This window comes from Oryzias latipes, chromosome 7, assembly GCF_002234675.1.
Source record: "Oryzias latipes chromosome 7, ASM223467v1".
In the NCBI taxonomy this organism is placed as follows: domain Eukaryota; kingdom Metazoa; phylum Chordata; class Actinopteri; order Beloniformes; family Adrianichthyidae; genus Oryzias; species Oryzias latipes.
The window spans coordinates 15912440-16054482 of record NC_019865.2 but is presented as its reverse complement, the minus strand read 5'-3'; the positions used below and the strand labels follow the sequence as shown (position 1 = coordinate 16054482).

The following is a 142043-nucleotide window of genomic DNA, read 5'->3' as shown; positions in this document are numbered from 1 at the left end:
TGATTGCTGAATTCTGACAGGGTTTTGAAGATTGTAATGCAAACCAACATTGCAGAAGGATCAAACTACTTGTTTTTTAAGACAAACGAATCATCAGCAGCTCAAAGGTTCTGGAAACCAGCACAGTTCTAAACAATAATTAAAAAGGAACAGGAAAACATGTTTCAGGATGTCAGAGTCGGTGTTAAGTGTCTGCCACTAACAGTGAACAAAACCTACTAATCCTTCTTTGACATACAGGTGAGACATGTTTTTCTTGTCTTTTTTGGTCAGAGTAATTACTTGGAGCTGTGTCATCAGTGTAAGGTTGCCAGGCAACTATGAAGTTAAGGAGAAAATCTTTACATTAGATAATGACCAACCTCTCATATTTCTGCAGTTTTCTTCATTGAAGGGGGGGTTTGAAGACACACTAAAATGACCTACTAAAATCCTCATTTTTTTTCACTTGATTTAGGTATAACCTACTATAGAAAAAAACAAAAATGCATTTTTGATTTACTTAGCTTTGTGTATTAATGCATTATTATGTGTTAATTCAATCTCTGAAAAGCATCATAGGTTTCTGGGGTTAAAGGTAAATCACTGAAGGCTCTTGCTGTATGGAATAAATATACTACAAGAGAAAGGGATCAAAAATGGGTTTGACAAAAATCTTTAATTTAAATTCCAATGTGAAGCTTTAATATGTGTTATTGATCTTTACATCAGCTTTTCAGCATGAAAGCCAATAAGTGCAAGATGGTGAGCAGTTCATTATTGAAATTGTATGTAAGTAGCCTACGAAGTGACAGAAAACTAATGACCATGAAACATGTAATAAGTCATTGGTTAGCATTCTGTTGTTCGTTGAACCATGTAGAGGCTAAATTATTTTCATTTGAGTCTTAATAGTTTTGCCCAGAAAATGGTTCTAATAAGACGCAACTCAGCTAATCAAAGACTGTAGCCACTCAATCACATGACGCAAAGTTTTAATGCAAAGTGCTTTTATTTTTCAATCTTTCAAAATTAATTCTTTTTTTTTTTTAAATCAAACTTTTTTTAATGAGTGCATACATTTAAGTAAATGATCTTTCTTATTCTAAAACTAATTCACACTTAATCTTTAAGGAGTTTTAAGGGTCACAGGTGATCCAAATAATTCAATTCAGCCTGCAGCAGACCATTCCAGTGGATGGAGAACTGCAAAGTTTGTTTTTCTTCTTTTTTTTCTATAACTTTGATATGATTTAATAATAATGGATTGGATTTATCTGCGCTTTTCAATACACTCAAAGCGCTTACATTGTGTCCATTATTCATTCACTCTTGGTGATGGTAAGCTATGGTTGTAGCCACAGCTGCCCTGGGGCAGACTGACAGAGGCGTGGCTGCCAGTTCGTGGGATCATTCATGCACATTCACACACCAGTGGAGCCAAACTGGAGGCAAGGAGGGTGAAGTGTCTTGCCCAAGGACACAATGACATTTTGGCTGGTGGGAGTGGGGATTGAACCGCCAACCTTTTGATCATTGGACGACCCGCTCAACCACCTGAGCCACTGTTGTTGTCTAAGTGAAATCTTTAGTGTACATTTTGTAGTTTCATACTTGTTAGGTTAAGATTAAAGTATCCATGAGTTCAACTATGTCAGTTTTAGATTATTTATATTCACAGACTGGTTATCTTGAACGTACAAAGTATTTTTCCAGTCTAGAATCCTTAAATTATACAACCGTGTAAAATTCCAAACAGCACAAATTATAAGACCAGCAATAATAAATCAACTTTCAATATTCAAAAACTGTTTATTGCTCAAGACGGAATTTATCAGGGATCAGAGAGTCAATCCGTACACATACACACACACATATACAGTATATATATATATATATATATATATATATATATATATATATATATATAAATATATATAAAAAAAATATATATATATATAAATACCCACAAATGTTATTACATACAGTGTGTTCTCATGTATATGTTTAACCTTCCCATGGTGTCAGGGTCCCTACGGACCCGTTTTGAATTTTAGCATGCATAAAAGTACTTCATACATTTGTTTTTGCGTTGAAACTTTTTGACTTTGTCAAGGACTTCCATTTAAACAAAATAAAAGTTTTTTTTTTTTTTTTTTACTAAATGATAAAGTGCGCTGGTGAAAAAAATGACTTTTGTGGTGTTCGGGTCATTTTTGACCCGGTTAAAATTTTCGATTATAAAACAATAAAAAATGACAAAAATGAAATCATAAACACACAATCAACCAACAGCCTCTTCCTCCAACCACTTGAGCTTCATTTAGGGGCTTTTCTCCTTGGCTTTTTGCGAGAACAAACAATGGGAGACATGTCCAGGGTTGTCAAGCCATTTGAGTGTAGAGGTGGTGACTTGCAGAGTACACATCTCCAATTCACGGGATGCAACAATGAGGAGAAGATTCAATATAAATAAAGTTTTGGATGACATCTTTGCTGCAAATGAGGCAGAGGACACATAGGATTTTAGCGATGGAGATGAGCAGGCCTCTGAGAAGAAAGATGATGTGGAGTACCAATTGGAAGAAACAGACACAACTGATCAGTCTGAAGAGGAGGTCACTGGTGCTGAAGCTGCTCCTGCTGAATCATTCCAATCCAAACGTGGCAACATCCATTGGAGCACAGTTCATACTGTCCAAAAAAAGGACAGAGTGTGATACTCATGTCCACTCTTCACAAACATGCTGCTGTGTCATCAGGAAGTGACAAAAAGCCCATAATCATCCTGGACTACAACAAAAACAAAGGAGGAGTGGATAATCTGGACAAGCTGACTGCCACCTACACTTGCCAGCGAATGACCAGGAGATGGCCAATGGTTGAGTTTTACAACATCTTCAATGTGTCTGCATACAATGCATTTGTGTTGTGGACCAATATTCACCAAGGGTGGAATTCAACCCAAAACACCAAGCGGAGAATGTTTCTTGAGGAGCAGCATCAGCATCACCTTCCCCCTCAGAAGCCAGCCCTGCCTCAAGCACTCCATCCACAGCCACAATGCCAGTGAGACCACCTCACTCAAAAAGAAAGAGGTGTCAGGTCTGCCCTAGCAATATGGACAGAAAAACCTACATAGTGTGCTTCACCTGCAACAAATATATCTGTAAAGAACACACTAAAAGTGTAACTTTTGTCAACACATGCATCTAAACACACACACACAGGCATGTTCTTTGCACAGAGTATTTATAGAACAAGTACTTGATTTCATTTGGTGTGATTTTCTCGATTGGTTGTTGTTTATTTGACTTGGCAAATCTTTTTTTTATTGTAATTTTTTATTATTTATGACTGTTCTGTTTTTCATATTGTTAAATATTGTATTGAAGTTCTATTGTGTGGAAGAAAAAGACTTGTTTTTGCCCTTTTCTTGAAGTAAATATACACGGGTCAAAAATGACCCGAAACACCATAGATGTTACTATATTTGATAATATTAAAATTATAATCTTTTTTTTGTTGAACATTTAAGAAATGTGTTTTAATATCGCTCAGTTACACTCAGGTAACACAACAACTGATTATTTTGTTGCCTTCTTCTCTTAAAGTTAATTTGACCACTTTTTAGACATTGAAAACGAGGGGTATGCTGTTAAAAACAAAGGCCCAGGGGGCCACAAAAAAATTATTAAAACCAATCTTTTCATGGATAAGGGAGCCCAACCAGCTAAACAAGAGTTAAGAAAAACATTGGATGATAAAAGATTGTTTTTAGGGTAATTTATGGCTGACTTAATACACGGGTCCAAAATGACCCGCTAACACCACAGATGGCAGCAGAAAGCTAACACCAGAGGAAGGATAAATACTGTACATATTCTATTCAAATGCAATAAGCTGTAGGTACTGTAGCTGCTTTACAGGGATATGACTATAACTGGGTTTCTTCTGCCCACCTCTTTTCAAGCTACAACAAAAATAAATTATTTATTCAAATGGCAAATCTAAGTTCACTTTCTATTGTATAATGTCCTCGCTCACCACTGGAATTGTTCCCTCTACTCTCAAAAAGGCTGCTGTCACTCCTATTCTTAAAAAAAACAGGATTAGACCCTTCCAACCTCAACAATTTCCACCCCATTTCTAATCTTCCTTTCATCTTCAAAATCCTTGAAAAAACTGTTGCAGAACAACTTCGAATGCATCTCTCTCAGAATAACCTCTATGAACAATTCCAGTCTGGCTTCCGTCCCCTTCACATCACAGAAACGGCTCTCCTCAAAATCTCCAATGACCTCCTCCTTGCTGCTGACTCCGGCCTACTCTCCATCCTCCTCCTACTTGATTTGAGCTCAGCCTTCGATACCATCTCTCACACCATCCTCCTAGACAGACTGTCTGCCATTGGTGTCACAAACATACCCTTCAACTGGTTCCACTCTTAACTCTCTGGTTGCACCCAATTTATTCAATTAAAAACATTTACTTCCCACCCAGTTCCTGTCAATACAGGTGTGCCCCTGGGCTCTGTCCTGGGACCCCTGTCATTTATCATTTGCCTTCTCCCTCTTGGTCAAATTCTCCGTGAATACAAGATTCACTTCCATTGTTATGCAGACGACACTCAGCTCTACATCTCCACCAAGCCAAATTCCTCAATTCCTCCCACTTCCCTCACTGACTGCCTTCTTGCAATAAAATCCAGGTTTACTGCTAATTTCCTAAAACTAAACAATGATAAAACTGAACTTCTCCTGATCTGCACTAAATCCATATTAAACAGCATCCAGAACTTCTCCATTCCCTTTGAAAACTCCTCCATTTCCCCCTCCCCTAAGGTTAAGAGTCTGGGTGTCATCTTCGACAGCACCCTCTCGTTTACTTCACACATCAATAGCATCAACCGGTCTGCCTATTTCCACCTTCCCAGCATCCGTCGTCTTTGCCCTTCCCTCAGTCCTCATTCCACAGCCGTTCTGGTGCACAGTCTTGTCACCTCCCGCCTGGATTACTGCAACTCCCTTCTTTTTGGTTTACCACAAAAAACTCTACGAAAACTACAATATGTTCAGAACTCAGCTGCCAGAATTAATTGTCAAACACCTTCCGTCCAACACATTCTGACATCCTGAGTCTTTGTGGCTAAATTTGTGTTACCTTCCTGATTAAGTATTTTTATAATTAACCTTTTGGAAAATTTCCCCCATCTCAAATATTGTAAAAGACCACATTTTCAGCTCTGTTCACACCTCCCTCTACAACTCCGTGTTCAAGCAACCACCTAAAATGAAAATTTTATGTAAACGCACGTACTGCATGCACGTTTCATGCTTCCGCGTTCAAAACTTAAGTGTTAACATGTCGCTACACAAGTTTCTACAACTGTTTTCTGGTTCTTTGTACAAAGGGAATGGCCACTCAACGCTCGTTGCAAGTTAAACCAGGCTAAATTGATCATGGAGGAGACATTAGCCGCGGTTACATGGGCAGAATATCTTGATCGGATCAATGGTCGGGTTAAAATTCACCCGTGCACATGGGATCAGAAAACCTTTTTCCGATTAGAACAAACGTTCCCATGGCTCACACGCTCATTCGGAATGAATCATCTGGGCATGCGCAGTAGTGTAAAATCACCCGGATTAGGAAATAGGTCCCGTTGTAAACAAACCACTGCCACAGACATTTATGCAGCAGCTCGGTAACATACGAGACGATCTTCCAAATGTGCTTTTATTAATGTTATGAATATTATGAAGTGCCTGTTCGCTCATCGTTATATTTAATCTGTGTGGTCAGTGCTTTTTTTGTGGAAGAATTAAGATGGATGAAAGCTTAGGACAGGCTAACACGGGCTAACATCATTAGCCTGATGGATGGACACAAAATACAGGACCGTGCGAGAAACGCGGCAATCTGCAGCTTTCTAAGGACTGAGCGACATTTATTTCTGCTCTGAAAAGTTCATACACAGCGCTCCAAAGCCACTCTGTGAGCTAGCGGCCCGAGCTCTCTTCGAACACAGCTCCTCCTGAGTCCTGCAGCCGCTAACCCAGAGCGGCGGGACGGCTCGCAGTCTGAATTCTCCCACACATAACAAAACAACAAAACGCACACGTAAAAAAGAACCCCCCCCATCCGACACAAAATTATTAATCCAGCTGCTCTGTTCACTCGGGTGCCAGTGGACCGAGTGAGCGTCGGGGGGCATGAAGCGCCCCTCCCCCGAATCTCCCCCGTGAGGGGTGTAAGAGAGGGGAGAGCCAGCGGGGCGAGAGCGGAGCGGCGCTTTTCACGGGGCGTCCGCAGAGCCAAACACCGTCTATGCATGACGTAACCCAGAGCAGCAGTGACACACGATCGGAATGACCGTTTACATGCTCCACGATCGGATAAACGATCGGTATAACCCACCTATCTCGATCGGAAAGAAATTCTGATCCGAATGAGTCTGATCGGGGCAGAGTATTCCGAACGGCGCGTTTACATGACGCCTTTTCTTTCCGATCAGGCGTTCTTTCCGATTACTTTTGCCCATGTAAACGCGGCTACTGATAATTAATCATTTCTATGACACCAAGGTTTCTATATATCGGAATATGTGAAAGAAGAAGCCTGCTGCAAGATTCACGGGATTTGCACCGCTACAACATTTCCAACTGTTTGTGGCATACAGTCACTGGTAAACTGTAGAAAGAAAAAAAAAAGAAAAAAAACCCTCTCTGTTTGGTGAACAGGACGGGCTAAATGGGCATTCAAGAATGAATGTTAACATGAAACTACACCTTTTGTGCCTGGTTATTTGGACCCCTCTGACATGTCAGAACTGGAATCTTTTACAAGGACATTGAACTGTTTCCCCACAACCCTGAAGTCATCTGGGAAGCAAAGGGAGGCAAAGTACCTAAAGCAGCAACATCAGACAAAGATAGAGAAACAGCATTGTGGATGAAGTACGGAGCCAACTGTATCAGACTGACAAATTCTTCAATCCCACAAAGGGCATCAGAGAGCACAAAAGACTTTGTGGGATAAAGAGATTGCAGGGTAAAGACATGATACTTTTCAACATCCGTTTTTGGTTCAGTGCAACAGCCACATCAACACATAGACATTAATAAATAGGTCATTATAAAAAAATAAATAAAATAAAATATGAGTATTTTCTTTGCATGGGCAGCTCAGTTTTGTGATCTGCACTTTTTATCCCACTGCTTGTTCCTGCTTCCTGCCTTTTTCAAGTCCAAGTAAACTAAACAGAGATACATTTCTAAGGTCAGGAATCTTTTTTAAATTCCAAACAAATGTGTTAAAGGTCAGAGTAAAACAATCCTCTAACTAATTAGGACTCTCACACTGAGATACAGCGGTGAGACATCTTGACCTCTTCTATTTTTTTTTTTTACTTTTTCCAGCTGGTCTAATATTTTTTTTTTTTTACATTTTAATTAACTTTAAGAAACAGGTCACCTAGCAACACAAATCCCAGTATGTCTTAAATGCAAATTTTTTGCACATTGTTCCATATCTCATACAGGCTTTACAATGAAAAAGTGCTGAATTAAAGAATGGGAGTGGATTATGCATGTGTTTCTGGAAGTTTCCAAAGTGCTGTTTATGTAATGGGGTGGGGGGACACACTTTTGTTTTTTTTAAACTTACACAACTTATTTCCATAACAAGATGCAGCGGAGGGCAGGTCTACTTATTTCTGGAAGTGTCCCCATAGAGTTCAGTTCAGTTCATACAAAAAAGGTGCATGGATATCCTTGTGTGGATGTTTTGTCCTTGTGTAAATAGCATGAATTGTTCTCCTCCACTCATTCGGAGGAAATTAAAGGTTGCAAATTGCTGTACATGTAGGTCAGGTGAGGTCAAACAATGAACCAGCATCATGGGAAAGCCATAAAGATTGATTTATAACTTGTCACTGAATTGACCCCCCCCCCGATAACACTATGCTTGGATTCTAAAGTTGTTGATCAGCTAACAGAAGCACAGAGCACAAAAAGTATTGGTCACATAGACTATTGTCCTCAGCTAGCCAGCTATAGCTAAGCTCTCTGCACAAATTCCCTGTGGGCCTGATGTCCCCCAGGAAAACTGTAGCTGCTTTTGCAGTTTAACAAAGCTATCTTCTCCCCTGGGTGGCTCATCTGTCAGGCCACTGGGTGCTTTGAGTGGCCATGTCAGCTGATCTTTCTCATATACAGAGCGTGGTGATTAAATGAATAAATTCACACAAAGACACCCACTGCAGTACATTCGTCATGGCTCATTTTAGATGCACCAAGAGGGTGACAAGAGCCACAACTGAGTCAAAGAACTGGAGTAAGATTAATTGGTGAAGAATCCTGTTTCTACCTGAAATTAGGCAATTGGCATTATAAAGTGCAAACAGATTTTGGACAAAAGGGTGATTGTAAATTTAAGCATTTAATGAGTCCCCATCGACTGAAATGAAGGCCTGTCAACAAAGGGCGCAATGCAGCACAGACAAATCGGAGCAGTGCTTCTTATAGCTGCTAGGGGATTGAATAAAGCCCAGTTCATTTGTTCCATATCACATTTTGTAACACGGTTTGCACCTTGTCCTCATATTTCATTCGCCGAGAAAGTAGTGGGTCGCTCTATATCATTTGTATTTCCCCACCTCTCAGATTGCGTTAAGCTCTTCTGTCTCATGATGACGTTTTTTTTTCCTCCTTTTAGAATTCTCCCTTTTTTGCTTTCAAGCTGAAAATCAAATCTGTAAATCAAAGGCATGGCACAAAGACATGGAGACTGAAGGCCATTTAAATCCTTTCAGAGTTCCCAAAGCCTCAGAAGGCAAAATGAACAGGAATTTAAAACGAAGCTGGCAATGTCAGCAATCCGTCTTTTGTATGACTGAAAGTAGGTGCACTTAAATATGCCTCTTGCTCCACAGTTTGATATGTTGGGGATAATTCTTTTTTTTCTTTATTGATTAATGTGATAAAGGAATATGCAATAACTGACCGAGCGAACCTCTGATTGATCTTAAAGACTTGTAAAGCTCTTTTTCTTGTCTCTCAGAAATGTGTTTTACCCCTCAAGTGTAGAAGGCAGAATTTCTCTGAAATGTTTTTGTCTCTTTCTTATGCCATCTCTTTTTCTTTGTAATCTCAAACATTTGCCTCATTTATCAGCTCTTTTATGTTATGCTTTTATTTTTCTATCAAGCTACATTCACACTTGGGTCAGAAAAGTGCGTTCAAGCGACCACTTCCAATGAGAAGCCTAGGTAAATGTGACTAAATGCACATTTTGGGATTTGGTGTTCAAAAGTCTTGCGTTTTCGGGTTCTACCTGCAAAACACACGGCCATTGAACGTGCGTTAAAAGTTAAATCACTTGAACTTTGACCAATTAGGGAACTCGGATTTGGCAGTGAAGTTTGGATGGCGCCATTTTGAAAACATGCCAACTGTTTGAAAAGTGATCATGAAGGAAAAATGAATAATTGCAGATTGTGCCTGGCTGGAATTATATCACACTAAGTTTTTCATATATTGAAATAGAGCTGTGAAAGAAAAACCCTGAAGCAAGATTCACGAGATTGACACCGCTTTGACATTTCACACCAAGCTCCTTCCAGCTGTGAGTACATGCGCTAGTATCAGGAAGCAACTGTCCAGTATGAAAGCCATATACTAATCGTGTGTTTAAGAACACACGTTTAGCACATTCTTGAACACGCATCAGTTGCCTGTAGTGTACGTACCTTCACACTTGTAAACTTATTTTCAACCTTGTCCTTGATCTTCCTAACTTGTCACACATTTTCCCACCTCCGTGTCCGCAGCTGTTTGTATTATAAAAATCCTCAAATGCCCTTTGTCTGGCTTTTCCCACCTTCATCTTGAGTTGCATATTTCTGTGCTCCTGTCTCCTGCCGTTTGTCCTCTCAGTGTCCCACTTTTTCTAAAATAACCTTTTGCTTGTTCCCCTCTCCTGAACTTCATTCCACCTCAAAGTTTCGTCATTTCAGATACCAAGAGCCTTCCCCCTGTTTCCATGATCATTTTAGCTGGATAATCTCATCCATCTCCAGAATTTCTCTTTCTCCTCTAGCTGACATCCTACCTAGGGGGCATAACCACTGGCAACATTCAACATCATATCTTGCAGCTTCAAACTCATCATTTGACATTTTCTTCACCTCCAGAACATTTTTAGAATACTCCTCCTTTAGTGTCTCTCCCTTCCATCCACATCATGATAGATCAGCTTGAACCGTGCTCCCAATTTATAAGCCTTTCTCCCTTTCTATCTGTTCTCTTGAACACAGAGGATCTCCACCTTTCTAACTTTCCATCATGTCAGCCAACTCTCCAGGTTTCTCTGTCAAAGTCCCCACATTCAAAGGTCCTGTTCTAAGTCCTACACTCCTGCCTTTTCTTTTCTCTCTCTGCTTAAGAACACAACTTCTTCGTTTCCGTCTTTGACCGACAATAGTCCAATTTCCAGTGGCACCATGTAGGTCAACAGCACCAATGACGGTCGTTGTTAACCCGGGCCACGACCAATCCAGGTTTAAAGTTCCAATTGTGATTTACATCATTCCTTTAATTTTGGTTTTACGTCAGATGTTAATCCTGACACAACCATCTGCATTTACTCCACTGTATTGTGCATACTTGCGGTTGCATCAATTCCTCTATTCTCTTTAAATGTTATTGTCTTTTGGCTTTTTAGCGTAAAAGGTGTCATGTAACCCTGTTTTCTCATCCTGGGTATATTAAAAACGATTAAATCATTAAAGTAGAGAAGAAAGAAACTAATCCTTCAGCTTTGTGACGCTGCATGTCACACAGCAATGCACAACCTAATATGTTGCAAAAAAACATATTAGACTGTACAGAAAAACTAAGAAATCACAGGAACCACAATCAGTCTTTGTAACAGGTGGCATGTCACATTTATTTTATTTTTGTTGCAAAAGTGATTATTTAACATGAGATCAATTAAAATGTACTTACTGCTGGAGTAAGTCCCAAAGGATCATTCAAGAATCTGAAAGGTTTGACACTTTATGCTGGATTTTCTTTTAAGCCCCATTTTACACATGGGGTCAACTGACGAAATTCAGAGTTTCACTGGTGTGTAGGGTTCCATCAGGATAAGTGTGGAACTGGAGATCCTCCTGCACAGACTAAAGTTTTTATTTTTTGTATAGAAAACATTTTCACCTAAATTATATCAATAATGATATTCAGAAATGCTAAATTAACCTTTTTATTTGATCATTTTTTATACAATGTCAAAATAGATTTCAATACAACATAAAGTTTTATAGAGTGACACAAAAAATGGTCATATACATTTCACAGCCACAACTGGACATAATCTAACTGCTCGTGGCTTGGTCCTTCCAGTCATTGTTATGCTTAGTGATTAGCTTTTTAAAACATGAATATTATTTTGAGCTATGAACTGTCCCAAAAGCTGCTTATTATGATGAAACCTCTTCAATTTTTTACTTCAGTCGTCTTTTCTTTATTTATGCTTCATTTTGCTGCCTGAAGCCAAACTGTTATCCTAAATAACTCATATTTGATTAGCTTCATTAAAAAAATAGCATAAAACTAATTCGAAGAATGTTTTAACCACATTTTAATTCCTCCTCAGCAACAGTTTTTTTGTTTTTAAAACTAGTTTTGTTTTCTTTGTTGAGGAAAACGTATCTCATACCCCTTTTTTTATTATAATTACTCTTGCAACCCATTAATAAAATAAAGATAAGACAATGTAGGCACAATGGAACAAGCCAGACTAAACTTTGTTAATAGAATTTTAAATATTTAAACTATTTTTCTTCATTTGATGTTTTTCCTCCATTTTTGAGGAACCTCCTAGGACACTCTCGATGTGAATTAGTGTTTTTTTTTTAATTAAAGAGAATTCTAACAGTCATGATCCCCATTGTCTGCCTCTACACTTTTAAAATTGCTTAGCTTACTTTGAGCGCTGAACAAATTATTTTATTCATTTTGTTTTGGGAAATAATTTAAGATAATCAAAAGCATAAAAAAACAATGGAATTGTATTCACAAAATGCCAGTGATTCTGACCTTTATTGCATCACCAAGGTTATCAGGATCTATCCTGTGGGGTATAGGACTACCAATTATTGTCTCTTGATCCATCAAATACTTGTTGCAGATCTGTTCTCCAGCACTGTATCCTCTGCTCTCCATTGTCTGAGACATTCACTGAGAACATTGTCAGTTGGGGCCTTGAGCTTGATGTACTCATGCATCTTGGATGTTTCATCCTGGATAGTGGCTTCTGCACTCACTAGTCCTCGGCCTCCTTCCTTGCGGCTAGCATACAGTCTCAGGGTGCTGGATTTGGCATGGAACCCTCCATGCATGGTGAGGAGCTTTCGTGTCTTAACATCCGTGGTCTGTATCTCTTCCTTTGGCTATAGATAACCAGTGCCATATATAGATAACAGGTGCTAATAATACATGTAACAAGTGGAGGACAGAGGATCCTCTTACAGAAGAAGTTACAGATCTGTGATAGCCAGAAATTGTGCTTGTTTTATAGGTGACCAAATACTTAATTTTATTTTCTGGATTTTTTTTCTGATTTTTTCTCTCATAGTTGAGGTATATCTATGATGAAAATGACAGACCTCTCTCATCTTTTTAAGTGAAAGAACTTGCACAATTGGTGGCTGACTAAATACTTTTTTGCCCCACTGTATGACTTATTCCCTGTTTTGTGTGCAAAAAAGGCCATCACAAGAAAAAGGCCATGCATCGTGAAACTTCTGACAGCCTTGTTGTGGAATTTTAATTAAAGTTATGCCACATAGCCTGTGCATTCAATCCTTGATCATGCAAGCTATATCATTCATTACCAACTATGGATCTTTTCATGTAATTTTTGCAGTATTGTATTTATTGTTCTGTGCAATGTCATTTCAGAAAAAAAAATTTTCATCGAGTAAAGACCAGGAGCCTAATAAACACAGATTTACTGCTCATGCTGTGCAGATCAATAGTTCTCATTCAATGTCTCAAATCAATGTGCGAACATGAAATTCAAAACTCAAAACATAATTACGTCAAAATGATTGTTGTGTGAAAAATGCCTCCAGTTCTTCCCTTCAGGACAATCATGTAGGATAAAATGCGCTCCATCGAACCAACGTTATAAATCATGGCACTCTGAGGCAAAGGTTGGGGTGAGAGGCATGCTTTCCTTTTAAGTGGATGCTCGCAATTGAACCTCAGGCACTTGAGTCCATAAATTGCGGCATCAATTATTTACCCAGATCTGTTTTAATGTGCCAAAAGAAACCCCAATGGGGCGAGCTAATGTAACGCGCAGGAAATGAGGAGAACAGATAAAACGGTGAGGGTGGTCTCTTCTCACGTCAGAGCTGAAGTGGAGTGCAGAGCTGCATCAAACATAACTGTGCTGTTAGTTTTAGTGATCACCCAGACCAATATCCATTTCTAATCAAAAGAGAATCGCTCTCAACTATGAAAATGTATGAATAGAAGATTAGACCAAGGGGACATAATTGATGAAGGTCTGAAAGGCACCGCAGCCCTCCAGTATGCAACCGTATCTCCAGTCAACACCGGATGCCTTGAATGAGAGTCTTGAAAGAGAACTGAAAGCTAGAAGCTAACCATTGGGAGATGACCTCAGCAATCACTGTGTAACTGCAGGGATGTGGCCATTATTGTACTCACACAATGAGAATGAAAGCAAGAAAGTTGTTGTCTTCTGAGTCCAGACATTTTCTCTGGGGTTTATTCTTTAGCAGGTGTTTTATTAAAGTGTTGAGACATTTTTTGACATAGTGGGGTAAAAGTTAGGAAGCTGAAAGGAATTTGGATAAGCCGTCAACAGGTAGTAATTGCAAAATCTCATTGCAAAGGCAAATAAAAACAGGTTTCATGGGGATGTTTACACTTTCAAACGGCAAATCAAAATACTACAAGTTTTTTTTTTCATGTTTTTCACTTGAAGAAATTTCTTTGAATCAAGTTCAAGCACTAAAGATACACTTTATACTTGTTTTTTTTCAATCATTATTATTTAATTATTCAACATGTTTTCACTGATATGGCAGCAACTCCTAATTTCAAAAGGCTGTATTTGATGCTAAACCTGCAAGTTCTTTTTTTTTAATTCTCAAATATTAAAACATTGCTTGTGGCAAACTGCATCACTATTGCACTCCAAACAGTCAAGTGGATGTGGTTTTATTTATTTAAACAATCAGCTTAATTTCTCGTCACCAAACACCTGCAAGCCTATTTAGAATGCATTCACATCCTACATGTCTTCTAAAAGAAAAAAAAATATTTTGAGTAAGATGAATACTGAGGCTGTCTTATTAGCGCTTAACTCTTCGTCTTAAATCCCCAGATTGACAGAAGAGGAAAGAAAAAGTGTTCAAGCAAGCTGCACCATAAACATTGGCAGTGATAAATATCTGCTGTCACTTCCAACATGACTCACTTGTCTGAGTCTTGTGTGCTTAACTGCACAAAGGAGGCCGGGTTGGAGCAACCATAAAGTGCTGTGAAATCTTTATCAGATTACACATAATAGATGCACTCCATGAAACAGCTTATATTACCAGAGACTGAGTTAAGGCGGAACAAGGCTCAGCAGAAAACAGTGAATAATGAGCATAATTTCATAAAAGCATACACACATTACACTCACACAGGTAAAATACAATACAAACTTGTATTATGTTCATTTTGGGAGGTTCATCATGTATCTTTATCGTAATAATGTTCCGTTTGTATTATTTTGATGTGGAAAAACAACAGTGGGCTGAACTTTATGAAACAAAAATATGACTGGATTTGACATTCATTCATGTTTACTTGTTTCTTGTTCACATATTTAATTTACACTTGATTATCTTGCAATAAATCCAAGGAACCTGGAAAACTTCACCTGCCCTATTCAGTACCAGGTCTGAGTCACACTGGTGGAAGTTTTGATCAAAGATTTCCTGGATCCATTTTAGGTCAGTCAATCGGATTGTCAACCATAAATAATGATTTGAATTGAATCATTGTTAAAATTAATCCTAACAATTTTCTCTAAAGTTAATTAGTTGAACAAACGTCCTGCAAATGCCCCCCACCTATTTCTTTTAGCACTGTTAAGGTGCTTTTTATAAATCATCCACATCATTAACAGGTGATGGGAAAAACAATACTTATGCTATTGTGATGGAATGTTCTGCTGACAAAGCTGGAAAAAGATCATCAATCTGAATAGATGTTTCTGATGGAGAACACCCCCTTGTGGCGATGGCATTCCCAGAAAGGAGCTGTCAGCTCCTGCACAGCAATAACCACAGCACCACAAGAATGGTTTTAAAGACCTATAAAAAAGAAGCCAGAGTAGCATCACACTTCCACTTTTAAAGCTAAATGAAATCAAATACTTTTTGTGATTACATTTTATTACATTGTCACACAAATTATCATTGGCTAGTGCAGAATTTTTAGATAGACTATGTTTATTTGTTGTTGCAAGTTTATTTTTACAACACAGACAGATGGAGACATTTTAAACCAACAGATGCAAAGTAAAGCATGAAATGTTGCAGACGAGTAACAGAATAAATCAGTTATTTTTGCTCAAATGGAAAATATTTAAACCTAAATGAAAATCAAATCCGAACCTGATGTGATCACTTCCACTGCAATCACGCTGCACAGCCCAGATTCATGCAGCTTTTACTCCCACAGCCAAAACCCATGCAAATCAGGCAGATTAATGACTCCTAATTACCCACCAGACTTTGAACCGTTTGAATCATTGATCACTGTTTGATAAAAAATTTTCTATGTTGTTTTTCTGTGTGAGCTGTGAAAAACAAGGAAAATTTTAAGGAGACGTATAAATTTGGGTGTATTTATTTACATACATTTGTGAATTAAAACCGTTATGGAGCACCATCTTGATTTAATGATACATTAATAAAGGATAAAAAAAAGGTTATGTGCATCATCTAATTTCAATAGTTATTTTAAAGCAAAAGTAGAAGCCTGTAAAAGCAAAACAAAAACCATACCGTGATGGAATGGGAAACATATATGTATTAATACATGTGTTAATACATTAATACATATATTCTTTCCCAAGTTCTTAAAGGTTGAAACTGAAATTAGTTGAAGTGAAAAATAATACAAAAACTCTAAAACAAATGTAGGATTATCCAAAAATAAAGTAGCAAGACCACCTTACCATGGAAAAAAAGAAATCCAGCTTAGTCCAAAATTAATTTATGGCCATTTGAAGCTTTAGCCCTCTTTATGGCTTGCACTAAAGAACGTTTAGCCTAAGATACCTCATGAATTATAAAGTTAGTAGCTTATGACAACGTTCACTTTCAATGACCTATTCCTTTTTCCAAAAGCCATTAAGGTTGCAAAGCCATGGCTACTTAAGAATAAAGATGTGGTTACACACACATAGAAGTGCTTAAATGTGTTCCTCTTGGAAGCTTGTCTATGTGAAGAATAAGCTGATTTGCTTCTTTGCCAAACGAGAAACGTTTCTTTTTTTTCAGTTTATTTATTTTATTACTAAATATAATCCTTTTTTCTTAGAATTAAGCACTTAATTATTAAACATCTCGTGTCAAAGAATGTGGTGTTTTTTTTAAATGTAAGAACTAATTTAGATTGCCTGTTTCTCCAAAATGCCAGACACAGTTGGGCTTAATCAAGGTTGGCAGCCTTTAGGATTCCTCCAGTTTTATTGCACAGTACATGGACAACCTGCAGAGCACATATGCCACCAAACAGCTTTTCCAACAGCCAAAAAAATTGAACAAATACTTCAACCTTGAAGCAGCAATGGAAACAGTATTTGTTTTGGTCTTAAAACTGTTGAGTTTTTTCTGATGCACTAATGATCACACTCTCCTGTAAAGCACTTTGTTTGTCGAAAACTCACCAAGTGGTGGAAAAAGCAGTTGCTATCTCTGCAGTCTCAAGGGGCTAGTTAATTTTAGAAAGATAATCTCCTGCAATATGCAAAGGGATTAAGATGCAAAATGCAGAGGCATGGGAAGATGATAAGGATGTGTAGTCATGGACTACAAGATGCTTCCAGTGCATTCTGGGGAATGGAAAAGTGTGTTATTCGGCTTGATTAACATGCAGATCAGTAAAAACAAACACCAGTTGTTCAAATACACATTTTTGCGATTTGACATTGTAAACTAAACTAAATGTCTGCGAGCTAGAATTGACAATGATGAAAAAACATCTTTAGCTATTAGCATTGTCTTCCAGGGCTTTACTGCAGTAATTTCTCAAGAGATTACCTATAGGAATGTTCCACTAAAGCAGAGGATGTGTTGTCCATGGCTTATTCTATTTCATTTGCATATGCCGGATGAAACTAATCCTCGTAAAGAGAAGGTTCTCCACCTAAGGCAAATATTCTTTTATTTAAACAATCTCCTTTTAAGCGATCCCTTTATAACATTCACCTTCCCCGAAAATGAAAGATTTCTTACATTGTGTTCAAAGGGAGGAAACATCATAAAGATGTTTGGGATGCATAAAAAATTGTGGTGGAATGTAAAGAGTGGAGGCTGAGCTAAGTATTGTTTTGGAATTCAAGCCAACAGCTCCAGGTGAATAACCAAATGTGGATTTGTTCGAATCTGGTTAACAATCAAGGGAACCCATACAAGCTTGGCCACCTGCTTGTCACAGTCACCGTGGCCAAGGTTTTCCTAAATCCAGCCAGGTGTGAAAGCCAGGGAGTCCCTGCTGACTCCCAGTTGGGCTTGGATGCATGGAGCAAAATCAAAGGTAAGCAGAAGCAAAAAAAAAGAACTAAGAGAAAGAGGAGGCATTCCTCTGTTATAAGGATTTGTGTCACATTAGAGGAATGCTGAGCACATGAGCTGGATTTCTAAAAGATCCCAGAAGGCCCACAATAGAAGAACGCCCTCCCTCTTACAGGCTGCATTCTGCGTAAGATAAACAAATTTACACTGGCAGACGTACACAACGTTCTCCTGGTGCAGAAAGAAGCAGCTTAAGAGCAGGCTTCATTGGTGTGCAAGATGACAGCTGGGAAAGCCAGTGTGAATAGGAGATGACAGAAATCAAAAAGAGAGGGCTTTTTCCTGTCTTTTCATTTACACACATCTTCACGTAAAATATTCAAAAACTAAAATGTTTCAGTATGGTGATCTGCTTCCGCCAGCCTTGTGCTCTTTCTGCTTCTGCTTATTTTTTTATTTTTTTGCAAAGTCTTCTCCAGAGTCCTGTTTGGCTGCTTTTCATGACTGAGGTTTAGAAGAGCGACAACATGTTTATAGGCTATCAAATGGATTACAAAGTCATTATAATCAGTGCTGTGTGGCCACTGAGGCCAATCATTTCCACCACATAAACAGTGTCAGCCACAGTACTAAAATGTATGGCAGGAAAGAATCAAGGTGTGGGTTTGGATTTGTGTGAGCCAGGCTGCATGTGTTTGCGTGTGTGAAACAGAGCACAGACAAATAGGGCCACACAAAAGCCTAGGCTGATTCATTTTGATGCCACGTTGCACTTAAGAGGCTGGCCACTGAATTCAGCAACACTCTGAAATTTCTCAGTTATGGCAGGAAATTACCATCCAAGTCATGGTCACAATACTTTTGCCACTATATATGAATTTATAACAGTTTTTCCTGCTCTGTTTTCCTTTAGTTGGTGTGGTAAGGCATGCCGAAGTGATGTCATGCGAAGAGAGGAACTCTGGGGGTTACCAGTGCCATTCATGAAATGCCTTAACGTCACAAGCCATTATCATTTTACCTGAAAAAAAAGGTGATGGTAGAAGAAACCAGTGTTATTCAGTTTGAAAATGACAGCACTAGCCAAAGTATCTCTAAATCAGATTGATGATCCATTTTCTCTGCCCTAGGGCCACAGTAATGTAAGGGCCAGGGATCCACTGAGGCTGCAAAAAGACAGATGGGACCTCGTCTGCCCATGACCTTGCTGAGTTAATATTTCTCCCAGGCCTTGTCTGCTGCTTCATCATTAAAGATGTCATGGCTATTAACATTGGAAGAATGCTTCAAAGACACTAGTTACGTGGACCAAACAGAAAAAAAAGGGGGTGGGGTGGAGCAGCAGAGGAACAACAAGAGGGCTGGTGGGGCAAATGATCAATGTTCTATGTGCAAAACAAAGTGCAGGAGTACCTTTGAAAGTCTGCAGTGCTGTGCAAATGCAAAAAAACTTGTTGAGTTTACTTTTAACCTGGTAATACACAACACAGCATGCAATTACAAAAACTGTTATCAAATAAAACTGATAAGAAAATGAAAAAAAAGCTTGTTTTTCCTCTACCACACACGTTGTTTTGTTCAATTTCATTTCACCTTGGTAAATGCCCTTTGTATAATGTTAATTTTTACCCATGCCAATGACAAAATTGTCTGTGTGGTGTTTTTATTTTTTGTTATGATGGATCACATATTTAAAGAAAAATTAGATTAAATTGTGTTTCTGAGCATGAAAAAATGCTGTTTGAAAAAGGTTGTAGCTGTGACATAGAAGGTCCAAATGGCAGGCCACAAGCTCCTGCTCCTCTCCCTTCTTAATCCACTTGCAGACAAATAGATCATTTTCCACGTCTGAGCTGGAATCTGGCTCAAAACTGTATGGCTAAAATAGCTGTGATTTTACTCGCCATTTTTGTTGCACCTGTAAGGTTAGGCAGAGGTTGTGAGGGGCTGTAAGATAGCAGTAGAGCACTTACACAGATGGTTGATGGGAAGAAGGCGGGCTTGCTCCACACCAAGTGTCCCATCCACAACTCAGAAGTGAATTTCTGAAGAACTTCTGCTGCTCTGCAGAAACTATGTCCTATAAAACGACACAGATTTTTGGATTTTTGGACTTTAGATTGAGACTGTCCTCTCACTTTTATCAATTCATTTTACTGATGTAGCTTTTTAAATACAGTATCTGCAAATGTTTTTCTTTGTTCGTAGCTGATTTCCCAGTGATGTGTACAACGTTGCTGTGCTGAGGGTTCCGATTGTCATGTTGTGATCATTCTAGCGGCCCTTGTTGATGAAAGTTTGCAGAACAAGTTGAGGAACACCTGGAAAGATGGAGGTTTGCTCTGGAAAGGAGTGGAATAAAGGTCAGCCATGACAAGACAGAGGATGTGTGTGTAAATGAGAGGAGCTAAAGTGGAACAGTGAGTTACAGAGGGCAGAGGTGGAGGACTTTAGTACTTTGGGTCAACAGTCAAGGGCAGAGGACAGCATGGAGAAAAAGAGCAGGCATGTTGGAACAGGTGGAGGAAGTTTCAGGTGTGAAATAATGTCAGCATGAATAAAAGGAGAAGAGAATATGAGGGTGCTGGTATGAGTGAAAAGGATCCAGAGGATAGGATTAGATGGCATTCCCTGTGGTGACACGTAAAAGGAGCAGCCGAAAGTCAAAGAAGATGACACAGATGAAATTCAAAATGGCAAAGTTTACTGTAAGCTTTAAATGGAAGACATAATGAGTTTTTTTTTTGTTTGTTTTTCTGATAAAACCTGAGTTTTTGAGGGGATTTGTTACAGAAAGTGTCAAACCAGTTTTTAGGGTAAAGATACATCTTTAGACCATTGTTCCCAATACTGATCTGTCAACACATCCTCTAAATTTATTGGCTAATGTGGGTTTTAAATATTTTTTGTTAAAAGGTTCTATATTTAAACAATACAATTGTTTTTTGTTTTTGTTTTTTGGGGGGGAGTGCAAATGTGAAGCAGAATTAATTAATATCTCAAATCAAGATTTGTTATTTGCTTTGTTTTTTTGTGGCAATAGAATAATAAAAAAAGAGTGAATGAAAATGATTGGTTTTATTTTTTTTAAATGAAAAGCAATATTAAATCCTTAACTGAGGACACACTTCAAAGCATCTTACCAACTCAGAAAAGACAGTTTCGCACACTGACAGAATGGTTTCAGCTCATTCATTTCTTTATGAAGACTGAAAGACTGAAGCACACACTGAAGAAACTTCACCTGTTTGGAGATAATAGACTGCTCAATTTGTCAAATGAACAACAGCCAACTGTTGGATCAAACCTTTCTGCAAACTCCTGCAGAAAAAGTCTCCAGTTCAACCAACCTCCATAGACATTCCTTATTTTCTACCCAACTCAATCAGTGTTGCTTCTTTTTCTGTAGTTCAGGTTTGCTTTGTCTCCACTCCACCTCTCTTGTCCTAAAATTGTTGTGTTGATATTTCTGCAATTTTCTGCTGTCCATTCTTTCTTTTCCACTGGCTGCTAGCATCACCTCCTTGTGTCTTGGTCAGTGGGCAGCTCATACTGCACAACTGCCAACAGATTAATCTTAAACTAAATTCAAGCACCTGTGATTGGCTATGACTCGGGTCAGGTGACGTCTGTTCTCCTGGCACACTTAAGGAGATTTAGTGCCCATGGCCCTGCTGACTGCCCCCATGTAGAGGGCTGACTGAAAAACTTGGATGCAATCTGGCCAAATAAATAAATAATGTCTGCAATTCTAAGTGTTGGACTGCAAAATTGCTACAAATATCCATTTAAAGACCCCCCCCCCCCCCCCCCCATCATCTTTTAATCCATTTTACAAGTGTTTCCAGTGTTCTTTTAATTATGGTTGAGCCGTTTTTAGGCTAAATTAAAAGAAAAAACCTGTACTGTTTTCTAAGACAGTTTCTGCAGAGGGGCATCAGTTCAGTAGAAATTGACCTCTAAATTATGGGCAGGGCCAATGATGCAGATTATTTTCAAACGACATTTATTTCGTCTGCTCCTAATTTACAACAAATTTAATAAAGAGTTATTCAGAAATGCAATTTTAAACCTAATTTTCTTATTATATGTTTTCCATCATCAGAAAAATGCCATAAGAACATTTTAAAAACACCAAAAACACTATTTTGGAATTGGAATGGGTCTTGAAGTTTTACGTGGGTTTTTAGTAAACGACTGTTTTACCACCAATGGTATTTCACCTTTACTCTTCAAACTGCTGCCTGAAACCACATGAGCAAAATGCCAGTCTGTCACACTAACATTTATTTACCCATTTTATCTTTTTTTTCCTTCCTCCCGAAAGCTTCAGAATAAACTTCCACACATTAAACATAAACTGAAAATCGTCAGTCAGGTCGGGAAATATACTCTAGGAAGCAATCTGCCACCAGTCAGTAAGAGAGAGATAAGAAAAAAATACAAAGAGGGGTGTGGGCCATCTTCACCCAGACTGATGGATAGGCAGCATCCTTTGGTATTTTCACAATCTCTTATCCAGATAGAAAGTATCATTTGAAGTTATTGAAGGTATTTTTACCAGCAATTAAAAACGGGTTTGTTTTTACATATATTATGTGGTATGTAAATGTGGGTTTAATTCACTCAATATTATCACATTATTTTGTAAATTATAGACATGCAAGTTATTGAGATGCAAAACAACTGTAATAGCTCTGAAAATAGCTACTAAAATTAAATTCGGAAATATTGTTCATGTAACAGGCAGGTGCTGGTAATCAATTCTTCCTAATGAAATGATCATTAGCAGGTGTGCCGTGAAGTGGAAGCAAAAGCTTCGACGGTTTGCTGATCTGGAACATTTGGATGTGTGTTAACAAAATGTGCAGGAAAGACATCAGCAAAGATCTTAGAAAAGCAATTGCTGCTGCCCTTCAGTCTGAAAAGGGGTTATAAAGTCATTTCCAAACAATTTGCAGTCGATCATTCGACACTGTGTAAGAGTATTCATGAGTGGAAAATATTCGGAGCAGCCAATCTTTTTAGGATTAAATGTCTTGGCTTGTTCACTTCAAGGTCAGAATCTGTTATTCTTGGAGAAATGTGAAAATGAATAAAAAATAAATAAAACCGCAGGAGCCATACCTCTGAGCCTGCAAGCTTTTCCTGGTGGGTTAAATGTTTGAGTTCACGTCAATTTAACTACAAAAAAACTCGACTTGTTTGGGAGAGATGTCAAGAGGAAACCTGCTTATCCTAAAAACAAGGCGCCTGCACAGAAATGTTTGAAAGGTTACATAGAAAAAAAGGCTTCTCTTCATTATTTTATTGAGATAGAAACGAAACAGGATTTTATTTTTGGTGAAACACATGAAATCAACAAAAAAAGGTCACAGAAGTCATGGGGTGCAGCGGCGATTGCGTGAACTTGTTTATTTTGGAACCATCAAACATGCCAACCTTGGAGTTACTCTTAAGCTGACCATAACCTCCTTGTTTTCCAGACTCTTGTTAAATGAAACATGATTCCAACGTTAGACTTCTCTCTTCCTAACACCGTCATACTTACTGAAGAAAATCAAGGAATTCGGATGGTATCAATGAACCTGGGTGACATCGCTGAGATGCCTTTTCCATCTCAAAGCTTCTACTACTAAGCCCGTGACCTGACATGGGTAAAATAATAAACATCTCGTTCCCACAAATTAATATCTTGTTCCCATGCAATAATATCTCGTTCCCACGCATTACTTAATTTGTGCAAACAAAATAATTATTCACGTCATAAGTCATTCATAGACGGAAGACGGATGTGAGCAATATTTGCAGATACCTTCACATTTCTGTCTGTGTGCTGTCATTACATTCCACGGAAGACACGGATGATGTATAGAGATCAAATTTATTTATTTTAAAAAGCACAAAAGCAACGTGAATCGGGTCTCCATGTCTGGATTCATTCACATACACACTCCATCATGCTGCAAAAGCCGCTTTCTGCCGCTACCTCCGTGTCTCTGTGACCCACATTCGTTCAAGAGAGGAAAAATAAAAACAATAATGATCGGTTTCTTATTGTCTCGATGACAATACGAAAAATGTCATAAGATTTAGGATGCCCAAGCTTGCTGCTTCGCAACAGCTCCTAGAGGTCCGGCCCGCCAGGGAGCTCATTTGCTTGTCATGCCGGCATTCGGGCAGCAGGCTGGCCCGCAGACGGACAGCAGTAGTTATTGTAGTTTAGGGTCGAATAGGAATAACTGTATTCAGGACTTGTCTCTTACCGACATACTCGTTAGTAGTCAATTTTCATCTGAAGGTCAGTAGGCTACATGCTACATAGCCTATCATTTATAATGTTGTATTGGAATGCACCACAGTTACAAGGCCACAATGATTGGTCGAGATGCATTATGGGATATGTGCGATGCATAATGGGATACGTGGGAAGGAGATATTAATTTTTGGGAACTAGGTATTAATTTGTGGAAACTTTAGTTTGTGGAAAGAAAATTTAGCTTGAAATTGGATTTCTAAGTAAAGAGACATATTCTTTCTAATTTAGTTTCTGTACATTACCTCAGTGAATTTTAAATAAAACAACTCAGATGCCATTGAAGTGCAGACTTTCAGCTTTTGATTCCATGGGCTGAACAAAAAGATTGCATAAAAATGTGAAAAACTAAAGCATTTTTTAAACACAATCCCTTCATTTCATCGGCTCTTAAGTTATTGGACAAATGAAATCACTGAAAACAAAATGGTCATTACTAATATTTGGTTGAAAACGCTTTGTTGGCAATGACAGCCTGAAGTCTTGAACTCATGGACATCACCAGATGCTGGGTTTTCTCCTTCTGAATGATCTGCTAGGCCTTTACTGCAGTGGTTTGCAGTTGCTGTTTGTTTGTGGGCCTTTCTGTCTGAAGTTTAGTCTTCAACAAGTGAAATGCATGCTCAATTGTTTTAAGATCAGGTGACTGACTTGGCAATTCAAGAATATTTCACTTCTTTGCCTTAATAAACTCCGGAGTTGCTTTGGCTGGATGTTTTGGGTCGTTGTCCATCTGTATTATCATGAAAACCACACATAGCGCATGTTCTCTCTAAATTGTCCAAATCATTAGCCATTCTACATAAAGTCAAGTATTTTTTAAACACAGATACATTGTATATTCTATATTGTTCCCTCATAATGCCTTACTTGACTTATTGTTTAGAAATCTAGGGGCATACTTACAAGTCAAATACAAAACCTATTTTTATTCTACAAAAAAAAGCAATTAGAATTGTAAACCAATCTTCATACAATCAATCCACAAAACAAACATTTCCAAAATTAAGGGCACTTAAAGTTTTGGATTTAGTTGATCTTAGTAATGGAGGTTTTATGTTTAAAGTTAAAAAAAACAATGTGTACCTGCCAAAATACTAAGTTTGTTTGAAATAAAAGTTATTAATAATGATTTTCGGGGTAAAGATGTCTTTAAAAACAAAGTGGTCGGAACTAATGCACTAAGGAATAGTACTTTGGTTCAAGGGGTCAACGTGGAATTTATTTTCCAAAGATCTGAAGAATGCAAACTTCATATTTCAGTTTAAGAAAATGTATAAATCTAAAATATATCAAAACTACCTTCTGGACTGAGAGACTCCTGTGGTTGTGAGGTAATTTTGAGAAGTGTTTGTGTTTGTTTTTTTCCTCTTCTTTTTTCTATTCTTATTTAAGGTTCTAACAATTTGTAGGTAGATTGGATGTTTGTATTCAGGGTTGGGGAAATAAGCCTTGGCTTCACCCAACACATTTTTCAGTTAATTTTGTTTATGTTATCTTCAATGTTCATGTTGACATTGTTCAGTGTTAATGCTTATGTTGATGTTTTTAAGTTTGTGTCTTTAACATAACAGAAACAAATGTCTCTATTAAAAAAAAAAAAAAAAAAAAAATGATGGCTCCTTTCACCTGCATGGAGAGCTCCTTTGCCCGCACGTTGCCTGTTCACAGCAAAATCTTCAGAAAAAAAGCACAAGTCCTCTAATCAACTCCAGGCCTTTTATCTGCTTCACTCATAATGACATTACAAGGGAATTACCCACACCTGCCCATGCAATCGCATGGAAGTCCAATGTCCAATTACTAACGAGCCCATGAAATGAAGGGATTGTGTTTAGAAAATGCTTAGTTTTTCACATTTTTATGCAATCTTTTTGTTCAACCCATGGAATAAAAGCTGAAAATCTGCACTTCAATGGCATCTGAGTTGGGTTTTTTTTAAATTGACTGTGGTAATGCACAGAAACTAAATTAGAAAGAATGTGTCTCTGTCCAAATATTTATGGTCCTGACTGTATTTCTTTATTCAAGTCGTTGTGAGTCAGGACAGGTGCAGCCGGAAAAAAATGCAGTTTGAAAAAGAGCTATTTGTGACGCAAAAAATACACACAAGCTCGCTGCTCCGCTCCATTCTGATGCATCCACTTGCAGATAAATAGATCCATGTATGTCTTTATTTTCCCACATCCAAGCTGGCATCTGGCTCAAAACTGTATGATGGCTGGATTATTCCAATACTGCTTACTTTTGTAGCACTAGGGTAGGGTTGTGAAGGGCTGTAAGCTAGTGTAAACAAAAGAATGAAGGGAAATAAGGACTTATTCCGCCTACAATTTAGAGGCTTAGTCCTTGCTGCTCTGCAGAAACTTTGTCCTTGAAAACGACACAAATGTTTTGATTTTGACTAAAAACCGCATAATTCAAAAAGACCAATTGGAACACCAATAAAATAACTCAAAGGATGATGAGAAGGGTACTTTAAGTAGTTGCCTGTTGGTGTCTATATGTTCATTTCAGAACAAAAAAATCCTGACTAAAGACATGATGGAAAATATTCCATTTTGGTTCACAAAACTTTTGAAAATGAGTCTACATTATTTTGCACAAGCCTGGTGTTGCTCTTGCGCTGGTATGTTGGGTGTTCAAGTTCTGTAGATCATTTATTCCCACCTTTGTTTTAGCTTCTTTGTTGAAAAGCTTTCAGTACAATAAAGCAGAAGACCATTGTGCATGCCCAAATGCCTTTATCTACAATTACGTATCACTCATTAGCCTTGGCTTGTGATAAATATTGGGGCATGGCAAAAGGGATTATCTATTGAAATGTGGTTTCATTTTGCAAAGACTTTATCAGCAATGCTATTTAAATTCTGATAATGAAGAACACTGTAAATCCCTGAAGTGTACTTGCACTACCCTGTGCACACAGCACAACTGTGCACAGCGGGCTGCAGTCATTGTGTAATCACTCAAACATTAACACACATGCAAGCCCCGTGCAAAGCCCTTCAGACACTCCCTAGGCAGGCCAGCTCCTGATATTTGCTGGGCCTATGATTTGTTCTGGGATCCAAGTAATAAGTAAAGTCTCCTTGTGGCCTTGTAGGAAGATTGAATTGTAAAAAAAAAAACAGGTTGCACTAGGTGCAGCAAGAATGGGGAAGGAGAGGCAACAAAACTGTCTGTGTGCAGTATCTGATGGCTGCACCCTTATTGAAAGTCTTATAATGATATTTAGGGAGCTTAATGGTTTCCCTCTGCAGGCGACAAACAGTCGCGCTCAATACCGTTTTTATACCCACTAAACCCCGAGCCCCCCTGTCCAGTTTTTCATCATCTGTTTCTTTTCTGCAGCATGTGGCCGACAGACATCATATACATTACAGCTGCTTTGCCCCCTTTTTTTTATACCCAAGACGCCGCGTCATTTTCCTTAACATTTTGTTTTCATATTGACACACCATGTCTGCATTTTTACTAATGAATGAGAATCACTGCAGGTGACGAACACACGCCTGCCCTCGCATTATGTTTATTTTATTGCCGTGTTACATTCAGAGTCAGCAGATGGAAAATTGGGTGACACTGGTAGGGTTTCCAGCAGGATATGTTTTACCGTGACACACACTTGAACTTCAACTCTGCTATTAGGGGAGGGTCTTTATCCTTATTAAACCCTTTGTTACTTTGTATTAAATGACAGATACCAACACATCCTCAAAGCCCCTTCTTTCACACAACGGTGTAATGACCCATTTTCCCCACAGGCAGCATTAAAATTTCATATAATAAGTTCTAATGATGTTAACCAGACTTAAGGATGGAAGGTGCTTTATCTGTCTCCTGCTGTTACTGACTTTTCACAGCAAAAGAATTACCAACAACCAGTGTTGGGTAATTTACTTCTAGAAAATAATTGATTACTTTCCTTAGTTACTGGTTAAAAATAGTAATTACATTCCTTTACTCATTACCCATTTGAAAAATGCGTACATGCGTGCATGTATACGGCAGTAACTCCGTTTTTTTTTAGTAACCTTGGTTTCGTTTCATTTAACCGAGAGAAAATGTCAGAGCCAACAAAACTTAAGTAACAAATTAACGAGGGTTTCTATAGTCCAGTAGTAGTAATTAATAACCGAAATTTGAACTGTAATTCATTACGTTCCTCTGACAAAAGTAATTAAATTACAGAAATTTGTTACTTTACAACCCGTCATCCCCAATACTGCCAACAACAGATCCTCCCACTAAAGTACCTGTAGACTTTAAAGCCACATCGACATTTTCATTGTAACACATTTACAATAATTAACAGAGCTAACTTTTTTATAGTGATTAATAATAGAACAGATGATAGCATTATTGGCCTACATGTTAAATGGCACTCATTAAATTGACTTTCCTCAGCGCACCAACTCAGACTGCTAAGTAGGACTGCTGAAAGGTCAATGTGATCGTTATATAATTTAGCTGAAGTACAATTATGAAATGGCCTAACAGGAGTGATTTCTGATGAGCAGTGGGAGAATGACACCTCCCTCTCTGTAGGGTTAATCAATCTAATTGATCAAAGACGTAGATCCTCTTCAGATCTGAAGTACGGAGCACACGCAGAACTTTTCCCCTCTTCTAAAACTTAATGGCCTAAGTAAATTGATGATCATGTCTACTTGAACTTTTTTTCCCTGCTCATGTTGTTTTAACTTCTAATGTCAAATTTTTAATCTCAATCGTTGTCATCTAACTCTTTTCATAGAAATGCAAAATCTTTTTCAACATATAGAACATCAAGTAATTTCATCATCTTGACTTTTCTTTAGAGGCTGTGAGGTGAACACACTAATCACTGCACAAGCAGGTTGCCAGTCTGTCGCAGGGCCACACAGTTGCAACCTGTCCAGGGTTTACTCTGCCTTTGCCCAACAATAGCCAGGCTAGTATTTAGCAGCCCCATTACCCCAAAAAGGATACAGCAACTTAAGAAAATGGATGCATTTCTATACAAATAAACTATAAGTATGTAGAAACATGTTTTAATATTGTAAAGGGGTCATCATACAGTTTATGCATTTTCTGGTGTCTGCGAATTACACTTTGGAGCCACTTGTTGTCCAAAAAATATGTTTCATAATTATGGTATTTTAAAATTGGAAAACTTGTGACTTGTATCTGCTGTATATGCACAGTCCAATGTAAGAATTAACCTCAGTGGCAAAACAAAGTTATGTATATTTATGTCAGTAAAAGTTATTAAGGATTTTCACATCTTGCTTTTTTCGCTTGGACTCCAGGTGTGTGAAATTACACAGGGGCTCATGTTAAATGTGTTTACAGAGACAGAAATCTGATGAACTAATGGTACACATTCATATTCAGATCCCAAGGTGAATATCCTAATTTTTGAATATTATGGGCCATTTAAGTGTGATGGGCTTTACCATGTATTTGAGCGGAACACAGAAGGTCAAAGAAAAGTTCTTTCATTAGAGAAAATGGGGAAGAGGAAGAACAACGAGCAGATGAGAGCAAATGGTGGCAAAAAAGGATTTTCACAGCAGGTCTCTTCACTTCTGGGCAGCATTTTTCCTCCACAAAGGTACTGTGATGTAAGCTTTTGTGGTACTCTCTGTTAAAAAACACAAAACCCCAAATATTGCATTTAGTCAACAATAAAGCGTAATGTTTTAGCTCAGTCCAGTTTAATCAGAAAGTAAACCGTCACAAAAATCCCGTTGGGACATTACATTGATAATTGAAAATATTAAAATTCACTCTTTAATTTTTTTTTTCTAATTGGAAGACAGGAACATTTAAATAGATAATCATCTTAGGTCAAAATTTTAGGCTTGTATTCATGTACAACCAAGATCCCTCAAGCTAAAGAAACTTTGGCTGAATGCAGTGGCGGTTTTTGATATGGGCGATGTGGGCGGTCGCCCAGGGCGGCACTTCATAGGGGGCGGCATTTGCCGTGCCCGATGCTGTGCAACTATATTCAAAGAGGCTACTTTATTCTAGGAGGAAGCTTTGCGCTTTTAATTTGAAATTGCTTCAGCTGCCGACACTTAACACTTTTAAATTGAAACATCAGACTCTTAAGAATGTATTCATCCTGTTTCCTCTTCACACTTATGGTGCAAAAAAAAAAAAAAAAAAAAATGAAATAACTCAGAGTGAAACAACATAAAACAGGCACATGAAAAGGAATTAGGCAGAACAAACACCCGTGCTCAACCCAATTTCAACAAAAGCAGGCAATTGGGATTATTTCCCATAATTCTTTGCTCCGACACAGCAGAACCGACGCACGCGTGACCACCGCCCTCTGCTGCAAGATGCTTGCGGCCACACCTCTTTGCGGTAGTCTTTGGAGCATAAGTCCAAAAACTCGAGAGGGGGGCGCAACTCGCCGGTGGCTGGCTGAATCACGCTAAGAGGTGATTGGGAGAATTTTCTATCTGACAATCAACTCTGGGCCGCAGCTGTGCCTTCCGTCATAGAGACGGAGCCGCGTGTGTCAGAGGGAAGGGGAGGGGGAGGGATTGTTACGGGGGGAGAAGGGAGGAAGCACCCAGGCGCAGAGAGCGAGAGGAGGCGGGGGCTTTTATAAACAAAACTAAGGACGCAAAACCAAAACCACTGCAGACGGGAGGCTAGAAACACTAAACACTCGAAACGGGGAGAGCAGACTAACATACTATGGACCAGCCCAGGAGAAAGGGAATGACAAGACTTAAATACATACAGACAACCGAGACACAGGTGAACACAATCAGGAAGGATGGGGAACCAAAGTAAAACTCACAACAAAAACGAAACAGGAAACCCTACAAAATAAAACAGGAAGTTAAACTCAAATCATGCCAGAACAAAAAGGAAACAAACCACAGGGGCAAAGAAACAGAAACCGTAACAGGGGTGCTGGGTGCAGACCATTTTTTATGGATTGAGTTTTTTTGGAGGATTTCTACTGTTGGTGTTGCACAAATTTAGGGAAATGCCAAATATTTTTGGAGTAATCCCACTGATGAATTCTATGATTTAGTCTTTTATGTTCTATAAGACATAAACATATTAAAAACAATACGTTTTTTTTTTAGATCTAATCCCTCTGATATGTTTCACAAAGACTCACTCAGGACGTCACACATTAAGAAATTATTGCTAAAAATGAAGCAGGAGTCCAGCTTAAAAAAATGCTCTAAAAAATGATAAAAGAGCAAAAAAAAACGGAAATATTTGAATTGTAATTTCTTATTAATATTTCCAGGCTTTCTTTGTTTTATTCTGCAGCATGTTCATATTTGTATAATTTTGACAGAATATATTTCTATGGAGAGCTAAGTATTACAAGTTATTTAGGGTTTAAGTTAACTTGTGTTCCTGTTTCTATTCATATTTATGTTCAAAAAGTTCAGTTTAAAAGGTTTAAAAGTTTAGCTTTAGTGTGTTCAGTAAATGTTTATCTTCTTCGGCCAAAAACCTTAAGCGTGTTTGACTGAGTTTGACCCCCCTGTAATACGAGTCTAGAAAATGCATGCATTTTTTTATGTAAAATTGCTAAAAAGAAGATAGGGAACACAACAGGATGTTGTCAAATTTTGTATGGGTGCGGTGCGGGGGGGGGGGGGGGGGGGCGCCTGTGGGGTTACTCGCCCAGGGAGTAAGTTAGTGTAGAACCGCCACTGGCTGAATGACTCAAACCCCTACTTTGATACAATTCTCTATTCTGAGCTCACAAGAGGTGAAAAGCACTTCTTTCTAACAAGAAGAAAGTTTCAGGACTAACGGGAAGGGTGATCATTTAGAGAGAACAGGAAAGAGTCATCATCACAGACACAGAGTTCCTGAAAATCCTGCCAAAAAGGAAAAATAAGTTTAATGACAACACAGTATGCTCATACAAGAAGAATAACAGGAACAGAGGGAGAAACAGTAAATAGTGATTCACGGAAGTTCAATTTCCCAGATTATTTTCTTGTATAAAGCAGCCATTATATTATTGTGGGTTTTTTTCAGTTTGTGGGATACTATTCCCTCTTCTAATAAACAAAACTTATTTTTAAATAGTAGACTTGGTTTAAAGCTAAAGGGGTTATTAAAATGTACTGGCATAAATTGTATAAATGGTCTAGACATGGAATCATAATAATTCAAGACTCTGCACAATAATCTCTTAAAAGTGGCATTGTGATAAAATAAATAAAGCTGAGAAGAGACATTGTATTGAACTGTATTGAATTTTATTGTACTCTTTCTTAAAGAAAAAAACTGCAAAATAAAAGGAAATTAAACATACTAGGTGTTTTTATTTTACTAAAAGTCCATTTTCAACTACCTCAAAAAAGCATTTAAAGCAAGTCTGTTTTTTGTCAGATCCAGGACACCAGAGGCAAACTTAGAAGAACAATACAAAATAAAAAATACAAATCAATGGAAACTAAAAATGATGGATATGGGAAAAAAGAACAAAAACACACTGAAGGGGAATTAACAAGACAGTAATAGTTGTGACAATCAGAAACTCCAAGCTTGAGGGGTCATGACTGGTGCAGAAAATACTACCAAGTAACTCAACATGACTACTTTAACACAAAGTTTGACATTTTAACCCTTGTGCTATCTTATGGGGTCCAGATGACCCCACCCTTACACTGACGTGTTATCCCTACCATGACAAAGGTGGATAAAGGTGAATAGGATTACATGTAATCCATGGACACCAGTGAAAATCACAAATCATTGAAGAAAAAAGGTTCAGCCCACTGTCTTCTGGGGTCCAGATGACCCCACTACCAATGGTAAAGTCCCTTGGATAGCACAAGGGTTAAATTGAACCAATCAGCACAAACAGAACCAAATATGTCAAATTCCGATGAAGTGATCACTTGTAATACATAGTTTGCGTGAGAGCTTTTGACACACATTTCATATCATCACGCTGGACAAAACAGATAAAAACTGAAAGAAAACACACTCAATTCTTTCTGTTTTCTTGTTTTATGAAATGTAGTTCTTTTGTACAGTTTTGCACAAGTTCATCCAGACAGTTTTTGGTTCATCAGATATAACATATCTAACTACAATCAGACTGACTGAAGTTGAGGTCCATGTTAAAACGTTCCTGCATAGATTGCCACTTTTATTTTATGTTTTTTTTTTAAATTTGCGAAAAAGTGTGAGTGCCCAGGCAATTATCATCACATGTTGATTAAATGTCAATGCTTTTAAGGGAAATTAAAAAAAGCAGCAGTTTTTCTATCTAAAACACAAAAGAAATCAATGCAACTGAAGTAGTAACAGTAGTTTCTTCCACAGGAAGAGCTGTGCTCGCTCAGATCAAGGTCAATAGCAGCACATCTAAAGACTAGATGGAGAATAGTGAATTATATGTATACATATGCAAAGATGGCTGTCATCCTGTAAAAGGTTTTCATTCAGAAACAGTAATTACCCTTTAGTAATGTTGAATGCTGTATTCAGCAGCCCGAGTCCATATATTACAGTTTTGTGGTTGAAGTGTGTTCTTAACAGACATAATACAAGTGTTTCAGCATTAGAACAATGCATTTAACAAAAAATAAGTCGTTATTGACATTTTTCTTTTTGTTTTTTTTAAATAGATTTTTGAATTAGTGGCCAGTGGTGATACATCTGTATAGGAACTTGAAAAGTACAGCATGAGTTAGCAGGCAAATACCTTTAAAGCAGGTGCCAGTTTGAAATAGTTCTCAGAAGACCAACTTTGCCGGTTCAGCACTCAATAACTCCATCTTTACTGACAGTTTTTTCATTGACTGAAAAGGCTAAAGGAAGAAAAGGAGAAAAAAAACTCAGAACCTCTATTCTTTCCAGTATTCCATCTGTGAAAGTGGTTGAAAGCCTTGATCGTGTCCAAACAATTTGGGTGAAGAGGGTTTTTCCTGTTGTGCTCAATGACTCAGACCATGTCCTGTTGCCTCGTCTCATCAGCTAAAGAAAGTATTTGTGCTTGTACCTCCAGAGGAAGCAGTCACCAGTTAAATTGAGTTACCTGTTCAGAGATGGTTTCATTTTCTTCAGATGACCCAGGAGATCCTTGATGGAACTGCTAACTGCTCATCACCCAACATGTCCCACATTGTCAGTCTGAGCAGAGAGCAGTGACACGGCACCAGGGCTGTGGCTCAGGTGGCACAAACAACTTGCTGCTGTATCTATCACACTTTCTGGAAAGTGGAGAGTGGAGGCCAAATCCGCTCTGAATTTACAGGGATCTTTAATTTTTCTTTACTTTGGTAAAAGGAAAAAACATGTGTTTCTCTAAATACCTCCCTCTAACTGGCTTAGGTTACCTTTAGCTTCATTAGTGCCAGCAGAGAATAGACATCTACATTCACCGGCCACTTTAGGCACACTTTGCTATTACTGGGTTGGACCCCCATTTGCCTTAAGAACTGCCTTAATCATTGGTGGCATAGATTTAACAAAGTACTGGAAACATTCCTTCGAGAGTTTGGTCCAAATTGACATGATAGCATCACGCAGTTGCTGCAGATTTGTTGGCTTCACATCCGTGATGCCAATCTCCCGTTCCACCACATCCCAGAGGTGATCTATTGGGTTGAAATCTGCTGGAAGTAGCCTTTATAAGATAGCACACTGTGGTCATAAAGGGTTGGACATGGTCAGCAGCAAAACCCAGGTAGGCTGTGGCATTGGAACCATGCTCAATTGGTACAAAAGGAAATATCCCCCAGACCATTACACCACCACCACCAGCCTGAACCATTGATACTAGGCGAGAGGGATCTATGCCATCACGTTGTTAATGCCAAATTATGAACCTACCATCCAAAAGTCGCAGCAGAAATGGAGACTCATCGCACCAGGCAACATTTTTCCAATCTTCTATTGTCCAGTTTTGGTGAGCCTGTGTGAATGTAGCCTCCGTTTCCTGACATTAGCTGAGTGGCACCCAGTGTGGTTTTCTGCTGCTGTAGTCCATCTGTCTCAAGGTTTGTTAAATAAAAATGAAAACAACTGGGATTCACAAAAATGTCATTGTTAGCTATCTCAATCCCATCAGATTTTCTACATAAAAGAATGATCATAGGTGATACATAGAAGAAATATGGAGTTTGACAGATTTTTTGTCCGCCTGTGGTAATAACCACAGGGCAGGAGCTGGAAACCAAGAAAGAGAAGTGCAAAAAGACTGATATCCGGAGTTAAAAGTTAAGAAAATCAATGAGAGCAGGAGAGTAAGTGATTAAATAAGAAGAGACAGGAGCATGAGATTTTCTGGGTGAGCAGAGAGAAGGATGACAAATCTGGAAATAGGGACTGAGGGTGGGTGGGGGTAGAAAAATTGAGGGAAAGAAAATAAAAAGGATGAGAGAATAACAGATAAAAGAGCATTGAAAGAGTTGACAGCCTACCACCCTAGAGTCACATCACACAATTTACTACGTTCTGGCCCATAATGTTTTATAGCATGAGCACTGATAGCACAGTAGTCAGTAGCGATCTCATTTCACAACCCATATCCTTCAGTAATGTGAACACAAAGGGAGAGGCAGAGCCATTAGCAGTGTCCAGAGCTCATCTACTTCCACAAATGCATAATTGGCTTCCACGGAAGGAAGAAGGAAAGGATAAACAGCAAGAAATCATATTAACTCCTGTGAATCTTAATTGAAATCCGTTACCAATCAACAGATATTATAAAGGGCTAAGGAGAGATGGGGCATTACTCCATTCTACTTTTCTGCATGAAGCTCCTATAAATGAATGCAAATACATTTTTGGAGTAGAATTGAATGAAAAACAAATTATTTGTGCAACCAAATGGAATTCTCTTTTCATTTTATTTATTAATTTTAAAATTTCAACAAAAATAGTCATTTCTTTTTTTTCTTCTAAAAAAATTAAGATGTTTTATTTTCTCCAAAGTGGTATCTTTTAAAACCCTGTAAGAAGGAATTTTGTTTTAGATTGCACTGCTGCAAGAAATATTGCAACTGTGAATCACTGTTGTGCTGTCTATGTTTGTGTTTGATTAAAATATGTTGAAACAACAATTTAAAAAGGGGCGAATAATTAAGATGCATTTAAAGATGAAAATATTGAGGCAAACTGTCTTTAATGGAATTTAGACAAGGAATACTGGCAACTTGTCCAGGGTGTGACCCCCCCCCCCCCCCTCAATTAAGATAGGCTCCAGCAACCCTGTAACCCTAAAAGGGATTGTTTGAAAAATGAATGGACGAATACCTCTGTCATTTTATTAACAATGTTTCTGGTAAAATTGAAGCTGCAGCCTGAGAAATCATCAACAGAGAAAGCCTGCCAGCTTAGATTTTTATCAACTTAAGTATTACAGATTAAAAAAAAAACATGATTTGAGTTAGTCTTCATGTAATTACAAATAGGTTCTGCAAAGTGCAAGAACAATTTTCATCACTTTATTTCTATAAATGAATCAAGAAGTTTGTGGTAGAGTCTCATTTATCTAAAGTGCATAAAGCTGAGTAATTTTTTTTTTAAATGTACTGAAAAAGGAAAATCAATCTAACATAAACCTATAAGGCCATACAAATTTTACAGCTTCTTCCACTTCTTTTTTGTGAAAAAACAAACACAAGGTATGAAGTATGAGTTACTCAATGGTCTTTAACCACTAGGTGGTGTGCTTGTCTCTTCACTCTCAGTGCAGATAAGGTTGAGTGGGGACAGCATGACAGTGTGTTTAAGTATAGCCTGCTGTGTGTGCAACTCAGATTATGCAATTAAATAAAAAAAAAAACACACAATCTCACCCCGGATTTGTGGGTTTCAAGTGGGATATTGTCAGATAATACACTGCAGTGCCCATGAATGGAGAGCATAGAGAGCAGCTGAGCAGCGCTTTGTGACAAGCAAACAATGTTGTGCAGCTTGAAACTCCGTCTTCACAAAGAAGCTCATCCAGCCTGCAAATTCACAGGGAGAGAAGAAAATAAAGCTCAGCCCTCGAAATCATTATCCCACATTCATTCATATTTCAAAGTCTCGCTGCCAGCCATGCTGACAAAAGACAGTTGAAAAAAAAAAGAAAGTAAATAGTGAACAAATGTGTGCATCTGTGAATTCTAAGCTTTACAAACAGCAGAAAAAGGCGTGATTGCAAGGCTGCTGTTGGATGTCAGGGTACAAGCATACCTCAGAACAATATTTTTTCAATGATTAGCATAAATGCTATTATTCACAAGCCAGTTTGTCTTGCTGAGAATCTGCAATAATGCAGCATTTTTAAGTGTGAAGATTTTTTTCCTTTGGAATTAACAAATCTCTTCAACTTTCAGACTTCATAGAGACTCGTTTGTGTCAAATATAAAGGATTTTGCCTGTGGTGCTCAACACTGGGCTAGTAACTTGTGCAGTGTGAATATACACATACAGTATGTTTATACATATTCTGGTGCAAAAAAACCCAATTTTTATTTAAAAGTCTTTATTTATCATGTTAATTCTTGAAATAGAATAGATTTCTCTGCACCAAAATTGGCCCTTGTTTATCAAAGTGTAAATAAAGCACGTATTATTAAATGTGTGGATTTTAATGCTTCACAGTTGTAAGACGAAAAACAAATATTTCCCCTCTGCCACCGTTTTTTTTTCCTTTCTTTTTTCCTTCTCTAAAACAGATGGTAAAGAGAAAATCCCTTTTCTATTGGGAGTGGGATGCATCCAGGTCAGGATTTGAGATCTGACATCCCCTTTCTGAGCCCGGATGAATCAACTGCACAACTTTGCATATGCTGCTTTTATGATTAAAGAATAAAAAAGCAGGATTTGCAAAGCAACTTCATACAAAGGTACTGATTAGAATAGGGATTTGCAGAACCGTAGCCTGGAGGCGCACAGAACAAGCAGAGCAACGTACACAAACAGAGACACACAAAAGATCTGCAATGCAATATTCGAGCAAAACAAATAGAACAAGATGAGGAATCTGTTAATATCGACACTCCAGAGGACTTTATTCAATAGAGAATGTCTTCCTCCTTAATAGAAAAAAACAACAGAAAGGACAATCGCAGCTTCACTGAATAGAAAAGGTGTGCTTTTAATTTTGTTTGAAACTCCGTCTTTTGAAGAAATTGATCTCACTCCAGGCAAAAACCATAGATTATTGATGGAATGCTATCAATATTAAAACTTTGTCAACACAAGAATAAAAAAATTTAAAAAGTAAGCTGGTTATGAAAAATGCTTTAGCTCTGAGATGAATTATCTGATTTATATATTGACCCATATACATTTGGGATAATGTATACAGTTGGAGATTGTTTTATGGTTTTATAATGCCATAAATAACCAAAACATTCATATTAAGCGGAATTTCTAGATAATGGTTGATTTTAAAGTGGGCTACAGCTCAGCTCTGGAGGAAAATAAACAACTTTGAGACCATTTGAGCAATAATATATACACCCACATGACTAACATCCAAAGGAAGATCTGCTAAGAATGCTTTTCTAACATATTTCAAATGCATATGTGTGGGTGATGTCTTACATGTTACAGCCAAGCTGATGACTAGCCTTGGGACAAGATTGTGTGCAGTGCCATAATGCCAAACATGCTGATTTAAACCATTAATCCTTTCTTTAATGGGAAGGAGCGATTTTCAACAGCAGCTTCCGACTGAGGGCTTACATCCAAGCATTCCTGTGGACTCTTCTTTACTTCTGCTTCCATCAGCCCACCTCCTGAGAAGTGGACCCCATCCAGGGACTCTGAATCCATTGGGAGTCAGCTCCGTGCCTCAGAGTGAATAAGTGAGTGGGAGTCAGCCAAAGCCGCAAGCACTTAAGGGAGGGAGGTGGGAAGTTTGGGGCCAGCGGTGAGGAGGTGGCAGCTCAGAGGCAAAGCTAATTCACTGTGACAGAAATCAGAGCTGTCAGGACCACCATGACCAAGCAGCATGGACAGCACATATCCACTCAAAGTCACAGCCAAGGAAACGGAACCATGTCGGCAGCTCAGAGAAAAGGAAGACGGATGTGCTGTGTTAGACACTTAAAAGAACGTATTGCGTGTGTGTGTGTGTGTGTGGGTGTGTGTGTGTGGGTGTGTGTGTGTGTGTGTGTGTGTAAGAAAGACAGCAGGAAAAGCTACAAATTCCCATGAAAAACCACAAAAACAGGGACAACTTGCTGAACATGTAAACCTCAAGTGCAATGATCACCACTTACACTGCCATTATTAATTATTAGACAACACGGAACATTTGTGATGATAGTTTTTGTGGTTCTGCTCCTCTAGCTTTAGATGATAAGTGCTGAAAAACGTAAAAAAAAAGAAAATAAAAGTGAGTTCATTATTTTGGAATGTAGGGAAAAACGATGCAGTAAGCAAAAAAAGAAAAGCCACCGGGCTCATTATTTAATTATGAGAGAGGGAGACATAAACCTGGGTTTCTGACTGACACATGGAAGGAGGAGGGATTGTGGGAGATTAAGTCTGCTCTGTGCTGCATTTGTTGTATGCTGCAAAGCACCACAGGATGTTTGTCGAGCAGCACTCTTTTTGGGGGAAATGAGGAGAAAGCAGCAGAAGGACCTTTGCTGAGGACAAAGGGAAGAAAATCTATTACTGCCTGAGACCGACGGATGGAGGATCTAGGAGGAAGATCAGGATTATACTGAAGTGTGGCGGGTCATCACTGTCGGGATGAAACTTTAAAAGAGAAGGGAAAAAAGGCGCTGAAACGTTGGTGGTTCATGTTACGGCTAAGCTTTTTATTTGGAATATCTATTTTCTTTCTTCTTGTTTTTTTGGAGGAGAGTATGGAATTTAAAAAGTGAGTCAGAATACTGATGTATTTGGAAGAGATATGAACTTTTACCCTCATTCATATCCAAAGAGCAGGAAATCAGTTCAACGAAACATCAGGAAAGACAAATATGTTCCAGGTGAAGCATTTCCACCTGACACTTCAATTAAAGACTTCTGAAACCTCTATTTACTAATAAATAACATTTAAAAATCCAAGACATGAAATATCAAATAATTTCGATTGGTAATCCACGTTCACAGCACTTTTTTTAAACAAGAAAATTGCCAAATCTCAGAGATAATTTTTTTAATTTGTCAGTTTTTTACTAAACAATGCAATCAAACTAAAAGAAAGAAATAGCTATAAACTATAAAAATGTATACCTTGAAATAATTTCTCAAGAGAGTATTAATATTATAGCAATTGAAAAAAACTTTTGTTTAGACTTTAAACATAAGAACTGTATACAACAAAATTTAAAACAATTCTTAAAAGAATTCATTTAAGAACCCTGCTATTTACGGAATCATTATCTTCTGTATGTCCTGAGCAGCTCAAAGCTCAACTAATATTTTCTGCTCTTTCTCATTTTTCCATGATCCAACCAGAAAAAAATACAGAAATCCAACTTAAAGAGGACCTGACTTCCACCATGACCTGCAGACAACATCAAGGCCTTTTCCTGCTGCTGCTCTGTCTCGTTCCCATTTCAGAGCAGATCTGCCCGCCCATGTGTCTCTGTCTATCAGACACAGTAAGCTGCAGCTCAAGCGGTCTGGCTAAGCTGCCACGCTCCCTGCCTTCTTTCTCCGTCACCCTCAACCTCAGCCACAACCACCTGCCCTGGCTGGGTCCAAACAGCTTCAACACAATGACTCGCTTGGAAAACCTCTGGCTGGCTCATAATCAGATTAGCACACTGCCTCATGGTGTGTTCCACAATGTCTCTGGGATCAGGTGTCTCGACCTGTCATCCAACAAGCTCCGTGCCGTGGAGCAGCACTACTTCCAGGGGCTGTGGAGGCTGGAGGAGCTCCGTCTTTTCAACAACAAGATCACGCGGATCGAGTCCAGCACGCTGAGTGGTCTCAGCAGCTTAAAAAAGGTCTACTTGAGCCTCAACCAGATCACGCACTTCCCCTTCTTCTCTATCCAAGACCACAGTCATCCATTCCTCACCATGCTGGACCTCTCCTCCAACCGACTGACTCAGCTGCCATGGGAGGATGTGAAGGCTCTGCCCAGCTTAGTGCAGCGGGATCTCTATCTGCACAACAACTCTCTGATCTGTGACTGCTCCATGTACAGTATGTTTTGGCACTGGAATCTCCGAGGTTATGACTCGATTAAGGACTTCATAGATGAACACACCTGCAACATTAACGGGGACCCCCGAACGTCTATCCAGTTCCTGCGCAATAATCGCTTCTTCCTGAACTGCACTGTGGAGAAAGCAATCATGCAGCCGGCTGCAGTTTTCCTCTCTGGCGTGAAGGTTTCAGAGGGAGACAGCGTGCGACTCGACTGCCAAACATCCCTGAGTGGAACAGACGTCTCTTTCACATGGCTTTCCCCAAACAGGGGCCTGATCACCCAGACCAGCTTAAATGACACACTAATTAACATGTTTTCAAACGGATCCTTGGAGATCCAAGCAGCCACGCTCAACGACTCAGGCCTGTATCTGTGCACGGCCGTAGATACTAAAGAGGCAATAAATGCAACTCGGGAGGTGAAGGTCACAGTGCTGCTGCCTGCAGAGGAGTCCTTCAACACTGGCTACACAACACTGCTAGGCTGCTTCGTGACCTTGCTCCTCATCCTCTTATACCTTTTTCTGACTCCCTGTCAGTGCAGCTACTGCAAACAGCCTGCAGCCACATCCAACAGCAGCAACCTCCCGTTTGTTTTCTCCTCTTCCACCAGAGACCCTCCCAATGTTGAAACTTTTAAGCATGTAACATTCATGGATCCCACTAGATGTGGAGAAGCAACTGAGTGGGAAGATGAAAGTTGATACTGAACATTATGTTGATTCTTCCCTTCTGCAGAACAAAACGCTTTTTGACTCAGAAAAAGTACTGAAACACAGTTGCAATTATACAAAATGAACATTATTTTTATTCTATTCATGGACAATAGCAATAGCGGTGCAGCAAAACATGGTCAATATTGGAGCTATCCAGTCGTTCCACAGTTTTGAGCCAGATTCCTGAACAGACGAGGAAAACAAAGACGTCTACAAGCACATGCATCAAAATGGAGCAGAGCAGGGAGCTTGTGGCTTCCCGTAGTAACTTATACCTCACACTTGTAAGCTTTTTCCAACAGTAATTTTTTATCTGCTCCTGATTCACAACAATTTGAATGTAGAAATAGTCAGAAATTCAATTGTAAGCGCAATTTTCTTTAAATGTGTGATTCATAATCAGAAAAATGCCACAAGAGCATGATAAAAACACAAAAACAGGATTTTCATCGGAGTGGGTCTTCAATCATTTGTTGTAGAAAGGTTGTTTAGTGATTCAAATTCAAATGGATGCCAAAGAATTTAGGGTGATGCATGATTGCTACTTCCAACCCCTTTGGCAGCACTTTTTCCTGAACACTTCTTTATTTTATTAATAAAGGACTTTGCTTTTATGCCCTCCATGCTGATGTTGTCCTGACTTCCTTCATTTCACTATGCTAAAGAAATAGCTCTCAGCAAGCAATCATCGAATCCTCCCTATCAGACAACAGAGGTGCCCCCCCTGCCGCAAAACATCAGACATTTACAAATCACGTGGAGACCTGTTGCAGTAACCTGGCAAAGAAAACAGCCTGCGCTCTGCTTATGCGGCCAACAGTGAAGTACAGAACTCAGGAGTGTCAACAAACAAAACACTAACAGCAATTGGGCTTCTCTTCAAAGACAGCATCTCTTTGATCGAGCACAGCAGAGCACTTGGAGCGCAGCAGAAGAAACACAAGCATTACATAAAAACCAGAATGACAAATTCTTCAAGCAGCTTTGGTAATGCCAGAGGGGGGCATTACTTTGTATAGATCTTTTCTTCTCCTTCCTCTTAGTGGGCTTAAAATGGCAGAATTACACGCTGCGACAACGGAGACTAAAGATGCTGACGAAGAATTTGTGTGCAACACTGGAACAAGTTCTAAGAGTTTATGCACCAAACACAGCCCACAGATCAGGGGAAAGAATAAAATAATCAAAATGTGATGAGACAACAAGCTAAATCCATGTTTCCAGCTTCAATCATGCAGGAGATTGCAGTAGCTTGATGCTACGAGTGCTATTATCATGGATGCAGTGTCTATTGTGAGGTGGATCTACATTAATCTAACATCAAACTGGTTGCCATGCATGAAATGCAGCCCACTGTCAGTCATTGAGTCTCTTTGCTAAGCATTTTAAAGGATTAAATGCAAATCTTTGAGATTTAGTGAGCACCGTATTATAATACACCTCACCATCCACTCACCAGCTTCACGTATTTCCAAGCAACAAAAGCAACATTTAAATCCTCCGACCCATGTTACATAACATTCTGCCATATGCCTGCGTGATGTAACCGCGTGTAGCATCCGAGTCTGCCCCGACCCACTATTTTTCCAAGGCAGACTATTACAAATATTAACTGCTTTGATGAGTTGGGGTTTTTAACAGATTACCACCAGGATGAAAACCAGGTGCTTTGTCAGCTTCGGTGCTTTTAAATCCCTCTAATCTGATTCTGCTCTTTGACACAGCAACAGCTGGCCTCAGATTTTTTTGTTTCTGATAGCATCTGTACTAAAACACAGAGGACACAATGTGAACATCTCACAAGTATCCACGGGTGACCGTGGTTGGGTAAGGTTCCCTCTGGGTTGGGAATCAGAAACGGTAAAAAGCAGCATGTCAGAGGTGGAAATGGTGGAGTTAGTGTTCCAGTGTGGCGTAAAACTTCTTTTCATCTGAATCTTGAGGTTTAGTCAAAGAAAAAGCACTGAGTGGTTGATGAGATTAGAAAAATACTGCAGAAATACAGTCTATCTAATATGCAAGCACTTGCATGTTGGTGTATCACCCTCATAATAACACTATTAATTAAAATTCATATTTTTAAGTCTGCTCAGGAAGGTGCATGCTTGTACGGCTCAGACTGTATCTATCTGTAAAATATCCCAAGTGGCTGTAACAAATTACCCACATGTAAATGAAGCGCCCCTTGATGCTAGAAAAGAGGCCGATCTCCCAAGGAAAACACTCAATCAGGCTTCAATTAGGGCATGCATCCCCCTTCCCAGATTAATTGTTTTCCCTGGTTCGTCTGGGCTCGCAGGGATTCAAACTCGTCTTAGTCAAGAATCTAATTACCGTGTGAGAGAGTTTTCCTCTGAATAGCAGAAGTTGATGTGCTTTCTTTCTGTGGCAGAGGGCTGCTTTGACTATCAGCGGATGCTGTTACTGAACTGTCAAAACAGTCATCAGGCAGGAATTTAGGCATCCAGATGTGTCACATTCATTCCTCTAATAGTATGACGGCCTGATAATCATGCCAAAGGGAGCTGCATTTCATTCTAGCTGGACATCTCAGTTGAAAAATGAGCATTGGAGAGACGAGGCACATTCGTTTAAGAGCAGGCCAAACTCCTAAGCAGCAATACAGTGGAGTTAGTTGTTTTAAACAACTGCCAACTGCATCAGCAGAATTCAAGCTCTTATTATACCTCCAGGGACAAGAAGTGAATCCTGTTTTATTTTATTTTATTTCATTTCATTTTTTTATTTAATTTTGTTTTATTTTACTCATTCTTTCATCTTCTAAACTGTTTTGTCCCTTTCAGGGTCACAGGGCAGCCAGAGCCCATCACGGCCGCTCTTGGGCAAAGACAGGGGTCATCTCGGAAAGGTCGCCAGTTTGTTGCAGTTATTTTATTTTGTTTTTCAATTTAAAAAAAGGGTGCCAAAATATTGAGATGAAGGCTCACAAGCAATTTGGAACGGGGCTTCATCCTCTCTAAGATAAAACGTTGACTTTTTTTTAAAGATGCACATGTTGATACTAAAAAAAGAGATATTTGGTAAACTTTAGCCAGTTCTTACAAATTAAATGTACCTAAAATAATTCACAAATGCATTTAAAATCATGAAGATACAACAAAAAATATAAGAAGCAAAAAATAAATAAGCAGTAGACAAATCAATCTGATTTATAACAGCAGGTTATCTTTCTTTGGTTTTCCAATAACTATGAATGTTTTGGCTTAATAAAATACAAGTTGACGTATGTATGTAAAAATTTCATTTCTATTCCAGGTGTGAGTTTGATCTTATTAACTTACTTTTAATTTAGTAAGAGGGATCTTCAAGCCACAAAACAGACACTACTTTAAGCCAGGCATGTCCAAAGTCCAGCCCACCAAATGTGACCCATGTTTAAAATTTTCCTAAGCCCACAAGATCGTTTGATAAAGTTGATAATATTTGTTGCCCAGTATTTTCTAAGTATACAGTTTCTTGATTGTGGTTGACTAAATGACATCTTAAGCCATCGTAAAACTGTAGTAACGCTGTCGTGTGATCCTTCTTTCCAGCTCATTTCTAAAACGTCAACTGGAAATAAAAAAAAGTAAAGTTAACAGCGAAGGCCATTGCTTCCAGCCAGGACAAGTGCAAACTAGCAGACAAATATGAGACAACTGTGTCTGCCTAATGTGCCATGAGACTGTGGTTGTTTTCAAGGAGTTCAATATCAAGAGGCTCCACCAGGCAAAAAAATGCAAAACACAACAAGCTAACTGGGAACAAACAGTGTGAAAAATGGACAAATTTACAGTCATTTAGGTAAAAACATATTTAGATGTATTTGAGTTGTATGTAAATAAGTACGTGAGCAAACTGTGGATTCAATTAGCATTTAATGTTGTAAAAATTGCTCAAAGAATGTCAGAGCAAATGGTTGGCCCTCACACATTTTCACATTCACCAAATCTGTCCCACTGCAAAAAGTTTGGACACCCCTGCTTAAGCTTTCATAACAGGTATTTTAAATTAAAATATATATATATATATATATATATATATATATATATATATATATATATATATATATATATATATATATATATATATATATATATATATATATATATATATATATATCACGCTTTTTTTATTGTACAATTATTTTATCCTTATCTTGTTAAAATCCTGGTAAGTCTGCCATTTTTTGCATTTTCTTTGCAGCTACATTTGTCAGACAACACAGAATACCCAATCGACATATAAACATGGAAAACAGCACAGCATCCACATGTTAGTTCTTGTAAAATCACATTCTCACGAGCGGGAAGTGGGACTGACTGACCTGATACTGACTTTTGAAGAAGTTGGATAATTAGGTCCTTCGAGGCCCTGAAAACAACTGGTCTTCCCATGGTCTGCATTTCACACCTCAGCGGCTGAATGTCAGCAGATAAGTCACAAAGAGCACCACTCCATTTAGCAAACACCATGGCGATGAGGAGGACAAGGGGTCAGCGATCTGCAGAGGATCAGATGGGGACTGAGAAGGACCGCAGGGGAGGTGAGGATCCTAACAACACCTCATCTCCCACCATCGCTGACAGAGACAGACCAACAGGATGATTGATGGATGTTTAGAACTTAGTTTTACCATTTATCTACTTCACAGTTTGAACTATTAATGATCAGAATGACTTTTTTACATTAAATAGATTTTTTTTTTTTTCATAATTGTGCAAAAAAAGATATAGGGCTGCTCCCTATTCCCTTCTCTGCTTCTGCGCCGGTCCCAAGCCCGGATAAATTGAGAGGGTTACGTCAGGAAGGGCATCTGGTGTAAAACATTGCCAAGTTAACCATGCGACTCGTCCTCGAAAGAGAGGTTGTTGCGCGGTGGCGACCCTTGATGGGAAAAGCTGAAAGAGAAAGAAGAAGTGCAAAAAAAGATATAGATATAGGTGAAAATTTTTACATGAAACATTTTTAAAAATAGCTGCTTTTGTTTGTATTTTCTTTGGGCTGAAATTCTGCATAGCCATCTTGATTAAGTGTCAATATAGTACAGTTTAAATCTCTCACTTTATTCAGACTTATTCTGCTAGAACAGGACTCTGCAACCTTTTACTCTAAAAGAGCCATTTGGTCCAGTTTTTTAAAGACCAAAACCCAGCAAGAGACGCCAAGTCCCACTTAACCTTTGAAAAAAAGGCACTTTATTTTGTGTGTGGCCATTAATCTATGCATTTGCAAACACATGGATTAATCCAGACTAACTTTTTAAACATTTACAATAACAGCATTAGAATGATGTTAAATTTTTCTATAATAACAACTTTAATTGCTTTATGTTTAAAAGCAGTACATCCAAGTTCCTTTTAAAATAAAATACATAATATGCTAAATAAGATCCTCATGCTGCAGCAGAATTACTTGATCTAAAAATTGTATCTATGCATATAAACACAATTTAGAAAGACATAGATTAGACTATGTACTTAACTAACTTAATATTTATTCAAACTGTTAGCATTTTTCAAAGAACACAAGTCAAAGAGCCACATAGAGGGATAAAAGAGCCACATGTGGCTCTGGCGCCTCAGATTGCAGAACCCTGTGATAGAGTATTTGTGATAGAGTTTTACATGTACCATCATTGCATGAATTTAAGATTCTCCCGGAGAAGACAGTGATAAAGAATTTCAAGAATGTTTAAGAACACGAAGGCCTTTGAATCAAGTGAATTCTGAAGGAAGTATTCTACCTATAACTTTCTAGCTTATGAAAAGTTCGAAATTGGAAAAAAATGAAATTCTAATGTGCAAAATTTTTACCACGGTTACAGCATTTGGTTAAATTTACAAAAAAATAATTAAGTTATAAGAATAATATATTACAAACACTTTTACACGTCATGAAAGGCAGCAGCTGTTGATTAGGTCCAGAAATAGACTTAAGAATTTTTTTCAAATTTATTTAGCATCAAAAAGAAATGTATGCTTTGATTGTTTACTTTTAAAGTTAGTAACAGGTAGCTGCCCTATTTAAAAGAAAAATCCTTTGGGAGAAAACTGAGGTTTCTCACATAGAGAAATGTCGCCCTCTGGTGGCCACATTCAGTAATGACTGAGCATGGAATTTATTAAAAAATAATCTTAAGGAAACCATTTTCTCTCATCTTTCAGTTGTGATAAGAGTTGAAGACTTGGTAGAGCTTACTGGAAGTCTCAGACCAGCTGAAGTGAATTTGAACAAAACTGTAAAACAACCATTTACACCAATTCCTCCAGCAGCACAGAGATACAAACGTCTGAAAAGGTTAAGGCTTTTAAAGATTTCTCAAAATATTTCTCTGTTTAATCCAAGTTTTTTCTTCATTTATTGACAAGAAAATAAAAACTCCTGATTTGCTTGATAAGGCCATATTGACACAAACAAGATTTGAAATGATTTATTTCAATAGAATTTTGTACAACCAAATACATAAAATAAAAAAAAACAGCAAAGGTGAAATTTCATTCACTAGTTTTTGTTTTTTTTTCTTAAAAAAATATCAGTCGTTCCCCTTGTTCACAAACCATTTCAAAACTGCAACAAAGAAATTACAAGTTTTTATTTCGAGAAGCTGGAAGGCCTTTTTTTAACATTTGTTGGCAAATATAAATATAGTGGTTTGCATGGGGTCTCAAACAGCTGACATGGAAAGAGTGTATACAGTTTACACAACAGTAGCACACTCGCCACTGTCTGTAGTAACCTTTATTAATGTAGAAAACCAGGAACCGTATTTACCAATTTAAATGGATGCGTTTATGACAAGGAAATATGTACATTCAGTTAGCTCTTATAGTCTCTCTGGTTTATGATGTTTGCACTACCATCATGACACTGATTGTCTATTCAGGGGCATAATTGTGAGAATATGTGTAGTCCATGTAGTAATTCTGAGGTCCACCCCTGCCAGCTGGGTGACCCCATGAACAGGGCCCACCTCCAGCCCCTCCCCTAAGTTCATGTCCTCGACCTGGTCGAGGCCAATGTCCGACTGGAGGTACTCCTCGGCCTCTGAAGTTTCCTAAAGAGCCGGGACCGAGAGCGCCCCGCACAGGTCCATGATCCATCGGTCCTGGGATGCCACCATAGCCCACACCACCCATTGGATGTGGAGGCAGCTTAGGTCTGAGTACTGTGCCCCCTCTGGTGGCCAATGTGGGAATGCCCACAGAAGCACAGAGGTTGTTGGCACAGTTCACCTGAGTTCTGGCCGCCTGAAGGCTTTCCCCGGGTTTAGGAAGACCAGCAGGTTCCATTGGTCCAGATGTGACCACGCTCTGGCTCTTTGCAGCCTCACAGGTGGTGGCTCCTCCTATCCCCCATGCACCCTCCCCAGGCCCACTGAGTGTCCTGTCATGCTGTGTGGGATTCCCACTTGGGTTTATAGGCTTGCCGGCCTTGAACCCTGGATGTGCTGTGTCACTAGTGGAAGACAGGCTGGTTGTGAGTGGAGAACCTCCAGCAGCCCCACCGACTTCTGACCCATATGTGGAACCCAGTACCATGAGATGAGGCGGAGGGGGCGGTTTGACCTCCAAAGGGAGGGAAGCCATGCTGGCTAAAGGTCCGACTGGGACCATAACGGGCAGGGTTGGGACTACAGCGGCAGATGTGGTAAGGGGGCGGTACTCCTGTTCCTGGGTGCTGCTGCAGGGCGAGCTGGGGTAGGCGGGAGAAGCCGAGAAGCTTGAGGAGCCGGTGAAGGAGGACCACGGCGCAGAGGGGCAAAGGAAGCTCTGGTGAGGATTTACGGGGAACCCCCCCGGCGACATGCTGCCAATGTCTGTAGACGCCAAGCCCAACTGGTTGGTGGCCTTAAACTGAGAGATGGCGGTTTTAAGAGAACTACTGTCCAGCAGGGTGGGGGTTTTCTCAGGGTTGACCTGTTGGTCTGGTAGTGGAGGACGAAAACCTTCCTTCTCTGGAGTCGGAGGCAAAGGAGGCTTTTCTTCTTTCTTGACCGCCGGAATCTGCTGCGAAGGATCTGACGTGGGCGGAGCTTCACCATCATCAGAGTCTAAGGACATGTCCTCTGCTTCTACACACTCATCGTTTACTGCTAGGAAAAAAAGGGAACAGCAAGCAGAAAGAGATGAAGAAAAACAACAACATCCCAAATCTGAGGTTGTGTTTAACGTTCTGGATGATGATGCCACTCACCGGTGGACGGGGGGGTCGGAAGTTCATTCTGATTAATGGACCCGATCAGGCCGTGGAAACCACTCATTACATCGTCGATGCTCGCTATGACTATTCCATTTCTAGAGAACTGCAGGAACATTTCAAATGGCCTCTCTGTTGAAGAAACAGAAGACAGTCCCGCTAATTCACCGTTTAATCATCAAAGGCACTTACTGATCTAAACAGCATTCAACAAACCCATTCGGCTAGTTGACCGTCAGTTTAACTAAAACCAGGAACGGGATGGAGACGGAAGCAGCTACCTGTCAAAAAGATGAGGTGTCGCTGTTGAGTATGCTGGGCTTGAAGTTTGATGAGGCATTCCAGGTCTGGAGCCTGACGGGACGGAACATCACACTCGTGATACGGGAGGAACTCCACCAGATGTTTCTTCTGATAGGCCGTCAAAAGGTTCAACAGCCCCATAGCGTTAGTGTTTAACCTTGGAGAGAAAACCCAAAATAATGACTTGCACAATTATGGGGGGAGAATTTGTTCTGAACCACTCCTCATTTATCTCCATTTTTCTTTCACAAAGGCGGGCGCTCATGCACAGTAGCCTGTAACCAGTCTGTAAATCTTTTTTCTTTAGACGGGATTTGCTTTTACACTCGTTCTTTACCAGCTTTATGTACGCATTACGAGAACCAATTGGCCCCTAATCTGCAAGTTAAAAAAAATGCAACCAACTAAAGCCCTCTGTATCTTTAAGAAAAAAATACAGAAAAGGAATATTTATTTTTATGTTTTCATCAGCAATCATTAAAAAAATATATATCAATAATTTCGATTTTTCCAGTTCTATCAAATAGTGCTGTAAAGTGTATTGATAACATAAATATCCTACCAAAATAAAAGTGGGTCATTTTGGGTGATAAGTTAAGAATTTACATAGTTTGTATTGATGTTTTAAAATCTAAAATCACTGAAATCATTTCAGGCTTTGGTGTGAGGAAAACTGACCTTCCCAGTTCTTTCAGCTTCTTCTGGGACTTGCAGTGCACCTTCCACTGCCACGGGTGCTCAGGGGTGCTCTGCTCCTCCAGGAACTTCAGCAGACCCTGTAACCGGTCTGGAAAAAAAAAAAAAAAAAAGAGTCCAGTAAAGAGATGACTAAGCTGTAAAGGTATCCAGTCCCAGCAAACCTTATCAAACAACTCTGATTATGCTGCAAAATGTCCCTCTTCAGATCTTCAGATCCACTTCTTGTCCCCATTGGGAACGTTTTAACAGTAGAACCCCTCTGTGCGGCTGGCGTTGTTGCTCAGCCAGGGAAGAAATACACACAAACTGTCTCTCATGGGTGTGGTGTAGTACGACATCCTGCCAGCTCAATCAGTTCTCTTCAGACTGACATGGTTCATTTGAAGACTGCAAACTAAAATAGACTCTGATATCTACTTTTATAGGAGCAGAGCAGGAGGCTAATCTGTGGAATGAATCCCACTAGTGAGTCAACGCTGATGAGCTACGATGGCTGCATGGAACAGCTGGCAGAGCACAGGAGGACTGCAGTGCATGGTAGAGTCTAAGTTACATCTGCAAATACATATTTGGACAGGATACATACGAGTGATGCCACTTGAAATTGAAATCAGATATTTTGAAATCAGAATTTTTTTTAATAAAAAAACTGGCAACAAAACAAACATTTAGAGGTAAGATCTTAAGCCCGAGCCCGAGTCTGGGGTAAATGACAATCATTACGTTCGGGTCGGGTTGGGTCAGGCTTCTCTCTCGCTGCCTTTATAATAAATATATTGTAATGGCGGCAAAGAAGCTCCTTAGGCGGGCAGTTGTCAAACAGCTCTTTATTACTCCTGTATGTCAGAACGGATACCGCACGAACCGAAAGGCACAGCCAGCTTCTTCTCACTCAGAGGGAGAACGTTCGCCAAACGCACACACACACGCACACACACAGGTAGACCCCGCCCCCTCTATCCCACCAGTCACCAGCCCACCGTTGATTGACATACACTGTGGTCCAGCAACTGGCAGAAAGAGGGGGGCGCCGGCCACCCGCAGCTCTGCGCAGGTGTCGTGAATGGAATCTTCCCTCTGCAAGTCCGCATCTATTTTGTTTAGGTATCCCCGATATAGAGCAACAAGAAGTCAAGGATAAACTTAAGACAGGGGAACTGAAAAGGCAAACACGCACCGCCGCGGCTGCATTGAGTGAGTGCGCGTCAAGATCTCTCTTTCACTCTCTTTGTCTGGCCTCTAATTCTGTGTTCCAGCGTTATTTCATTGTGCAAATGCATTTATCATGATCATAAAAATATGTAGATTATTTTAACCTTAAATCTTGCTGGGTTTTTTTCTGCCAAAAATACTATGGGATAAATTGAAATTTCGGGTTTGCTTCGGGCTCGGGCCTGCAAATCAAGTTAATTGGTCGGGTTCTGGCCGGGTTCGGCTTTAATGCCCGCGGGCCTGTGTCGGGTCGGGCTGCATTTTTTAGGCCCGATCTTACCTCTACAAACATTCTTGTTGGGAATTCTACTGCAGACTTTACTATATGAACCCATCTTTAATGATATCAAAAGTGTTCCCTTGCACCTTCATTTTCCAAGAAAATCTAACGAACAATTTTTGGAAATCACAGCATATTGCAGATGTAAAAAGGATAATTATTGGAGTTTCAATCACGATCACAGAGAAAGCTGTTCGCCTTATAACCAGTGAAATGCATGACAAACACAGAAACATGTTTATTATTTGACCTGCTTACCTTCTGACTTTCCCTGTTTAATAGAAACACACCCTTTTATACATGGTAATAATTGAAACTAGGGCTTCGCTTTATTAAATTGTGTTTGGATGAAGATTGACAAACTTAAGATAAAAGCTGCTTCTGGAGCTTGTAGTCAATTAAGAAAAACAACTGAACCAAACTAGGCCTGGTAAAACATGTACAAAAACGATTGGTAACGTAGCAGACCAAGTATTTCCCCTGTTTTTAAAGAGAAAAATCTTTTGTCCAAATATTCTGCATATAGTCTACTACTAAACTCTACTGCAAAACGTCAAATATTTACCAGCTTTTCAGTAATAACTGGTAGTACTGGGGACAACATCTGTTTGGTTATTTTCTATTTGGTTTTCATACATGAAATTGTCCCAGATGAGATGATCTCAAATGAATAGAATAGTCAGCTTTCTGTCACCCACAGAGCTCTCCCTCCCTGAACCCAAACTGTCGTCCTAACTTCCTCTCTGCACGCCACAGCTCGTTAGATGGACAGATAACACGGGAGAACGGTTAATGGAAACAACGGTTCTTTTTGGAACAACACAAGTACTTGGTAGGGTTGGGCGATGTCCCTTAAATTGGCAGTTGACGATGTTTGCAGTAAACCATCGGGATGGACGATGATATGGTCAGGTGGGGCAGCGGCGGATATTTTTAATTTTTCGTTTTTATATGATTATTATTCGTTATTTAACTTTATTACTTCATTTATTTTATTTCCCAACTAATGACTCATCCGCGATGATCCAGTATAAACTGAGGGAAGAGACTTTAACAAAAATAAATCAATAAACAAAATAGAAAAGAAGTAGTCCGCTCTTGCACTTGATTAGTCAGGTGGACCGAGCGACCGTGTCTCTGAGCAGAGCAGTCGGACTTTGTGTTTGAGGGGAAGGGAGGATGCTTTGTTACGTGTGCGCTATGTGTGGGAGACTTCAGACTGTGATATGTCCCGCAGCTCTAGGTGAACGAGCTACTGAACTCAGGAGAACGGGGTCTTCCGGTAAAAGTGTGTGTCCGGGCAGAGCTCGGACCGTCAGCTCACACAGCGGCTTTGTGGGAGAAATGTCGCTCAGTCCTTAGAAACCGTTCAAACAATCACGTGGATTTGTGTTTCCAGTCGTGTCCCGACAAAAATAAAGCCTGATGTTATTCCCACATATTTACGTGCAGCCAGGATGCAGATTGCAGCTTTTCCCGCATGGATTATATGTTCATCAAAGGCTAAATGTTGCTAACCTGTGTTAGCCTCTTAGCATCGTAGTCCTGGCCTCTTCCAGCTCCGTTCTTCAGCACAAAAAGCACTGACCACATGGATTAAAATTAAAATGATGAGCGAACAGGCACTTCATAATAACCGTAACATTAATAAAAGCATGTTTAGAAGATAATCTAGTATTTTACGGAGCTGCCAGATATCTATGTATGTAGCCTCTCAGCGGAACTCATTTCCCCTTCCGGTATTTGAAACACTATTGCGCATGCGCGAATGATTTATTCCAACCAAAAGTGTGCCCCATTTGAACATTTGTTAAATTCTGAAAACGTTTTTCTGGGCCCATGTACACGGTTGGATTCTAATCCGACCATTGATACGATCAAGATATTTTGCACATGTAACCGCGGCTTATGGTGCCGACTCGCAGCGTGGCGGGGGCGTGGCATCACGATGGTGTCTCTCCATCGTGAGGTCAGTCACCCATCACAACCCTAGTACTTGGTATAAAAATGTCCAACTTTCCCATTTTTATTATTAATTATTCTGAAAATATAAAGTTTTGTTTTTCATCAGCAATACTTTATACCTGCTGCTGGCAAAACAACTGATAATCAAGTTAAGAGACAAAGGTTTCCAGTGCTGTTGGGGATCAGTATCAGGAAATCCCACCGACACAGCAACAGGCAAAAGCTCCCGGTCAGAGTACGCTTCAGCAGAGTCAGACCTACCTTGTGTGATGAGATCTGGATTGAGGACAAACTCATCAGACACTATGAACCCTCCAGACACAAACAGCTCATTGTATGTGTGATTCTTCACATCGTCCAGAGAGTCCACCCCGGCGAAGCTCACCGAGGGCAGTTTCTTCAAAGACACCAGGGCAGGAATCTGCAGCGCAACATAGGGACATCAATGTTTTTATTAAATACACTTTAGATTCACTCAAACAATGAAGAAAGAAAGACTGAATGTTGTTCAGAGCAATCTGTAACAATTCAATCACATTTTCAGTGTCCAAGAGAGATCTTCAGAACAACACTTCTGCAGCAAGTTTTGACTATAAGCTACAACTCAGAGAAGTCCTTCATCCAAATAAAAGTGTGCAATAAACTTGTAGCATCTTGCGAAAATAAAATAAGAACCTGTGTTCCCTAAAACATTGGTGGAGTTAGGGGAAAAAAAGTCATTTAACCTGTTTATCCCAAGGGTCAGTCGAAAAAGTGTACCTGAACTTTTTTTTTTTTTCCTTCTTAATTGATGAAGTCAGCAAACAGCATGTTAGCTGTAGTTTGAAAGCACAACAGCATAAAGAGGGAATCCTGTGGGAGTCATGTTCACCAGATAAGACATCCCGATTGATCACTGTCATCTGCGTTGATGGCTGTGAGCCTTCATGCAGATCCTGAAGGCTCAGTGAAATCCTGGCTGTTAGCTCTCACAATAGTTTTGGCGTTTGGTGAGGGAATTTCAGGAGATATTTTCAGATTTTATAGCTGCTAGCAAAAGTTCTAGATGCTAAGAGTTATTTGGGGATTCATTAACTCTTATTATTGAATATTACTCTGGTCTTTGATAGCAATAGTACTTAAAGCCAGTTGGCCAAGGTTTTCCAACCAATTTGGGATGTTTGTTACCATGTCTGGACTGGATGCGTGTTCACAGCTCATGCATATTTAATGATAAAATATGTTATCAGCACAGACAACATTCATACCACAACAAATAAAGGAAGACTTTGTAATACAAAATCAAGAAATCAGAGTACGGTGCGCAGACTGTTACCTTGTGCACGTGTGCAGCAATGTCCTCGTTCCGAATGATGATGAGGAGTTTATCCAAACTGCCACTGTTTTCTAAAAACATCTGTGGACTGCACTCACGGTTGCCGAGGCTTTTCAAGTACTCCTATGAACAGGAAGAGGAAGTGTGCACTGTCAGAGATGTTCTCTCTTTCCTTAAATATATCATATGAAACAGCATTTAAAAATATAAAACATATTTAGCAAAAATAATTCTGAAACAACATTTGAAACCTTTTGAAAATGTTTGTTTTTAACATTTTCTTGAGGCATTTTAGGATGGAGGACATATATATGTATTAGACAATTAAGCTCTAAAATTAAGCTCTAAATTGTATTTGTTGCGAGTCAGGAGCAGACAAAAAAATGCTATTTGAAAAAGATTGTATTTGTTCTGTAAAAAATACGCTGAGCTTTGGTAACAAGCTCTATGCTCTGCAACAGAGAGGGGGAAGGGGGCGGGGTTGCCTTGCCCCAACGGTCCCACCAAAAACTCCAGAGGCAAATTTCTGCAGGAACTGTCCTAGAAAACAATGCAGGTTTTTTTGGAGAGTGGCTAAAAACAGCACCACTGGGAACGCTTTAAAAATACTCAAAAAGAAATCGGAGTGGGTCTTTAAAAATATCGGGAGACTGATGAACACAATAGCTCAGTCATGTTCACAGAAGCTGGATCCTCGATCGTACCTTGATCTCCTTGCACACCGTGCTCTCGTCTCCCTCGTCTCCGGAGTAAATGTAAAACTTAACCGTGTTCTTGGTAACATCTTTAAAGATCTCCACCAAGCTGCTGAAAACCTCTGGTTTCAGCTGTCCGATTAGGCCGCCAGCCAGGAGGTTAGAACCACCGCCGGGATTCTGTTCGGGAGATTCTGATGTAACATTTGAGGGAGAATAGACCTCTCCCCCTGACTCTGATGAATTTTCTATTTTCACTTTGATAGATGTCAGTTCCTTGTTGGGAGTAGTCTTTCCACTCTGGGAGGAGGCAGTGCCCTTTGGAAGTGCTGGTTCTGTTTTAAGTTTGAAAGTCTGGGCTGGAGCTGGGGGTGGGGTTGTCAGACCGCACGCTTCTTCTGGGGGAGTTGTGGAGGTGACCTTGGTGGAAGAGGATGGAGCTGGGATCAGCTGGTCCATCTTCTCCCTCAGTGCTTCAACGTGCCCCTGAACCGAGGCGGGGGAGACGTAGGGTACCACGAAGTCGGAGAAGCCGCTGTTGGGCTGCCAGCAGTGGCGTAGGGGGAAGCGTGAGGGGAGCTTTGAGGTATAGCAGATGTGTTGGGACTGCATGATGTTTTTGATATCCGAGCTGAGGCTGTGAAGTTCCTGGTTTATGATGGTATCCAGGCTTATGGAAGGCCTGAAAGGAACCTCCTCAACAACAGTCATGGTGGGAGTGGTAACCGCCTTCACTTCCGGCACTGTAGGCACCTTCGGCTCTGGGTCGCTTTCCGCCATAGGCTCAGTTTCCAGGGATTTTGGAGCCTTAGGTATTGACTCGGGAAAATACTGCTCTTTGTCTGGAAGAAAGCAGAAAGAGAACATATCACTGTAATGTCATATTCATTTAGATACGTCGTAGAGTTTGTGAGCTATGGCTATAAGGTACCTTCATTAGAGGGGATCTCCCCAGTTGGGATGTCAGAGCAGTGCGTTTGTTTTGGCGGGGAGCCAACGCTGCACGGACTGCCAGGGCTGCAGTCCATGTCCTCCTAAACAAAGACAACAAGCAGATGCACTTAATCAGACTCCACACCCAAGCAAAAGTTGAACAAAATAATGAATGACCTGTTTCTGTCTCACCTCCACGTAGTTGGTTTGTGACAAAGGCTCGTTTTGCTTCTCCTGGTCGGCGAGTGACGGTTCCACTCTTCCTGCGCTTTTGGAAGGCTCGCCGTGGTTGGCCTGCAGGGGAATCGCACCCTGGGTGACGGCTTTGTTGAGTGTGGCCAGCAGGATTTTCAGAAGGCGCTGGGTCTCGTTGACGGCGGAGGCGTTGGGGTTCCCCCGAGCCCTCAGGTCAGTGTCATAGATGCCCATGCTCTCCATCACTGCAGTTAGGTTCTCGTTCTGGCCCCCCTCATCACCCATGTCGTCAGCCTGGGCTGCTTGGAAGATGCACACAAGTAGAGAGATATGCTTAACTTCCTTTATCAGCAGCAGCTGCAAACGTACTTGATAGAAGCACGCTCGTGCAAACCATATTCCCCAAATCTCCATTCAACCAAACTTTTATAGTGGTAGACCATACATAGTGGGAGGGGGCATAGATTCTGACTTACTCTTTACCTCCAGGAATAGTTTTAGTTGCAACTAATAAAGCAACAATCTGTTCCTATCAGTTCTGATCCACTTTTGCAGTTCTCCTTGGTAACTTCCAGGAGGCTGACAACATATTCAGCAGAATTCAGGACTTTACAGGCTCTCCTCAGTGCTTGAAGCTAAGAGGATCAAACAATAAACAACTGTATCCATTCATCTGTGAACTAGACAGATGAATGGATGTGAACTAAGAGTAGTCAGATTTCACTTTATAACTCACAAATCTCTCAACAGTAATTCAAATAAACGGTCTTAACTGAAAGCAAAAAAATTCTATATTCCAAAAAAAAAACTGCATTTGATGTTGCCTTTACCTTTTTGAAGAACTTTTGCAGATAATTTTAAAGAAAAATCTCAGAAAAACTAAATATTGCCAACTGTAGTTAGCAGCACATTTCCTCTGCCCCCATCATTTATTGATTCTGTGTAAGTAAGAAATGGGCTGCAGCCAAGTGCTGAATTCAGCTGTTCAACAGAAAATCTGCTCCGTTGGTCAGTTTAGAGTAAAATATGTCAACAGATTGTAAAACACAAAAGATTTAGTGTCAATTGATCACTCAAATGTAATCAGAGTATTTTTGGAGGAACTGACAGAAATGATTCTGAAGATGTTTCAGTGACATAACAAAGGCTGGTACCTCTGCTGGGTTCTCCGTTGCTTAAATGATCGGTGCATTGGTGTTTGTTAATGCTTCCTCTCTCGTCTTCTTCAAACTTCCTTTTGAGAGTGTTGACGTCCCAGCCGCCGTCCTCGCCCCTGTCCTTTCCGGGATCCTTCACAAGGGTTTTCTTATGTAGTTGGATGAGTCTGAGCAGCTGTTTCATTTTGTCTTTATCATACTCGGTCTGGGACACCCGACCCTTCTGGGGTTGAGGCTGGGGCTCCGCCAGAGTCTTGGGTTGCAACTGGGCACCGTTTGATTGAGTCAAGTCAGGCCTTCGCTTGCTTATGTCTATGGTCGGGTTCTCCTGGGCCGGCCTTGTCTGTGGGAGCCTTTCTGCGGGTCTCTCGGCTCTATCCGAGCCTCTGTCTGAGCCCCCCCAGTCAGAAACAGGGCTGTACTCCACCAAAGCTGGGGCAGACTGCAGCGGGGGGGTGGGGACGGGGTTCCGTATCCGCTCCATTATGTCCTTCGCCTTATTTAAAGGTAAAATGTAGTTAGCCGGGTTGTGGGTGTATGATCGCAGCACGGCGTCCGTGTTAAACTTTGGTCTGGGCGCTGGATGAGGAGTTGTCCTTTCATCCACGTTATATTTGTAGTCAGGCAGCATGAATGGCCGCACTGTGCCCGCATCCATGCGAGTCAGGTAATCCGTGGCCTGGCGCTCCACGCCGGCGCTTATGTCCTTGCCTGGGTTGGGACGCAACTTGAAGAGAGAGTAGTGCAGTGCAGGGACGAAAGGCTCCATGGAGGACAGGATGGCCGGTTGAGGCTCCACCGTTAGCGGCTCCGGCTCGAAAAGTCTTGATGCTAAGATTTAAAAAAAATACACTTCTTTTTATTTTGCAACTTTAAGAACATGACTCAGTAGCAACAGCTTAGTATCAGTCAAAACTGGAGCAATAAAAAAATGCAACACTGAACTCCAGTGAGGAACTTTTTTCATGTCCAAACTCACTCACTACCCCCTGGCCCCTAAAAGACAATACAGACATACAGTGCTGGACTATCCAGAGACCTGGACTTCAATCCGTTCGTACACATGCTCGCTGTTTTTATTGAAATATCAAACTTGATGTCACCAATTTTCCAAAGCTGTGGAAAATTGCTCCGATGAGGAAAACCTGGATTTATAAAAAACTAATTTACAAACATTTTTTCAAATGACAACGTGTAATGCATTGTGGTCTATTTTCCGCGATCTAGTGATCATCAATACACACTGGTTTTTCGCAGAGACTTCTGGGAAATTTCCAAAGTAATGGATTTTGAAACTGTAAATTGGAAAAACTTGACAAGATGGCCAACGCCCTACATTGCGTGTTAACTTGGGAGTGAATTTGGACACAGCCATAGTCTCCACTGTCTAACTAAACAGGTTTGGTGATATCAAATGTAGCTAATAATGACATCTTATCAAAACAGATGCAGAAATCCTACTTACAATACTTCACAACCATCCTGGACTCCTGGAAGATGAACAGCGCTTGCAACTTCTTCTCAATCCGCCCACGCCTCTCTGCAAACCAAACGGCAACCTTTTAGCTCTCACCAGGGACAACAAGTAGGTGGTAGATAATGACAAACAAGCAATTCAGACTTCTTGTACCTTTTGACTCAACCATCTGAGTTGAAGACAACAGAAAGAGAAAGCCTCTGTCAAACAATGGCTTCACCAGCACCTAAAAAAAAGGAGGGCAAGCATTAGACGGTTACTATGTCCTGAAACTTTCAGTGAAATCCATCCAAACGCTGAGTTGTCAGAGGAGCTTCTCCTTAATGCTTCTGGGAAGATTTGAAGATTAAGTTGAAGACGAAGACAAAACACTTCAATGCAAGTGGACTGACTGTGGTTACCTTTTGTGCGACACTGAAAAACATATTAAAAATAAATAAATAAAAACACTCAAGAAGCTTATTTTCAGCTTCATAATTCTAAACTACATACGACTGGCTGTCAAAGTTCAGTCCTCATCTAGAAGGAAAAAAAACAGACGATGAGCTGCTCAAAGAACTAAGCCATATATTTTTCGTCAAACTCTTAAATTTGAATGATATTTTACAATAAACAATGCCGTCACCATACTTAAAATAAAGTTTTGCCAGTTTATCCAGGCAGCTAATGTATTATATCATTACCCTGCATTGTGAGCAAAAGTGAGCTTTTTTATTTCTCTCGCTTTTCAGTCAACTATTGTTACTTCCTACTACGGATGGGTATCGTTATGGTTTTAACGGTACTACTACTCTTATCGATACTGCTTATCGATCCGGTATTTTAACGATACTCTTATCGATACTTTGAGGACGGAAAATAAATATATAAATTAAGAAAATAACGTGTTTTATTTCCTCACCATGCAACAATGTTTTTTAACAAAACATTTTACTTTATGCATTTTCCAACTTGAAAGGTAAAATACACGAAAAAATAAGAAAGAAGAAAAAAAAAGAAAGGAAAATGTAAATTGTCATGATGTAAATATAAAACAAATTGAATAAATGTCTGAGTTAATAAGATCATCCCAGAGAAAGTCTGAAAAGCTGCGTCTAAATCTGATGCCCGTGTTTCAATCTCTGACAGAGCCTCTCCCCCTGCTTTTCCTCTCTACCTGTTCACATCTTCTGCAGCAGTGAGTCGTTTTTTTCCCGCGCCCCTCCACTGTATTCTACACAGAGAGCACTAAATACGGTCATCATAGCAGCAGGTTGACACGATAGTCTGGGCGCTCTCGCGCAGATTTCATTAATTTTACGCGCGCGCCGCGTAATGTCTGAACAACAGCCCCGCCCCCCGTGCACACGAATAGCCTGACAGACCTCTCCTCTTCAGCGAGAATAGCTAAATTATTTAAACGGAAAATTGACTGACTTGGTGAGTTAAATATGGCAGATAAGGTTTGTATTTTGTGGGACACAAAAGAAAGCGACTTCTGCAGTACCGATAGCAGAACCGTTGAGGTCAGATCTTAACGATGCTGCGGTCTTGAAGAATGTTGCCCCGGGGCTCGTTCAATACCAGGGCTCGGTACCCATCCCTACTTACTACTAAGACCTGGCCAAATCTGCAGCATCTTTTTGCTGAGAACACTTTTTATTGTTTTAATCTAAAAGAGAAGATGGCTGATATAAATTTAGCTTTACTGTGCATTTGTTGGACCAAAGTGGAAGAGTAGAGGGAATAAAATCCAGTTTTCATAAATGCTGCAGTGCAAACAGCAGTATGGTGCTATTTGCCCGGGATTTAGTTTATTCTCATCTCCGTGCATGTTTAGATCTTCTCACAGCTACAGGTAAGTGACTCACCATTCGGTCCCTTTCCAGTTTGCTGATCAGTGCCGTTAAGCTGCCGTTAGTAGCTTTGCCTTTCCCGTCGACCACTTCAACGAGGCTGCAGGACATCCCACACTTCATTACTGCAAACAAGGAGAGCCAAGATTCAAAATGCATCTGATACATTTCAATAATCGTGTTTGTGTAACGCACAGGTGATCACAGGCTCAGGGATTTTGCGTTAATAAAAGACAAACGTGTGACTGACCTTCCCGTGACATACTATAGGTGTCCCAGGAAAAGAGCACAGAGGGAATCTTTCTCTTCACCTGCTCCAACTGCATGCCCTGATTCATCTCCAACTTCTCAGGCCTATACCGGAAGACAGGTAATGTATCAGGCAGAGATTTCTGTATAGCACAAGCACAGTCTAACCTCTCCTCACTAGTTAATTTTATACATTGTTAAAGTTTACAATTTCAAAATGAATCAGTCACTAACAAGATCTTTAAAGGAAAAAGAGGTTTGCTGTACATTAAGATGCGAAAAACAAACAAAAGGTATACAACAGAAAAGAATGGGCCTCACAGTCTGAAAGGAAGGTAGGGCCGCGAGAAGGACCGTAAACTGATTGGGAACAGCTCCTGGCCCTTGTTTATTAGTGGACCACTCCAAACCTGGTAGCAGCTCCTCCCTGAAACAGCAACCACAAACTTAAGAGATAAGTCTGCAAATGCAAACGCACAAATCTGCTCTTATTTTGTAACATAAGGATGTCATTTAAAAAGGGAAACCTTTTGATTACAACTGAATAAACGGCGAAAACAAAAGAAGAATTACCTCTACTTCCATCAGAGGGGATAGTGTTGAACCTGATCAATAGAGAAGAGGTATTTTAATGCAGAACCCTGTGCAAACTGAAAAATAAATAAAGTACATGGAGAATGTTCCATCTATACCTGTGAGCTGTTAAAGGAGTTCCTGCCGCCTCCTTCCCTTTGTACTGAAAGGAAACCACAGCGTAGGGGCACACGTGTCGGGGTCGTGCTTTGATCTCATCAAATGCAAACTCGAAAAAGAATTGCTGCAACACAACGATGATTCAGAGAAATGCAAATATTTCAAATCATGGGAGGATTAAAAAATACATTTTTAAGATAGAGATGGTACTTGAGTTTACCTGTGTAAGCTCAAAAGCTCTATATGACAGCAAAGACGTGACTCTATTGGCAATTTTGGACAAATGACAGTCAAACTTGGGGGAAGGTTCAATGGCGTTCTTGGGCATGTTCTCATGTATGTGCTTGATTCTTCCCTGAGGATGGAAAACATGCATGTATTGCCTTGAAGCCTCAAAACACTCAAAAAAGTCTAAAAAAACAGAACAAACAAGACTGTACTCACCCTCATTATTTTAAAAATAATCATATCTCCAAAAGAGCCCACTTCAAATGGATTGATTTGTAACAAGTCTGAGTATTTGGACAGATAAACACCTAAAATGACAAGAAGGATTTCAATAAAGAGAAAAGATGACTTCCTTTAAATGCTTGGCACTGTTTACAAAAAATGTATTTTCCTTTAAATTGAAAGGATGGGTCAAATATTCTTATACTGTTGCATCGATTTTATTTTATTTATTTTTTATTGATCATAAAAGTAGGGCTGAACGATATGAGGACAACTCACGATATGCGATATTAGTGATTAATATTGCGACGACGATATAACTTGCGGTATATGAACACTTAGCAAAACAACCAAAAACATCATTTCCATTTCATTGCAACAGATTAAAACTTATACTCCAAATGACCCTTACATAGGAGACGAACATCTGACATAAAAAGGACTCCATCAGATTGGTCTATGATGTACAGGAGTCCATCTGATTGCTCAAATGCTTAAAGGGATTTATTTGAGTCGTTAAATACTTCAGGCTGCCATAAGATTGTTTTATCACATTTAAGGTAATCAATTTTTGCGACATGCATACTACTACTCAACATACTGCGCGTTCTTTAAAGAAAAGCTTTAAACTAAAGTGACTCGCTTACCCATAGATGGATTTCCTAGTGTGGTAATCCTACAGTGTCCAACTGACAGACCCTTCTCACAGACCCACTGGAGCTGAACAAAAACAACAAATTCAAGCTCACACACAATCCAACCCTGTGTTGTGCACTAGCGAAGCTTTAAATAGACGCTAACCTTTGATTTGTCTGGAAAAAGGAAGCAGTACGACTCTGCCAGGTCCTGTTCGGTCCGCCCCTCCTGCTTCATCTCTCTCCGTTTTTCAATGAACTGATAGAAAAAGTATACGAGCGCGGTGGAGAAGACATAAAGTGAGACAGTCTTAAAATGCAGAATTTGGACCATCAGCAACAAGAAATAACATTTCAGATCATTTGTTGAGGCAGCATTCTTGGACATGTGATCCTGACCTCCTTCTCCAGCAGTTCATTGTGAATGAGCCTGGCTTTGCTGTAGGAGAACGCCGTCCGTGATGATGGGTCCAGGTTAAACGACGAGATGAGTTTGATGAGGTCCTCAAACTCCCGACTGTCAGGGGGTAGAAACTGGTACAAGCCTGCAAACATGAAATGAACATAGTTCAAAAACCTGGCTTATTTTTGAAACATTTAGAAGAAATTTGATGTTGCAAACTGTGCATTAACATCCACCCTCCTGATGAAACCAATCAAATCTGAACTCTAATAGGTAGAAGTGTAACAATTTATCGATTAATCGATTTATTTTCCCACGATCCAACCAGGTCGATCATTCTAGTCCAATGTGTGGAAACACTTAGAATATTACAAAGACATGTGACCATATGGTGCAGTTCTAATTACGTTGCCTTTGTATTGTTTTGATGTGGAAACACAACAGTGGGCTGACCTTTAGGAAACTAAAATGAGAATGGATATGATATTCATTCTTGTTTACTTGCAAATATATTTCGCTAAGATGTCTTAGATCGATTTTAGGTCAGCAAATCGTATTTTGGAAAAAAAACAACTAATATTGAGCATGAACTCAACCTCGTGATATGAATCAAATTATAATGAATCCTTCAAATATCCTGTCACTCATTAACTTATTAAGGATTCTGTTACATTTCGTCTGCAATAATCAAGGATGCTTGGGATAGAATTAGATGTGAGGGGGAAATAAAAATGTTTTAATAACAGACTGACAGTTTCCACAGCCTCCTCCACAGGTAACCAAGCTGCATTCCTGCCTCCATTTCCATAATATGCAGTCACTCTGACCTCATGCAAAGTGAAAGCAACGCTAGCTGCCTTCAGGAAACATGGATCATAGATTCTCAGCCATAGATCACATGGAATACTAGACAATATATGTGTGAGGGTAAAGGGCAGCAAAAGGCTAGAACAAACAACTAGCTAGCTTCTTAGCTAACAAACTATGCAAATGAAACTTCTTAAAACTGAAAGGTCAGCCCAGGTCATGTCAACTTTGCACATCATGTGTATTGATATGTCTATGTAACGCCTTCCTGGTTGAATTTCGACATTTCTCCCAGATGGAAAACAAGTGTCAGAAGCAGGGGAGGCTTAGACAGGTGATGCGGTTAAATCCAGCCATGGTCCTTCAAGCTAGTTCAAGTTTGAAAGTCCAGCGGCGTAAGTAAGTCGATGAAAAGTGTTGTGGGCATCCCCAGTGCCGTGCCCTTCACTGAGGTCACAGAGACACCCACACGCTGTCAGGTGATGCCTGGGAGCCGCTAAACAGCGACCGTCGAGTCCGACTCGGCCCGAACTAAAAAGGTGTAGAAACGAACCCAGCTGGGCAGCCTCTGAAAAGTGCCGCTCCGGGCGCCTTGGGGAACGCCGCCGCCGTTGGTCACTCGGTAACTTGAGCCGGCCCACTAATGCTAACGCTCTGTCTGCAAACACTAGCCCTGCACACGACGGCTGTTTGTGGCTTTAACCGGCGGGATTTCAGCTCAATCTTTAAGACAGATATAGCCCCAGAAACTAATAAAACCTTTGCAATTAACCGACTAGCTAACGAGTTAGCTACACTGAGCTGAATTATGAAAGGTAGGGCAGGCTGGGTTCATAATCATCAGCGACATGCGATGCAACCACCTTTCCGCTCTCTCGTCTTCCGAGGGATTTGGAAATTTCTCCGTGGCAGCTCTTCACTCGATCTGTGGGCTGGCGAAGGAGAACTGTTACAGCTCCGGACGTCTCCCTGCACGCTCCTCCGCCGCTCAGGAGCTTCTCGTTCGGGCATTACACCGTCTCTACATCCAGGTTGATCGCCATTTTGGTTGGCTGTGGCCGAGGTGGTGGCTGAATTCTTCTGGGGTTCGCCTCCCTCGGGGTGCAAAGCGGCCCTCTCGCTGCGTTCTGAGTCCGTTTTTCCAACCGCGCCGGGGTTGAGGGCCATTTTTTGGGCTCCGCGCAGATAGCGAGGGAACTGTAGCTCTGACGATTACGACGCCGCTTCACACACTGTCCTCCTCACCCAGCCTCCGCCATTGTGAAAATGACGTTCACGTTCTTCTCCACCACTGCAAAACGCTGCCGTCACTGTTTACATACAAGAAAATTTGCGCCACCTAGCGGCAACTTGAGGTATTGCAACAACTGACATGTTAAGAAAAAGGGAAACGAAACTGAGATGCTCAGTAAAAATCTCTCTGGCAATAATTTATTAGAAAATAAGCACACATGATGTGATAAATATTAAAACAAAACCATAGGCATATTTGTACATTTTAAATCCATTATCAATATTTTAAAGTATAAACAAAAAATGTATATTATGTATTCAGTCAAGCTTGTTTATGATTTCTTATAAACTAGTACAGTTAGAGAGCAAAATTAAATATGAGAAGTAGGCCAAAAAAAAACGTTTCCAAAACGTTAACAGTTGTATTGCTCTATTTCACCACAAGGTGGCAATCAAAGATCAGTGACTAACAAAAGTTCTAAGCAGAATTAATTTTCAACATACAAAATACCGAAAACCTGAAGTTTCCAAGTACATTTACTTATCCTGAGACCAAATATCTAAAAAAAAATAGATAAAAGAATTGTTGAAAGTAATTAAAAAAATACCAAATAAGTCTGAGTAAGTCCTTAAAATGCTATTTTCCCTTTTCCCACCCTCCTTATGTCCAAACTAATACAATGAAACAGTTAAAATAAAATATTTTTTATCATTTATTTAATAGGTATCTTTTGTAACTGTGGGAACATTTGCTTTAATAATGGTAAATGGCGTATACTTATGCATTTCTACCTACAAGGCCCAAGGCACTTTACAGTCACAGACCCATTCACACAGTCACACACTGGTGGCAGCTCCGCTGCTGAACACTGGTGCCAACCTCCCACCAGAGGCAAGGTGGGGTTAAGTGTCTTGCCCAAGGACACTTCAACACATGGGTGTGCAAGGCAGGAATCGTACCTGCAATCTTACAATCATGGGTCAACCACCCTACCGCTGCACCACGGCCACCCAATAATAAAAGGTATTACCTTGCCTCCAGTTATCATGTATTTACAACATAGTCAGCCTAAAATGAATGTCTCCCTCTACCTTGTGCAACACTGTGCATATAATCAGAATACGAAAATTATTGTTGTTAGTATTAATTATTAATTTATTTACATTACTAATTGTGTCCTCCTGGCCATCAGCAACCGATGAACAACTGATATCTACTCCTTAGAGAAAGCTGATATTACTGCAGATTTGCAACCCTGTTAACTGCAAAAATTGGTAACAGGGTTGTTCTTTCAAAATTTTAAAATTGAGGCTTAATATTAACTCAAGCATTTAAGGGAATAATAATGACAGGGGTTGTTTATTTGAAAAACCTTTCTTTTAAACATTCAATAAAAAGGAATTTTCCGCACACATAGTCTTTTGTTAATGTTTGTGATATTCTAATTGTGTTTGACTATTTAAACCACGCTTCCTCTGCTATAAACATCAAACTCTTTGTAACGGAGGTAATCTTTCAGCCTTGGAGGAAGAGGAAGGAAGTTGATAAAACATGGGGCTTTCAGGCGCAGAAAAGTGAGGTGCTCCCGTATCCGCAACCGGCACAGGTGCTTCAGGCTCCTTGCATTTCCTGTCAGTCAAACAGAAGAAGACTTTAAGATTAGTTAGCTAATCTAAATTAGGAATATTTCAGGATTTTTTTTCCTCACGTTGAATGTGGCAGATGTCTTGCCACTGTTTCTGCTCCTTCAGGGTTTGTTCAAGTTTACAGCAGAATGAAACATGGTCAGTGTAGTCAAGCATGGTGCATACCACCTGAGCACACAAATGCTTCAACCATGATGCTGTTATCACTTCACAAAACTAGAAAAGGCCATAGAAAAGGAGAAAAAGTGTATGAGGGGTAACACAAAAAGATACATTTTTTTCCTCTTAACTAACAATATTTGAAGACAAGCTTGTCTCACCACCATGTCTTTGATGACTGACGTTGTCCAAGGAGCATATTCATGTGAATTGTCACCATATGGACAGTCAAAGCAGCGCTTCACATCGTAACCATGGTTCAGAATCATTCTCAGCATGACCTTGTCCTTTAAGGCATATTGAAGTGCTGAAGGGAAGTGAGTGGTGTTCACACGGGAATAGTAATTGACATTTGCCCCATATTTCAGCAAAAGGTTGATAAGTTCATAGTTGCCCTGTCTAAGAGCCACCTGTAGACAGTTGATAGGATCTTGGTTTACCATCGCTCCAGCCTCCAGCAGCAAGCGGGTGCACTGAAGATCGTTATTTGACACTGCGAAAAACAGGGCAGACCTGCGATCGTCATCGTAGCTGCGGCGTAGTCTTGGGTGGAGCATGAAGTTTGGATCATAACCAGCTTTGAGTAAAGTCTCCACACAATGTGCATGCCCCCCCGCAGCAGCAGAATGAAGAGGACTCATCCCACTCTCTTTCACAGCCTGCAGCTCAGTCACAGGGAGAAGGACCTCCAGCGCTCTGCCAAAGAGGAGACCCAACATGAGAACACGGCACAGTTCAAAAGTCTGTCAAAAACTTGGAAAGTTCATTTGGTTTTGGCTCACAGTCTGTGACCATAGTACGCCACGCGGTGAATTGGCAGATGCCCACTGTGCAGATGGAAGTTGGGATCTGCTCCACTGTCCAGCAATAGAGAGATGATGTCAGGGTTCCCTGATGCAGCTGCATCAAACAAAACACTATATGATTCCGGTTCAGACTGCACACACGCTCCTGCAAAAAATAAAATAAATAAATAAATAAAATACAATACCAACACAAACTAACAGATAATTTTCACAACTTATTGTGCTTGTTTCCCAGATGTGTTGAGGTACAGAAAGTACAACCAAATGAGAAGGAAATAAATTGCTTATTGCTATTTTGGGGATTATCTAAGTTGTTTTTTTTTCAATATTTTAATGTTTTCCTAAAAAAATAATTAAAAAAAAGGTAAAAAAGCTATTTACCTTTATGTATCAGAATCTCTGCTACATTCAAGTGTCCATTTTGTGCTGCCAGAGCCAGTGGCGTTTTCTTTTTGACATCAAGCACATTTGGGTTGGCTCCCGACTCTAACAGCAGATAAACAAAGTTCTCCAAGCCTAAAAAGGCAGATTCATGTAGAGCTGTCCTGTTCAGCGGTCCCGTTTGATCTACTTTTGCATTATAACGCAGCAAAAGTGTGGCCAAGTCATACTGGTCGTTTAGAATAGCTTGGAGACAAAGAACAAATGAGAAGATTTGCAGGTAAATAGAGTATTCGCTAAAGGTAATGCAATTTACACTACAAAGGAAGCTGGGTACCTGCCACCAACGGAGAATCCTGTTCATCATTCTGGATGTCTGGACTGCAGCCATTTTGTAACAGGAATGTTGCGTTCTCCCTGATTCCATGGACCACAGCAAGAAACAGAGGAGTTTCTCCCTTCAAAGTGCGACATTGAGCTGCTCCTGGAAGTGATGCTGCAACCCAAATACAAAGAAGTGGATTAGCATCTAAAAAAAAGAAAAAAAGAGAGACATAGTTAAAAATTTTGTACATGAAAAAATCATTTCCAGTATTTTTTTGTTCTCCTGCACAGCAGCTTCATGTAGTGGGATCCATCCTCTTTCATCAACTCTCGAAAGACTCTCAGGTTGTAAAATCAGTTGGTTGAGTGTACTTTCATCGCCTGAATTTGGAAACAGAAAGTTGCAACATAATTTCTGACAGCTTTGGGGATCTGAAGTGTGAGAGGTTAAACAATCAACCCAATATCTTACCTTGTTTGATTGCTTTGAATATCTCATCAGGGTCTTTACAGGGTTTCAGATCTCTGCCAAGTGTGCAATAATACAACGTAAACATCCCCACAACCAACAGGTAACAGTTGAAGAGGAGGTAATTCAAAAGGTTTTAACCTTGGATTCAGTCCTTTAAGTTTTCTGTACTGGATCAGACTTTGCTCAATTAAATATTGGGTTGCCTCATCTTCATCCAGGTCATCTTCTGACTGATAAAAGTCATCTTCAGCTTTTGAGGTCATCTGATTATCAAATACACAAGAACTTATTATGAGGAAACACGTTTAACTGGCAAACTAGCGCTTTTAAATGCAGCACAGTTTAGCTGAGTAGAAAAATAATTTAGCTAAAGAATTCATTGTATGGTTTGTCAGAGTTTTCCAATCAGACTCATTGTCCAAGAAAAACTTTAAAGAATGCACTGACAGAGGCACCACACAGCTGTTCACTCTATTAGAATGAAGATAGAATGAGGTAACATGGGGAAAAAGCTAGAAAAACAATTGAATGTTCATCATGCAAAAAACTGAAGCTCTCAGCAACATCAGTGGCCCTGAGAATTAATTAGTCAGGCCTGTAGCTTAATTAAATGGTATTTCAGTTATTTGTAAGATGTTTACCTCAAACAAAATGACGCCTGTTGCTTGGTTCTCCACCAGTGTAGCAAGTTGGCTCCCCAAGTGTACAAATACCCACAAACATTCTGCAGGTATTTATAGTTCCTCTGCTATAAATATGAGATCACAAGGTGCTCGCAGCTAGTCACTAGCTTTTACTCACTAAGCACTGCAACAACTGCCACCAGACTGCACTTAAACACACTCACTAACCCTGAAAAGACAGTTAAAATGTTAACATTTAACTGTATTGGATACTATTTTAATGGCTTAAAGTATTATTAATATATTATTATTTATTAATGTGCAAATATTTTCATTTGTAATGTTGATTTTTACATTAATGTTTTTAAAAAAAATCAACATGAGTTAAGATTTCTTTGATGCGGGAATCATACTTTTGCTTTTCTCCTGAACATTATGAAAGATTTAAGTCTGTTGTGGTAGTCTGGTTGCATTCATCTATAAGAGAGGGGATTGTGTAGGACTAACCAACTATTTTACTTTGACAATTAATAATCCAGATGTTTTTAATTTAGGCTCACTTGTAGAACTGGAAAATGTAATTAGAAAAAGATCATTTTATTACCACTGAATATACATGCGTAAGAGCTCAAAGATCTTGCTAGGAGACACCTGGCCTGATGGCTGAACAGCAGTCATACCCTGTGAGCGCATCGGACTAAAAGTGCATTTGAAGAACCAAATGTGAATGGATACAGCATGGCAACAAATCAAGAACCCAGCTCACCATTGTTTTTCTTCAGAATGCTTTTTACATTTATTAATCATTTAAAAAAACGAAAAACGAAAGAACATTTAATCCAGCTATGCATTTTTTTATTGGTACATGCACTATACCTTACTTATCCAATTCCACTGTGTCAAGGTGTGTATCTGAAGACAATCCTATTTATATTTATTTATAAAGACTGATATTCTTAACTGAATTCAGAAATAGCCAAAAAATTAAATAAAATGAACATGGCACTCTCCAGAACCACTCAGTTTGATAACAGCAGCGAGTAATCAGATGTTAGTCGTCTAGCTGGAGGAGCATGGCCACACCGCGCTTGATCCAGTGCTGTGGACGCTTCTTGGTTGACAACATCATTGCAATAACAAAATTGGTTGAGTGGCCTGTCGTTGAGAGAGTGCCTTTCCTCTCACTGGTCTTGTAAAGGGGACAGACGTACAGGCTGTCAGTTTGAATCATGTTCTTTTTTTCCGCTGTTTTACAGACAAAAAATAGAAAAACCTAGTTAATGCACTAGATTAGGGTAAAAAGCAAGACATTTTATTGTGAATGGCTCAACATGTAACAAATGTTTATATGCGAATTGGCAGCTCTTACTTGGCTTTACCCAGATGATCGGCATGGAGTCAAACAGAATTCTGGGGTGCTGTTCAGTCAGAACTCCACTGAGGGCAAAGAGGTAAACATAAAGACGGGATGTTCACTGACATTTGTGAAAAAAGTGTTCATTTGAAAGCATGGAAATCTAATTTTTAAATAATAAATGTCCTATTGCAACATGAATGGATGTGCTTGTGTGCCTCATGGTGTGTAGGATGCATTCATGCTCCTCAGTTCCTTTGTATTTCACGTACCTCTCTTTGTCCCATCGAGCTCCATCAAGAAACAGTCCGTTGACGTAAACTCCATCTTCAGGAGGTGTTTCTGACTTATCAATAGGAAGAACCTGTAAGAGAAACAAAAATGTCCGTCAATATCTTTTCAGGACAATCAAAACATCGATTTTAAATTGAATTTGGGGGCATTTTCCAACCTCAAAATCAAAGGTTAACAGGTCGATAGGGATTTGGTATTTCCTTGCAAAGTTTTGCATAACCCCTGTTAGAAAGGCCTGAGTGAAGAAGAAACCAGACAGCCAAAACACCTTGGGCTGTCCATTTTCATACCAAACCTATGGAGATGTAAAGTAACAGTGAAGGCAGAGATGCCATAAAAACACCCCTCTGGTTTGGATGGTAGAACATAAAGTGTAAAACTGTGTAGTAAACAAAATGATAAAGATATTTATAATGTGGTAAAAGTCATTTCAATCATCCAGAAATTTCTAACCTGTAAAAACTTGAGTCTTGCTAGAAAGTCAGTTATGTAACTGCCAAGGGGTTTGAGGCTTGGGTAAGAGAATTTGGCCCATTTTTCAGGGACCTTGCCCACTATTAGATTTCCTGCTACTGCCTCCAGCTCTGAATCCATCACCACCAAGCCTTTGAGAGCCTTCAATAGGTTTTGAAGGCTCACACAAATTGTACTGCACAACCTAAAAGACCAAGAAAAACAGCTAGGATGACAAGTACAACTTATTCTGCTCCAAGTTGACGGCTGTCTGTTTGTTCCCACCTGTTGTAACGCTCCATTTCCTGAACAAGTACAGTGTTCATGCTTTCTTCATAGAGCACGGGGTACTTCAGGAGAACTGCCTCTCTGTCAAATGTGGGTGGAAGCTGAGGAAGAAGACAAGTGTTTAAGCTAAAAATGCAGCACTAAATGCACACAACAAATGAACATTATGTTAATAGAATTTTAGAAAAAGGACAAAGGTGCATCTATTCAACCCATTTATTTAAAATGGCTTTGCCACAGACTATTAAGTGTATAAAAAGTTTACATCATTTATCTTATTACATAGAATTAAAAAAAAAAAGCAAAATAAATGCACTAAGGTTGAGAGAAATGCCATTGAATTTGCTAACTTTTAGTCATAGATTTTGTTTCTGGTTATAGAATGTGTGTTTTCTAATTTCCAAGAGAATATTAATAATGTTTTCCCTGGCATAATTTTTTATTAGAATGTGCAACACTGGTGTTTCATTAAAGAATTTACAACAGGATTTTAGTGTTGTTGTTTCTGATCTTGTTTTTGGTAAGTCTGCAAAGAGGAATTTTCCAAAGATTAGGAGAGGCATATTGATGAGTGTTTTTAGCGTTGTCTGCATCAACCTGTCAAACATTTCAGATAATGAGTCAAATCTTTGGGCTTCATTTGCAAAAAACTATGTAATTTCCTTAATGAATAGCACGACCTCTCTAGTCTGGTAATTTATTTAGTTGTTCAGTGTTTTTTTTCTCCTTTTTTTTTAACTATTTTTTTTAATTTGAGCTGAAGGCCTCCTGTGTTGGACAGATTTTACTGTTACAATAGGGGGTGTGAATCTTATGAAACATGAGGTGTACATTTGTATAAACCGCTTTTGTATACATTTTTTGTTTGACTGGACGGACAAAAAAAGAAGATAAAGCGAGGGAGTGGGATGATAGAGATGGGGTATAAGGGAACAAAAGAACAGGGAGAAACTGTCGGGTTGTTTAAGTATTTTGTTAAATTATTGAATTTAAAGTAACAGCTATATCTAATTTAGAAAAAAACCTGGAATATGGTAATTGTACAGAGTATTTTTTTCAAGATCTTCAGAAATACTTTAACTTATTCTGGGCCATATAAGTGATCATTTTAATTGTTTGTGAGCATTTAATGTAAACCAACAAAGGTTGTGTCTGTTTTTTAACGGGACAAAATCACCAATACCAGAGCTGCACCACTGCGTTTCTAGAAACTACAGTATGGATATAAGGTTTACTTGTTTCTTACCTGAGTGAGTATATTGTTTGCGATATCATATAGGGTGTTGTCACCCCCAGAGCTGACCCCTCCCATGGCTCCTCCACCCTGGGTAAGCAGCAGTGAATCAAACAGTAGTTTTGTCTGCTGTAAGTCTTTGGAAATGTCCACATTTTCGTGCAGCCCAAACACCTCTGGTTGCTGACTGATTGGTAGATTCTAAAACACAAAAAAGTCATTGCACTGATGGATAGAACGTTTCAAATAATGATCACTTTAAAAGTTTTGGTACCTCAATGAATTGGATGTAATCTTCATAGCTAGATTTGGGCGGGGCAAAATATTTGCCACTTGGTGATAACGGGTAACGAAATGTCTTGATAATGTCTTCGCAGTAGAAATCTGCTAAAGTGGTCATCAGGAGCCGTCTATCCCAGTCATCCGTCACACGGCCACCGTAGTTACACTCTCCAGTAAGATATGTTATCGCCTCAAATGGAACCTTGTCATATTCATTCACAAATTGCTTAAGGAGAGGAGACACAAGCTGTATTTAAATTTTGTGACAACAGAAACAAAACAGTAGCGGTTGTGAATGGATACCTGAAGCTGTCTCATGCTTATGTGGAGGTCAGACTCATTGAACCCATAGGGGATATTCCAGCCCAGAGGCCCAAACTTTTTCCTCTCCTGAACAAGTGCATGGAAGAAGCAAAGCCCAAAGAGGAGTTTCTCCCAAACCTGGTGACAAAATACCAGAACCAGTAAAAGTATCTGTGTTTCAAATGGATTTTATGAAATGAAGAGAACACAAATCTCACTGGTTTCTTATCTGGACAGCCATTAAAGAAGTTTGGGTCAGAAACAGGATCTGTCAAGTAAGACTGCAGAAGGTTGAGGCGAAGTCCTGTTGGTTGCTCATTTGTCATTTTTACTCCATTCTGCAGGATGCCCACTGGAAACTGATAAAACAATATAAATTGAATTCCAAGAAAACTGAATATACATTTTATTATAACTAGGTAAAAGCTTAATCTGATGGTTTAAAGGTAGTTAGTGTCACAGCCGTGATTATTAAAGTGTACTCTATTTTACCTTAGGTGAAGGGTAGCTGGTGAGCCAGAGGCGAAAGTCTTGGTGACACGTTGTAAGGCTGAAGTCTTCACAGATCTTCTCGAGGTTGGACATCCATGAAACAGCCAGGTGGCAATTTTGCAAACACACCCAGGATCCATTTTGCATGGCTGTGAATATCATCTTAGCAGCTATGGGCCCTTGGCCTTGACCCAGAGAAATAGACTGGAACCTCGAACCATCCATTTTTTTGTCACTGGCAAACTTTAACAAACCTGTTGAGAAACAATTTTATTAAAAAAACAAACAAACAAAAAAACAAGATCCAATGGATTCTCAAGTCAATTCAATTAATGTTTGTGTTACTTACTTGCCATGGGGTCAGCTCCTGGAGAAAGAACAAACACCAGAGGAATCGTGGAGTTTGAGTCCAGGAAGCTCTTTGTTAAGTCAAAGGCAGGAGGTTGGACAAACTTTTTGCCCAGATTGCGAGTCACAAATTTAGTCACTGCTGGCACCATCTTATCAGGTCTGAGACACCGAAAAATGATCATCTTTTGCAGGTCTGTGAGTTTCTCACACCAGGGTGCAGGCAAGTCAATGCTGCATGGCTCCCTGCTGTCATAAATTAGCTTAAAGTCTTCTGGATTTTTAATGAAAGCCTCTCTGTGAAAATACAGTCATTTGGTCAAAGTGAAACCACAAACACTAGTAGGGTGATCAGGTAGGTACAATTAATAAAAAAAATGCTTTGGCTGAATGAATATTCTTTTTTACTTTAATCCTTGGAAACCTGGAAGTTCACTAGCTCGGCAGATTTCATCCCAGCTTTTGTCCTGAAGCCAGCTGGGGTCTGGATTGGCCACGGTGTTCTGTAGTCCTATTCCCCCAGTGAGCAAGAACATCAGGTCTGAGTGCTCAATCTCTTTCCTAGCTCTTAGAAGACATTAATAAACAGTCCCTTTTCAATCCTGATTTCATGTTTTGACAATTTTTCAATATAAAAAAAATACAAAACACTTACAACAGCAAATTGCAGCAGAGAAGAAAAGAGAAAAGAAGCTTGTCCTTCTCAAAGAGAGAACGGCAAACATTGCAGTACAGGTTGTAGGTGAAGTGATCTTTGAGGTACTCAAGTCTTTGCTTCAGAACCTTGGATTTGATGCTGAGAGGAAATTTAAAAGCCTTTAGAGAAGCAATTTTATTTACAACAAAAAGTGTATACAGCCTGTTCAAACTTTAATTTAGTTGTTTGAACAACAGCAAAATGATAAAGATAGTCTCAATAATGATTGTTATTAATAGAGATGTAAAAACCCTCTAAAACAGTCTACTTTTTATTTGAATCAAGGGGAACTTTTGGAATTTTCCTCAAAGTTATAGCTAAAATATATTTGCATACGTGTTGCTCACCTGTCTTGTATAGAGTTTATGTAGAGGTTGACAAACCAGATGAGAGAATACTGGTACATGGGGTCAATGTTGGTAAGATCAGCAATACTAAAGAAGAGGATAGATGAATGCTTGGCGACCTCTCTGTAGCCCTCTCTAGACTCAGCTATCTTGAGTTCCGTTTTCTCTGCAATCTGAATTTGAAAGGGAGATGGATTGTTATTAAATTAGATTTGTCATTCCAACGCCCAGATTTTATTTTTATATGTTCCCACCTGTTGTTTTTTGGTGATCTCATTAGACATTATCTTTGCTGAGTCTAGAATTTGAATGGCACTTTCATCCTCCAGGATATTTCCCTTGGAAGACTGAAGAGTTTCTAGTATGCTATCCTCAATTTCCTTTAGTTGTCTCTTGTTATTAGCTGACTGCAGGATTAAAGCAGTTCTCTCCTCTTCCAGTTCGGGCCTGAAGGTCAAACAATGGTGTGATTATAGGAACAAAGAAATTGTTTTTGACATCTTCTAGTTAATCTGGTTCTACCTCTCTTTTGCAACAACAATTCCCAGCAACTGGTCTTCCAGACCCTCTGGCGTGATCATGAAATTGAGCAAGGACACTTTAGTGGCCACCTCTGGTAAATAGTGCGGGTTCTTGAGTCTGGTTGTAACGTAGAAACGGAAGTCAGCAGAGTACTCGATCACTCGCTCCCCAAGTTTTATGCTTTCCACACCACCTTAAAATAGAACAAAAAGTTTGTGAATCGAGGCATTTCAGGGAATGCTATCACAAAATGAGTGAAGCGATGTTGCATGTTTACATTAACAGCACCTTGTTTGAATGTTTGCTTTAGCAGCAGTGGCTCCAGTGATGGATCCAGCTCTTCTCCTACATTTTCCAGCAACAGTGGGGTTCCAAACTGAATGCAGTTTTCAAGGGTTCTCATGTAGTCCCCATCTGTTAGCTTGATCACATTCAGGTTGTTGTCTTTTTCTAAATTCTTCACCCATTTGTTAGCTTGACCTTGTGGGTCAATCATCAAAGGCCTACAAAGGGGACAATTTCAAACAAAGTAGCACGTCTTTAAATTCAAGCGGATGTTTGATGAGCGTTACTGTTTTAATGGAGACTCACCATCGGCGTGAGTTTCTCACTATGACACCATTATCGATAGAGAAAGAGTCATTGGGAAGGCCTGCTATGTTCCAAGCCCTTATCTCAATAGGATTGCCCAGAGTTTTACTGAGAGAGAAGTCGTCTGAAGATGGAATGTTTTTAGACTAGAGATGTTTAGATAAAAAAACAATTAACAGAAATTAAAAATATTTATTTTAAAAGACACAAAAAAGGGAAAATAGTGGCATGTTTACTTGACAAAGTGTAGTCCATAATTTGGTGCAATTTTGTCTGAAGCCAGAAGTAAAAGGTCCCAAGTAGGCGATGACGCCAGCAGAAATAAGAACGTCTCCTGTCAAGTTGTCGTAAGTGTTCTGCAGGTCGTCTGCTGCTTTAGACCATCTATGGGTGTATTTAGATTCAAACATGTTATGGTCTTAACTAATACAGCCACAACAAAAACCGCCAACAACAGATTATTATAGTTTGGTTGTGACCTTATTTTCTCCCCACTCAGACCACCAATGAGCTTTTCTGCTCGCTCCAACTTCCTGGCACATGATTCCACTTGCATCTCTAGCCGGGCCTTCTCCTCTGTCTTCTCCTCAAAAGTTTTTTGAAGAGCAGTCAAACGGTCTTCAACCTCCTTCAACTCTGCTCTCTTCTGGTCCAGCACAGCCTTAGTAGCAGCCAAAGACTCCTGTGCCTCGGCAAGTTTAGCTTTCTTTGGAGCCACAACCTTAAAAAAAAAAAAAAGACTGTTTGAGATTAAGGGATGTGCAGGAGTATGCATACAGCTACTATCGTTAAAGGAAAGGAGAAAAAAAAGGAGAAAAATGCAAAGAATCATTGCACCTTGGCGACTTTGTCATAAACTTCCATTGCTGTGATCCACTTGCAAAGGCCTTCCGCTGCAGAGGAGGCATTTGCCACTTTGCTGGGATCAAAGTCAGGATTGGTCATGAACTCGTTCCGAATTGTTTGCATCACAGGAACCTGCAGTTCATAAATTGATATTTTTGTTAGGACAAAATATATGTTTTTTTTTCCTTGTTTCAATTTAAAACAGCATTTTTATCGAAACTCACAGGAATGTTGTCTTTGTCATACTCTTTAAGATCTCGTAAAAAGTTCATGTCTCCCAGGAGCTTTTTGCTTGGACCCCAGTAGTCTAATATCTAGGTAATAAAGAGACCTCAATTTAAAATGCAAAGTATTTCAAAGACAAAGTATTTTGATGAAATAAGTACCGGTAAACAACCCTTTGAAAGATTCCTGGTCTGACCTTTTTCCCAGTTCCAGCAGGGTCGGGTATCCTATCTGGCTTCACATTCTTCATCACACATACAGCTGCCATAACCAGCTTCACTCCGGAGGGTGGATTTTTCATTGCCTTCACTATACTGATGTCGGAGGGCTGCAGAAAAACAGGCTTTTTTTTTGGTATTGTTTGATCTGGATGGAAAAATGTGTTGGGAGATATAGCTCACCTTTAATGTGTCCAAGGCAGTCAGAGCTGCTTCCAGTGCAGGCAAGGCTTCAGCCAAGTCATTCTCACACTCACTCTTCAGAGCCTGGGCCTCGTTGGCTTTCATGGCTGCTGCCTCCTCGTCAACATGAACAACTCTACTTTTGGCTTCTACTTCAATAGATTCCACTTCAATCACCTGAGAAATAATTTAAAACAAATATATGTTTACATTAAAAAAATGTCTACGAATGGAGTTACAGTTTAAGTGGTAATGTGGTGTGAAACAGTTTCACCTCCATCATTTTGGTGTTGTCTATCTTTGCCTGTTCCAGTTTGGGCTGGAGATCTACCAGTTCTTTCTTCATTTTAGCAACCTTCAGACAAAAACATTTATCAGAACAGTTGTAGTAAATTCAAGACCTTGTAAAAATAATCCCATTGACAGCATGCTGTATATAAAAATGATGTTAAAGGGAAAAATCAGGCAGGTGTGGCACTACGCTTACCTCAGACTCAGCAAAGGCCAGCTGATCTAAACCATTGATATACCTCTGTTTTGCATTCATGATGGTCTCTCTTTTCTGAGAAATAAGCTGCTGGAAAGTTGCAATCAGCTCAAGGTAGGATGTTGGAGTGATATAATTATAGCGACCCAGTTCAGCTTGGAATCTGCAATTAACCACAACAACAAAACCAAACACTCTCACATTTACATGGTGCACCTTTGAATCAGCAGGTTCCTGAAAAACGTGTTTTACTTGTCAGAGAGCTGATTTGCAGAGGTGTGAAAGGTTTTGCAGATGGTTATGACCTCCTGCCTCTCATTTTCACTCATCTCAAGTGATTCCAAGAATGAATTGGCAACTCGCTCAAGAGCTTCCTCTGGCCATGGCTGCGATTGGGGACAGAGAGATGAATGTATAAACAAACAGGAGAATATTACACAACACTGTCTTTAAATAAGTAGATTAACTTGATTTCTTATGGAAATGTGTTTGATGTTAATATTACAGTAATTAGCACTGCCTAATATTTAACAGGGTACCTGGAACCAGTCAATGGTGCAGCAGTTGATGAGAGACGGAAATTGCCTCAGACGCTTCCGAAAAGCTTTTCCAATGGGACTAAAGGCCACAACTACGTGCAAGTTTTCTTTACAGCGAGCCACGAAGAAGGCAAACAGAGTCAAAGGGCTCAGCTCAACACTTTTTTTTCCAGCTTGAGCGATGGGACGAATTGTCTTGAGATAAACAAAGAAAAAATGTATTTTAGGGGACTCTTTTGTTCACTGGAGACACATTGGTGTGTGAATGCATGTAGAATATTTTACCTCAATGATTTCTTGCTTCTCATCTACAGCAAACAGGTTGGGCACTTCTCCCGTGTTCAACACGCTGTCAATGTCTTCAAGAAAGGCTTCATCCTTAATCTGAGTGTCAGTTATCAAAAACACTGTCTTTTGTCCTTTAACTCCAGCATTCCTCAGCAGCATCTGCATTTTTTTAGGAAATTCAGATTAAGCTACAAGTGTTTGGTTTTTTTTCTCAAAGTCTAAATTTATCTTGAAATCTAACCTTAAGATCATCTCTCCACTCTGTCATGCCATAGTTCTTGGAGATCTCCGGTTGGAACAAGGTCATGTGGGCCATTGATGTGGCCAGGCGAGTTATGGACTGGCGTCCGCTGCCTCCAACTCCAACTAGCAAAGCATTGCCCCCAGGTTGCTTTAAAACCCGACTGATACGAGACAAGTGCTCCAGGAGATATCTAAGTTTTAACACATAAAGCACAGTCCAATTAAAACTTGTGTCTTAGTTAAAACGGGATTCTCTAAATTCAGCAATTTTAAAAAATTCACCTAAAGATGACAAGATTCATCCGATTTTTGTGCATCTGGTTGTACTCTTCAAGGCACGATTTGACCACCTCGGCAAAGGTTTCAATTGAGGGCACCTCTGTGTACAAACGTTCATCCCCCTCCAGGTCCGGGTTCATGTAGTCTCCAAACAGAAGATTTTGCATATCTTTCTCTTCCAGCTTAAAAAGAAAGGTTCATAAGAACATTATTGTAATCTTACTATTCATATTGCCTAAATTCTTTAAAATAAAAACATAAAATAAAACTAGTATTTTCTGCATGGCATAATGTAATAGAACCTTTTTTTAATTAGAGCATCTACTACTTAGATAAAATCAGACATGTGACATGTGACTCCATTTCAAGGAAAGTTGCATGGGCTTTACTTTGTCGCCTTGCTTCAGTTGTCCAAAAACTTGGTCAAATGGCACATTGAAGTGATCTTTCACTATGCTGTTCATTAGTTGGTAGAGCCATGTTCTGTCTTCGTCATCCACCAGGCGGTCATGGTACACACGATAGACCTCGTGGACAAACAGTCGAATCAGTGTTTGTTTGCCCTCCAGAGACCCCTTCTTTAGCAGCAGGCAGCCTTGGATGACACGCGAGAAGTCCCGTAGGTTGAAGGTGTAATGAGACTTCGCTGGAGTCGGAAGCAGATTCGCCATGGCTTTCTTATACACCTTCAAGAAAGAAAATGTAGGTAATAACTGTCAAGATACTAAAAAAAAAGAGTTACAGGTTCATAACTTTGTATAAATAACATTTCAGCCTAAAGCACAGTTATTACACGGTGATTGTATATTTTAGAAGAACTCACTTCCATCATGGCTGTGACTATCTGGTTGCCCACAATGACAAACTCAGGTGAGAACAAATTTTTCTTCATAGAAAAGGCCACAATACTCGAGAAAATGTGAACCATGGTGTCATCACTGAAAGGATTTATGCTTATAATGTTGAGGTGCCGAAGGAATCGGGAAGTTACAGCATTCCTTCCACCACCAGGGGGACCCATCGCTGCGATGAACTGAACATCCACAAGGCTGATTTTGGAGGTGTCCTTCAGGTCGTACCTGTGGTGACAAAGCATTCTCACCTCAACAAAAAGCTTTGTTTTTCTTCTCATACTGACATTGTCAGAATACTTTTTATTACATCCTTGCATGCGATATTTTCAGTTGGCCTTAGAAAACGGGTGGCTCACCAGTGTCCATGGTCCAAGAACTGTCGTAAGAGTTCTACAGGAGGCTGTGCTCCAAACTGTTCCCGGGCAGGCATGTTCAGGTCATCCACAAACAGGACATACCTTTTTCCCAAAGGAGGACCAAACACCCCTTTTCTTCGCTTATCCATCTTGGACATAATGATATTCTGGAACACGCGACAGAAAAGTTAATATATAAATGTTTGTTAATATCTTATTTGACAGGGAAATAAAGCTGTTTCTTGTCTTTCATGTGTATGAGTGAGTTTTGTTTTATTGAACAGACAAAAGTAAGGATGAAGATGTATTTAACTTTGAAAGCTTACAGTACATCAGACACAAGAACCAAAGAAAAAGAGACCACCAAATTTAATGTGCGACATAATCAATCACACTATAAACTATAACAAACTATAACAAACAGACTCGTATGAGAAGGCATCCACAGAGTCACCCACTGCAAAAACCACAACCAGAAAGAGGGGGTGTGGGCATTTGGACAGATCTGACAAATTAATTTGACAGGGTTACGCCCATCACAATCAGCATGTGAAGATAAACAACATCTCTTTAACTTTACATTTGTCTGATAAAAACTAAAAAAGATCCTCATTCGTTATGTAAGGTTTTAGAATATATCAATTTAATATATTCCTATGTGGTTCAAGATTTCCATATTCAACCCCGGAAGCACTGACCTGAGTCTGGTTTGCACTTGTGTGGGCAGAAAAGTTGATAAAAAATGGGAGGTAGCAATCTTTGTCCAGGTTGTTCAGCAGTTTGTCCTTAACGTACACCGACTTCCCAGTACCAGTAGGACCAACAAACAGGAGAGGACTGTTCAACACAAACAAATAAACCATGTGAAATAATAAAAAAGAGAATATATTATAAGTACAGAACAACCACAAATCTAAAACATCACTTACAGAGGAATGACACAAACTGTGCACATAAGTTTCAATACAAACCTACTTATGGGAAAACTTACGTTCCTTGGCTGATGCAGAGATCCATTAGGTATGTGTAGCGAACTGTGTCTATGGTGGGCACAATGATCTCTTGCCCTTTAGTGTTTATTTCTCCGAGGTTAATGTTCTCAATAGTGTCATTCCAATGGATCCATCTGCCTTTTTCTTTAAACTGTAGCAAAGATTGAATCATGATGTAAGGATTGAATGCCAGTGAATTTTTTTAAAGTGATGTACTTGAATCATACCTCATAAAAGTAGTCATACACCAGGCCTTTCTCATTTATTGGACACTCCCATCTTTCTATTGTTTCAGGGATTGGATGTTCTTTGTTTTTTCCTGAAACTGTTTGTCTGATGAAGTCATTAAACTTTTCTCTGCTATCTGTATCACAGCAGCCACCCACAGACCACACCAGGGAGGAAGCAAAGGCCGCCTATAACCCAAAACAAAAGAGAAGGAGCTTTCTATGCTTTCAGTGAATAGAAATATCCTAGTATTTAGAGGATTTTTACTCTTTGATACATTCAAATCCAACCTAATATTTGGTATAAATTAGGTTTTAAAAATCAAATACTTTTAAAGAAACTGCCTCTTTTTTACCATGATCCAAGTGCGAATACTTTCGTCATCCGGTCCTGTTTTCACCGGTTCATCAAGAATCATTTTGAACAATCGGCAGAGCGCCACCACTGTGTGGCTGTTGGTTGTAGGGACAACTTCCTGTAAACAAAGTCACATCCATTAAAATCTGAAATCAGTCATGGTGCACAAAAAAAATAAATAAAATTTAGGGATTACTTTGAACAATCTTTGTCAAGCAGTACAACATTGTTACATTTAGAAATAATATGTTTTCTGAAAGGAAGAGGACTCTGACAGCTAAAAAATAATTTTAGTATAAATTGTGTGCTTCCTTTAGGATGCTACATTATTGAGAAAAAGATGATTCATTTTAAACCCTGTTTTGCATAAAACAATGTAGCCACAGATGTTGAACAAACCAAGTATTTGCTTGGCAGAGGAATTCTGTAAAAAGTAAATACCGTATACTGCTTTGCATTTTAGATCTGTTTTCAGTGAGAGTGAAAAAAAAAACATGGATAAAAGTAAAGAAAGAAAATAAAATTCTAAAACGAGCTCTGTTTGGAGCACAATACTTCTTTAAAGGTTTTTACTTATTTTTTTTAACTTGCCAATGTTGTCCATTCTTTCTTTTTAACTTGAGTTGCACATCTAAAAATGCTTTGATTGATCTGAAACTAGGGAGTCTCTTACTCTGCAGTGCCTGCGCAGCATTTGAAGGGAGGGTGGAATAAGCCAGTGAAAGAGATCCAGTATGAGGGAACGATTATCTGGGCTCTGCAGAGGATCGGGAAGCGTGTTTATCCAGGAGATAACTAAAGGCTTCCAGCCAAGCTGAGATGGTTCCATGTAGATCATGCCACATCGGCTGACTGTGGCAGGCTGCAATGACACAAAAAGCCCCTCAAAAGAATGAAAAGTTGTGTCTTTTACTTTAAGGGGCCAATTTAAAAAAATAAGGAAAACAAGAAAATAATGCTTGTAGCCTTTCAATGGATCTGAAATCATTGTGTTGCACACTGAATCATTTAGAATTTCAGGGGAACTGAGTAATATTCAAACAGTACTGATAAAAAAAGGACAAAAATGAGTTTTATGACAGAACCATTGATTGAAAAAAATCCAAATTCAACATTATAACTCACAGAAGCTTGTGACAAATCATTGGCTTCAAATATTAGACTCATCTGATTGGACATCTGAATTATCTCCCCACTCATCAGGCACAACTGCAGATTGAGTGACACAAAACAATATCATATTAACATTTGTATTAGTAAAAGCAAAATATGTTTCTATTTTTTTATGTTATTTACCTTTTTGTTGTCATCCAGGACAGTGTTCATACTTTCAATCCACAGTGTATCAATGGGACCATCAAACACCACCCACTTGCGGTCAGGCGTTTCAGCCAATGCAAACTCACGAAAAGTATTTGCTACAACTCCATCTGTCCACTTATAGAGTAAAGAGAGACACCCAATCATAAGAAAAAAAGAAAAAAAAAAAGACATTAGCTGTCTCAGAGTATTAATTGTCCACAGTATTTAAAGCTAGTTCTAATATGTCTACCTCATGGGAAACAAGGTCAAACTGTCCAAAGAGTTGTCCCATGGTAATGGACTTCGGATTCAGTGTCCTGAAGATGACCTTCTCTTCCTCACCATGTCCTCTCTCATTCATTAAGCTAAGAGTATCAGCCAGAACGTGCAGTACCTTGGTTTTTCCAGCAAAAGATTCTCCCACCAACATAAACCTATAAAAATATATGTTGGTATATATATATATATATATATATGTATTTTTCTTTGCATGCTCTAAATAAATATCATATTTCAGTCATGTGAGCACAATCAGATTTGTAAGTAACAGGACACAATATAAGACAAAAAGAAATCTAAAGGATGACATACCCATGCCTTACAATCATCATCTCATATGTCTGGATCAGCTTATCTGTGAAGACCTTTGTTGGCTGGACATTGTGAATTTTGCAGCACTCTTCAGCAGCCTCTAAGAAAAGCTGACAGGAATATGAAAGTCAAACAGGTTTAAAGAAAAGGTTTTAAAAAGTAAAAAAAAATTCACAGCGTTTCTGAAATTAGTGTAAACAAATATGTCAGGATATCCAACCTTATAGTCAGCCACAGGAAGGGAGACGCCTGGGAATAAGTCACTGGTGATTCCGTTAAACAGGGGGATATCATGGGACAGAAACTTGGGCTCATTAACATCCTTTATGGATCTCAGGAGCTGCATCCAATAACAGGGTAGAAAGGTTTACAATGAAGAAATACATCTAATAACAAATGAATTCCTTTCAGTACAATTACCAGGATGTCTTCATTCTCATTCGGAAACTTGAGTTTGAGGTTCCCTGCAGCCAGAAGTACTGCTTTGACAGCCCTCATGCCGTAATCATAGTGGAACTGTGAAGAGAGCTGTTCTGAGCAAAGCCTGTAGGTCATCACAATTTTGGCTGACAGTGGTTTGGCATTGAGGAAGCCATATGAATACAGAGAAATCTCTGCTATTAGAGCGTAGTTTGGAACCATCATGGCCACGGTGCGGAACAAGACCTGAACAGGAACACACAGGATAAACAAAATGGTGACACAATTTAGTACATCTCAAAGAAATTACACCAAGATTATTCTAAGTGTTTACAAATCAATACAATATTACAATAAATACTAAATAAAAAAATTCAACTGTACAAAGCATTAAAATGTACAAAATATCCCCCCCAAAAAACTGTAAATGCTGTGCTATCTCCTCATACCTTGAGGTTGTCTGGGAGTTCTGAACGTCCAGCATAGCCAGGATTCATTGTGATGGACACAAAGCAGTTGGGATTTAGTTTGAGCATAGTCCCTTCAAAGTCAAAGTACTCCAGTTTGTGCATGATGGCCCTCTGAATGCAGAGAACCTGTTGGGCCACTACAGATAGGACCTCCAGCTCAATGCGATTGAATTCATCAAAGCATGCCCAGGCTCCAGATGAAGCTAGACCTTTAAAAAACTGAGAGTTATGGTACATTAAAATTACTGGTACAAGCAATGACACAACAATCAAAAAGGTTGTTTTATCCATTTAATTATTTTGTTTACTTTTCCCATTGCGAGATAATCCAGTCCATCGGAACAGTTGAAGACCACACACTGAACAGCAAGGGCTTTGGCCAGGTCTTTGGTGGTCTCTGTCTTTCCTGTCCCAGCCGGACCCTCCGGAGCACCACCTAAATTCAGGTGGAATGCTCCAATCTGAAAAGGTGGGACACTTTACACTACTCAGTACCGTCCCAGAGAGAGGATTAAGCATGTGAACAAATGTTTTTACCAGAGTTCTGTAGCATCTGTCTGTCAGAGGAGTGATCACTAGACGAGGTGAATTTCCCAGGTACTCATAGGCATATTTTACATCACAGTTTATTATGTGGACTCGAACATTGTCATTCATCCAGTAATAGCGAAGCTGAGCTAGCCACTCGAAGTCAGTTTCATCTGATACATCTAAAAAACAGGCATTTACATGTAAACAACGTGCACTTTCCGTGAGTGCTGTGCATCATTAGGCTTAAAAAACAGCTTAACACAGTAAGTACCTTTCTCGATGAGGTCCTTGACTACATCCCTGGCATGGACATCAATTGTTACCAGAGCTCCAAGAGTAGTCCTCGTCTGTTTAGGCAGTTCTCCTCTCACCAGTTCTACAATTTCATTTAGTTGATTTTGAAGTTGTTGATAGTACTTTTTTAAACCCTACAGGGATCAAAAACACATTTGATATTTAAATTAGGGCTGAAAATAGCAAGCATTCATCTGCATAAACAGAAATAATCAGAGACTGTTCATTTAAAGAGAGTCAATACTTTGTAACTTATTACTGAATTCAGTAATGCAATGATTAATTTAAATATTCTTAAGTAAGTTTGTAATAATGCTGTAACATTAAAAAGCATCAACCCTTTTTAAGAAAGAAATTACATTGCTTTTTAAGAATTGTGCAGAAAGCATTGACAAAATTCATACTTTGGTTCCTGTCTCAAGGGCCTTGTGAACCTCCAAAGTCCAAAAAATCTGTGAGGTGCAGAGCACCACCTGTCCTGGCCATTCCTTGACCCACTGGTTCCTGGCAGTCTTTTCATAGGCCTGTCCATTGAAAGGTGCAGCACAACATATAACATTACACAAGACAAAATAACTTTCAAAATATTTGAAAAACATGATCACAAAGCAAAATGCACAAAAAATTAGAAATAGACCTATAAAACTATGTATTATTAAGGTATCCAGAAACGTTTTCTTACCACCCTGGAGCGATCTATTATATCCCTTACACTGGAAATCATCCCATCCTCCAGCTGAAGGAGCCACTTCTCCACGGCTCCATTGGCTTCGGATGTGGAGATGTTTTGGATCAGCTCTACACGCTCTCCTTCACTGCTGTACATGGCCTGAGTAGGAAATGTGTGCATGCTAATTTAAGCTGGAAAAATCCAGCACCAAACAATGTCAGTAGCAAAATATGTGACTGCCTTGCCTGGATATCCAGATTGGGTAAGAAGTCAAGTTTGGCAATGCCCTCGAAGCATTTCTTCAGATGAGGCTGAACACGTAGAGGATCTTTGGTCTCCGAAAGAATCTCGAGCATTTCATCGTTGGACAAAAAGAAGAATCTGAATGCAGAGCATGCAGCTACTATTAAGGTCTGTGGTTCTATTGAAGAAACGTAAAAGTTTGACAAGGAACTGCAAAAGAAATGAATTTGTTCACCTTGGAAAAAATAGACGTTTCTTTTCCAAATAGGCGTTCAGACCTTTCATGATTTTTTCAAGAAGGGCATTGGAGTCTTGCAGTCTTTCCAGTAAACCAGGAAGTGAGGTTGCTTGCAAAACCTGTTAATAATAAACAATCATGACATGACACCAAGAGAACAAAAACTGAAGGATTTGTTTCCATCGGTTTAATTTTGTTTTTAACATTAGCAAATGAGTTCTGTGTTTCTTTTACCTTTGAGTCCTTTACACAATGACCCATGATCTCTCTCCAGTTTCTGTCAACAGTTTGGAAAAGTCTTCCCTCCTCAGGAATCTGTTGCATGATGTCCTGAGATGAAAATATCGGCTCCAGGTAAAGCCACTGGGCCTGCAATTTCAACCATTCATCAATGGATTCTTGAATATGAAGCAGACGCTCCTCCCACTGCTATGAACCAAAAATGAGACATTATTAGGATCTCACCCTGGATAGATTCAACATAATATCCTTGACTGAAGCTCAATGCTAACATTAACATCAATTACACATCAATCTATTGTAATTTAACATTCAAAGTGTTATTAAAATGTAATCTTACCTTCATTTCGCTTTGAAAAGGCTTGACAAACGGTGAGCCCATCATGGTTTGAGTTTTCACAATCTGGTCATCCAGCATCATCTGAATATCATCCAAGGCAGTGAAGATGGAAACTCCAGTATCCTTGTGAGGCTGATGATGGAAAGAAACACCATCCCACACCTGTGTCATGGTTTGCATAGCCTTCTCCAGAGAAAACTCCTGCAGAAAAAAAGAAAGTAGTTGTGTAATACTTTAAATACAACCTTCTTGGAACAAATTAAATATTGTCAGAAATCATACTTTGCTAGCAGCAACACTGATTGTCTCAAACTCCTCCAGGAAAGGTTCCAGTTTCAGTTGTAAAAGTTTCCGTAGTGATGTACCAAAATTGGGGGTGAGGTCAAACCCCGCTATCTGAGACATCTTTTCCCAGTGACGCCCTCTAAGACCTGGGTTGCAGAGAATGGACACTACAGGAATATAGTCCTATAAGACAAGCATCATCTATGTGACTGATTTTCCTTGAACAAACCTTCGTTTGCTTCATAAATGCTGAATTATTTTACGAGATAAAATACCTTGAATTTTTGGATCTGTTCTATTACAATGGAGCACAAATTAACTGTGGGACACTCCTGCTTGCTTGAATTCTTCTCATCTGGTTGACCTTCTGCTTTCCCATAAGTCTTTGCCACTTCCTGAGCAGCTTTACTCTGCTTCTGTTGGAAAAACTTCAACATCTTGTAGATCTCCCGATAGAACTCATCTACTTGAGTTTCCATGGTTTCCCCATTTAAGTCCAAGAAGGAACCATCCATCCACCTTTTCAAAAGAGTGTGAAAAGTTAAATTAATACTAAAAAAAGAAAAGAAAAAACTGAATAGAAAAAAAGGAAAATTGAAGCTCAACACAAATGAAATGAAAATTCAAACCTGCTCTCTGTGTGCTGCCACTTCAGGATACATTCAAAAACCTTCTGGTATGGCTCCATTTGCTCTTTCATGGCCTTCACTTCTGGGTAACATGTTATCTCCCATTTATAGAAAGCCTCTTCTTTATTAATGCCGACAATATTTTCTTCAGCCTCCTGAAGACGTTTTCCTGTAGTTCTGACATCTGCAATGTACTATTGATGAAAGCCATTATGTTAAAGTTATTATTTCTACAAACACATTCTTTTAGAAGAAACTTGCCACCTCCAGATACACAAGGAATGTAAATATAATAGCCTTACACAATTGCATTGCACAAGGAAAATGCAGTGATATAAGCATTCTGAAATTAACAAATAAGAAAGTTCTGATGTGTGCTGGGTTGTAGCCTGTTGATTTAGTAAAAGTAAGATTGCAGTTTAATTTTGAGCTATCTTAAAAACGTTATCAGTTTGCAGGATTGTTTGGAAATCTTTTGATGTCTTGGTGCTGAAATAATTTGGAAACAACAGTTGTTTCTCAGCAAAAATCCCACCTTTAGTTTAACACATGGCAGATTGCATAATCCACCTGGTTGTTGCTTTTCACAATCATTTTTGTGAAGCTTATAGTTTGAAGAGTTTTCTCACAATGAGAATTCACCTGAGCCTTCTGGGGCAATTTTAGAGTCCCTTCAGAGCAATTTAAATTAGATGTTGTTTAATTTATTTATTTATTACAACAGATTACAAAAAAAAAAAAACATTTGCATTTTTCAGGTGTACCTAATCTGTCATTTTCCAAACAGTATCATCTAATAAACTTTTATCATGTTATTTAAGGCATACCGGTCTGTCACTGTCAAAAAACGTTGGACTTGTTGCCATTCTAACAAGGCCAGAAAGTACGGTGGCCCTGAAGTGCAAATCATCCAACAAATCCCTCGATAGAAAAACATTTTTAAGATCACGACAATTACAAAAAAAAAAAAAAAGGTTAAAAAGTACAATTACCTTTTGGAAAAGAAAACAAAATTTCAGAAACCAAAACTTGAAAAAACATTTCAGAAAACAAAACTAATTTCCAGAAAACAAAATGAAATATTAAAAAATGAAAACATTTCAGAAAACAAAATGAAATATTAAAAAAAATTCAAATTAATTTCCAAACCGGAAGAGGTCGGTACTATGGAAAAACTCTGATTGGATGATGATTGTCAATCATTTGAACTGAGTATTGTAGCGACCTGGGGGTTAGCCCCGCCTTCAGCCCCTAAGACTCATGGGAAGGGGGGAATCATGGGGGAAAACCATGAGTGAGAGGGCTGGAAGCAGAAGTGACATCCATGCTGTTAGGCTGTTTGTGTATGTTCAAATAATTGGGCATTGATGCTGAAAAGGTATTTTGCTGCATTGCCTACTTCTTCTCCTCTTATACTGCTCGGGATCGTGCGGTGAATTGGACATGGATAGTTCTCTAATGAAGCCACTTCATGAGTAGTTCGGCTATAGTGACGTACCATCTGGGTCGTTACGGTATTTTAAATGAAGCGATGCTGGATTTTATCGTCCAAACAACATGTCTCTGAGAATGTTAATTTTGGTGCTACTTTGATAAGATAATTGTTGCTTTAAAAAAAATAAAAAACTTGCGCGTCCGCATAAGGAACCAGATGTCGACGAACTGTCTTCACATGATTAGCCGTTTTCGATGCTAACATGACAGAAGCTGCTCCTAGCCAGCCTGATTCTGGGATTTATACAGTAATATCATTAAAGTGCATTGTTTATTTTTGAACCATGGCTATACATAAACTGACACTTAAATTATGAACTTTATAAGTTCATAAAATACTTAATTGAAGTGAAGTTACTAGAAGCAAAGTTCCAAAAAAGTTTGTGCTGCAAAAGAAAGATGGCAGTTCTACTTGGGAATAAAAGAAAACTAAACTAAAGTCATTCATTTCACCATGCAGTATACAGGCAAATCACCATGATTTATGTGCAATGTAATCATTAAATATTATTTGACCATAATATCTAACTTTTTTAATTGCAGGTCCTTTGGAAAAAAAATGTCTAAACTGCTGCATAGGCCTGATTGGTTGTAAAGAATGCATTGGGGAGTGAAAGACGAGCCATGATTCCTGCCTTTAGCGTCGGGCTGATGATCTGGAAAACCAAATTTATAAAGAATCGCATCAAACACTTGTACAACTCCAAACAACTTAATGTTCCTTTTGAGCAAAACCGCAGTTGAAGGAGTTGTTCCATGTTTACCATTTTAGGTTTTAAAGCTTTATTAACAAAGTTGATGTTTGATTGTCAAAGCTGTTGTTTAGAAATGTTTGTCTATGAAAAAAACTGAATGCTGACGTGAGGATTGTAATAATGGATATGAAAATAAACAAAATTGTTTCATAGCAATGCAGTGTATTTATTAAAAACTTAACAGGAATACGTTTTTCACTAACAGAAACAAAGAAACAGTTGTGGATTTTACTTTATGGGCTTCTTCATGCATTCAATCAAATGTTATGTTTACAATCAGCATTTACTCAGGGTACCTGTCAGTCACATTTATTAGAGGAAAAAATGCATCTGGGAAAAGTCTGCTTGTGGTTAACAACTGTATCAAAATGTGTGTCCACATTGCTGCTCAACATCACATCTGTTGAGAACAGATCCTCTCCAGAGGAAAACATCCGGGTAAGGGACCCCAGTTCCTGCTCGTATATGCTTACAGCTTCGTCTGCACTGGACTCCAGCTCCACTGAAATCCCTGACAGAAATAAATGAATAAATAAAAACCCTGACAGAAAACCATCAGCTGCTGTTCATCTTACGTTCTGGAAAAAGTCACATTCATCAAAATGAGGAAAAAACAGGTTATACCAGAAATTCATTAGGGAGGGGTCAAAACCCCATACTCAGATTAAAATACATTTCAGTCTTATAAAAATACATTTTAAAACACGTTGGTATTCCTTCTCTGCCTGAAAATCTAAAATGTTTTTTAAAGATTTTTTTTTAGACTACAGACTTTGCCACTGTTAGTTACACACCTGGACATGTCTGATGATGTGCACATGCAGTCATTTACTGTCATGTTTCTGTGCACTGACAGACTCAAGTCACAGATCCTATTAAGTGTGAATAAGAAGCATTCATAAATATTTTTCTGAGATACAAACTGCTTCAGTTTACCTGACAGCTTAGCTGATTATGCGGCGGGTACACCTGTCTGAGAATCCTGCCCACGTGACCCCCCTCTCCAACTCCAACTGATGAGGTAACCTGTCACTAACTCATGACTGAAGGATCTTGAATCTGTCTGTAAACACCCACCTAGAAATCATGTTTAACGCTGCATAACTGCGTAATTAGATCAAACAAACGTGCCTCCATACCTTATCTGTGGATGACGGGACTGCATTTCCTGATGTGTGTCTTTAACACCCGTTTCTTCACAGCTGCTGCTTCAGACAGAATCCTCTCACAGACATTTGGGAACATTTGTAAACCTAGTTGGTGTTGATATTTCTGTGTGTGCTTTTTCAACACATCCGCTACACATTCGAAGATTAACGTTTGAGTTAACGTTTTATCCTTTCGTCTTGTCCCTTTTATTGTTTACCTGTAGAACGGACGTCATCCACACAAAGTACTTCCAGGTGACCGTTCTGCTTCAGACGAAATATTAAAAAAAGAATTTAAACCTTCGTTATCCGTTTGCAGCATTTTTGATTTAATATGTAAATGGCAAGTACGTGGAAAATTATGGTACATTGTTGTGTGGATGATAAATTCCAGTATCGCTTCATTTAAATTAACGTTCAATTCAAATGATTGACAAACATCATCATCCAATCAGCGTTGTCCCATAGTACCTGCTTCTTCCGGTTTGGAAATGTTTTTCATTTTTGAACATTTCATTTTGTTTTCTGGAAATTAATTCTGTTTTCTAAATTGTTATATATATTTCATTTTTTTTCTGAAATGTTTTCATTTTTTAATATTTCATTTTCTTTTCTGGAAATTAATTTTGTTTTCTGAAATGTTTGCATTTTTTAATATTTATTTTTGTTTTCTGGAAATTCATTCATTTTTGTTCTTTAAGTTTTGGTTTTTTTAATTTTTTTTCTCTCCAAAATGTAATTCTACTTTTTAACTGTTTTTTTTTTAATTGTTGTCGTGATCTTAAAAATATTTTTGTATCAAGTGATTTGTTGGAAATTTTGCAATTCAGGCCCACCGTAAGAAAGAGAGACGAGATTTTAACCTACATGCACAATAACACTTTTGAATATAAGATCAGCCTAACATTAATGTTTTTAGAATATGGAAGGAAAAAACGTATAATCTAATTCTGTATTCTGTTCATTCTAATCTTCTTATTTGTACTCATCACTGCTCACAGAGTGATTTAAACAAGTTCTCAGTCCAAACAAAGAAATCCTACTTTAAGAGTTCTTACCTCCTGGATCAAACCTAACTCTGAATAGAGAGGAAATGTTTTTATGTTATGTTCCAACTTCTCTAGCTGCACAGTCAATCTCTCTCTTCTGGCTATCAGCTCTTTCTCTTCTTTCTGTCTGGAACTCTGCAACACCTGTAGAACAATAAAACATTCTAAATCCAATGACTGCCAAAATAATGAAAGCTGTTGAAAGTAGGCACAAAAACCTGACCTCTTCACTCTGTTCAAATGCAAGGAGGATGTTGTGTGGCCAGAGATAAACTGTAGAGTTTAACTTGATGTCTTCTGACTTAGCAACATGGGTTTCCAACAGGTAGATGATGTGGCTGTTGGCTTCCTGTCAGAGTATATTGTGTATTAAGTTATGCTATATTTGCCATATTTCTGTGTGAGATAAAGGAAAAATAACAAGTCAAGTATTTCACCTTCACTTCATTGTTTAACTCTGGAACAATATTTTTCTTGGTAAAATCAATGTATTTTTCCATCTGAGCAATTTCTTCTGTGTTCTTTGGAATGTCCAGAACCTTCTGTTTGATGGCTTCAAATTCAGAACAAATCCTTTGCAAAAACAAAATATTATCTGGTTAAAATCTGAACATGTTTTAAACTCAGAAACACGTGCTACAGTAAGTGACTTACAGTAAGTTTTGCTCACGCTGTCTGATCGCCAGTTTGTCCAGAAGCAGGTCAGCGTAGGCTTTGGCTTTGTTGGTTAGCCCTTGTTTCAGCTCCTCACAGTCCAGCTGGACCATTGTAAAGTAGACTTTTGGTGGAAGGCTGGAGATCTCTTTTGCCAAATTGTGGAATGTCTCCACTTTCTTTGAAAAGCATCAAAATTAAAATTGTCAGGCATGAGGAAACAATTTAAAAATTTTAAACACAACAAAATATAAGTAGGACTTTTTTTCTTTTAACTGAAGTCATCACTCCTCACCTTGGTATACTCCTCAAACGAGTGCTCTTCTTTTAGAAATGTGTCAACTTGAGTCTGGGCAGTTCCATTCACAAGCCAACTGTAACTGTCAACTATAAAATAAGACACAATTGTTAGTAATCTACCAAACAAATGTCAGTTGAGAAACGACAGGATTTTGGTACCATAGCTTTGGAAATGTTTGCCAGGTCCCTCCATGTTTTTCAGGACAGCACTCTTGACAGTGGACTGAGCCCACAAAAAGTAATCGCCAGTCACCTTGGCATTCACAAAAGATGGTGAAGCGTGCCCCAACCATGACTGAACAGTCTGCACTTTCTGCGAATCAGTGATACAGATGATAATGCTGGTCCAAGAAACACTTGAACACACACTGAAAGAGCTCACAAAGTAAAGGACACTTACCTGAAATGTATTTGTTATGACATTTAGGATCTCCAGAACCGATTTTTCCACATCTCGGGGAGTGGGATACATTTCCATTTTTTCATCATCAAACGTCAAAGCCATTTGAAAGATTGGCAAGCAGTGTTGTCGGCTCGGATCGAACACGCTGACAAACTCTTCTATACCTTTATGAAGGACTGATCTCAGCTAAGAACGTGAAAAAAGAAAACATCCGTGAGCCCAAATACAATATGACAGCATATACATTTGAAATAACACTGTACTACTCATACCATGCCTATCTATCCATCTATCCCACATCAAAAAGGCGTCATTAATATCTGCAGAATTGTAACTGTTAAATTTGGATGAGCCAGAAAATAAAATGTTAAGTCTGATTGCATATTAAACCACGCTCCTCTTCACAAACTTGTGAAAGAATTTTGAACATTAAAGCTTTCTCGTAAAGCAGTGTGCTGTGTCCTATTTTTCTTTTAGTCAACAGACTCAGGTGTTTAATTTCCAGTTCAGTATCTCTTACAAATTCAACAATCATCCCTTTTGTTTGTTGACATTTAAAATAAATGACTGGGTTACTGTTCACACACTCTCCAACCACAGTTCAGTACTCAATCTTCAACTGATAAACTCTACATCAGCAGAGTTCTTTGAGTTGTACTAAAAGTCTGAGATCTACTTTCATAATGGGAAATGCGCATTCCCTCGAGATGCTTCTGTACTGAAAACTATGTGGCTGATGTGACAGGTTATATGGAATTTCTTTTGGGGAGGGCAGGCCGCATACTGTTGAATCCACTGAGGAAATGAAGAACATGATCCTCAGAGTACAGCATGTACTTTGTCCAAAACAGAAAGGGTTCTTTGAAGCCTTTTGACCATGCCATCTTCAGTTTCAGTACAGGAGCTATTGGTAAGCTGCAGTGATGGTTGAGAAGTCGTTAAAATCTCAAAACTGGGTGACAAAAGTTCGGTGGGATGCATTGTTGCCAGTAAAATTTCTAACTGGTAAATGGTAGTGCTGTACATTTGTCAGCATTTTAAGCTTGTCAAATTTATTTGACAGAGACATAATGATTAAGTAAAGAAACTATTTAAACATCTGCTTTAAGGACTTCCTTAAAAAACTATCAACTTGGGGCATCTTTGCATTGAATGCAAAAAGTTGAGCACATTAAGAAAAGGTTGAAAAAAGTCTGGTTTCTTCAGTACGTGTCAAAGAGACATGTAACATTAAAAAGATTGATGGAGGGCTAGTAGGTGCTTTCTTTCATCCTGGCCCTCCAAACAATATTCTGTGCCAAATTTCAAATTTTTGGCAAGTTGGTTCATTATCCAAAAAGGAAACCAAAATAAATGAAAATTTGAAATTTTGTGGCATCCACTACCGTCAAACCTCATCCTTCAATTGGTAGAGTTAAGTGGCAAGGCTACTCTTCCATATGTGTGTGACTGGACGTATATAGAGAACTGGACTGTGTGATCCCTCCCCCTTCACGTTCCAAATTGGAAGTACCTGCTGGCTCCAGGAAGCCAAAATCCCATAGACCTCTATTGAGAAATAAACAGCTATGACTCAGTCATGCTATTTCTCTGTATTAAAATTCTTGCTCTGACACCTTAAATATCATGATTTTTTTCTTTTTCTTTTCTTTTTTTGTCTCAGGTTATAAACTGCCCAATCAGATGTCTCAGTGGTACCCGCTCACCCTTACCTCAGTGTTTGACAGATTCTCCAGAGCCCACTTTCAGTGGAAAGAGTGTGGACTTTAAACAAGCTCACTCCTGATTGGCAACAGTTGCCATAGAAACATTGACTCAGGCCTACTCAGACCAATCACTGTCATCTGCCTCCAACATGGCAACGTCCGTATAAAAAAATGGTGACTGAATTGGCTTCATTTCACTGGAGCCAGAAGTAAGACATTTTCTATGGGTGACGTCTCACTCGCTCAGTCCAGTTGTCTTATACAGTCCATGGAGTCAATACGTGAGCAGCAGTCTAAGAACCTTTGAGTAATAGTAGGTAAATAAAAGTGCTGTACAAGTGTAGACCACTTTGTATTTATTCTCAAAATCAGTCTAAAATTCCTAGAGTAAGTGTACAACTTAATTAGATCAATTTATGTTTGTTTTTTTTACTATAATAAACAAAAACTGTTAGAACTCCTCTTTTCAAAAGACATTTTGTATGTATTTACCTGATTGGAAATGAGGGTGGATGCACAGTTATAGAAGGATGCTTGTTTCTGGTCTCCAGTGCTTTCTGGTGTCTTTTCATTGTTGAAAAGCTTGAGGATCTGGGGGAACCAGGTATTCATGACACTGTCTTCCTTCCTTTTACACTCCAAAACGAGTTTGTTCTGTAGACTTTTGCAATCCATGGGTCCTAAAACTCTATGCCAGCAAGAGAAATATCAAATATATAATACCTTGCAAAAAAAAAAACAAATTTATTATGCAGTTTCATTATTTTTTTTTTTAATTGTATTTATTTTTTTACCTGTACTCTGGAAGATTAACAAGGACCAGAGAGGAAAGTGTTGTAATGCCAATTTCCAAAATAGCCTGCATTACAGGTTCAACAATGTACAACTTCTTTTCAATCCAGCTTCGGGTTTTCAAAAAGCTATCAAACCTTGGCTGGGAAAACTCAACGATTCTACAAAAGATGAATCGCAAATGATTAGCACAAAAAGATTATTTGAATGTTTTTAGAGTGCACATAAAAAAGAACACCAACCTTGGCTGTGATAACACCTGGTCTTCTAAGCTCTGTTCTTCCCTCAGGGGATTCTTTAACACAGAGTCAACTGACAAGACAGAATAATAAACTGTTTTTGCTTGCTTTGGTAACTTTTCACCAATGCTATTCAACCAACTGTTTTTGGCTGAAAGAAAATGCCTGACAACCAGTAAATGAAGTCATAAAAGGAATTAGCAAATAATAGGTTAACAAAAAGATTCAACCTTGTTTTATTCAAGGAATAAATTATCCTAAAAAAAAAAACAACTGAACAAGGGGAAATATGCATTCAGCTCCCCAAGACTTCCTAAAGGAAATTATTAATGAAGCTGCTTCCCTTTCGGCTTTCCCATCAGGGGTCGCCACAGCAAACGAGTCGCATGGTAACTTGGCAGTGTTTTACGCCGGATGCCCTTCCTGACGCAACCCTCTCAAAGCAACTGGGCTTGGGACTGGCACAGAAGTAGAGAAGGGAATAGGGAGCAGCCTGGAGTCGAACCCTGGTTTCACGGACGGAAGGTGCTGCAAACCAGCACGAGCTAAACCGGCTCCCGTTAATAATTATTAATGAAGATTGAAGCTAATTTAAAATGCAGTTAGAATTTTTTTTTCTAAGACAAACTTGTACCGCCCAGCATTCACACACAGCAGATAACTAACATTACCTGTAAACTGGACCAATACTTTCTTGAAATCGTCTCTGACCAGGTTGCAGAGCTCCTCTCTGTGTTCCTTTTGCTTTGGTGTCTCTGTGAGTTCAGCTGGGACTCTGGCTAAAATATTGTCCATCCAGTCTTGTGGCATGCTGTAGTCATCAGGTCGGCTCTCCACACAATGCTTTAAAAAATTATATGTTTTCTGCAAATAGCGATTCACAAAATTAGACAGAGAGCAGACCCCCCCCCCCCTCCCTAAAGGAACAAAAGGGTTGCCTCTTTTTTTCTCTCATTATTATTATAACAGCATTCCACTGTGTAATGTCAACATACCAGGTGTTGTCGCTCCTCACTAAGCATCTGTAAAGTCATTCATGAAAAATAATCTGTTATTAAGACACAATGTTTGCAAATAAAAAAAAATTAAGAGCAATACAAGAAATGCCAACAAAGGCAATCAAATAAAATAATATAAAATGAAATAAAATACCGAAGGGGGAAATTGGGGTTCTGGTGAAAGTCGACAAGTTCCTTCTTTTTGGGACTTTTCCATCTCTTTTTTAGCTCTGGAGACCCTGGAATGATTCCCACGTTAAACACATGAATAGATCATTGACAGCTTCACATTATTATCATAATTGAAAGGGAAAAATCCTACAAGACTGTGAGGGATTTATTTTGCTGTTGCGCAATTTTGCTGCTTAGTCGTCTCAGCCTCTCCTCGTCGACTGCTTGCTCCTCCTCCATCTCTCTTTTCTTGGTGATGATCCTTTCGAGTTCATCCGGCTCCCACCTCCCTTTAATTGGTGGCAGGACTGGAAGTTTTTTCCAGCCATCCATCTTTTAGAACATTGAAATGCCCAGGAGGCGAATGCCAATAATCCTTAAAAAAATGGAAACAGATAAAACAAATGACGGTTGTTGACTAACCTTTCGATAACTGAGCTAACCGTAGCGATTAAGGTTTACGGGATAAGAAAAGAAAAGGCAGCAGCAAGAGAAACCAGCACGCGCAAACGTTTACCTTTATCGTTTGTCCATTCAATAAACGTCACTTTGATAAGTAAGTAAGAAGATCCGTAATGTTCATGTGACCCAGCCGCAGAACACAACTCAACTGTAACTACTGAACCGTTTCAATGTTGAAGCGTCATCACTATGGAAACGCTTACAAGGAAGCAACTAATGAAGGAGGGGCTCTGATGGTTAAACGTTTAGGTACATAGCTCCATAACGTTTGGGACAACCTACCAAAATTAAAACAAACAAACAAACAAACAAACAAACAAACAAATAAATAAATAAATAAATAAAAGTATATCAATAGAATTCACATATACCGTTGTTTGTTTTAAACGTGGGGTTTTATTTTGTAGGGAACGAACAGAGTACCGGAAATGGCTAAAAAAAACACCTTGCTGAATTTGAATAATTTATTATTTTAGAATACCATTTAATAAAGTGGAATATAAACATGTAGGTTATGTTGTAATTTAGCCCAACCTCCAGTAGAAATGTAAAAAACTATCTAACATCTTGAAATAGCGTGCACTACATATGTTCTGCATTCGAGTTAAATTCTAAAACACTAAAAATAAACGTTGTTTAACCAACAAAATAAAAAAAACTTATGTGGCTCGGATTTTCTTAGACCCTCTTGATGCAAAGTTTATAAACACCTGTAGGCGGCAGTAGACTAAATGCAGGGTCCACAATAGCGGAAGTTGGATTTAACAAAGTAAAAGAAGAAGAGTGCCGACCATTAGCTTGTCTGCTACTTCTGATAAGTTGCTAGAAAAATCTTCAGGTACTGTTAAAAGTATTTTATATTTCAACGTGTCCGTGTATAAGAACTAAAACAGATGAACTATAAAAGTAGTTTTCGCGTTCGTCATTATCCAAAAAGAATGTAATATAATGGTACGAGATGGCTGTGTTTTTAGCCGTGATGATGGTAATGCCGTTATGTTTTAAATTTCATCGTAACTCGGATATAGAGCGGCACCATACTTCTCCTAGACTTACCCGATTGAGCCACAATTTCCTTTTTTCCCCCTAAGCATTGCGTTTTGACAATATATCTGACAGGTTTTATCTGATAAATCAAAATGACAAGGCTTTTGTGCTCCTGCAGGACATAATATGAGTTATGCGGAGAAGCAAGACGACATAACAAAGGATGAATGGATGGATAAACTTAACAATGTCCACATTCAGAGAGCTGACATGAATAGACTTATCATGAATTACCTGGTTACAGGTAAAGATTCAAGTCTCGTTATGTGATCTTTCTCTGTGCTTGTAATAGATCAAAACACTCAACATTTCATCTAATGATCTTTTCAACAGAGGGCTTCAAGGAGGCAGCAGAGAAGTTCAGGATGGAGTCTGGTATTGAGCCCAGTGTGGACTTGGACTCGTTAGATGAAAGAATTAAGATCAGAGAGATGATATTGAAGGGACAGGTCCAAGATGCTATTGCACTGATCAACAGCCTGCACCCTGAACTCTTGGATACAAACCGTTACCTCTACTTCCACCTTCAGGTAAAGAACACATCTTTGCTCTTGACTTGCTTATTAAATGTGTGTCGGTCCATTTTTAAATTGATCTTTTCTAATTCTGGTTTTAGAATCAGAGAAGTTGTTAGACTCTTATCCTAAAGAATAAGGGTTATGCTTTATAAATTGTAACAACCGTCATATGAGGGTTTGTGAATATGTGAGAAACAAACCCCCCAAAAACAGTGTTCTATTTTATGTTTTGCAGCAGCAGCATCTTATTGAGCTGATTCGTTTGAAGGAAACTGAAGCTGCCCTAGAATTTGCCCAGTCACAATTAGCAGATCAGGGAGAGGAAAGCCGAGAATGTCTGTCGGAGATGGAGCGGACCCTCGCACTGCTGGCATTTGACAATCCGGAAGAGTCACCCTTTGGGGATCTGCTCAATACGATGCAGAGGCAGAAGGTAATCACTGTACAACAACGAAGTTTGTTTATGTATTTTTTATAATCATTCACAATTCACATCTGGAATTGATTATATCTATTACGTAAATTCACACTCCAGTCATCTTTTGATCTATTGTGAAAGCATTCCCGGTCTTTTAATTGTGATTGTGCCGTTTATAGTTAAAATCAAAAACCTGTGTCATTTTCTAGGACAGTTTCTGCAGAACAGCAGTAGTTCATTATAAATTCTCCTCTGAGTTGTGAGCAGGACTGATGGCATGGAGTAAGCCTGTCCTCATTTCCCTCATTTGTTGAGGGTAATGAGGACAGGCATTTGTTGACACTCTGTCACAACTCCAAGCTAACATTAGGGGTGCAACAAAAATGGCGAGCAGTAATGGCGCTATTCAGCCGTACAGTTTTAGCCAGATGGCAGTTCAAACAAGGAAAACAAATCTGTTTGTGGATCTATTTGCCTGCAAGTGGATGTATTGCAATGCAGTAGAGCAGGGAGCTTTTGCCCCTCCAACTGGAGCAGCTGCGTCACTGTTATAAACTTTTTTCAACAGCATATTTTTGTCTGCTCCTGATTCACATCAATTTGACTTAATAAAAAAATATTTATAAATGGAGTTTTAAACCTAGTTGTCCTTATATATGTCTTTCATCATGAGAAAAATGCTATGCTTTCATTGGAGTCTTTAAGGAAACTTTAATACCTGATTTGTTTGGAGGAGAAAAAAAATCACTTTTTAACAAAAAATATTCTATCCTTTGTTGCAGGTGTGGAGTGAAGTGAATCAATGTGTTCTCGACTACGAGAACAGAGAGTCAACACCCAAGCTCTCCAAGCTACTGAAGCTGCTGCTTTGGGCTCAAAATGAACTCGACCAAAAAAAAGTGAAATACCCCAAAATGACCGACCTCAGCAAAGGAACCATTGAAGACCCAAAATAAAGACTGCAGTTCTTCTACAAAAAAAGAGGGCACTTCATTACAGAATGGACACATTTACTTTTAAGCCCAGCAAGCTGATTTGCTTATAACTTTGTTTTTGTAGGAATTGCTTTTTGATACTTAATTCAGGTGGTTTAAAAAATTGTTTTTGTTCTTAATTTACTTATTACACTAAAGTAACGCTTGGACTTTAAACTTTCTTTGGTATTGTAGTTTGCATTTGTCATTGTAAAGTTGGTGTTTTGTCTGCATTGTTTTTTCTGTCTGTTGACAGGGAAAGTGATTGGCATAGGCACATTTGAATACAGCCTAAGTTAGGCTGACAATGTGCAACCATTTTTAGGCAGCAGGGTTTGATCCGGGGAAAGAAAATCATTGTGCTGCTTTCAGATAAATCTTCTTTAAATTAACATACACCGTTCAGTTGGTGCATCTAGTGGATGGAAGTCTGTAGAACATTTTACATAGAATTTTTTAAGCTACTATGAAGATATGAACAAAGACGCAAACATTTTAAATGCATAGTTATGTTAAAGAATGGAAGGTGTTGGTGGGGGATATGAGAGATTAGGAAAGTGTTTAGAGTTTGTAAGCATCAGGCCAGATGACAGAAAGTGACAGAGACTATTCTAGATGGATAATTTAGAGTCCCAGCTTTTTTTGTGAAATTTTATGTGCTTTATTTTTTGCAATAAAAGATTTTTAAACTGTGATTTTAAAGTTTTTATATACAGTCAGGACCATAAATATTTGGACAGAGACACATTCTAATTTAGTTTCTGTACATTACCGCAGTGAATTTTAAATAAAACAACACAGATGCCATTGAAGTCCAGACTTTCAGCTTTTATTCCATGGGCTGAACAAAAAGATTGCATAAAAATGTGAAAAACTAAAGCATTTTTTTAAACACAATCCCTTCATTTCATGGACTCTTAAGTTATTGGACAAATGAAATCACTGGAAACAAAATGGTCTTTACTAATATTTGGTTAAAAACCCTTTGTTGGCAATGACAGCCTGAAGTCTTGAACTCATGGACATCACCAGATGCTGGGTTTTCTCCTTCTGAATGCTCTGCCAGGCCTTTACTGCAGCGGCTTTCAGTTGCTGTTTGTTTGTGGGCCTGTCTAAAGTTTAGTCTTCAACAAGTGAAATGCTCAATTGGGTTCAGATCAGGTAACTGAGTTGTCCATTCAAGAATATTCCACTTCTTTGCTGTAATAAACTCCTGAGTTGCTTTGGCTGTATGTTTTGGTCGTTGTCCATCTGTATTATGAAACGCCGCCTAATCAGTTTGGCTGCATTCACCTGGATCTGTGCAGACAGTATGCCTCTGAACACCTCAGAATTCATTGGGCTGCTTCTGTCCTCTGTCACGTCATCAATAAACACTAGTGTCCCAGTGCCACTAGCAGCCATGCACGCCCAGACCATCACACTGCCTCCACAGTGTTTTACTGAGAATGTAGTGTGCTTTGGATCATGAGCTTCTCCACGCCTTTTACATACTTTTCTCTTGCCATCATTCTGGTAGAGGTTGATTTTGGTTTCATCTGTCCAAAGAATGTTTTTCCAGAACTGTGCTGGCTTTTTTAGATGCTTTTTAGCAAAGTCCAATCTACCTTCCTATTCTTGAGGCTTATGAGTGGCCGCATCTTGCAGTGTACCCTCTGTATCTACTTTCATGCAGTCTTCTTTTGATGGTAGACTTGGATATTGATACGCCTACCTCCTGGAGAGTGTTGTTCACTTGGTTGGCTGTTGTGAACGGGTTCCTCTTCATCATGGAAATGATTCTGCAATCATCCACCACTGTTTTCCGATTACGTCCAGGTCTTTTAGCGTTGCTGAGTTCACCAGTGCTTTCTTTCTTCCTTAGGATGTACCACACTGTTGATTTTGCCACTCCTAATACTGTAGCAATTTCTGGCATGTTTTTTTTCTCTGTTTTCTCAGCTTAATGATGGCTACTTTCACCTGCATGGAGAGCTGCTTTGACTACATGTTGTCTGTTCACAGCAAAATCTTCAAAAAGCAAGCATGAGTCCTCTAATCAACTCCAGGCCTTTTATCTGCTTCACTCATAATGACATAATAAGGGAATTGCCCACACCTGCCCATGCAATAGCATGGAAGTCCATTGTCCAATTACTTACCAGCCCATGAAATGAAGGGATTGTGTTTAAAAAATGCTTTAGTTTTTCACATTTTTATGCATGAAGCTTTTTGTTCAACCCATTGAATAAAAGCTGACAGTCTGCACTTCAATGGCATCTGAGTTGTTTTATTTAAAATTGACTGTGGTAATGTACAGAAACAAAATTAGAAAAAATGTGTCTCTGTCCAAATATTCATGGTCCTGACTGTATATATACTGTATATATATACACACACACACTGAGTGTTGAATACAGCCTCTTAAACATCTCACAGAACATCCCCAGCCAGTCAGACTAGGTCCCTATGTCTCCTCCTAACAGATAATGAGCACAGGGATGTGTGTTGAGTCCACTCCTTTACACCCTCTAATGCAGACTGCACTCCAGCAACACCATCATGAAGTTCTCAGACGACAGCACTGTGGTGGGTTTGATCACTGAAAATGATAAGTTGACTTTGTCGAAACGCTCAAACTGTCTGTGAGTTGTCAAGCTAACAACCTCATGATGCACACCACTATGAAAAAGGGGATCATCTTGGACTTCAGGGGGTAAAGATCAGACCCACTCCCACTCTCTATCAACAGCGACTACATGGAAGGGTTCACCAGTTTCCCCTTCTGGGGCACTACCATCTCTGACCTGCCTTGGCTCCTAAACCCCCAGACCATCTTTCTGTACTTCTTGAGAGGACTCAAGAAGTACCATGTAAGTTAACTTTTACCACTCCACTATTAGGAGCATCCAGTCATACTGCATCACAGTGTGGTTCTACCTGTGCAATGAGCCAGGGCAGAAGAAGTTGCAGAGAGTGGTGAAGATGGAACAGCGGATCACTGGCTGCCTCCTCCCATCCCTGAAGGATGTCACACTATCTGAATAAAGCGAAAGGTATCGGAAAATACTGCACCCCACATGTCTTCTCACCGTTCAACCTGCTGCCCTCCTCACTACAACTCCACATATTTTATGTTCACACTCATTACGTCAGCCATATGTGTTGTTATTCTATTTTAGGATTACTTTTTAGTGTCACTTTATGCTGTCTTTTAATGTGGAGCACCAATCTGATGATGCTATAATGTTGATGTACAATGTGCACTGTTTATAAAAGATTGTGATTCTGAACTGGAGTTATGCTCCACTGCACCATGTCATGGTTATAGCATGGTTGACATGTTTAGGCTCTTATGACATGCCCTACTATAAGAAAAAAATAAATATATTTTAGTCAAATTTCGGAGGATCATAGTAACCCCCATTTCTACCCAAATTCTCTAAATTAATAATGATTATGAATAGCTTCTTATACATAAATTGTATGTGATTGATTTAAAGTCCCAACCTGGTAATCTTTTGACTTATTTTAAAAGCATTCCCAGTGGTCTTTCAATTATGATTATGCCTTTTTGGTCTGAATGAAAAAACCTGTGTCGTTTTCTTGGACATAGTTTCTGCAAAGCGGCAAGGGTTCATTAGAAATTTATCTTTGAGTTGTGGGTGAAATTGCTGGCATGGAGTAAGCCCACCCCTTCTTCCCATCATCGTACAGCCCCTAACAACCCCAGCCGGGGCACCAAAAATGGTGACCACTATTGGAACTAACCCCCAGTACAGTTTTGAGCCAGATGTCAGTTTTCCACTAGGAAAACAAAGAGATACATGGATCCAGTTGGTGGAAAGTAGATGCATCAAGCTTGTGGCCTGCTGTTGTAGCTTCTACATCACAACTACAAGCTTTTTCCAGTGTTATTTTTTCGTCTGCTGCTGATCTACAAAAACATCGATATAAAAATACCCAGAAATGCAATATTAAGCTTAATATTCTTTGTGTCCTCCATCATCAGAAAATGCCACAAGAACATGTTAAAAACACAAAAAACTTAATTTTTGTCAGAACAGATGATGTGTTGCATTATGAAATGACTCTCTATTATGTCAAAGACCCTCTATTAAAAAGAAATTGTAGAAATATAGCCAACATATTATCTTTTAGAAATTCTACTTGTTTAGTTAAATTCCCATATTTCAGTTTTGCTAATTGGCAATGCAACTGATTTAGTCATTCTTTTATTTCCAATGGTTGTATTGATTATTTATTTACTAATAGTGTCTTGTGCCTTTATTAGTTGTGTGTGTGTGTGTGTGAATGTGGCCTTTCTATTATTTAATTATGTACTTTAATGCTGTTTACATTGTTTTCACGCCAACACCCTTTTTTTGGTGGACTGATTGAGTGAAACTTGGCAAAGATAAAATAAAACAAACAGATTGTTAAAGAAAGTCTGAGAACCAATGGCCTAATGAATCTTTTTTTTTGTGTGCGTTTCCACACAGCCTGGCAGCCGTTTTGCTAACAGGCACGCGGACATGCAGCACTAAGCTATGTTGTCTTTGTTGCACCATCATGACCGTGACAGCTCAGATGCTTCTGCACCACGCGCGTGCGAGCGAGCACTCACATGATGACAGACACTTTTTGAGAAAGGGGAAGTAACGGGGAGCTGCGCAGCTGAACTCTAAAAATCACTTCCTGAAAAACCATACCGCCCACAAAAAGAACTGCGTGGCTTTGCGACTGAAGGAGGTGGAGGCAGAGGCAAAAAACTGACACGTGGATTATCCCTCCCAGGGCATCAGGAGAAACCGAAACAGACTCCCTCTGTTCTGTGTTACGCTTAGTTTAGCGACCGCTGCATGTGTCCCGGTGAGTCTAGAAACCATCGACGATGGCGTCAAATGTTGAATTCCCATGAGGTTGCCGCGAAATATCCGTTTTGTTGTTTTTTAGCTCGTGCCTTTTTCTTTTTCCATTCTGACAGACGAACGGTGAACTATCCGGAGAGGTAGAGGAGGCTGCCGTCCGTCACTAGTACCTCGCATTGAATGGCAGTAATTCAAAAACATGGCAAGAGCTGTAGTCCAGATTTGGTCTGTTTTAAGGAGAACCATCCACCGGACAAGACGGGGGTCGCCGGTGGTCACAAGAAGTGCCCTGAACACCACACCAACTGGCCTAGGTAACATTTAGAAATAATTATGATAAAAAACACAAGACAAATTATGGAGTCACTAATAAGTTTTAATGATATGGAAAGAGGCTAAAATAGTTAAAAGTCACGATTTTGAAGCGAATGGCGTGTTGGTTTCTTCCAGTCTTATGCGTTTCTGTTGTTTTCAGGAGTAGTTTTGATTGCTTCCTCTTCTGAAGATCAACCATTACTTTTTTTTAAGTGCTGGACATGTTTGACCAATATTCCCTCCTTCCACAGACCCGTGGCGCGGGTCTGGACCGTGGTGTTGCTGCTCGGGACATGCCTCCTGTACTGTGCCCGTGTGGCGATGCCCATCTGTGCCGTAAGCATGGCGGAGAAGTTCAACTGGACCAAGCGGGAGTCCGGCATGGTCCTGGGCAGCTTCTTCTGGGGATACTGCTTCACTCAGGTGTTCGGAGGCTACGTCAGCGACAGGTGATCCACGCCGTTGCTATGAAACAAAAGACCTTCTGATGGTCCGCGATTTAAATCCCAGGTGATGCAAATACTCAACTGACGGCGGAAAATAAACATTTTGACGGTCAGGGAAACCAGCTTTGGAGGGTGTACCCCGAAGAGATGAAAACGTTTTCTTTAAACATCATTCTAAGCGACATTTAGTTTTTAATCAGTGTAACTTTAAAGAAAAATGCATTGAAATGTGATATTTTGCAGTTTTAGGAACATAAATGTAAAGTTTAAGTGCTGTTGAAGGGAGCAAATAGTTTTTAATACAACTTTGTCTAACAACCTAGTTTTATTTTTTTATGCTGACATTATTTTACTTTGCACATAGAAACTAAACAATTATACAAAAACAAAAAACTACCAGGGTTGAAATTATTAAAACCCCTTATACTAACAGCCAGTTATTTTCCCTGGTTAACAACCTGCAGTCATTTGTTGTAGATTTCAACAAGTCTCTAACACATTTCCTGAGGAATCCTTGCCAATCCATCCATCCCTCCCTCCCTTCCTCCCTCCCAGGAGCAGGTCGTGGGGGCAACAGTCTAAGCAAAGATGCTCAGACTTCCCTCTGCCCGACCACTTCCTCCAGCTCCTCTTGTGGTGTTTCTAGGCCAGTCGAGAGACGTAGTCTCTCTAGCATGTCTTGGATCTTCCTTATGGCCTTCGTCCAGTAGGACGTGCCTAAAACACCTGCCCAGGGAGGCGTCCAGGAGACGTACCACATTCCCGAGGCACGTCAACTGACTCCTCTCAATGTGGAGGAGCAGTGGCTCTACTCCAAACCCATTCTTCTTTGGCAAATCTTTCAAACTCCTTCAGATCTGATGGCCTTCTGGCAAAGATTTTGGTCTTCAGTTCACTCCACTTATTTAAATTTTCAAGTGGGGGCTTTGTGCAGACCAGTCAATCAGGTTCACTTTGGTCTTCTGAAGGGAGTGCTGTATGTTTTGGATTGTTGTTGTGTTGGAAGACTTTGGCCAAATCCAAGTTCTTGCCCTACCCCTACGACTTTTCTCTACCCTTACATTTAGCCCTCCAAACGGAGAGTTATGCTCTTTGAATTTGGATATTACTCCCACTCGATGACGTCATCAATAGTCGTGGGTCATCTACGTTAGCCTGGAGCTGCAAGTGCTTGGAAATACATGAAAGCATCGGTTTTATAATTTTAAAAAGGTCATGCTAAGACAAAAAGTCATTACTTACATCTAAATGTAAACTTCTGTGCATCAGAACACACCCAAGTGAAGAAAAGTGTCTCTTTGAGGAACCCTTAAAATAAACTATTTCGGACAACCCTTCCCCTCCAAATGGCCCCTACAGTTGGCAGGGTAGGGAGAAGCCATAGGGGAAGAATTCAGATTCGGCCAAAGTGGCGAGTTGTTCTGGAGACTTTAGACACACCTCTCATCTTTCTAGAGTGTCTGAACTATTTCACTTCCTACCTCTGTCAGGCTTGTTCAGTAATGTGTGGCTCTCATTGAATTTCTTATTGATACTTCTCACTCCAGTTCTTGACATTTGGAAACACTGTGATAACTTTGTATAGCCTTCTCCTGCTAAGTGAGCATCAACAATCCTTTTTCTGAAGTCTAAACAGATTTCCTTTTGTATTTAGCATGATGCTTTTTCAAGTCAGAGCTTAGAGTTTTACTGAGTTTTTTTTTTACACTAGGTAAAATGGAAGGTGGTAACTCAGTTTTTACTTAATTTTACAAGCTTTTAGCATTACAAAGTTAAAGCAAATTATGGCACTAAGATTTTGTCCTATAGGTCAATAAAAAGGCCAGCTCTCAAGGGGGCTTCCAACACTGACCATGTTCATTTGACTTTGTCCTGAAATATTCTGTTATTGTGTGCAGGTGAAAATAATGTGCGGATTTGAAAGAAAACTAGTATGTTTAGAAATGCTTTTCGACATTTTTTATCTGTAATGGAAACACTTAGAAATTTTCGAGAAAAAATCCATTACATTTTAAAGGGGGGGGCTAATAATTTTGTCCTCTAGTAAGTGTAAATAAACCAATATAAACCAGGCAGTGGTCATGTTCCGACATCCATCTAGACCCTTTATTTTCCAGAGAAACCCCATGAGAAGCAAGATGAAGTTCAGTGCATTGAAGGGATCAAAGTTAAACTATGCAGCCCTTGGTTTCACCATGACAATCAGTCAGTCTGCTTTCATCACTTAGTCAATCAATTCCTTCATCTTTGCAGGGTTGGAGGTGAGAAGGTCCTCCTGCTTGCTGCAGCTGCCTGGGGGTCAATGACCGCGTTCACCCCCATCCTGGCCCATCTTTGCTCCCAGCCGATCCTGTCAATGACACTGGCTCGTTTCCTCATGGGCCTGCTGCAAGGTGAGACTGGTGCTGGAGTACACAAGGCATCATTTTAAAGCATCTGCATATAAAGTAAGGGCATTGTATTCAGTATCTGAACCCTGTTTGCTTGTCTTGTAAAACTAGTTTTAATCAAATATTTCAAAGCTTTGTATTGGAAAAGGCTTCACTGGCCAGAAGAGAAGCATGTGTGCGTCATTTTTTTGGCATCTGTGTCACCTTTGCATATCAGGACAACCTGTCATTTGTACGTCATTGCAGTTTACACACACACACACACACACCCACACCCCCACACACACACACACACACACAGTCATTTCTAAGGCTCTCTCACTGCTAAAATATGCAGTTTCATAACTATCAATTACTCACAGTCCCACATTACATGTTTTTTGTCCTACCTGCCAAGGCTGTGTACTTTTTAGAGAGCAGTCTTTAGCAGTGTAACATACACCTGCAGTTTCTTTTTTCAAACCTAGACAACAGTCAATTCAAGGCTTCACTTTTTTTCAAGTGGAAATGACCTAATTTACAGATAACCCAGGAAAAAGGGCTTTTTTTGTTTAAAGGTAATCACAGCATTACTTTACTGATCTCTTTGATGTGGTATTTAACCCAAAGGTATTTGATGTTTGAGTACATGTGCAGTATTTATGTAATCATGTTTGAAATTGTTTAGCCGCAAGGGTTTGCTGTACAAACAGATGCTTTCTATTTAAACATTTGTACAAATATAAGTGATTTGTTTTTTTGTAAAAAAATGTTTTTTCTTATGCAACATATTTTTTTCTAAAAAAAAAAAAGTATTTCCTTGCTCTGTTTTTGGCTTTAGGGGTCCATTACCCATCTCTAGCAAGCCTCTGCTCACAAAAGGTGGTGGAAAGTGAAAGAGGCTTCCTCATGAGCACTGTGGGTAGTGGCTCCTACTTGGGGTGAGTTAAATGAAACTCTGTAAGATGAGGGAAGTAGTGGTTATCATATAAATATTTGTTTCATAGAAAGTTGTATTTTTTTTAAGACCTATTCCAGTGAAAATTCTTTTTTTTTTTGTATTTTTAACATGTTCTTGTAGGATTTTTCTAATGATGGAGGACATATATAAAAAATTAAGCTCAAAATGTTGTTTCTAATTATGTATTTATTCAAATCGTAATCAGGAGCAGACGAAAAAGTGCTGTTGGAAAAAGCTTGTAGGTGTGACGTAGAAGCTACAATCTTTCAGATGCATCCACTTGCAGACAAAGAGATCCATGTATGTCTTCCTTGTCCTCGTCTGAGCTGGCATCTGGATCAAAACTGTATAACGGGATAGCTCCAATATTGCTTACCATTTTTGTTTCATCTGTAATGTCAGGTTGGGGTTGTGAGGGGCTGTAAGCTAGTGAGAGAGATGATAATGGGAAATGGGGGTGGGCTTACTCCACGCCAATAGTCTTGCCCACACCTCAAAAGCACATTTCTGATGAACTCCTTCTGCTCAGCTGAAAATATGTCTCAATAAAAGCCTATTATTTTTATTTTGGCTAAAAACAGCAGAACCCTAATTAAAAGCCCAATGAGAACACTTTTGCAATAGATCAAAAGATGATTGGAGTGGAACTTTAAAGCATGCGGATAGGGGCCGTTGTACGACTGCCGTATGCTTTGCTCGTGTCTGACTTGCCCTGTTGAAGCATGCTGCGGGGCCACTTGTTTGATCTTTTTATCTCTCCTCAACCTACCTCTTCGTTGTTGTTTTTTCCCCAGCACTCTGCTGATTGGAGGGGCTGGCTCCCTCATGCTGGATCTTTATGGCTGGGAGAGTGTTTTCTACATCTCTGGTTTCATGTCTGTCCTCTGGGCCTACTGTATGTGGAAATATTTGCTCAAAGGCGAAGGTGAGATATGCTTCAGCTCAGTCAACATTATCTGTCCAGTCAAATTACACCTGCTGATTTCTATAGCTGCTCTCCTGTATGCCCAGATGTTTCCTCTCGTCTGTGTTTGCAGGACCTCTTATCAGCCTGGAGTCTCTTGGCAGTGGTGGTTCTCAGTCAAAACTTACCAAAAGACATTGGTTGCGTCTCTTTAAACAGCGTGCAGTCTGGTGAGAGAGCTGCACTTTGGTTTAATAAGAATCAATGAAGCTGTAAAACAGAAAATGAGCTGTGCAGCTTCCCTTATTTAGAAAACATTCTAGAAAATGCATGTAGGTGTGGCAGACAAATAATAAAGGCCATTTTGGGCTTTGTAACTAATTAAAATGTTGGCACAGATGAGCTTTGATATGTAAAAGGAACTGCTTTGCACTGATGGGACTGTTATCTCTGACCAGGGCCGTCATAGTTACGCACCTTTGCACAGCCAGCACTTACTTCACTCTTTTGTCATGGTTACCAACGTTCTTTAAAGAAAGCTTCCCTGATGCCAAGGTAACCTGCTCTTATCAGTTTACTCTCATTGCTACATTTGTAAAAAATAACAATAAAAATACAGCAAATATTGTTTGTAAGAAACCTGTAAATGTGGCATTCTCCAGGGTTGGGTGTTTAATGTCATTCCTTGGTTGGTGGCCATACCTTCATCTCTCTTCAGCGGTTGCTTGTCTGACCACCTAATTAGTCAAGGTAGATCATTTTAGAAAGACTTTCTTAAGTTTGTTCACATTTATGTACTTTTTAAAGCAGTTTTGTTCTCATTTATGTACTTTTCAAAGCAGTTACATGTTTTTTTTGTCAATCCCCTCCAGGTGTTGACACAGTGTCAGTGAGAAAGTTAATGCAGGTACAATATTTGAAATTGCCCCTATTACCGTAATCTTTCTGTTTGCACTGTGTGCACCTCCCTCATTGCGTTACCAGTTGGTGGAAGTGTTCATTTTCATTGTTGTGCTTTGTGTGTACTCATTTTTCTTTTTAGTTTTTCTCCATGGGTGTGTCTAGTGTGTTTACCTTCCTTTTATGTGGCAACACCACGTTCCTCTGGGCTGTGGCATTTGTGTCAGCCACCATGGGCCTCACCACCTTCAGTCACAGGTACAGGCATCCACTTGGACTTTTCTGGCAAAAAATTAAAAAATAAATAAAATAACACCCACTTGTACTGACATGTAGCCATCTGTTTTTATTTTTGTTGTAGTTTCCATCATGAATATACCATTTAAGCATTACCTTTATTTCCAATTATATAGCGGCACCAAAAAGGAAAAAAACGACTTTTTATAGAAAGTTCTAAATGATAAAAGTAGGACTAAAGTTTATAAAGGTTTTTGTAGCTGGTCCCAGCTTTTATGCTTTTTATGAAGTGGTTTTACATGGTATCCCATTCTTCATCAATTTTGAAATGCTAAAGAATAGTGCCTTTGAAATGAGTTTTTTTTTCCAAAAACTTGTTAATGATGCAAAAGACATCACTTAAGCTCAAGTTGTGTTATTATAAGAAGGGTTTTTTTTTGTCTGGCTGCCCCTATGTGGGGAAGTTGCTTTTGCAAAATAATTCACAGCATATAAGCTGAAGGTTCCCTTTCTGGCACCAGTCTTCTGCATATTATTGAAGATAACATTGCTTCCTGTACAAAGAAGAGAACGTGAATGGTAATTTATTTGTGGTATATTAAAGTGATATAACGAAGAAAGTTTAATTTGAAGATGCTTTATCGATCTTAAATTGGGAAATTTGACTGTTGCAACAGCTGTGCACAGGCATCAGCTTGTACAACAAATTGTATCAACAGTATATGATTGGAAAAAGATATTGAGAGGTTTGAGATGCACTTACATCATCAACAAAATATAGTTGATCTGCGGCACATACAGGAGTGCGACAGTCTTTTGCATGTGGCAGGAAGGATTTTCATAGCGGTGACAGCGAAGCTATCTGAACCTTTTGAGAAGGCCGCTCCGCTGTCTGTCCAGTACAGGATGGAGAGGATGATCAGGGTTATCTATGATAGATATCAGTCTGCACAGAGTCCTCCTCTCCAGCATTGCTTCAAACATCTCCTGTTTGCAGCCAATGACAGAGGCAGCTTTCCTGATCTTGTTCCGTCTTTAACAGAACAAGGTAGTCAGGTTTTCTAGTACTGTAAGACTGAATTTATGTTTTTTTCTTTTTTATTCTGTAATATTCGCAGTTTGGTTTATTGGCCTACGGTGTGCAGGTGTATGTATATAAACTGTATTTGGTTCTTAGCAAGGAACTGATTGTTTCTTTTAGTGCTGGCTTATATCAGTACTATGTATATATCAGAAGCACCTTCACTTTCCAGCATCACAATACATTACAGAAACAAACAGGAAACTCTCACATGTGAAATAACATGAGAATTCTACCAGGCAATGGATTTTCGGTATGTGATAACAACAAAGGATGGAACATGCAGAGGGTTAAAAAAAAGACACATTTAGTGTAAAATGTAAAGTTTTTCATCCTGTTTTTGAACCTCAGAAGTTAATCATTTTTTATGTATCTTCAATTAGTTTATCCTCTAACACCTTTACAGGGTAGATGTTTGTTGCCAGGAGATGAGGATAAATATTTCTAATCAATACTTCCACCACTGTATATGTGTTTCTGGATGTGTTATAAAGTCCTATGAACACCTAGATTCTTTTAAATGAAATTTTCTTTTTGTGTTTGTTTCAAGAATTCTCCTATCGCCTTGACGAATGAAGTAACTAAAAAAGCTTTTTCTTTTTTTTTCTTTGCAGTGGTGTTTCTGTTAACGTTCAAGACCTTGCCCCTTCCTGTGCTGGATCTCTGTTTGGTAAGTGGGGCAAAAAAGGGTTTTCTAGGGTTTCTAAAAAAACATTAATTTGGAAGTGCTTATATGTCATTCTTTTACAGGTGTTATGAATACATGTGGTGCCTTCTCAGGTGAGCTTTTTTGAATGAATGTATGCTTAGATTGTTTGCTATTGTTGCTGAAGTAAATACTTTGTTCCAGTTTTATCCATTTAAAGATAAAATGATGTGTAATTGTCAGGTGTGTTTTCTCCTTGAAATTCAAAGCTTCAGGGAACAGTGAACTAGCATTGATGGTGACTGTTTCGGTTTCTGCGCAGGAGTCTTAATGGTGTATTTCTCCGGCTATCTCATCGAAGCCACAGGCTCGTGGGCGTCTGTGTTTGCCCTGATTACTACAGTCAACTTATTGGGCCTGTTTACCTTCCTGGCGTTTGCAGAAGCCCGCAGAGTGGACATTGACTCCAGTAAGAGTCGTCACCACAACATACACATCTAAATCCTCGATGTTCAATGGGACCAGCGTGTTATTCCCAATGTGGCTTCGGGCAATCAGCACCCAGGCGATTACCCATGTCGTGTGGGTAGGAAGCAGCACATACCTGAGACCTGCAGACATCTACTCAAACTCTCATTTCCTAATTGTCTGCTCAAGAAATTCTTGCAGAAGTTACTGAAAAGCACATGATATATCGTACAATGTTACTGAAAAGTCTTGGTGGTTACAGCAGTCTTGGATCATGAAAGAAGAAACTAAGAAAAAGCTTTGCCTATGTGTGGAATGGCTAAACTTGATGTTAACTCGGTAGTGAAACAGCTGCAGATCAGGCAGTACTTTGTATGTCCTGTTAAGCTGAGCTGTGGTTTTAGCTCAAAACAGTCGCCTAGAATGAGCTTTCATTGGTTTGGTAGAGAGCCATGGGAGGGGAATCCATTTGACCCATGTGTGTTTAACACCACTGCAATAAATGGAGTTAATCAACATGTTGCTATCCCCTCCCAGCACTTGTTAACTTCCTGTTCAAACTGTTTGGAAACGAGTAGCTCAGCTTTTATTGGCTTTCTGTTATCTCAAACTTCTCTCTTACATCTTCTCAGTGTGACAGGTGGGAACGGTGAGAGAAATTACACGCAGTAAAAACTTGACTCCCTGCAGGATTTACCTGAGCATGTTATGCCAACTTTCATTGGCTTCATTTCAAGCTTTTTTATCCACTTCTAATGACAGGTGTGTGCTATGAAGGCGCTGTGAGAGCTTCAATTGGTGTGTGGCAGCTCGGACAGACAAAGGTGGTTTGTTCCTCTTAGTCAGTAAGGATGGGGGAGGTGGGACAGGGCAACTCAAGGAGAGTCCAACCTGAAATCTTTCATTAGTACTTCCCTTTCTCCCTTCCCTGCAAAAGAAAAAAAAAGTCTGAATGACACCTCATTATCTTGCCACTAATTAGGTGGCAGACGCTTTAATAGCCTATATGATTCTTTTTTTGTAGACCTTTTGTACTTTGCTACGTTTCCTTGGTTACAAGCTCATTTCATTATTTATGGGAAGATCATAATGAACAACATGGTAGCACAACCTCATCTGAATGGATTCTCTTTCTGCGATTTCCTAAATAATTATTTTGTGATTTACGAGACCAAAGGTTTGTCTTTATTTTTATTTTTTATTGTTTTTGTTTTCTGTCATCCATTAAAAAGAGGTATTTTATATTTATATGGCTTAATTAATTTTCAATAACCTTTTTGGGGGAATAGATGTTTATTTGTATGATAAACATAAAGTATATATAATATATTTCAATGTAAATATATTATCAAATGAATTAAAAACAAATCTATATTTATAGAATTATATCGATAACAATATTTTATTTAAATGAAGGATCATTATCAAAACAGACTTCATATTTGCGTCACGTTCTAATCTTTTGCTTAAAAAACTATAGAAACATTCTTTAAGCTGCACATGAAATTTGTCATAACCTTGAAATGTTGCATTATAGTAAAATCTGCTAACAAATTGGCAATATGGTGACCTAGACATCATTGAATTAGTCAGTTTGTACATGATTGTGATGAAAATAGTCCAATGTGCTTACATTGTGTCATTTTCTGATCATATCACATTAGGATTGTTTTTACGTTTTCTTTGCTTTTGTTTATCTAAAATGAGAACCACATTTTCATGAATGATTTTATTTTTGTAGATTTTGTTATTTTTTATTATATTTTAAATTCCTGTTACTGAAACAAATTCCGTTTTCTGGGAGTAATAAATGACAGAACATTTTCTCTTTCAGATTTTTGTATCTTTAGGTGATTATATTTATTTAGTATTTTATCTCTTTTCTGTTTGAACGGTTACTCAAACACTCAATGCAAGAGTCATGCTCACTTTACATGCTAGGAAACTAAAGGTGACATCAGATCTTTTGTTAATATGTGAACTGTTGTAGCACATTCACCCGATATAGCTTTGAGTCTTTGACAATGTAATGAAGTGCTTTTACATGTATAATGGTACTGTTCTTTCTTTATTATTATAATTATTTTTTGGGAATTGACCAACTTGAAGTAATTCTCAGCTTTCCTTGCCTTTGCAAATACCAGTAATTACATCAATTTTTATATTATTCTCCTTTTTGCAAATGTATAAAACATAGTTTCACAATTGCATAGTTTCTTTTCACTGAAAGTTGCCTAAAAAATAATTTTGATAACCTGTAATGTAAAAGAAGAAAGACGCTTTTGCAAGAACATGCAGTATTGTAACGCTTTCAAAATTTGCTGTGTTTAAAGTAAAATTCTATTTTGTCAACATTTGTTTCATTTATTGGCATGCACGTTCACTGTAGATCCACAGAGAGGCAGTATAGTGTCAGTAAAAATGGGTGACTTAAACATTTAAATTGGAATGTTAGAGTACACGTTTTTAAGTTTGAACCACTTTGAACTACAGTTTTGACAGCTGAACATTTGTGTGTAGCAATTTATAAAGTAGAAAAATCCTGACTTTTTACATAAAGGACACAAGTTAAAAGGTGCTGTATGCTCATCAGCTGCTAAACTGCTTCTAAGGGTGTTCCTGTTCACACCAACAGCTCACTACAGGCCCAGATCTTTAGTCCAGGCCAGCAGGACGTACGTGCTGGCACCATATGGCAAGTTGCTGCGTGCCATGCTGGCTAGCTGGCACAACGTGCGTGTGAATGGCCAGACGCTAGTCAACCAAACCTCTATCCTTCCTCGAGGGACCGAGCAGTTCAGGTTGCCATGGAAATGGATGGTTTGTGACTGCTGCGTGGCACCCAGAAGCAAGGGAGGGGGTCACGAGTGATTTCAAGTAACAAGTCATTTAAAAGTCAGCGGGGTGGAGTGAGTTGGCAGTGAATCTGAAGTTTGATGTACAATTCACCCCAAAAAAACCAGCCTCAACATTAAAGAGGTCGCTGGTCACTTATTGGAGTGCTCTCACTGACAGAAAATAGCCTTGTAAAAGCAGACATAATCAGGATGAGTGGCCCACTATTTAATTAGCAGAGATGAAACACTAAGAAGAGAGCGGAGGAGAGGGGCAATTAAACCCTCCCCCCCAACTTGTTGGCTGTTAAGAGTAACCCAGTAAATGCTGGGCCCATCAGAGAGCTTGAGATACATGTAAATGAAATAGTCCCATTAATTAGTAATTAACATCAAGTTAATGACATTTCACTGTGTCGCAATCTCATCCTCTGTCCTCCTTCAGCAGTGGCGGGGCTGTCTTTTAGTCTCTGTGCTGAATGCTAATTAGTGCAAAGTTAAACTGTCATATAGAGTCACCTAACAGCACTGAGCCCCGGTTAAAAGAGCCTTGGATTCATGCATTTTTGTACTGCATCAAGAGGCTTTATAAATCTAACACTTTGAGCAGTCGGGATATTGAAAGCTGTTGTTAGGTTTCTTGCAGCAACCCTGTCTATTGGCCCTCAGCTTTTTTATTTCTTTAGTTCATAGATACCCCAAATTAATATAAAGTATACAATTATTCAAAGAAATTGCATTTTTTTTTTAAATGTAGGGCTTCTTTCTGGAGCAAAACCAGTCTAAATTAGTGATTGGAGTGCAGTTTGATGCACTATCACTGTGAAACCCTCACTTTAGACGTAGACAGTCATCCCAGAAATAAAGGAAGTCAGATCATCCCCTGATGAGCATGTAGAATTTCCTTTTTCTTACTTTCATAATAAAGAAATATTGTGACATTTCTCATCTTTGTTTACCTTTTTGTTTCCCCCTCTTTCCAAAGCCAGTTCTGTTACACTTCATCCCCTTAAAGCAATCCCCGCAGAACAAACATGTCCACCACCAGCACACTACCTCACTCAAAGGACCAAATATGTTGATTTCTGTCAATTAAACCCCGTCAGCTGTTTGCCTCCTGCTAAAACATATGGCCAGTGTTAAATCGAAGGAGCAAATGAAGCCGCCACTGAAAGGGGCAACATTTTAATGCCTGAGGGACAGAATCCACACCTGTGCACAAATAACATTAAAACTGTGCTCGACGCAACCAGATGATGACGGTGTCGGCTCATGTGTGCAGACGCACGCAAACGGCACGTCATAATTCACTCTCATTCACAAGATCAGTCAATTCAAAGAAAAGAACTACATGCTGCTCTGCTGTTCTCATGAAACTAGAGTGCCGAAGAGTTTTTCCACATAAACTCACTGTTATGGCTCAACAGTTTCTTTAGCCTCTAAAATCTGCTCCGGGCACCTGTTCTTTTATAAATGATCTGAGTGGTAAAATAAGTTTCTTATTTAATAAATCCTTCTTTTATTTATTTCATCATTTATTTTGTCTCATGGTTTGGCCTGTTTTTTTAATTGTATTTACATTTTATCAATAAAATGTTTAACTGATGAAAATTGATCTAGTGTTGTGCAGAATACTCGTTCTTCTGCCTCTGAAATACAAAACAAACTCTTTTTAACTGGTTAAATAAGAAATTTTTATGAGTTACTGATAACATTAAATGTTTTCAGAATGAAGGGAAAGAAGATTTGCCATTTGGTTAACAGGTTTAGTTACTTATCATAACACTAAACTAGTGTGTAATATTATGAAAAGCTAAAAAAAATTGTAAGTATTTAAAAAGAACTAGAAAGAAAACGTTGTTTTCTCTTTTATTGCAGCAGAAATCTATTTTCCATGGGACCCAAAACACATAAAATTGTAGGAGAATAGCCACAGAAAAAAAATTTGGTAAATTCCAAATATTAAAATGTAGTGAAATTCTATGAGAATATTGTTGGATTTTCTTTTTTGTCATCCAACGATCGACAGCAACCAGCAGTGTTGACAGCAGTTGGAAGTGCTGCTTTAGTCTCAGACAGGCACATTTGAAAAGTGCTCTGAAATCGTTCCCTCATCATCTACTCTGTCCTAACAGCATTCTGTTTGTGCATCAACATGAGAAAGTTAAATTACCCATTCCCGTCTCCCCCTTATCCAACTGTCCGTACCCCTCCACTCATCTGTTCCAGCTCTCCCTAGCTTCACACCCCTCACATCTCCAACACCACCAGATCTCCCCTTTTTTCCTGCTTGCTCTTTACTAAAGTTTGGCTGTCAATCAGCAGTGGCCTCAGGCAACAGGCACTGATGAAAAGACCCCTGAGACAAGGAGACCCAAATTAGATTTCAATAAGGATGTTGAATATTCATATCAGGGAAACATCTAAAGGTAAGCGCTTTTTGATCTTCTCACACAAATATCACTTGTGTGCATTCCCAGGTCCGGGTGCTCTGGTTCTGCAGTGTTTTCTCCCCCAGCCTGGTCCGGACCCAACCCCGGCCTTGGCTCTGCCTCCCTCCTCGGGGGATGCAGTGGAATAATGATGATGGAGCTACAAAGTAGAAAAAGAGTCATAATGAATGTTTATACTAAAGGGACCCAACAGAAAGGGCAACCGTACTAAGTATTCAGTAATTAGTATTTAACAGAAGTTGATCAGTGAGTGCACACACTCAAACACATTGTGACCAACTACGCGCTCACGTATTCAGGGCAGAATCACTGAGGCATAATTGTTATTGTTGTGCAGACATGGGAGCCTCCCTAGACAAGGGCAGTCTAAACACAGCCTCTTGTCTGTCGTCAACATGCTTGCTTTATTTTTCATTATTGTCTCACTTTGGCTCTTTTTTCTCCCTAAAATGTCAAAGAAATTCACAGTGGGGATGTTTATACTCTTAACTTACCTGTGTTCCTTTGCTTTTCTCTTCTGTGCTGAATGACAATTACCATCTTAAGAAATAAATAATTTAATAAATTCTAAGTGGGGTCATGTGAAGTACCAGGAGGAAATTTTAATTTTACCTCCAACAGACAGCTGTGACATAATCATTTTATTATTATTGCCGATCAGAGTTGGCAACTTGTTCACGCTTGAAAACACCTCATATCTCTATATTTTATGGAGGTTAAAACAATGTGCATCTTTACTATTTGTCAGATAGATGAGACACTTTTTTTTCTTCATCTTTGGGGCGTCTGCAGAGTGTGTGTCTGCTGCAACAACATAAAACTGTGAGAATTCAAACGTGATGTAGAATCAAAGTAAGCAATGTCGTGCTCACTTCTGACTAGTTCCGTCTTTTTGAATTTAAAGATTTTTGGTGTAGAACCAAACTTTTTTGGGACTTTTTTTTCACTTTGCTATTAACTTTTGTTTAATATCCTCTTTAGAGCCTTTGTTTTAAGAACACGGACGGGTTTCTTCAAGAAGTAACGCTATTACATATGATAATAAAGGTAACGTAGTTACAAATAATGAGTATTTTTAAGAATTTAATTTAATTTAATTTAATTTAATTTAATTTAATTTAATTTAATTTAATTTAATTTAATTTAATTTAGAAATATCAAGTAGTGTTCAATTTTGTGTTTTCTCGTTTCGATGTGAAACTACTTTTTAAAATCTTTCTGTTCTTTTCTGCTTGTACTCTGAACTTGCTGTAAAAAGTATAAAATAAAAGGGCCAGCATCAATACACCCTAAAGAAATTGCCATCAATCCCATCTAAGTGGAGATGGAAATGTGTGAGAGATGGCAGTGGATGTGGGAACAGTAGGGGAACTGCCTCAGGCACTTTTTCCCCACAGAGAGTCAGCTCTGCTCAGGAACACACTATGAAGTGAGTCCTGAAATGAGACTAAAGGATGAGAAACACCATCCCCTCTACAAGCGGGAAAGGACGATGGAGCTATTAGTTTGTGTCAACTTCTATCATTCATCAAGAACGCTCATGATCGGCGAAAACGAGCCGCTGAGGCGGTTGATGCAGGACGACAAGTCAGCCCAAGAGTTTCGGAAAACGACGTCCATCCTCCTCTTACATTACACTTCTCTCTTGTTATTTGTCTCGCTCTGTGCTCTCCACCTCCCCCGCCCCTTCCTTACAACATGATGGTCAGTCTATTGCCAGGCAATCTGGTCTGTGATGTTGTTCACACCTCCGTCAAGCCAAAAAGAAGAGAAAAAAAATAGATCTGTGACAAGATATGATGACTTACCCAGGTACTGTGTTTTACTGGCCTCTTTGTCTCATCGGTGAGGACAACCAAGCAAGGTGTGTCTGTGCATTTGCTGTTTCTGTGTGTGCCCACAGTTTTCTGATAGTGTGTGTATACCGCAGGCCCTGTGTTGTTGTATTGTGATGCTGAGTGTCACTGTGCTTTGGCCTGAGCCCTGCAGCCAAAGAAACCAGCTGTGAAGCTGACAAGTTTGTCTTCAGCACCTCACCTACACTCTTTCCTCCCCTCGCCACAAACACACACATGCTCATGCAACCGCACACACATCATGAAGTCCACATGAAAACACACACTCTTTCAGTGGCCTCAGGTTTAAGTACACATGCAGATCCCACCCCCACCCCCCACATCCACACATATCCACAGACCATCACACGAGCTGCAGGCTGTCTCACTCATGCCAACAACAAATACGGTGCAAAAGAAACACACTTGCAGTGTTCTGGTTTATAGGAGAGCCTCCATAAAGTGATCACTACAAAATGAGCAAAATTAGTAGAAATCCAAACTTAAACTTGTTTTCCACCAGAGTTCTCCATCATGCAACAGTCCAACAAAAAATATTTTGAAAGATGAAATATTTTTATGGCTTACATTTTTTTGGGAAAAAATAATAATTTATCTTTGATGAAATTAATAAAGAAAAAAGAAACCTAAGTATAGTACGGTTTGAAATACCAACAAGTAAACTAAGCAAGCTGCAGTTTGGTAGTTTTTTAATTTTTTGCAAGTCATTTTAAAATAAACGTAATAAAAACATTTTTTAGATCGCGAAGCTTTTATTTTGGTTTATGTAAATTCTTCTGCTTTCCTATGTCCTTAAATTCTAAAGTTGCTTTATTCTAAAATTTTGGTCTGGAAGTTTTTATAAGATTTATTATTTCGTTCCTATAAATGTATTAAAAATGTTTGTATTTAAAATCTGAGCTGGCCAAATTGTGCCAACCCAAACACTGACAGAAATATCCACGATCAATCGTAACCTCAGTCTCCCACATGGATCCATGAAACCTGCAGTTTGGACGTGTTGCACATTCCCGCCCGCGGGTTTTCTGCAGCATGTGGGTCAGTGAGGACACACAGCAACGCCACAAGCACCTGAACTTGTGCTCTGTCCAGGAAACGCTCATGAGCTACCCTCAGGACGTGTTGCATTCGATGGCAACTTCCCCCACATCAAACCCACATCTTACACACACACACAAACACACACACACACAGCAGTGATGGATGCCATGTGTATCCAGGTGTCTGGCCATGCTGTAGCACCCTTCAGATGTCACAATGAAAGAAATCAGTGTTCAGACCAAAAAGTCTGCAAGGCATCACGCTCGTGTTAGTGAGCCATTCCCGTGCGCTCAAGTGTCTGTGTGTGCACGCACAACTCTGTGTCTCTGCAGATATATTTGCATGTCGGTGCTTTTCTGTGTGCTTGCTGTTACCTGTTCCTAGAGGGTGGGAGGAGACAAGTGAGGAAACAGCAAAACAAGTTAGGAGACAATGAAGAAAGCAACATTGACACCTGTTTCCCTCGGTGTGTAGGGCAAAGAACCCACCTCAGAAGCAGCACCGACTGGTTCTTCGATGTCCTTTCACTAAAAAGAATAACAGATCCTTTACTTTGTGCTGTATCTAAATATTATTAACTCTGTCATCTTTTCTCCTTCTTGTAACCCTGCATGAACATATTTATTCCCATAACAAATGTGCACCTTTTTTGGTTTAGTTTTAATGGCCAGATGTCCAAGTTGCGCTTAAGGCGTTTGACTGGATGAAACAGAGCATTGGCTGTGGTAAAGAGGGATTAAAACAAGGCCTGAGGCACTTGCGTTATATTGAAAACATCCTGGGATGCTTTGTATGGAGATTTGCATACATTGGAGTCTGTGCAGCCACAGCCCATCTGCTGAAGTGCATTGTCCCCAGTCAGCAAAGTATGCCTAAAATCTATCAAATGTCTATCTGTTGGGAAGGAGTCAGGCAAAAATGAACAGAGAGCATTGGAGGGAATTGGAGGAATACAAAGCAGGAGGTGAAAAAAGGACAGAAAAAGAAGATTGGCACCATGTTGAATTTGAACTGCTCCCAAATGTGCCTCAGTCAGAGCCACAGCAAATAACACTATTGTTGGCCACAATCTGGAAAAAAATTAGCCGAATCTAAATATATTACTTTAAAAATGTGAAGTCTTCTCCTAAATTGTTACTTTGTGATGCAGACTCGAAGTTTGAATTGTTCATTTTGAGCACTAAAGTCCTTTAATAAATATTTTTATTTTATTTCTAAAAATGTGTGTCTATTCTTTGACATGTAATACAAATTTGGACACAACTGGGGAACTTGATCTTAATTTTTTTTTTTCTGAATGAAAAGTGAGTTGCTTTTTATAATAAAAAAAATTAAACATAAATGATGCTTGAACGAAACTGGAAAAAATTCATAGCAAGCAGTTTGTTGCAGTTTGATCCAGCAGTAAGTTATCATCCCTCTGGCCTAAAACCTCTTTATTGTATTAATGCTATAACTCTGCACTTCTGTGACATTTAATAGCACTGTAAAATTAGATAATTACTGTAATATATCTGTGTACTCATGCCCGTTTCTGAGGTCAGAAACATAAAAGTTAATGAGGAACAAGTAGGAGAAAGGAGACAGTAAGGAAAGATTAAACAGGAGCTTAAAGTGGCAAAGATGGCAAAAGTTAGTTTTCTTCATGGATGCCAAGCTCAGTCAAAAGTAACTTTGACTTCCAATGTTTATGCATCCTCTCCGGATAACCTTTCGTTTTTATTTTCAGTCTCCTCTCCCAATGTGTCTCTCATTTCAACCAAAACACACATCAAATGAAAAGCATGCTCGGGGCAGGGATGATGGTGGATGGAACAGTAAGGTGATTTAACGACAGGATGGTTTGTGTGTAGGCTGGACAGCCTGGTGCAGCCTCCGTCTTCACAACATGCACACGCAAACATTTGCACGTATACACAAACACACACACACACACACACACACTGACACCAAATATCTGAAAAAAAAAAAAAAAGAAACAGCCAAGATGGACGTGAGGAACATGTTGCTTGCACGGGGGAGGATTTTGGAAAGAAGAGCGTGGTCAATCTGTTTGTTTCTCTGCCACATCCAAGAAGAGTGATAATTTTATTTTCTGATCATTATTTTTTTTCCCTCTTATTTTCCTCCTAATGTCAGATTTTGAAAGCTGTCGGGGTTTATTTTCATGAAAGGAGCACACCAGACAATGCTTTTTATTTAGCTGAAAAAATATTAGTCTCCTTCAATGTCACATTGTGCATATATACAGAGCCACTTGTTACCTTAACCCTATAAATCATCCTTCTGCAGCTCCTGATTTTCTAATTTTATTCTATAAGCCCAGTTCATTTATGCAAACTGGTTAGCAGCGGAAGGTCACGCTTGGAGATTCAGTGAAAAAGTTAAACAGACACACATTAACCCCCATTTAATCAGGATTACAGAGAACAACCAAGCATTATTTAACACAAATCACGGTGTATGACAGCAGAAGGAAAATATGGGACACACACACACCAAACACAAATCCAGCACAATCAGTCTAATGGTGTGCATTAGTTAACTGCCAAATGTTGGGCTTTTTATGGCAGGATCACCCGTCCCTTGAAAAGATAAATACGGTGCACAGATCCCAGTAATTACAGCAATCCCCTCACAGCCCCCACAGATCGGGCTCCCTCGCCAGCCTCTCTGGAGTGCTGTTGCCTTGTAGATTAAGTAATTTAGGACAGTTTTAGGGCACTGGACTGACTGATGGAAGAGGTACTGGATGGACAAAAGAAGGATCAGGCCTGATGTGTTAATGTATTTGCTGGTGTGTTAACAGTATTTTTTGAGGGGAGGGGAAAAATCGGATCTATATAATTCTAAACGAAATTCAGACAGTTTGGGCTAATTCAAAAACAGTTAAAAAAATATTAATATTTTGTCCCAATGACAACAAAATGAAAATAAAAGCCGCATAAAGGAGGATTCTTGTTGAAACCTGAACGTGACTTGGAGAAAACTGAAGAAAAATGCTAAAAAACTCCACAATGAAGATCGACAGCCAGGAAGGGCAGCGGTCCCATAAAAATCACAGACAGAGCATTAATACACAATAAGTTCACATCAGCACATCTTATTGTAATGTCTATTAGAAATATCTATATGATCAATTTGTCATTTCCATGTTTATCAAACAAGAAAAACTTGCAGACATTGATATAGTTACAGAGTTGTGAAAAAATATTTATTCTCTTACATAAAATACTATGCGGAGGATAGGTGACCTCTCCAGGTCACCTACGGTGGAATCGTGACCTCTCCAGGTCATTCCTTGCCTTTGTCCTAAAAAAACTGGAATAGGCTCCAGCAAATCCCCCTGACCCTGCACTCCACAAAGCAGGAACAGAAAACGGATGGATGCAAATAAAATCATCTGTACTGTATGTCAAAAAATGCAATGAGCTTTCTTTGTGTTTCTGCATGAAACCAACATTAAAATGTAATGTTTTTTATCAGAAATTCTTCCAATAGAGAAATCCCCTTGAAGTTTGCAAACCTTTGTTTCAGCACAGGTCTCTCATGGATCTGCCACAGCATGCCAGTCATGTTGATGGTCTGGACGTTGATGGGTCTTTTGAGCACCACTCTCTTTTCTCACAGTCAATCAGATAGAACACAGTTCTGGGATGACTGAGATCATTAGTCCTCAGGATTGGCCAATCATAGCCAAACTCTAGCTACCAGAGTTTGTTTTTGAAATGTTTTTAGAGAATAACATAATCAACTCAAAGACTTTACTGTGTATATTTTCTTTGATATTTTATTTACATTTTTATTTTATTTGAGCACTTTGGGATTTTGCATAAGAAGAATGCCTTATGAGTAAATTGTATTAGGTAGCTTGAAGTTGTCAGTGTTCTGTGACTGAAAGAAATCATCATGTTCCTGTTGTTATTGCAACTGTCAGGGTCTGCTCGGCAGAGATTGAGCCACAGGACAAAAAGATCTTCAAATCAGGGATTTTTATTTTACCCAACACAACACGACAGGGGCTCAAATTAAAATGGGGTCAACTTAACAAAAATGTAACTGAGCGAATCAATAACAAAAGCTCAAACCAACTGAACTCAAACTGACCCCCTTACAGGAAACATTAGGGAGATTTTATACTGGCTGATCAGACCAATGACACAATAGGGAGGGGAGCACAAATACAAAACATTCAAAACCTAAATATTAATTAAAGTAGTAAATTACTAGTAATTTAACGCTTCAACAGAAACTGAACTTGTACCTCAAAGCAAGCTTAACATATTCCAAAAAATACAAACAATAGTCCAACATAAGAATACACTTCGTCTTTCCCCTCCATCTTCTCCAAATGGAAGTTGTCCATGCTCCTCCCTTTCCAAGTCATCAGGAACTTCTTCAGCTCCTCCCACTGCCACATCATCAGGAAGTTTCCTGCTCCAGCCTCTGCCCCAGCATCAGGCCTCAAACAGAACTCAAAGAATAGAATTACTCAAAACAATATAAAATTAACTAAATGTGTGCACAAGTCATTAAGTCAATTTTGTTATGAAATGTGTGAAATAAAATGAAATGGTTTATTCAAAAGAAAAATATAACAAATGAACTTAACTTAGCTGTGGGGCAGTGGGTTCTGCCCTCACACACCCTCCCCCTCAAGACTCTCGCTGGGACAGCGAGAGATGAAGTCCGCAGTGGAATTGTTCCTTCCTGGGATGTGGTGGATGGTGAAGTAGTATGGTTGGATGGCTAGGTACCATCTGGTAATTCTCCCATTTGTGTCCTTCATCCTTGCCAGCCACTGTAGGGCCTTGTGGTCGGTTTCCAGTGTAAACTCCCGTCCAAGAAGGTAGTACTTGAAGGAGTCTAGGGCCCACTTTATTCCCAGCGCTTCTTTCTCCACGGTTGAATACTGAACCTCTCGTGGAAACAGTTTCCGACTGATGAAGGCCACCGGATGTCTGTCGTCTGGAGGGCCTTGTAGAAGCACTGCCCCCAAACCTCTATCAGAAGCATCTGTCTGTAGAATAAATGGCTTTTGAAAGTTTGGACTGTACAGGACAGGGTTCTTACTTAATGCCCGCTTGATGTCCTCAAAAGCTGCTTCTGCCTCTTTGGTCCATTGGAGGTTATTAGGACTCCTGGCTCCAGTTAGGTCCGTGAGTAATGCTGCCCTGGCCGAAAAATGAGGGATGAACCGGTGATAAAACCCAGCCATGCCCAAAAAAGATCTCAATTGCTTCTTAGTGACAGGCAAAGGACAGGACTGAATAGCTGAAACTTTGTCAGTTTGCGGTTTTATCATTCCATTGCCGATGATGTAGCCCAGATAGTCGGTTTCGGGTTTAGCAAAGACACATTTGGAAGGATTGACAGTTAGTCCCGCCCCCTGGAGACAATCCAGCACCCTCTCCAAATGTCCAAGGTGCTCATCCCAGGTATTACTGAAAATAACAATATCATCCAAATAGGCTGCAGCAAACTCTGAAACTCCACATAGTACCTGATTCATGAGGCGCTGAAAGGTGGCTGGAGCTCCATGAAGTCCAAAGGGTAGAACAGTAAATTGAAACAACCCCCATGGGGTTCGGAAGGCAGTCAGCTCTCTGGAGTGACGAGTCAGTGGGACCTGCCAATAGCCCTTGCATAAATCTATGGTGGTCAGGTATTTGGCACATCCCAGTCGCTCTATCAGATCATCAATACGAGGAGTTGGATAAGAGTCAAACTTGGAGACTGAATTCAGGTACCTAAAGTCTATGCAGAACCTAATGCTCCCATCTTTCTTCGGGACCAATACTACAGGGCTGCACCACTCACTCTTAGATGGCTCAATCACACCCAGAGAGAGCATCAGATCCACCTCCTCCTTCAGGTTGGTCAAAAGGCGTTCAGGCAACCTGTAGCTCCTGCGTTTCACGACAGCTCCGTCTTTTAAGATGATGTCATGCTGAATGATGTCAGTTCGCCCAGGGTTCTCCTGGAATACTGGTGTACTGCACAAGGCTCTCACCTGAAGTTGCTGCTCTTTAGAGAGATGATCCAGATCCTGATTTGGTGAGAGAGTTGAGGAAAGATACTGCTCATCCACCTCATCCTCTTCCGGGATCCTTCTGATAAGCAGAACTTGTTGTTCCTTTTCAGCCCTTTCCACCCACTCTTTCAGGAGATTAACATGAAGTAGGCGGGTGGAGCGTGATTGTCCAGGTGTTGAGACACGATAGGTGGTCTGCCCAATTCTCTGCAAAACCTCAAAGGGGCCTTGCCATTTTGTGAGCAACTTGCTATCGCTGCTGGGAAGAAGAACAAGCACCTTCTGGCCAGGACTGAATGACCGCTGACGAGCTGATCGATCATACCAGACCTTCTGCTGTTTTTGAGCCTCTGCCATGTGAGCTTGGGCCAGCTCACTCATTTTTTCCAGCCGTTCCCGCATCTGAACAACAAAAGAAACAACATTAACAGTCTCTGAATGAGGCCGATCCCCTTCCCACATGTCTTTGAGCAGAGAGAGAGGGCCTCTCACTTCGTGTCCGTATAACAGTTCGAATGGAGAAAAACCAGTGGAGGCTTGTGGTACTTCTCTGTACGCAAATAACAGGTATGGCAACCACTTATCCCAATCTGTTCCAGACTCATTGACAAATTTCCTTAGCATTTGCTTAATGGTTTGATTGAAGCGCTCTGTAAGGCCATCTGTTTGAGGATGGTACGCAGTGGTTCTTAAGCTTTTGATGCCCAAAAGTTGGTATACTTGTGACAGCAACGTGGACAAAAAATTGGTACCCCGGTCAGTTAAGATCTCCAGAGGCAACCCAACTCTGGAAAAAAATTGCACCAGGCAATAGGCAACTTCTCTAGCCTTTATGGTCTTTAAAGGGAACACCTCCGGGTATTTGGTGGCATAATCAGTTATCACCAACATGTACCTATTGCCCGATTTGCTTCTTTCTAATGGTCCAACAATGTCCATTCCTATCCTCTCAAACGGGGTGCTAATCACTGGTAATGGTTGTAGAGGAGCTTTGGAGGGGACTCTGGTAGAAGTTAGTTGGCACTGAGGGCAAGTTTTACAAAAAACTGCAACATCCTTACTCAAGCCAGGCCAGTAGAAATGTTTCCTAATGCGGTTCATGGTTCTGTGCTTCCCCAAGTGGCCAGCCCAGGGAACTGAATGTCCTAAAGTCAGCACAATTTCTCTGACAGCCTCAGGAACCACTAGTTTAAATGCTGACCCCTGCTGGCGATAGAGAATGCCTTTCCTCAGAACAAAGTTTTCTCCACCATGATTTTGCATAGTCTCCGTGTTTTTCTCCTCCGTCCTCTGGAAAAGATGTTTTAGGGTTGGGTCACTGCATTGCATTTCAACAATGTTGTCTGGGATTCTGAAATTTAACGGCAATTCTGGCTCAGGGTCATCAGAGAATTTAACAGCAGTGTGTTGGAACTTCTCCTTCCTCCTTTGCTTACGGGACTTACGAGACTTCCCGGGTGTAGCCTCCAAGTCTGCATCAAAGAAAGGTAGAGCACTAAGTGTTGGAAGTGGTTCCACATGCTTAGCTCTCGCCCTTGTCACTGCAACATAACATGAATGGTCAGTGTCCAGCAAATCAAATAGTACAGGGAGGTCTAAACCCAACACAACAGGAAAAGGCAGTTTATCAACAACTCCAACATTTAATAGATACGTTTGATCTGCAATTTTGATGTAGACATCTGCTGTGGGATAGGATTTCTTATCTCCATGTACACAACAAACTGGGATTGTTTTTGTAGTGATCAGATGAGGTGAGATGAATTGCTGATGCACCAGAGTCTGGTCGCTGCCAGTATCAATGAGAGCAGTCATTAATTCTCCATTTACTTCTACAGGTGTCAACTTCACTCCCACCGGAGGCCCCTCAGGTGCTTCAAAGCGTGGAGCCACACACATTTGAGTGAGCTTTGTCTTTTTAGGACACATGGGTTTGGTGTGTCCTTCTACTCCACATAGATAGCAAATTGGTACTCTGGCTGGTTGGCCTCCCCTTACCGACTGCACACCCACATTACTGGCTGCTCGTTGCCGATACTGAGGAGCTGGGTTGTTGCCATCTTTCTCCTTCCAGGCAGTATAACTCCATGGTTGTCCCCTGTGGCGGGCAGCAACAAACACCTCTGCCATCTTAGCAGCTTCTGCTGCTGACTCTGGCTTATGTTCTCGTATCCACACCTGCAGCTCAGGAGAAAGCATCCTCAAGTATTGCTCCAAAATGATCAGTTCACCAATTTCATTAGCAGTTTTACCCATTGGCTGGATCCACTTCAGGTAGAGCTCTTTGAGCCTGGCATAAAGCTCTCTTGGGCTTTCATCAGCATGTATCTCCAGAGAACGAAATCTTTGTCTGTAGTTCTCTGGGTTGATGTTAAACTTTGACAAAATTGCAGCTTTAACATTATCATAATCCAGGGCCTCATCAATATCCATTTGTACATATGCAGCTCTAGCCTTGCCCGTGAGTAAAGGGATGAGATGGAAAACCCATTCTCTTTTTTTCCACTGACAAGCTAGCGCAATCCGTTCAAATGTGATTAGATAATGTTCCACATCATCATTGTCTGTGAATTTTTCTAGTCGAGGCTCATACAGACGGAACTGACCTGATGGTTGGCATGTTGGATCCTCAGCCACATTACTGGGGTTTACATGAGGAATGTCAGCCGTCTTTAGAGGTCCCCGGTTGGAAAGTTCAGGCTCTGGTAAAACCAGTTCAGGTGTTGAGGTGGTACGTGCCTGAACTTCCAATTGCAGTAGTTGAAACTGATGCTGGAGTGCTCTGAATCGTTTTTCTTGTCGAGCACTTTCTTCCATTTGCCTGGCATCTCTGGCTTCCTGCTGACTCATGTGAGACCGAAAAATAGAGACCAGGTCTGCAACACTTGGCTCGTTACCTGTGCCCTCAGAGCTGTCCACTCCTCCAGAAGCTCCATTTTCCTCCTGATCCTCATCTGGCTGCTCCTGTGTCATTTTAGGGGGTAATGGGCCATCCTTGGCTCCTCTCATGTTGCGTCCACTTTTCTGCATAACTCAAAATCCAAGAGGATGAAGGATTAGAAAAAGGGGAAAGTACAAAAAATTATTGGAAAAAAAAAAAAAAACCTGGGCTCATGGTGGGGTTATCCCACTTCTGACACCAGTTGTCAGGGTCTGCTCGGCAGAGATTGAGCCACAGGACAAAAAGATCTTCAAATCAGGGATTTTTATTTTACCCAACACAACACGACAGGGGCTCAAATTAAAATGGGGTCAACTTAACAAAAATGTAACTGAGCGAATCAATAACAAAAGCTCAAACCAACTGAACTCAAACTGACCCCCTTACAGGAAACATTAGGGAGATTTTATACTGGCTGATCAGACCAATGACACAATAGGGAGGGGAGCACAAATACAAAACATTCAAAACCTAAATATTAATTAAAGTAGTAAATTACTAGTAATTTAACGCTTCAACAGAAACTGAACTTGTACCTCAAAGCAAGCTTAACATATTCCAAAAAATACAAACAATAGTCCAACATAAGAATACACTTCGTCTTTCCCCTCCATCTTCTCCAAATGGAAGTTGTCCATGCTCCTCCCTTTCCAAGTCATCAGGAACTTCTTCAGCTCCTCCCACTGCCACATCATCAGGAAGTTTCCTGCTCCAGCCTCTGCCCCAGCATCAGGCCTCAAACAGAACTCAAAGAATAGAATTACTCAAAACAATATAAAATTAACTAAATGTGTGCACAAGTCATTAAGTCAATTTTGTTATGAAATGTGTGAAATAAAATGAAATGGTTTATTCAAAAGAAAAATATAACAAATGAACTTAACTTAGCTGTGGGGCAGTGGGTTCTGCCCTCACAGCAACGTTTGCTGGTTATAAATGTAGATGTTGTGCACAATTGATCAAACAGACTTATATTATGTGTAAATATGTAGAGCCTGCTTGTTTACTGGCCGTGAAAAGACCACAAGAGATCTTTTTCTTTATAAATGTTTCTCCTGTAACCCTCGTGCTATCCTAGGCACTTTAACATCGGGAGTTGGGTCATCTAGACCCACTAGACAATGCACTGAACCTTTTTTCTTCAATGATTTGTGATCCTCACTGGTGTCCATGGATTAAATGAAATATTTCCACCTTCATCCACCTTTGTCATGGTAGGGAGAACATGTCATTGCAAGGGTGGGGTCATCTAAGACAGCACAAGGGTTAAGCAGCTCTGTCACACTCTGGAGATTTTTCTCTCCCTTTTATTTAAATACGGACAGATCGTGGTCATATGATTGAAAGATTTATTGGTGAAACAGAAAATTCTGCATGAAATAAGCCCATAGTCTTTGGGCCTGGACCAGAAATGTCTCGCTTGCATGGGATGACCTCGGATCATGGATCAGCTTACAGACACTGATGGTGGTTGAGGTTTGGAGGCTGTTCTCTCACATAAGACAGGAGTTAGGGTGTTTGCCCTTCTTCTCTATCCCCTGAAATGTTCACAAAGATTGGGGGCATTTGGTTGATTTCGGCTAAAATACATTGATGATCTTTCCAGTTTATTAGAGGATATCATTGGAAAAAACAAATGCCACAAAACACAGCTTCCTTTTTATTGACTTCACCCGGTGTGGGAAAATTGAGGATCTGACCTCAGTGCTTTTTCTGCTATTGGAGGAGTGCAGTACAGCCGTGGCTTTTTCCTCATACTATCCCCACACAACACATGTTTGTGGGTTCTCCTCCACTTGGTCCTCTAGTGGTGGAGCTGGCTGACTGCTGGGGATATGATTTGTTGCCTTTTCTCCCACCCTTTGAAGTTCTTCATCACCATGATGTTAACCAAACACCGATGAGCTACCTATGAATGAGCCCAAGTAGTGAAAACATGAGAGTTGGCTCTTGTTTTGCAAGAAACAAAATCGTTGGCTCTGAGAGCCACATCATTAAAGCATGCAAGGGAGTGTAAAGGAGCTGGGACAATGCTGACCCCTGCTCTTTTGTTTAGGGGGGGTTGCTGTTGTACGGTCATCTTTATGCTTTCACTACTGTAATAATGGGAAGTTGAACAGCTGACCAGTTGATTGATCATGTATCACTTACTGTTGAAAAATGCAATTTCTCTGACTGGAGCAGCAGATGCATGAACACCTGGGCCATGGTGTTGATTTCTGCCATAGTCAAGCGTAAGGTTATTGTGTTTTTCTTGTGTATGTAATTCAGTGAGCTACCTCCTATATTTTAGGCAACTTATAAGTTAACTACAGCCAGGTATTAATTGAACAGCAAACGACTTGTACTGGAATTTTTTCTTATGTTGTGCTTTCAAACTAATATACCTACAGTCCTGGCCTCATACGTTTAAGTAATTACACAGTCACTTCCTCAATTTTCTGCAACCAGAGACTTTTTCAGAAACTTGTTTTTTTAGGTCTCCTGTTCAAGACTAGCACACTTCTTATTTCATGGTTTAAGCAAAGTTCGTTTTTCTCCTGTCGAAAATGACTAAACACTTTAAAACAGCAAAATGGCAAAGACCTCCACAGGTGATAAAATGCTAAAGGCAAAAATAGAGTTTGCTGTTTGTGGCATATTTAAACGTTTTATTCATTTGGCCACATTTCCTGTTAAACTTAAAAGACAGAAAAACATTTTACTTCATTTTTGTATTTATAATAAATGGGTCTGGTTGTGTGTATGTTTTTTTTTTCTTTCTGAAGCAGTGTTGCTGCTGTAGGCTGAGTAAAGTATTGTGTCCTGCCAATTTTTGGGAAGCATTATTTCCTGAGTTTTTCTCAGCCACAAAGACTTCAGGTCCTTTATATATTCTCTGTTTATTTTTTGTTCATTTTTTTATTTGGGATTAGTAAAGTAGATGAGGCATAAAAACACTTATAGGGATAAGCCGACTATATGTGAGTTTACTTCACAAAAAAAGTCAAAAAAAAATAACCAATTCTATTAGTAATTGTTGATACGCTTAAGATAAAACCACTTGTGGCAAATTTCTCATGTTAGATTATCATCTTACTATTGTGGTTTATTTTATAAAATGACTTTAAGGTAATATGGGAAATATGTAACACATTACGATCCTGCCAGTAAAATTACAATAGTGTTTAATTGCAACAAACCTAACACAGCACTGTTCTGTTCAAATTATAAAATGTAAACGTTTTTGTTTTTGCTTAACGCAACAGGATTGTTTTTTGTTGTTTCTTTTTTTTTTTTTTTTTTGCAGAAGCACTATGAAACAACCTCTGTTATGAATTCTAATTTTGAAAATATACTGAATTCAATTAAATCATGATACCTTTAAAAAAAAAAGGTTGAATTTCTGTTCTTTGTGTGTGTCTATCCCATGACAATAAAGTGAATAAACATGGGACTACTACGGCAAATAAAATGGATATTTTCACTAATTGACTTTACCCAGTTCTAAAGACCAAACATTAATACACTGAGGCTGGACAATACAATGGTGGGATTATACGAGGCCGTTCATTGACCTAAAGACGCTGGAATAAGTCTCATCCTGGAATTTATGCTTTTTTTTTAAATTAGGCCACATTTAGAAATCTCAATTTCTGCCAGTGAGTGAAGAATTTTCTTGCCAAATGACGCAAATGTGATGCAGGTGCACAAGTCTGCTTAGTTATTGCATATATTGCTTTAAAAAAATGAAATCATGAAAGTCTAACTCACTGCAACTATTTTACAAGCAAAACATTAAATGTTCAATAAAACTAGACCAATCTGCAATTCTTTTTTGTGTTATCAATCTCCTAACTTTTAATTACATCACTTTTACATTTTTTAACATTTGCAGCACATTTTATTTATTTGCACATAGAGCATGACTCGTCTCTCAGGTAACACACAAACTGACATAGAGCAGAGATCGCTAGCTGGTCTATTTTCAGCCAACTCATGTTGTTATTCAACAGCCAACACACCGGCTTCAATGTCCAAACCTCACCTAACAGCATCTGAAAGGAAAAAGAAAAAAAAAAAGAGGGTAAATGAAGTGGAAGGTAAGAATGATTCAGAAAAAAGAAATTCATTCAAAGGAATTGACATGAAATAGTCTGGGATTTATCTCAATCAAAACCTTTATTGCTATTTTACAAACTAGTTTAACATTGCAGTTTCCGTCATAATGGTATGTTTGTGTGTGGGTGGTTGGAGGTTGAAAGGTATCAAATTGAGCCTAAAGGGTCCGGCAGGTGGCTGAAGGCTTCTAACCCACACAGGTCTCAAACTGCACCAAGACACCATTAGTTCTACAGCACAAGAGCTTTTTGCAACGCAAGGCTGCACACTATTGTACACAGATGTGCAAAGGGTCAAATCATCATCAGGTGGCATTTGCTATGTATTACACAATTATCAGCCCCTTTTTAAGAGTTTTTTCCTTGTTCTTTATTTCATGCATGCACATGCTCAAGCTTAACTGCAAGGTCTATGAGGTCTGAAATATGAGCGGTAAACATTTGTATGAACAGATGTGGATTAATGCTCATCTTTTCTTCAGTCCAGAGATTAAATCTGATTTACAGACTAACAGGTTTCAGCTTCATTCGATTTAATTTCCAAAAGACAGAAAAGAATAGAAGATTTCAAAGAGACCAAAAGAGAAACAACAGGAGAAATCAGAGCAACTGTGCGATTGTGTCTCCTACTCCTGGGGAAGTTGCCAGAGAAAGCCAGACAGTAAATGTGGAAGGAACAAAGACAAAAAATGGATTGGATGTAACGGGAGGCAGAGGGAATAGTCAGATGCTCCTTATTCCTGTTGTGGGTAGATGGAAATGAAAGAGAGGAAATCTGAGTCACAGGGAATCAGAAATGTCAACAGATTGATTCGGAGCAGAGCTGGGACCGTCTGGAAGGAGTGAGCATCAACACCGACTGAGGGGCAGGCAAGATTTTGGGACCATCGCACAAAACCACCGGACACTTCTACGTGTGTGCATTTGGAAGTGTGTACATGTTGCATGGGGGCGGATGTGGGATTGGCTTAGTCTGCTGTCTTAAATGAATGGTTAATGTTAGTCGGTGAAAAAAAATGAATACGGTCACCATCTGCTCAATCTAAGTCTGTGTTCTGTGTAAATGCGTGTGCACACGAGTGTGTGCGACAGTTATCTACGCACACAAAATGTGCTCTTGGAAAGAGATTTGGAAATATGGATTGGAAGAATGAGAGGAGAGAGCAGCTAAAAGAAGAAAGACAAGGAACAAAGCCTGCACTTTAACAGGGAACGAGACAATAAAAAGAAAAAGAGACAAATCTTTTGTTTTTGAAGAGGCAGTGGAGATGAAGTCTTGGCTGAGAACAGAGGCGTACAAACTCTGGAAAAAGTCATGAATATTGTTATTTAAAAAAAAAGTTATTCTAAGCACAAGTTACTATACCACTCCACTAATTACTTTGGACAGAAGGTTTCCCATAAAACTTTAGAACAAGACTTTTAACATGACAAACAAAAAGAAGAAATGATATAAAGCCAACCATATACCACAGACATTACTCGTAACATAAACCAAACATTTTATTCATAATGTTCTAATCCGTACTAATCAATCAGATGGAGACTTAATATTATTCTGCTGGTAAGTTATGATTTATGGAAAATGTGCAGTTTGACTAATGAGTACATTTTGGCGTTTTGTTGTCAAAGGGCAGTTTAATCTAAAAGTTTTTTTTTCTTGAACGTTGAATTTACTGGTTTTGTCTCTTAAATGTATAGAATTTTAGACAGAAAACCTTGAAGTTTGACAACATTTTGCAATAGGAAAACTATGCAGCAAATGATGCAAAGAGAGGCAACCTCTTCACGTTTCCTTTGTTTCTTGTCTTTTACTTTTCAGTCCATTTTGCATCAGCCAAATTCTGGAATAACTGTTTCAAACTGATTTAAATAAATTAATTTAGTTAATTTACTTTTTTGTGTTTCTCCTTCACAGCGCGAGCGGGACACCCTCACGGCGAAGGGTTCTGAATCCCTCCACCGCAAGGGCCCTTCAGAAAAATATTTCGACACCCCTATCCCTCCAAATGCCCCTACAATGGGAGGGATAGGGAGACGGTGGAGGGGTAGAGGAAGAATTTGGATTGGGCCTATGGGATAGCTCTTTAGTTCATATGTGAGTCAGGGGCAGGTGAGCGAATACGTTTGATAATATAGTGTATTTCCATTTTTATCTTCCTAAATATTGTTCAAGCAAACAATCTAAAAAGCTTTTTTGCTATGAATTTAAGATAAGATATTTCTTTATTGTCACTGCCCGTATATACAATAACTGAAGCAGTCATCATATCAGTGCAAAAAAAGACAACAAAATGATTACAATATTACAAAATATGAACATACCTCGCAGCTGCCCTCTCACGTAGGTCAGGATGGAGCAGAACTCAACTATTCTGACTAGTAGGTGCTAGCATCTATCATGTAAACCTTTCTAAACTGGCAGACAGGTAATTATGTCATTTTAAATGGTACAAACTAATGTATTAAACCTAGGAATTAAACAGTTTCCTACCAATATGTGTAACACACTCCAGCAACCATGAGCGTCGTAACTATTACACGCACATCCACGGTCCTAGTACAACAACAACAATATAGCGAACATTTATTAAGGTGGACAAAATTTACAAACACATGGCATTATTTATGAACTGCACAATATAGAAGGCTAAGGATTGTTATCCTTTCCTCACTGCTTATCTCAGCAACCATCTCCGTCAGTCTGCACCTTACTTCTTCTACCGTCAGCCAATTACAGATACTTAGACTGCATTGATTTATATTAAAAGTGATTTATATTATGGATTTCTTCAGCATACAGGTATTATAATATACCACCTGGTTAAACACAGGTATATATATATATATATATATATATATATATATATAGCTATATGTATATTAAAATTCAAATTTTAATCCAACTTTTTCCTACTTTCCTTTACAAAAAATTACAAATGTTAGATTTTTTTTTTGCTGAAGCATCTTCCGTTTGTGGCATGACTTTTTACATGTTGGTGGAAAAAAAACTTGTAAATTTTATTTAATATATATGTATATATATATATAAAAGAAAACGCCCCTCTCACCCTCTCCGGGTGGTTTTTCTCCTCCAAGCTCGGGTCTTCTACCAGAGGCCTGGGAGCTTGAGGGTCCTGCGCAGTATCTTAGCTGTTCCTAGTACTGCGCTTTTCTGGACTGAGAGGTCTGAGGTCTTTCCAGGTATCTGTTGTAGCCACTCCTCCAGCTTGGGGGTTACTGCCCCGAGTGCTCCAATTACCACAGGCACCACTGTCACCTTTACTTTCCATGCTTTCTCCAGTTCTTCTCTGAGTCCCTGGTATTTCTCCAGTTTCTCATGTTCCTTCTTCCTGATGTTCCCATCGCTTGGCACTGCCACATCCACCACAACGGCTTTCCTCTGTTCTTTATCCACCACTACAATGTCTGGTTGGTTCGCCATTACCATCCTATCAGTCTGGATCTGGAAATCCCACAGGATCTTTGCCCTCTCATTCTCTACCACCTTCGGAGGTGTTTCCCATTTTGACTTTGGGGTTTCCAGTTCATATTCTGCACACATGTTCCTGTATATTATTCCAGCCACTTGATTGTGGCGCTCCATGTATGCTTTACCTGCCAGCATCTTACATCCTGCAGTTATGTGCTGGATTGTTTCAGGGGCCTCTTTGCACAGCCTACACCTTGGGTCTTGTCTGGTGTGGTAGATCTGAGCCTCTATTGCTCTGGTGCTCAGGGCTTGTTCCTGAGCTGCCAGGATGAGCGCTTCGGTGCTGTCCTGTAGGCCAGCCCTTTCTAGCCATTGGTAGGA

The 142043-nt window shown here is 39.4% G+C and overlaps 7 protein-coding genes and 1 long non-coding RNA gene across 12 annotated transcripts; 4 read left to right on the top strand and 4 right to left on the bottom strand.

The window, feature by feature from the left end:
* The first annotated feature begins 38816 nt into the window (after window positions 1-38816).
* LOC101165233 (amphoterin-induced protein 3) lies at window positions 38817-42588 on the top strand. 2 transcript variants are annotated; one of them, XM_004070761.4, is made up of 2 exons: window positions 38817-40072; window positions 40545-42588. In XM_004070761.4, exons 1-2 carry the CDS (start codon window positions 39994-39996, stop codon window positions 41951-41953), a joined length of 1488 nt encoding a protein of 495 aa, XP_004070809.2. In that variant the 5' UTR covers window positions 38817-39993; the 3' UTR covers window positions 41954-42588. The 2 variants fall into 2 exon arrangements, with proteins under 2 accessions (XP_004070809.2, XP_011475530.1); XM_011477228.3 differs by having other exon boundaries at window positions 38819-39960.
* A 5957-nt stretch (window positions 42589-48545) lies between these two features.
* LOC101164979 (protein TASOR) lies at window positions 48546-66763 on the bottom strand. Of its 3 annotated transcripts, none has more exons than XM_011477226.3 (23): window positions 66331-66763; window positions 64657-64802; window positions 64424-64516; window positions 64270-64342; window positions 63617-63708; window positions 63393-63527; window positions 63172-63296; window positions 63053-63084; window positions 62801-62906; window positions 62481-62584; window positions 62246-62355; window positions 60549-60621; window positions 60384-60458; window positions 58916-59749; window positions 57759-58063; window positions 57565-57667; window positions 56643-57475; window positions 55939-56061; window positions 54885-55044; window positions 51146-51254; window positions 50446-50624; window positions 50162-50296; window positions 48546-50060 (listed from the first exon to the last, which is right to left on the bottom strand). In XM_011477226.3, the coding sequence occupies exons 1-23, from the start codon at window positions 66632-66634 to the stop codon at window positions 48844-48846; spliced, it is 5466 nt and encodes a 1821-aa protein (XP_011475528.1). In that variant the 5' UTR covers window positions 66635-66763; the 3' UTR covers window positions 48546-48843. The 3 variants fall into 3 exon arrangements, with proteins under 3 accessions (XP_011475528.1, XP_011475529.1, XP_004070808.1); XM_011477227.3 differs by having other exon boundaries at window positions 48546-50057; window positions 66331-66762; XM_004070760.4 differs by having other exon boundaries at window positions 57759-58060; window positions 66331-66762.
* Window positions 66764-68041: 1278 nt separating this feature from the next.
* On the bottom strand, window positions 68042-71247 carry LOC101164724 (dynein heavy chain 12, axonemal). Its single transcript, XM_004070759.3, has 10 exons — window positions 71131-71247; window positions 70628-70752; window positions 70490-70542; window positions 70267-70398; window positions 70031-70189; window positions 69694-69939; window positions 69289-69457; window positions 68668-69202; window positions 68410-68563; window positions 68042-68330 (listed from the first exon to the last, which is right to left on the bottom strand). The coding sequence occupies exons 2-10, from the start codon at window positions 70750-70752 to the stop codon at window positions 68161-68163; spliced, it is 1743 nt and encodes a 580-aa protein (XP_004070807.1). The 5' UTR covers window positions 71131-71247; the 3' UTR covers window positions 68042-68160.
* A 703-nt stretch (window positions 71248-71950) lies between these two features.
* On the bottom strand, window positions 71951-101051 carry dnah12 (dynein axonemal heavy chain 12). The gene is made up of 74 exons (XM_023956676.1): window positions 100892-101051; window positions 100526-100750; window positions 100358-100442; window positions 100201-100227; window positions 99877-100069; window positions 99209-99278; window positions 98969-99127; window positions 98667-98862; window positions 96466-96654; window positions 96225-96378; window positions 96061-96152; window positions 95766-95944; window positions 95549-95684; window positions 95335-95460; window positions 95121-95255; window positions 90666-90859; window positions 90312-90555; window positions 90034-90219; window positions 89752-89952; window positions 89406-89600; window positions 89169-89290; window positions 88936-89071; window positions 88703-88849; window positions 88425-88544; window positions 87998-88154; window positions 87733-87905; window positions 87504-87656; window positions 87175-87414; window positions 86726-86971; window positions 86526-86645; window positions 86306-86415; window positions 85965-86148; window positions 85709-85849; window positions 85538-85621; window positions 85086-85274; window positions 84411-84530; window positions 84055-84243; window positions 83827-83978; window positions 83534-83672; window positions 82836-83002; window positions 82449-82704; window positions 82015-82311; window positions 81629-81807; window positions 81345-81537; window positions 81101-81262; window positions 80816-81010; window positions 80529-80662; window positions 80277-80439; window positions 80064-80144; window positions 79790-79966; window positions 79585-79716; window positions 79388-79477; window positions 79155-79295; window positions 78797-79038; window positions 78554-78701; window positions 78318-78463; window positions 78015-78229; window positions 77727-77919; window positions 77459-77651; window positions 77205-77377; window positions 76816-76956; window positions 76569-76727; window positions 76162-76457; window positions 75813-76066; window positions 75539-75679; window positions 75321-75458; window positions 75010-75243; window positions 74748-74936; window positions 73499-73602; window positions 73214-73418; window positions 72918-73055; window positions 72739-72830; window positions 72482-72549; window positions 71951-72357 (listed from the first exon to the last, which is right to left on the bottom strand). Exons 2-74 carry the CDS (start codon window positions 100705-100707, stop codon window positions 72164-72166), a joined length of 11895 nt encoding a protein of 3964 aa, XP_023812444.1. The 5' UTR covers window positions 100708-100750; window positions 100892-101051; the 3' UTR covers window positions 71951-72163.
* LOC110015360 lies at window positions 82215-82826 on the top strand. 2 transcript variants are annotated; one of them, XR_002290548.1, is made up of 3 exons: window positions 82215-82327; window positions 82439-82495; window positions 82593-82826. It is a non-coding gene; the product is annotated as an uncharacterized LOC110015360 (long non-coding RNA). The 2 variants fall into 2 exon arrangements; XR_002290549.1 differs by having other exon boundaries at window positions 82215-82331.
* Window positions 101052-101565: 514 nt separating the features above from the next.
* On the top strand, window positions 101566-104488 carry LOC101165057 (glucose-induced degradation protein 8 homolog). Its single transcript, XM_004070514.4, has 5 exons — window positions 101566-101674; window positions 102002-102127; window positions 102217-102413; window positions 102637-102834; window positions 103602-104488. Exons 2-5 carry the CDS (start codon window positions 102010-102012, stop codon window positions 103773-103775), a joined length of 687 nt encoding a protein of 228 aa, XP_004070562.1. The 5' UTR covers window positions 101566-101674; window positions 102002-102009; the 3' UTR covers window positions 103776-104488.
* Window positions 104489-108371: 3883 nt separating this feature from the next.
* Window positions 108372-119322, top strand: slc17a9 (solute carrier family 17 member 9). The gene is made up of 14 exons (XM_004070513.4): window positions 108372-108644; window positions 108760-108957; window positions 109210-109407; window positions 111658-111797; window positions 112615-112714; window positions 113529-113659; window positions 113772-113868; window positions 114097-114193; window positions 114301-114388; window positions 114511-114545; window positions 114681-114796; window positions 116471-116526; window positions 116607-116636; window positions 116825-119322. Exons 2-14 carry the CDS (start codon window positions 108824-108826, stop codon window positions 117001-117003), a joined length of 1401 nt encoding a protein of 466 aa, XP_004070561.1. The 5' UTR covers window positions 108372-108644; window positions 108760-108823; the 3' UTR covers window positions 117004-119322.
* Window positions 119323-129391: 10069 nt separating this feature from the next.
* LOC111947659 lies at window positions 129392-133646 on the bottom strand. The gene is made up of 2 exons (XM_023956675.1): window positions 133441-133646; window positions 129392-133366 (listed from the first exon to the last, which is right to left on the bottom strand). The coding sequence occupies exon 2, from the start codon at window positions 133316-133318 to the stop codon at window positions 129794-129796; it is 3525 nt and encodes a 1174-aa protein (XP_023812443.1). The 5' UTR covers window positions 133319-133366; window positions 133441-133646; the 3' UTR covers window positions 129392-129793.
* Window positions 133647-142043: the final 8397 nt, after the last annotated feature.

What these genes read in the sequence shown, in the direction of transcription:
- slc17a9 (XM_004070513.4), top strand. Translation starts at nt 108,824, where the DNA reads ATGGCAGTAATTCAAAAACATGGCAAGAGCTGTAGTCCAGATTTGGTC. An exon ending in AAAGCTTCCCTGATGCCAAG is followed by an intron (nt 114,194 to 114,300) that starts GTAACCTGCTCT and finishes GGCATTCTCCAG; the next exon opens with GGTTGGGTGTTTAATGTCAT. An exon ending in CAGTGAGAAAGTTAATGCAG is followed by an intron (nt 114,546 to 114,680) that starts GTACAATATTTG and finishes TTTTCTTTTTAG; the next exon opens with TTTTTCTCCATGGGTGTGTC.
- dnah12 (XM_023956676.1), bottom strand. Translation starts at nt 100,707, where the DNA reads ATGGATGGCTGGAAAAAACTTCCAGTCCTGCCACCAATTAAAGGGAGG. An exon ending in ATGACAAAGACAACATTCCT is followed by an intron (nt 79,296 to 79,387) that starts GTGAGTTTCGAT and finishes TATGAACTGCAG; the next exon opens with GTTCCTGTGATGCAAACAAT. An exon ending in ATAAACTCTATACAAGACAG is followed by an intron (nt 76,957 to 77,204) that starts GTGAGCAACACG and finishes ATTTCCTCTCAG; the next exon opens with CATCAAATCCAAGGTTCTGA.
- LOC111947659 (XM_023956675.1), bottom strand. Translation starts at nt 133,318, where the DNA reads ATGGCAGAGGTGTTTGTTGCTGCCCGCCACAGGGGACAACCATGGAGT.
- LOC101165233 (XM_004070761.4), top strand. Translation starts at nt 39,994, where the DNA reads ATGAACTTTTACCCTCATTCATATCCAAAGAGCAGGAAATCAGTTCAA. An exon ending in GAAAGACAAATATGTTCCAG is followed by an intron (nt 40,073 to 40,544) that starts GTGAAGCATTTC and finishes TGATCCAACCAG; the next exon opens with AAAAAAATACAGAAATCCAA.
- LOC101164979 (XM_011477226.3), bottom strand. Translation starts at nt 66,634, where the DNA reads ATGGCCCTCAACCCCGGCGCGGTTGGAAAAACGGACTCAGAACGCAGC. An exon ending in CAGGATGGTTGTGAAGTATT is followed by an intron (nt 59,750 to 60,383) that starts GTAAGTAGGATT and finishes TTTAAATCTTAG; the next exon opens with CATCAAGACTTTTCGAGCCG. An exon ending in AAGCTGAAAGAACTGGGAAG is followed by an intron (nt 50,625 to 51,145) that starts GTCAGTTTTCCT and finishes TTTCTCTCCAAG; the next exon opens with GTTAAACACTAACGCTATGG.
- LOC101164724 (XM_004070759.3), bottom strand. Translation starts at nt 70,752, where the DNA reads ATGACCTCAAAAGCTGAAGATGACTTTTATCAGTCAGAAGATGACCTG. An exon ending in CAGTCATCAAAGACATGGTG is followed by an intron (nt 68,564 to 68,667) that starts GTGAGACAAGCT and finishes GGCCTTTTCTAG; the next exon opens with TTTTGTGAAGTGATAACAGC. An exon ending in AGACATCTGCCACATTCAAC is followed by an intron (nt 68,331 to 68,409) that starts GTGAGGAAAAAA and finishes TTTGACTGACAG; the next exon opens with GAAATGCAAGGAGCCTGAAG.
- LOC101165057 (XM_004070514.4), top strand. Translation starts at nt 102,010, where the DNA reads ATGAGTTATGCGGAGAAGCAAGACGACATAACAAAGGATGAATGGATG. An exon ending in ACCTCTACTTCCACCTTCAG is followed by an intron (nt 102,414 to 102,636) that starts GTAAAGAACACA and finishes TATGTTTTGCAG; the next exon opens with CAGCAGCATCTTATTGAGCT. An exon ending in ATACGATGCAGAGGCAGAAG is followed by an intron (nt 102,835 to 103,601) that starts GTAATCACTGTA and finishes CCTTTGTTGCAG; the next exon opens with GTGTGGAGTGAAGTGAATCA.